The following is a 128245-nucleotide window of genomic DNA, read 5'->3' as shown; positions in this document are numbered from 1 at the left end:
GCCCGCGGAGACTGCGCTCGCGCGTGCGAACCAGGTCTCTTCATTCCCGCGCTTTCGCTGAAGAGGAAGGTCACGCCGCCACGTAGTAGACTGGGCTTGGGATGGGGCTGGAGGGATGCGCGCCCTTGAGAGTGTGAAACCAGGCAGTGAGAGGATGTCTCTCACGGGGACATTAGTGGGTCTGAAATACAAGCAGGGAGGAAAAGACAGCGGGGAGGGAAGTGAGAAAAAAGGTAGGTGAAATGGCCACAGGGGCCCACTAGGCGTTGAGAAGAAAGAGAAGACTAGGAGAAAAAAGTTGCGTAAGGTGCAGGGTCATTGCTTGGTAAAGTCTAGGCCAGCAGAACATTGGATTGCACAGCCGAGCTTCGCGGCTGCGAGTGGGGTGTGTCACAGGAGGATCCCCAGCCTTTTGACCCGGCCTGGATTCAGCGGCGGGCCCTAGTTATGACAGAAAAAAATTTATTTTTGCAGAAACAGAATTACCTAACTGTAGAAATTTTCATTTGCTGTACACGCACGTTCTGTTACTCTGAGAGAGGAGAGAAGAGGTGTAGAAGGAAAAGGGAAGAGAAAAAGGGGAAGGGAGAAGAGAACAGCTGTCACGTCGGCTTCTCTTTTCGAACTTCCCAAGGCAAAGCGAGCACTACTGTGCATGTATGGTTTCTGCGTGCTCCTCTTACAGCACTTACATGCTGGGAAGGTACTGACAGCGATGCAGGGGCGCTACAGGGGAGTTATTATTTATCATTTGTTGTTGCTGTCTTTCTGTCTTGTTTATATGAATATGATATATGACTAATCAAACAGATTCATTACAATTATCCAGATCATCATAGTTTCTCCAAAAAAAGCAAAGTAAATTGATAGTCGAATATAGACAGGCTCCTCATCGCTTAAGATGTAGAGGCTATCCCCTTGTAGGTTTCTACATTTTTTCTTTGTTTAAACGCACTCTTTCAGATTCCTAGGGAAATGATTTTCGGAGTTTATGGGAAAGTAATTTAAGAGTAAAATTCGATGCTATATTAAGGTAAGATAGGGCAGTGGAAACTCAGGAAATCTTGCTTCTAGTCTGGCTCAGTTTTACTTGTTTGAACTTGGTCATCGTCTCTGCTTCTGTTTTCATGTCTGTGGGAAATGACACTGAATTAGATGAACTATAAGATATATTTCAACATTAAGACTTTTTGAAGGTAGAAGAATCTTAAATTCTGAAACAGGCAGAAGTGCCAAAGAGACTAGTTTTGCTGAGGGTGTAGATGAAAATCATAGGAACGGTAGGTTGGCCCCAAGTGATATAGGACTTTGGGTGCCGTACCATGGAAATTGAGCTCATTCTGGAGCAATGAAGAGTGGGAAGGTTTTTGAGTTAAGGGAATATGGTAATCAGTTTTGAAAGATTGCCCAAATATCAGTTGAGAGGATGGAATAGGGCAGGGAGAAAGTGGGTAGTTCGGATAAGTGACAGATAATGAGAGCCTAAATTAAATTGATGGGACTGGAAAGAAAGGGAAAGACTCAAAAACGCTATAGCATGGAGTTCATACTTATATTTGGCATTCCTCTAAACCTTGCAGCTCTCGCCTCCAGAATATGATGGCAAGTCACATTGTAAAACCTGATACTAGAAATTGCAAGAGACCAAGAGAACTGGAGGTAATCCATATGCTCCTGGAGCCTTAATCTTTAGTTTTATTTTTTATGCTTCTCAAATTTTTTTCTATTTAAGAAAGTTCTGCTGATGAATGGAATTTGATGTTTTCATATCCCCAGAAGTGGGATTGTCCCAGCAGGAACTATGTTGACTCCAGCTGCTTTTTCACTAAATAGTATAGGCTTTCAAGAAACTATTGGGAGATGAAATTTCTTTGTTGTAATTGGTGATGGAGAAACAGAAATGGGTTCATGCCTATATGATACATAGGATTTTAAGTAATTGTTTTGCCCTAATAAGTAGGATACTTAGGTACTATAGTTGCTGATATTTTTAATTAAGAGCACTGTATTCTGCCCTTCTTCACCACTCCTCCCACTACTTGATCTGTTTGCATTTGGGACGTTATTGCTTCCTTAAAGATTATGTTATCTTGCAAAATTTTGCAAGCATTTGCCTATTGTCTGAATGAAAGTTTTACTATATTGCTATGGAAACATCTACCGGTTCAAGATACAGGAAACTTTTTCATCAAGGGATTAATACCATATTCAAAGTCTAATGTAAAACCAAAGTAATAATAAGTATATTGAACAAGGTACTTGTTAGGCCTAAAAGTTTTCTCGATAATAAAATTTCAAATGACTAATTAGGACATGAATGCGTATAGTTTCTAGCATGTTTGCTTTTTTTCCTGGAAGATGTTTTATTTGCCTTTTTGGGGGACAGAATGCATTTGTCCTAAGGATCTTGTTGACTATTTATCTGTTTTCTTTACTTTCTTCTATTAGCCTCAAATGCCAGAGAGTCCACAACTGTCCTCTCTTGGAAAATCAGATTCCTCTTTCTTGGAAAGCTCTGGACTATTTTATAAAGATGAATCCCTGGACAAAGATTTGAATGGTGACATATAAAATGCATATATTTCTAAACATTGATTTTATAATACAGAAGGTTTATTATAGTTCGCAACTTACTCAGTGATTTTTTTTGAACAGATATGAGCAAGGAAATTAATCTAATGTTGTCTGCATATGCAAAGATCTTAAGGCAAGTACTTATAGCATATCCTTTTGAGTCTTTCTCTTAGAAATAATTTTTTTCTGGAAACTCCATAATGGGAAGTTTAGTTTAGTGGCTGCAGACCTATCCAGTAATTGTAATTTCAGAGTTTTTTTTCTTTCTACCTTAGTTTTTTAAAATAGATTAGTTGGTTATTTTCAAAGAATAACCCCAACTTTTCCACTCAACATCCTTTGTTTTGTTATTACCAGAGCTAAATACTAGGCTGGATGTATTTTGGTCTCTAATAAAATTCTAACATTTAATGAAAAACTTCTTTGAGAAAAATGCCATTTGTTGAAGTTAATGATAAGAGTGCTATTAAAGATAAAATAAATATATTTATGAAATATTTAAATATTATGTCTGATATTTGAAGAGTGTATTTAAATATTTTATTGGCCTGAGATTATCATGTTTATAAGGTGTTCTTTTTGTTGTTGTTTTGTTTTGTTTTTTAAGGTGGGTTTTTTTTAACTACTGGACAATCATTGTATTTGGATGATGGTTTTTGTGGTTGTTAAAATAATGTATATAGTTTAATATTAGAATTATAATGTATTATAAGATATATAGTCTGCAGTATCAGGAGACTTTGAATAGTCAAAAATATTTACATGACTAATTTAACTTTTACTGAAGACTGTTTCTAAATTAATGAAGCTTTTTGATGTACAAAGCTATTTAAATGAAGTAGCTAACAATTATAACATAATAAAGAACATCACTGTGATAGTCACTAGACATTCTAACTATTTAGTTTAACATAAAACTTTTTTTTCCTCATTAGTGAGAGAGCAGCAGTAGATGCATCTTATATTGACGAGATAGATGGACTCTTCAAAGAAGCCAATACTATTGAAAACTTTCTAATACAAAAAAGAGAGCTCCTGAGACAGAGGTTTACAGTGATTGCAAATACACTGCACAGATAAAATTGTGTACTTAAAATGATCTGAGAATTTAAGCCCATTATTGTTGTATTAAAAGAATGACATTTATGCTCTGAAAGCTCTCTAGTTGTTAAAGAAAATGTGTGCCTTAAACATAGAAGGGGAAATTCCTTGAATTTCTTTTCTAGATTTAAAAGGGACTTTAAACTGGACATTAATATGAAGCATGTAGTTTTTTTTTTTGAGGCCTAAATATTCGGCATATTTCATAAAAGTGTAAATTATTTAAATTGCATATAGATTTTTTTTTTCCTTAAGCCTCCTAGCCTTTCTTAAAATTCTAGAAGAGGACTCATTGAGTTATTTTGATAATGTTTAACAATATTGCACTTTTCTTTTAAAATACTCTGTCTAAATAGCAGCTAGATAGCTATGGAGATAGTTTTAAAATGTTTTTCATAGTCAGTATTAAAAAAACCCTAAAACCTCAAGGTAATTTGTCCAGTTTCACAATATGTAATAAAATATAACTAAGGTATTGCTATTTAATGTTACCATTTGATTATTTTCACTATTAGTTATTATATATGACTAATAAAAATTCTTGGTTTAAAATTATTTCTTGTGGTAAAAGTGATAAAATAAAAACCAGAAATTACTAACCAAAACCTTACATGAGTTGGCTTTTTTACATATCAACCGTATCAATGGTGCAGTTAATAAATTATATTTAGAGCCTTAGCAACTGTGTGGTATGGGACAAAAATTGGTGATCCAGAAGTAAAAAGATTGCCTAAACAACAAGGTAAACTTGATGAGTCATTTCAAACCTATTATAATTCATAAATTGAATTTCACTTAGAGGATCTCTAAAACTCACCTAGCTAAAAAAAAAAAATTCTCTAAAAAAGGGTTGGAAGGTACTGCTATGATTTTATTGAAGACTTTTAATATGTTATATAATTATATATGATAACTATTATATGTGATAACTATGTTAATCAGGTTTTTAAAAATCACAGCATGCATTTTTCAATCATATAGATAATTCAATCTATTTTATATATATTTTACCAATATAAGCAGTCACAAATTTGGACACATTTACAAATGGCACCACAGGGAATTTGGTATTCCTCTGGTGTATAGCATATTTGCCTTGCTGCCTTCTAAATGTTAAAATCTCATTTGACAACTAAAGCAGCAACCAGATTACTATTGTAAGGCATATATACCACATTACATAAATACTCATATAAGAAAGGATTGAAATGGTAAAATAAAATATTAACTAAAAATATTGGTTAAGTGGAAAAAATTAATTAGGTTTGTAGAGGGATATGCTAATGGTGCAGGGTAGGTTGGAGGTCAACGAAATAACTATTAGTAATGGAATTTTAAAATACTAAATGTAACCAGAAGACTATATTTGAGTTGATATGACATGTCACCTGGATTTTGATTTACTCTGTTAACTTACAGAATTTTTTAATGTTCTAAATACAAAGATGTCTCTCCTGACACATCATAATTAAACGTTTCTGAGTTATTTTTTCTAAGCATTTATTACTAATGAGAAAGACAAGGCTGACATTGTTTCAGAGTGCATTTCATAACATGCTTGTTATCTCTTGATGGTGTCACCGTTGTTCAGGATGTGGTTCTTTCCTGTGCTGGTTCAGAGAATTGGTTTGATCATTTCATTTGGTATGATTAAGACGAGGGAACTGATTTTTAGTCACAATGTGTTTACTGGTCAGAACAGCTACCTCCTAGGGTAAAAGTTCCTGAAAGCCTAATTAAGACTGATTTTTATCAAATTTTGATGTCTTTGGTACCATCCACATAAACAAGAATAATTATCTCTGAATAATTAACAACTGCAGGTATGTTATTGCCCTTTAATTTACACTTCTAATATTACTCATTTCAATAAAATTTCACAAGTTTATAAATTATTTCTCACTGGTTACCAATAAAAATAGATATTGAATGTCTTGTACATCATACTCTGCTAGGCATTGTGGGGAATACAGAATAGTTTAAGGTACTCTTTGTTCTCCCTTCTGACAGTTGTCACCACTACTTTCTTGAAACATACTTACATGTCTTTGCTAGGAAGACATGATAGGTAAATGTTAAAAGTATCTCTGTGCAGTGCTAGTTAACTCCTTTTAGTGTGAGTTACTAGAATATGTTGGCAAAGGGGTCAGAAAGGTAGTGAAATGGGTTTTTGATAAGGAAAGAGGGAGGATATTTCAGGCAGGGGAAAGTTTGTTAAAATGGCACTGAAGAACAAAAATACATGGTATGTTGGATAAGCTTTTTCCTGAGCTGAGAATTCACAAAGGGCAATAGTGCATCATCTAAACTGCTGGAGAGCAGGGACTGAATCTTGTTTCCTTATATTCATAACTTGTAGTACAGTATTTGATATATTGGTGCTCAAAAGTGTTGGTTATGTTAATAAAAATATACGTGGTTATACATTTATTAAGGGCATACTTCCACAGAGCCTTATTCATACTAGATTGTCAGAAAATGTTTTGTAAATTAAATAAATGGAAAAGAAAAGGAGGGATGAAATGCTAGAAGGCAGAGGGGCAAAAGATGGAAAGGTAGGTGTGGCCAGATTGTAGAGTCCTTTGTTGATAAACTACATTTGGACTTTATTCTGTAAGGAAAGAGATGTGAATCTTTCAGAACAGAAGTGGCATAATGAAACTGACCCCTGGATCAAGGCGCTTAATTGTAATGTGAGAAGACGTTGGAAAGAAGAAAGTTTAGGAAGGGAGACCACTATTGGTGGTCCAATTTCAGAATTTCAAACAGCTGCTTATCATAGGTAGGTAGTTGGGATACTTCTGACAATGCAACCGACCTACGGGAGAGATTGCAGGTGTCTGGAAGCCCCATCCCTTGTCTGCCCTCCCTGACTTCCTCCCCCATTCCCTCCTATTCTGTCAGTGAGCCAAGGACAGCCCAGGAAGTGAGTGGGAGGTTTTGGAAATCACGGGATCTGCTGCTGCTAAATTCAATACCAGAATGTTTTTTCAGACCTTTCTCCATTTTGTCAGCAACCTTTCTACCGTTGCAGTGGGGTTCCTTTCTATGGTAGTACCCTGGATCCCAGGTAGGGGATTTGCCCCTTCCTCCTCCCCTTCCTCCTCTTCCTAGCCGCTCAGGCTTCCAATTCTGTGCCTCTTTCCTGAAGAGTACTGGGGGCTTCGGAAGCTTTTCACTGTGTGTGTGGCAGATACAGACAGCAACCCCACAGAGCTGCGAGTTAAGGAAGACTGAGTCAAGATTTGTTTACTTGTCAGGGGAACAGTCTTTCCATTTGTATATTTTATATAACATGGGGCAGGATCAGGGTTTAGGGATTCTCTTGGATCTGCAATAGGAAGAATATTCACTGTTTAGACCCTTCTCAGTTGAAAATCATTGCTACATGTCCTAATGTAAATGTTTTGTTCTTCTTTTTGCATTCTGGGGGACTGCCTTTAAAACCTCTGGTTTTGTTTTGTAGCTTTCTATTTTAGCTACTATTGTTACATGATTTTATTTCTTGAAATTGGCTGATGTTGAGCTTTCAGAAATCATACTAATAGGCACTATAAACTTTAAAATTATTTAATTCAATAATTTAGTACTTGCAGTATGCAAGGCAGTATGTTAGGTACTGGAGTGGGAGGAAAAACAAGTGACCCTTTACTCAAGGAATACCAGTAGGAGAAGTTATAAATTGTATTCATCTTTACCGCACAAGAGACAGTAAGATGAGTGCCGTAACAGAGCTGAAATAGATGCTGTGTGAGTTCAGACTAAGGAGAATCAGTTCTTGTTATAGGAAATGGGAATGTTGTGTTTAAGAAGCAGGTGATATGTGCACTGGATCTTGAAGGATGAGTAGGGTAAGTGAATTTCACCTGGAGGAGATGGGAAATATCCTAGGTGAAGAGAAGGGTATAATTGTGACGAGGAGAAGAGAATGGGGAGTGGTTTAGTTTGGCTGGAGTGGAAGGCATTAGTGAGGGGGCACCTGGACAGGTAGGTTGGTGTGAGATTGTACAGCGCCTTCAGTGCCTGGCCAAGCAATTTAGACTTTACTTGGTGGACAGTGAGGAGTCATTTGTGAGGGCTTTTGGAGGATTATTTGATACAATCATATCTGTACTTAGGAAGATTAATTTAGTAGCAGTGCTTCCTAACCTTTTTCACATCATAGCACACATAGAGAATGATAATATTTTTACCTCACACTGGAGTAAATTGGATGGGATCTGGAGCCCCATGAACTGTTTAGAGCTGGAGGCAATTGACCTGTGGCCTCTAGCCATCCCAAGGGATAAAGGGATCAAGAGGCCCAACCATTTGGAGGCCCCCATAGTGTTTAGCTTCCCTATCTGGTTTCTCCTTCCAGTTAAGAGACTCTGATAATATTATCTAAGAGGTTGTGAGGGCCTAAATTAGGACAATAGAAAGAACGTGACTGATAGGTAAGAGCAATTGAAGCATTGATGCTGAGGAGGACAGGTTTGGGCCAGAAGAAAAATTGGGGAGTGGGGCGCTGCCCAGGTGGTGTGGACTAGCACAAATCTTTACAAAGGATTTGCCCGAGGCACCCTTGTAGACTTCTGAGCCCTAGTAATTTATACTAGCCCCCCTATATCATTCCTGTAACATTCTCTTCCTGGCCCTGTCTGGTTATAGTCAGAATTTAACCTCTTAGTGAATGTGAGGGGACAGTAAAGAAGAGGAATTAAAGGCCCACACAGAGATTTTGAAGCTAGATGATTTTGCAGGTGGGAAAAATAGATTTGGAAAGGGGAAAATGAAGAATTCTCTTTTGATGTGTTGAGAGCCACCTGCAGGAAGTACTTGGTGAAATTAAGGGACTAGATGAGACTACCAAGGAGGGTGTGCTGAGATTTTTATAAAGAGTAGAGGTCCAAGGTCAGACTCAGGAGGTGATAAGGGGAAGAGGAGCACTTAAGGGAGTTGACATTTGGAAATTATCTACCACCATATTTAGTTATGACAACAAACAAATGGGAAGTATTATCTTCCTTTCATTCCCATTACCCCCATTTTATCATTGAAAAACTTGAGGCTCAGAGTGATTAGTAACTTACCCAAGGTTGTCAGCTAATAAGTGAAGCTAGCATAAAGCAAACAAAGAGGGAGCAAGGAAGTTAGAGAAGTCCAGTATTTTCAGGAACCAAGAATAGAAAGGGGTTTAAGGAAGTATAGATCACAATATCAAGTACCGTGGAAAGTTTGAAGAGTATATAAAAAACTGCCAATAACATGCTATGGAGTATAGAACATATAGACATGTAAGTTTTTTTCTAAAATGTGAAGTGTTTTAAGTTCATGAATCTCTATTCAGACAAATGTCCAATCAGGGTATTAAATTTAATTCTACTTAAGTGAGAAGACTAAAGTAACTGACCTCAGGACATTTATTTTAATGTAAGAGGAGAGTGAGATGAATAGGCATAATATAAATAAAAATAGTAAGATAAATACCTAAGCATTTCAAAGCATCCTCTTTATACCTCTAGTATTGTGGTTCTCAGATTTTAATATGTCTAAGAATACTTCCTTGCTGTATCCCAGAAATTCTGATTAGGTCCAGGGTGGAGTCCATGAATCTGCATTTTAGCAGTAATACCATGTATTTCTGTTCCAAGTGACCTTTAGACCATACCTCGAGAAACAGTGCTCAAACAAAACACTGATTATAGTATAAATGATCTGTTTATATGTTCATTTACATCGGGTTTGAGTACTTTTTATCCCTCACCAGTTACTACTTTATTGAATGTATAAATAATTCGAAGGAAGATGATATTACATCTTGTTGGTTTGAGCATTAAAAGCTATGTAAATAATGATAGCTAACATTTTTGAGTATTTACTATGTTCTAAAAACTTTACATAACCTAACTCATTTATTATTTATAGCCTTAGAAGTAATAAGAATTATTATTATCTCCACCTTAGAAAAGAGGAAACAGAGCACAGAGAGGTTGCCTTGCTCAAGGCTATTTACTTGGAAAATGGCAGGTCAGGATTTGAACCCAAGCAATCTGGAGCCCGGCAGAACCTGGGCCGGTACTCTTGTTAAATATTACACTACACTTCCTCATAAAGGAGGTAGATTTGAGATAGAATTTGAACAATACTAGCATTTCCTTAGGGATAGATTAGTCAATTTTATTTGGGAAAGCAGGAAATAGTTGGGTTTGACTGAATTGTTACTTACAGGAAAGTAGAAGGAATCATGTACTTTAAACTGAACTTTATAAAGATTTGAAAGAAATGAGATGATAGATATAACATTGGAAAATATTTTGCTAAAATAATGCAAATCTCACTTCTTCAGAGGAATAGGGTCTCTGTGTATTAGTTTTTCTAGTTTAGACTTCTATATTACTGTTAAAATTTTATGAAATAAAATAAAGCACTGTCTAATTAATTACATATCTGACCACCCCTCTGTGTTAGGTAACACTACCTTGTGAACACCAAATAAATATGAAGTAAAAGGGATAATTTTCAGCTTCTTATATAATAATGATTTTTTTTTCTTGTGGCTTTTGAACTTGAGGTAATTTCAGACCAGGTCTCACTACATAATTTAGTTCATGACACCCTTCTTTTAGAAAATGCCATGCACGTTCATGCATATGTCATTAAAATGGAAGAAATTGAATTACAGTTCCTACTAAATTCTCATAAATTGCTGTGAAATCTTTGGCATCCCATTCTGGTGTAATGTAATTAGGATAGTGATGAATAGTGGTCATTTTTTATCATAACAGTGAGGTTGCTTTTAGCACATCTGAGGTTAATACGTAGATTCAGTCTTGTGAAAAGAGGAACATTGTTCAACCATGAGAAATGATAATAATAATACAGTCCTGAGTTAATTCTTAGGCAGATTTGTACTGCAAGAATACAAAAAAAAGGATTGTTGTAGTTAAAAAATGGAGAACCAGAGAGGTGACAGTTTGAGAATGAGGAAGGAGAGGAATTTGGAGACTATATTTGGTGATGGGTTTACTTTTCCCTTACCAGGAGGTAAGAGTATTGTCTATGGAGAAACAGGCATCTTGTACAATTTTTTTGTGCTCTTGATTTCCTCTTCACAGTACCATGGAAAGTACTCATCAGAAGAAGGCAACCTTCGGTAAGCGTGAGAAGCTTCCATGTATTGCACCACTCCTAACCACGGTGGAGGAGACGCCACAGATGGTCTCTGCTCAAGTCCGAGGACATTTTCCCGAGTGGCTCAGTGGCTATCTACTTCGAATTGGGCCCGGGAAATTCGAGTTTGGGCAGGATAAGTAAGTCTTGATTTTGGAGAACAATTTGGATTTTTTAGCATGGCTGGTTCAATGGAATATGCTTTAAATCTGTTTTCTCTCTGAGGCTAACATTGTCATGCAGCTCCTTTGAATGCAGGTGAGAAAATTGTAGTCTACAGAAAAAAAGAGACTTAATTCTTTAAAAAAAAAAGTCCTTACTTTTCTGCTTTGCAGAATATTACGAATTTGTAGTCCTCTGAGGGCTTATGGCAAAAGAGAAGTGTCAGGAACTGTCTGTATGACTACCGAGCTGTGTTTCACCACAAGTTCCTGAAGGAAGGGGCAATGTCTTCACCTCATACAGCTCCCCTGCCCAGTGCTCCCCAGACACAATGGCTCTTTCAGTTCCTTAAACTGGACACACGTATTTTTGCTCAGGGTGTTGGCATTGGCTCTCATCTATCTTCCCAAGTCTGATTCTTGTCATTCAGGTATCAGCTCATATCTCACGTCCTTTAAGCCTTCCCTGATCCCCAAATCTAAAAATGCTATTATTAAATATATTACCTATTGGGGCACCTGTGTGTCTCAGTCAGTTGAGCATCTGACTCTTGGTTTCTTGGTTTTGGCTCAGGTCATGATCTCAGGATCTTGAGATCGAGCCCAGTGATGGGCTTGGCACTCAGCTCAGAATCTGTTTGTCACTCTCCCTGTGCTCCCCTTGCTCGTGTGCGTGCTCTCTCTCAAATAAATAAATAAAATCTTTTAAAAAAATGGTATTACCTATTTTAATTCTCTGCACAGCACTATCAAATGCCTAGTATTTTTTTGTTTTTGTTTTTATGTTTGTTTACTGACTGTGTTCCTCCACTAGAATATAAGTTCCATGTAGGCCCTGCTCTTAAATAGCTCTCAATAAGTACATGTAAATAAATGAAAAACACCAATAACTCTTATGTATATTATTTCTCTGTACATTTAGTAGGGACATGAAGTGATGTAAAGAAACCCCTATGGTAAGGAAGGAATCTTCTTTGCTTTAAACATTTTTCAATATTAAAAACTTTTTTTCATTATAAAAGTGTTTACTTATATAAAACTTTCTGAAATATAGAACAGAGTGGAGGAAAATGTGGACCATATCCTCTGTTAGCACTTTGGTGTATTTCCTGCTAGTCTTTGCCCCATTTCTATAGATTGGTTTTAAATAATTACAATCATATTGTATGTAGAATTTTTTAATTGAAATATAATTGACATGACATCATATTAGTTTCAGGTGTACAACATAATGATTTGATATTTGTATGTGTTGTGAAATGGTCACCACAGTAAGTCTAGTTAACATCTGTCATCACACATAGTTACAAAAATTTTTTTTCTTGTGATCAGGACTTTTAAGATTTATTCTCTTAGTAACTGTTAAATATGCAATATAGTATTATTGACTATAGTCACCATGCTATATATTACATTTCCATTACTTATTTTTGTACGTTTTGACTTCCTTCACCCATTTCACCTGCCCTTACCCCCCGCCCCCCGTATCTTGCAGCCACCAATCTGTTCTGTGTGTGTATCTATGATTTTGGGGTTTTCTGTTTTTTGTTTGGTTTGGTTTGGTTTTTAAAGATCCCATACATAAATGAGATCATATGATATTTGTCTTTCTCTGTCTGATTTATTTTATTTAGCAAAATGTCCTTACCATGCTTGGGCGCCTGGGTGGCTCAGTTGGTTAAGCGACTGCCTTCGGCTCAGGTCATGATCCTGGAGTCCCTGGATCGAGTCCCGCATCGGGCTCCCTGCTCGGCAGGGAGTCTGCTTCTCCCTCTGACCCTCCCCCCTCTCATGTGCTCTCTCTGTCTCATTCTCTCTCTCTCAAATAAATAAATAAAATCTTTAAAAAAAAAAAAAATGTCCTTACCATGCTGTCACAAATGGTATTCTTCTTTTTTATGACTGCATAATATTCCATTGTATATACATATACCACATCTTCTTTATGCATTCACCCACTGGTGGATACTTAGGTTGTTTCTGTATCTTGGCTATTGTAAATAATGCTATAATGAATGAGGGGGTGCAGATATCTTTTGGAGTTAGTGTTTCTGTTTTCTTAGATAAGTACCCAGAAGTAGAATTACTGGATTATGTGGTAATTCTGTTTTTAATTTTTTGAGGAAACTCCATACTGTTTTCCACAGTGGCTGTACCAATTTGCATTCCCACCGACATTGCATGAGGGTTCCCTTTTCTCAACATCCTCACCGACATGTGCTATTTCTCATTTCTTTGATACTACCCATCCTAACTGTGACGTGCTATTGTGGTTTTGATTTGCATTTCCATCATGATTAGTGATGTTGAACATCTTTTCATGTGCCTCTTGGACATCTGGATGTCTTCTTTGGGAAAATGTCTATTCAGATCTTCTGCCCATTTTTTTAATTGATTATTTTTTATTTTTTTAAAGATTTATTTATTTATTTATTTAACAGGGAGAGATACAGCGAGAGAGGGAACACAAACAGGGGGAGTGGGACTCCCTGCGGGGAGCCCTACGTGGGGCTCGATCCCAGGACCCTGGGATCATGACCTGAGCCGAAGGCAGACACTTAACGACTGAGCCACCCAGGCGCCCTTTTTTATTTTTAAAAGATTTTATTTATTTGACAGAGAGAGAGGGAGAGAGAGAGAGCGAGAGAGAGAGCACAAGCAGGGGGAGTGGCAGGCAGAGGGAGAAGCAGGTTCCCCACTGCACAAGGAGCCTGATGTGGGACTCGATCCCAGGACCCTGGGATCAGGACCTGAGCTGAAGGCAGACGCTTAACGAACTGAGCCACACAGGTGCCCCCGATTGTTTATTTTTTTGCTGTTGAGTTGTGTGGGTTCTTTATGTTTTGGATATTAATTGAGTTTTTTTGCCCTGATTTAAAAACTTTCACACTATCATAAGCCTTTTAATCCATGTTGCTATGAAATCTGAATGACCGTTATTTTTGATGGCTGGATGGGAAGGTGGTTTGGAGGCATAGAAAAAGAAGGTGAATCAGCTGGCCTATAGATCCTCCTGGTCCTAATCAGTAGAGTTGTGCTTTTTTCTACTTACATATCTGGATTCCATGCAAGTTATAATTTGAAGAAAGATTCTAAGGCAAAAAGAAGGGGGAGGAGGAAGAGAAAAATAAAACTACCGATCCAACCCCGAGAGAGTAACAGCCTCTTGCAAAAAGCATATGGTCTTTCATCTGCTGCTGAAGTAGCTCTATTAATTTTAAAACCAAGCAGCAGAGCTACTCAGGGCCTAGATGGCACTACAGGCCTCTTTAAAGGTAAATGTCTTGGTGGGGGAGGTGGTTGTGTGGCGGGTCGTCCTGAGTGTCTACTTTGTACTTCAAATCCATTTCTTCTGAGCCAGCAGTAGGCATTTACAGCAGGAACAGGGTCTGGCCTTCCCCTTGGGTGTGAGGTACACATGCCTTCAGGTCAAAGAGGAGGTTTGGTTTAGTGCTCGGCTCCCCAGATTAGACTTCCTGGGCCGGCGGAGACCTAAAGCCCGGGCACCCCAACCTGCGAATGAGAGTAGCCCCACTCAGTCTTGAGTCTCTGGTCCCTTTGTGAGACGCCGCCGTTCAGGAGTCTCTGTCAACATGTCGACATAGTAGCGACAGGACAAAGGCCCTTCTTCAATCAGAAGTATTTTATCAATGATTTCATCCATGATATCAATGATTGCATGCTTATCAGTTTTTTAAATGACATGAGTCTGGGTAGAATAGGAACTTGGTGTCTCCAGGGCATGTTTAGCATTCCTTGTACTTTCCAGCTTCCTGCAGCGCGTCCCTTCCTGAAGTCTCCTTCATTCGGTTTGTCCCTCTCACTATTAACGGCAAGTGGGCCGACTTCATAGTGAAGAGGGGCGACTGGATTGGAGCTCCTTCCACTGCCCTCTTCCCCACCTCCAAACTTCTCCACAAAAGTACCTTCTCCTGCCTCCTCGTGATCAGAGGTGGAAGTGGCCCTTGTCCTCTCCTCTGAAACCTTGCCCCATCATTCACACCCTCCCCTTGTGTCTGTTTCTCCTTCACCTACCTTTTATCCTGGCCTCCAGATGTCCTCTCATCCTAAAACACCCTCATTCCCTATTCCACCTTCCCCTCCAGCTAATACCTGTTCTCCTCCCCTCACTGCCTCTGTTTACCTGCTTCCTGGTGTCTTCTCGGTTCGCTGCCCTTTGACTTTTAACCCACCACTCTATAGTATCTGTTCTCAGAAAGGTCACCAAAGCCTGTTAATTATTAAACAAGATGGACTTGCCAGTCCTTAGCCTGACTTTTCAATAGTGTTCGACATTATTGACCACCCGTCTTAAAATTCTCTCATCCCTAGATTCCTCCATAACAATTTCTCCTGATTATTTTTCTTTTCTTTTCCTTTAAAAGATTTTATTTATTTATTTGAGAGAAAGAGAGACAGAGCGTAGTGCGCACACACACGAGTGGGGGGAGGGGCAGAGGGAGGGGGAGAAGCAGACTCCCTGCTGAGCAGAGAGCATGATGCTGTGCTTGATTCCAGGATCCTGAGATCAGGACCTGAGCCTAAGGCAAATATTTAACCCAACTGAACCTACCAGGCACCCTCTCCTGATTCTTTTTCTATCCATCATCAGATTGCTCATTCTAAAATTAAGTTTTTGTTGCTCATCTCACTTCACTTGTGCCTGTGATATGGAGACATCCCAGCCTCTGCCCTGAGTATTCCTCTTCTCTTATTATACGCTTTCTTTGGTATAGTAGAAACAATACATTCTTTGGAGTAAGATGGAGTGGATTCAGATCCCATTTTGCCATTTATCAGTGCTGTGGTCTTAAGCAAGTTTTCCCATATGAGAAATGGGGCTAATTATATAGATTTTAATGACTGGCTATGAGAATTAAAGGAGACAATGAGTGCCTCATTCAGTGGCTGACAAGAATCGGCAGTCAGTACATTTTCATTTTCTTCTTTCCTTTTCTCCTTCCCCACTCCCTTTTCTGCCAAATTACTTTTTATATTTCACCTTATTTTTGGGGGTATTGTAAGGTCCCAAGATTTGGGGTCAGCACTGAATTCAAATCGCTTTCCTGCCTCTTACCAGCCCTGTGACCCTGTGCATGTTTTTACTCTGTACGTTGGTTCCCACATCTTTAAAATTATTCACAGAATCAATGCATATAAACATTTTATATTTATATATAAGTTAAAATATATGTTTATTTTTATATATGCATAGGAAAGTATGTGGTAAAGTGCTTAGCACAGTCCTGGCAGGTAGTAAGCACTCAGTAGATGGTAGTTACTGTCTCATTTGCACCTGGCCTGTGCCTGTCACCCACAGATACTCTCAAACATGCATCTCCCACCCAGCCCCCATCTCTTGTGCTCTAGCACCTGTATTTTGCCAACTGGCTGTAGAACATCTTTACTCTGACGGCTTCAAATAGCCCAGAGTCTTGTTCAAAACTGAACTATTTGCTCTTCACATTTTCTCCATCTCAGTGAAAGCAAATTATCCCTCAGGTATAACACTTTGGACCTTCTCTTTTTGTCACTGCTTTTACCCTATCAGTCACCTGACTTGTTTCTGGAATTTTCTAATTATACTGTTTCAGTTCAGGTTCTCATAATCCCTCACTTGAATTATTGCCTGGTTTCCTCATTGGTTTCTCCGAATCTGGATGCTCCTCGTTCTATCCCGTGTTCTACTGTGTGTCCAGAGTGACCTTTCTAAGATGCAGGTCTCACTGTTTCACCCTCCTGTTTCAAAACTCCACATGTTGCTGTTGCAGGTCTTTGAGCTGTAAGTCTAAGTGCAGATAGGTCTTGTGCTGACCTATTTCCCCATCGCCGGCCACTGAAGGCTCTGCCCACACACGAATTTGTTAGCTGGCTCTTCCTCCAGGATTCCATATGCCTTCACTGCTCTTCCTTCCTTCCTTCCTTCCTCCCTCCCTCCCTCCCTCCCTTCCTTCCTTCCTTCCTTCCTTTCCTTCCTCCCTTCCTTCTTCCCTCCCTTCCTTCCTTCCTTCCTTCCTTCCTTCCTTCCTCCCTCCCTCCTTCCCTCCATCCCTCCCTCCCTCACTTTCCTTTTCCTCCCTTTCTTTCCTTTCTTTTCTTTCTTTCTCTCTTTCTTTCTTCCTTCCTTCTTTCTTTCTTCTTTCTTTCTCTCTCTCTCTCTCTTTCTTTCTTTCTTTTTTCTTTCACCACCTCTCGCTAGGATGCCCTTCTCCCCTTCTCCAACTGGCAAACATCCTTAGGGAACCAGACAAATGTCTCCTTTCCTCTAGACCCTTCCCTGATCCCCACATCCTTCCATCCTGTTGCTCCTTCTGTGCACAGATAGTATTTTTTTAACACTTGTCTGTTGTCTCAGAGAACAACTTTATGACATAGTTAGTTATGTGCCTGTAAGCACTGGTCTTGGCACAAGCCTGGCAGAATAGTAGGGGCTCAAGAAAGGTTGGTTGGTTTGAGTAAATGAATGCATAGAATGATAGGGTCTAGAAGGATCTTATGAGATGGAATCTAACAAGTGGAATATCATTAAAGGTATATGTAGAGGAAGAGAAATTTTACAAGCACAAGGATGAAAGTGATGTGGTTTAACAACAAAATGTGTTAAAAATTACTTAGGGGTTTTGGTTGACAGCTCAGTGTGAGTCAATACTATGAGGTGGTAACCAAAAAAAAAAATAAGAAGGAAAGAAAAGAATATGAAGTTTCTTAAATGAAGAAACTGAATGTCTGCTGTTACACCTGGAGTATTGTGTTTGGGACTGTGTATTGTGTTTTTAGAGGTGTTTAGATTAGAATAGCAATAATTATTGAAATTATTTTCTTTTTAGTGTTTTTTAAAAAGATTTTATTTATTTATTTGATAGAGAGAGACACAGTGAGAGAGGGAACACAAGCAGGGGGAGTGGGAGAGGGAGAAGCAGGCTTCCCGCAGAGCAGGGAGCCCGACGCGGGGCTCGATCCCAGGACCCTGGGATCATGACCTGAGCCGAAGGCAGACGCTCAACGACTGAGCCACCCAGGCGCCCCTTCTTTTTAGTGTTTTTTGAAAAAAATTACCCAAACAGAGAAAGCACTAGCTAACACAATCAAGAAGAAAGAGGGAGGAAGCCCAAATGTGCAAAACAAGAAATGGCAGGGGGAAAGGAAACCGTCGAAACAGATAAAAGTGTACAGGAGTCTTTCAGGCCTCCCAGCAAATACATTTGAGAACCTTGTGAAGTGCATGGTTTCCTGGGAAAACACAGATTACCACAACTGATAGAGAGAGCAGGTGTGAACAGAACAATTTCTGTAGAGGAAAAAGAGATACTTATTAAGTATCCACCTCTCAAAAAAAGCACCAGGCCCAGATTTCTTCACAGAGAAATGCTACCAAACCTTCAAATATCAAATAGTCCTGATTCATTATTAAAGAGAATTGAAAATGAAGGGAAACTTTCCACTTCTTTTTATGAAACAAGTATAATGTTAACTATCTGCACATGACACAGACAGCACAGAAAACTATGACTTATTCATATTATTTATGAATATCCATGAAAAAATATAGAATATATAGTGCCAATATAAGACAAATATTTTATTAACAAATGGAATCCAACACTACATAAAAATATAATTCACTGTGATGAGGCAAAGTAAGTGCATTATTTGGAAATTTATTAATACCATATACCATTTTTTTTTTAAAAAGATTTTATTTATTTATTTGACAGAGACACAGCGAGAGAGGGAACACAAGCAGGGGGAGTGGGAGAGGGAGAAGCAGGCTTCCTGCTGAGCAGGGAGCCTGATGTGGGGCTCGATCCCAGGACCCTGGGATCATGACCTGAGCCGAAGGCAGACGCTTAACGACCTAGCCACCCAGGCGCCCCTATCATATACCATATTAATAGGTTTTAGCATAAATAATCATAGGATTATCTCCATAAATGCTGACAAAACTTTTGTCAGAAGTCAACATCCATTCCTCATAAAAATATTCATAAAACAGGACTTGATGGATACTTTCTTAACATGATTATATATATATATACACACACATATATATGTATACATAATCTATATGTATATGTATATGCAATATATGTATCTCAAATATATGTGTGTGTACATGTATATATACACACATGTATGTATTTATATAGATGTATGTATATACACAAACATAATATGTTTTAATCTTAGTCTTAAAACCAGTAATATTAAATTGGGAAAGACTACAAGTATTTTCTTTAAGACAGGAGCAAGGAGAAAATGGCCACTATTCCACTGCTTTTCAACTAGATGTAACCAATACAGTTAGACTAAAGAAATTGATTAGAGGCACAAGGATTAGTAGAGTACAACTATCTCTGTTTGTGGATGATATTTTAGTAAATCTGGAAAACCACAAAAATCAATGACAAGACTAAAACAATAAAAGATAAGGTAACTAGATGTAAAATTAACCTACCAAAATCAATAGCCTTCATATACACAAACAATAACCAGTTAGGGAACATAATAGGATAAAACCTTTACAGTAACAACAAAGGAGATTAAATATTTAGGAACTTAACAAGAAATGTGCAAACTTTAAAACACTCCTGAAAGGGGCACCTGGGTGGCTCAGTTGGTTAAGCAACTGCCTTCGGCTCAGGTCATGATTCTGGAGTCCCGGGATCGAGTCCCACATTGGGCTCCCTGCTCAGTGGGTGGTCTGCTTCTCCCTCTGACCCTTCCCCTCTCATGCTCTCTGTCTCCCATTCTCTCTCTCAGATAAATAAATAAAATCTTTAAAAAAATAAATAAATAAAGCACTCCTGAAAGACACAATTAAACAAATGAAAAAACATCCTGTGTTCTTGAATAAGATATTTCAACAACATAAAGATGTCAGTACTCCTTAGGTTAATTTTAAAATTTGACGCAATCTTAATAAAAATTCTAACAAGTTTTTAAAAGAAGTTAGACAAATCAACATAAAGTTTATGTGGCAAAATAAATATGCAAGAATAGTAAAAAAAAACACTAATGGTTTTTTAGTGAAGGGACTAGCCCTTCTAGACATTAAAAGATACTATAGGGTGCCTGGGTGGCACAGTCAGTTAAGCATCTGACTCTTGGTTTCAGCTCAGGTCATGATCTCAGGGTTGTGAGATTGAGGCCCGCATTGGGCTCTGTGCTCAGTGCAGAGTCTGAGATTCTCTCTCTACCTCTCCCTCTGCCCCTCCTGTTCATGCTTCTCTCTCAAATAAATAGAACATAAATCTTAAAAAAATACTATAAAGCGTCAATAATTAACACATTGTGATATCAGTGCATGAATAAATAGATAAGTGATATAGAATAGAAAACCAAGAAATAAACCCAAAAACGATTGGAAATTAAGTTAATAATAAAGATGGCATCTCAAATCACTTGGTAAAGAGAGTCTTTTTTTTTTTTTTACTTTATTTCCTGCATTTTTTTTATTGTGGTAAAAAAAAACAATATAGGAGTGCCTGGGTGGCTCAGTCTGTTAAGCATCTGACTTTGGCTCAGGTCATGATTTTAGGGTTCTGGTACCGAGCCTTGCTTTGGGCTCCGTGCTCAGCACAGTGTGCTTCTTCTTATCCCTCTGCCCCTCACCCCACTCATGCTGTCTCTCTCTCTCTCTCAAATAAATAAATAAATAAATAAAATCTTAAAAAAAAGCCCATAATATAAAATTTACCATCTTAGCCATTTTTAGGGGTAAAAGTTAGTGTTAAGTTTATCACATTGTGAAACAGATCTTCAGAACTTTTTCCTCCTACAAAACTGAAACTATACCTTGTGTGTGTGAGAGAGAGACTGGATTATTTCATTTATAACCATGTCCTCAAAATTCTTCTATGTTGTATCATGTGACAGAATTTCCTTCCTTTTTAATGGACACTGGTTTGCTTATTTTTTGGTTTTTGTAAATAATGCTGCTATAAACACAGGTGTACGAATATCTCTTTGATTCCCTGCTTTCAGGACCATTGCCTTAAGGCAATGGTGTTAGCCTTGCTTATCCGTGCTGAAGACATTAAGCATTCAGTCTATCAAGCACATGAATAAAAAGACTGTATGATGTGAAGCCCTTTAAAAAGCAAAGCCACCAATTTTTCTTTATAGTTTTTTGATGTTTCATCATTTAAATAGATCATTTCTACTGTAATCATATGTATAAAAATGATTATCCAGTAAGTACAGTTATCTTATTTGTTTACTTTAGCATAATTCTGATAAATTGAAAAATTTTAAAGTAAAGGGAAAATATAAGATATGAAGATAACTATTTCTAAAAGCTTAGGAACCCATTTTAATTGAGAAAATGTCAAATATTCCATATCGTTGCATGTTATTCTCTTGGCTATAGGGTAAAAATCAGAATTATCTTAGGAATCACCAATTTGGAGGGTTTTTTTTAGCCTTCTAAGTGTGAGTTTTTTGACGGGGTAGGGGTCAGGAGAATGTAGGTTGCTCTTTTCTATTGTACTCCAGGATATACTCAAAAGGTATCATCCCCTAATTTCAACTTTTCTGAATAATCAAGTTGTGCTGGGAACCCATTCCGATTCCTTATCTCTATATTTGAAGGCTCTTGTTTTTACCCCGTATTTTTCTTACTGATATTTGTTTTTCTCTTTTTGTTCCTGTTTGAAGGTACAATCACTGGTTTGATGGAATGGCTTTGCTTCACCAGTTCAGGATGGAGAAGGGCACGGTGACCTATAGAAGCAAGTTCCTGCAGAGTGATACATATAAGGCCAATAGTGTTCATGACCGAATTGTCATCTCAGAATTTGGCACGCTGGCTCTCCCTGATCCATGCAAGAATGTTTTTGAACGTTTCATGTCAAAGTTTGAGCTGCCTGGTAAGCAGCCTTTACTGGACCCAGAATTTCTGGGTGATAGTGATGATTCTTTAATTATGATATGTGTGAATCTATATAAATATATATTTTGAAATAGATTTTTTTTTTGGTATGAGAGGATATTTAAGCTGTTTTGTTGCTCTGATTGTGTGCTACCGTACATTGTGGTGTTTAACTCTGGGGTTTGGTTTCAGCAATGACTGACAATACCAACGTCAACTATGTGCGGTACAAGGGCGACTACTATCTTAGCTCTGAGATCAACTTGATGAATAAAGTGGACACTGCAACTCTGGAAAAAACAGAAAAGGTAAAATATAGGCTAAAAAATGAATAAAATGGACCCTAAAATGTCTTTCCTTTCAACATACTTTTTAGAGTAGTAGCTATCTGAAGAAGAAATTGGAGGGGCGCCTGGGTGTCTCAGGCAGTTGAGTGGCTGACTCTTGATTTCGACTCAGGTCCTGATCTTGGTGTTCTGGGATCAAGCCCTGCAACTGTCTTAGTGCTCAGCGGGGAGTCTGCTTCAGGATTCTCTCTCTCCCTCTGCGCCCCCTAAAATAAATAAAATCTTAAAAAAAGAGAGACAATTCTAGACTTCTTCCTTAGTCCTAATATCTGAAGGCTATGGTAAAGGAGAAATAGAATAGTATAGATTTACTTTGGTCATTTCATGTTCTTCCTAGCTACAGGTAGAATTGGACTAGAGATTGTCTAGACCCATACTGCTTTCACTTAACACATTAATTAAAAATAAATAAAATTTTGGACCAGAATTTTAATTTTAACTCTTATTTTTAGTACTTTCCTGTAATCTTGGGGAAAAAAATCCTTATTGGATAATCATTTCTGTCCATTTGTTGTTGCTGGTGGTGGAGTTTTTGTTTATTATTTAGTCTCAGTTTCTTTAGTAGGAAAAATAATTTTGATTTCTCAGAAGTAAGATTAGGGCTTATACTATAGTTTTCCTATTCTATTTTTAAAATATTTGACACATTCCTACTGTCTCTGCGTCTAAGTAGAGATCTGCCTGTGTAACATTTAAAAGTCCCTGATGGTCTTAAATTTGCAGGTAGACTGGAGCAAATTTATTGCTGTGAATGGAGCAACTGCACATCCTCATTATGACCCAGATGGAACAGCATACAACATGGGGAACTCCTTTGGGCCACGTGGTAAAGTTGGGATGGGGGTCTTTTTAAAAATAATTAGGGGTTAACTATCTTCCCAGGGTTTCATAATGGTTAAGGTTGTAAGCCTACGGGAACTTTGTTTGAAATGTTCAGAAAGAAATCTCCAAAGTGGTATAACTGAGCTTAAAGTATATAATTTCCTGTGTTCTGTGGTCCTTTTGCACATACACTTAGCAACTGATTTGCTATTTGACCTTTTCAGCATGACTTACATTTTTATATTCTGTTGTGCTTTTTGGCTCACAGGCATTGTAGGGATTTTCAATATGTATTTCTCAAACTTGAATTTCTTAAAAGTATCATATTGTAAGTACACAAAAAGTAGAATGCTGCAGCAAAGAGATATGGGGAAGGTACATTGTTTATCACATGGGAAGGAATTTATTTTTATCATGGGAGTAACACACCATGAGGTAAGTTAAGGTTATAGTGTGGTTGTATTTATAGCTGTTTATATCACGTCTCTTTCCTGGTCACCCACATACTTTTCCAACTGCCTACCTATCTGCCCCAGAAAGTTCTAATAGTTAATAATGATAGCTAACATTTATTGAGCACGAGTGTCTAGTATATGCTGGTGTTAAGCATTTTTCCATATATTTTCTCCTTTAATCCTTATAACAACTCTCTGAGAAAGGTACTATAATTGCCCCATTTTACAGACAATGGCAGTGAACCTTGAGAAGGTTTAGGATACTTGCTTAGGCAAACTTCTAAGTGTGTAAGACTGGTCTTGAGCCTGAATCACATCCAAAGTCACTCTGATAGACCATCTTAGAAATTACTCATTGCTGAGTACAGAAGACTCTCAGAGCGTGCAAATTCATGTTCCTATAACCTGAGTACATGTTTCTCTGTTTGAAAAGAAATGGGTCAGGTGCCTGGGTGGCTCAGTTGGTTGAGCAACTGCCTTCGGCTCAGGTCATGATCCTGGAGGCCCAGTTTCGAGTCCCACATCGGGCTCCCTGCTCAGCAGGGAGTCTGCTTCTCCATCTGACCCTCTCCCCTCTCATGCTCTGTCTAACTCTCTCTCTCTCAAATAAATAAATAAAATCTTAAAATAAAGAGAGATGGGTAGCTGTTAGATATTTCTATCTTAGCTGTCAATCTATCATCTATAACCTGTGAAACCTCTGTAGAGTTTGACTTTTGTGTAGGTTAATGTATACTTTTGGTGAGTGAGTAACTGGCTTTGCAGGTTGTTGGTCTCTACCTCGCCATATTTATACATGTGATGTATATTAAAATGAATACTGCAGGTTTGTTTTTTACTTGCTCATGTAGAGATAGGGTACCCTGAAACTTCATCACCCAGGTCTCTCTCCTCTTCTTTATTACCTGATCTAGGGTAGGGGTGTATCCTTCAAAGCTGTTATAGAACACAGCAAACACCCTTTTAGGTAAAATCTTTCAGCAAATGGGTAAACTGACTCAGCAGTTTTTTGTCCTTTTCTGATCATTAAAAAAAGATTCATTATTTATTTATTTATTTTTATTTATTTATTTATTTTTAAAGATTTTATTTATTATTTTTTTGACAGAGAGAGACATAGCGAGAGCAGGAACACAAGCAGGGGGGAGTGGGAGAGGGAGAAGCAGGCTTCCTGCTGAGCAGGGAGCCCGATGCGGGGCTCGATCCCAGGACCCTGGCACCATGACCTGAGCTAAAGGCAGACGCTTAACGACTGAGCCACCCAGGCGCCTAAGATTCATTTTTTAAAAAATGGTGTCTACTCTATATGCTTTTTTGGTCTGTTTTTTCTTCCCTTAGCAACATATTAAAATATTGTAATTAATTATTTCTTACATCAAGAAGCATTTTACAGAACCAAGCTGCATAGAATTCTCCTAAGTAGAAATATTTTCTTGTTAATTAAAATATGGTTGACAAAAAATAAATTTCTTAATAAATTGACTCTATCAATCAAGTAGATAACCTTGTAACTAGTTCATAATATGATAAAAACTGTTTAACCATTCTGAATTATATATTCTAAAATAAATAGTCATTAGATCAGAGGTTCTCAGCCTTTAGTGTACCTAAGAATGTTCTGAACACTTCTAGCAATATAAATTACTGGGCTTTATCTTCAGAGATTTTGGTTCAATAGACCTGAAAAGGGGCCAGGAATCTGCATTTTAACTACCCCCCCTTACCTCTTATGTTGGCGTATTCGAGCAAGGTCCCCAGGTGATTTTGGTGCAAGTGACTCCTGGATCTTTGAGAAATCCTGCCCCCAGTCATCAGAGCCTCTCTTGTTACTTTGCCTCAATTTGCTATTATACAAAATCATGAAGAGTCTCCCAGAGTTAGACTCACAGTACTGGGGAGGTCATTCTTTTGGGCTTTCCTCTGCTGGGTGTTTCCTGGGTATATGTCTGCCTTGCTCAGGGCTTCACAACTTGTGATTAGAACAGTTCATTAACTAAGAGTGGTTAAATTTAGTGAATTGAGTCTTGTCACTTAATCCAGCTACTGAGATGGGCAGTTCTTCTCTTTATCTTCTCCTAACCTCAACTAAAACTGAATTTTCTTTCCTCCTCCCTCTCCTCCCCCTTCTTTTTACTTGATGATTTAGTCCAGTGAGGAGTTTTTGAACTGGAACTCGAATGTACATGTCCTTGCAGGGAACTTACTACCTAGGTTGTGGGGAAATTTAGTGATTCCCCTAATAAAGCGCTCACCAGTAATTTCTATCTTTAAGAAGTAAAAAGCTTTTAATTGTTTTAGCCTTTCCATATATTTTTAAAAAGACTTTTAAAAATGAACAAAAATCCTCTAAACATTAATCAGTCCAGGTAGTTTTTAGTACTAGTTAAATATATGTAATCAGTTAGATGGCTCTATGATACTCTTGAACTGTAGAGCTTGTCTTTTATCGCTGTTATAACTCATCACTGTTTATATATCATGGGTGCTCAGAACACATGTATATCCCCAACTCAGACCTCTCCAGTATTTTATATCCAGTTGCTTACTCAGTGTTTTTACTAAGATGTCTAATAGGCATTACAAAATTAATTTATCTAAAAACCAAACTCCTGAAATTTTTCCCTAGATTTTTTCTGCTTAAAATATTCCCCATCTCAGTTGATCCTTCATCTTTCACGTTCCTCAGGATGATAATTTTGGAATCATCCTTCCCACCTGTCTTTCTCACATCCATATCCAATTGGTCAAAAAACAATTGCAGCAAGTGCCTTCAAAATAAATAAAAAATCCAGCCACTTCATATGACCTCTCATGCCAGCACTCTGGTTTGAGCCCACCATCCTCTCTCATGTGAATTATTGTAATAGCTTCTTAATGGATCTCCATGCTTCTGTCCCGTCAGCTCATTCTCAGCATATCAGCCAGTTATCCTTTTAACCCACCCACCTCATCTCCTTAGACTCTTCTCCTTGTTTACTATAACAGGGCCACACTGGCCTCCTTGCTATTATTTGAACACTCCAGACTTACTCTTGGCTGAGAATCTTTGCATTTACTCTTCTCTCTGCCTGGAATGTGATTCTCTCAGGTGTCCTCAAGGCTCTCTTCCACACCTCCTTCAGGTCTTTACTCAAATGTCACCTTCTTAGTTAAGCCTTCTCAGATCACCATATCGAAAATTGCAAACAGTGGCCTCCATCTATATACATTTATGCTTGATTCCCGTTCCCTGTTTTATTTTTCTTTGTAGATCTTTTCATCATCTCATGCTTTATATTTTTACCTATGAATGCTTTATTTGAGCTTTATCAAGGAAGAGCCTTTGTATATTTGCACACTGCTGTGTACAAGTGTCTGGAAGATAAACTTAGGACACTCAGAAGAGTGCCTGGAATATAGTTGGCACTCAATAAGTAATTGCTGAACAAATGAATGGAGAACTTGTTCCAAAAGAAGCTCAGTGATTGCAAAATTCTGCAAGTTATTGGTCCAGTTTTTCAGGACCAGCATTGGCAATTTTAATACCAGAAATATAATTTGAGATGACCTCAGTATATGTTTATTCACTGAATGATTTAAAAAACATAAGTTGTTAATTTATCTGTCAATAGCTATTTGTACTGTGCCTATTGAATTCTAAGTCCTTGCTTGGTACTGAGGATGCAAAGATGAATCAGACACAATTCCTGCCCTTGAAGAACTCATCAGTATACTGGGAAGCAGATAAACAAGCACAAAATTATAGTTCAGTAAGACAAGTGCTGTGACTGTATGTGATATGTTCAGGGCATAGAGGAGGGACACCAAATACCTTTGGGGTGGGGAAGAGTTAGGGAGTGCTACTTGAGGAGTGGTTACCTGAGCTGATGCTTGACGAAGCAGTAAGATGAATGATTACGTGAATGAAGGTGATTGCGTGAATGCATTGATGAGAAAGGATGAGATAGGACTCAGAGAGACCCCAGGGATCCAGAGGACTGGAGAGAAGAAGTGGGTGTGGGGGCAAATGGAGACTGTAGTTGTAGGGACTGGGGAGTCGGGAGAGGGACAAATAGAATTTGAAGATGATCCTGGCTGGTACCTAATCTCTTCCTATAGAGAATGAGTTCACCTTCAGGAAGTGAGAGGGTAAACTTTTGGGAGCATTAAAATGCAATAAACTTAGCTATTAATCATGAAAAAAATGCAATAAACTGTTGGTTGATTACTTTGTGTGTATTGCTTACCTAATGTGACTTTCATAAAGTTAGCTTTTTTTTTTTTTTAGATTTTATTTATTTATTTGACAGAGAGAGACACAGCGAGAGAGGGAACACAAGCAGGGGGAGTGGGAGAGGGAGAAGCAGGCTTCCCGCCGAGCAGGGAGCCCGATGTGGGGCTCGATCCCAGGACCCTGGGATCATGACCTGAGCCGAAGGCAGACACTTAATGACTGAGCCACCCAGGCGCCCCAGTTAATATTTTTTTTATCCAAGTCTTTGTTTGAAATAACCCTTTATGAAATATGGATGTCAGGCATATATTTTATAAATCTCTTAACTGCTTTTGTGTAGTCCATGAGTGTGAGGGTTATCTTTTATTCTAGAATGTGTGTAAAATAAGACAGGACTTTGTTTTCCAGGTTCTTGCTATAATATTATTCGGGTTCCTCCAGAGAAGGTGGATCTTGGGGAGACAATTCACGGAGCCCAGGTGATATGTTCTATTGCCTCTGCAGAAAGGATGAAACCTTCTTACTATCATAGCTTTGGTAAGCCCAGACATAAGGTAAATTGCAATGGCATCGGCCTTAATGTCGCTGTAGCAGAGGAGCTAGTTTGGGCAAATACTGTGTTGATAAGCTTATCAAAGCATGCTGATAATGAGACCAAGGTTGCATTTTAATGCCAGTTAAGTTTATTCTACTCAGTCACATACTTCTTACCCTGGCCAAATGACTGCTTAAAAAGACGTATTTATTTTAGTACTGGCAATTACTTAAAAATTGACAACATCAAAAGTGAACCATAAGGTCAGTTATGGACTTTGAGTGCCTCTGATTTGTCTGTGGAAGTTCATCAGGTATAGCAAATGTACCAACCACTCTAGTGGGAGGTGTGGATAAAAGGGAGGCTATGCATGTGTGGGGACAGAGGATATATGACAAGTCTCTGTACCTTCCCTTTAATTTTGTTACAAAACTGAAACTGCTCTAAAAAAAGTAAAGTCTTAATAAAAAAAAATCATTTGACCATAAAAAAATTGACAGAATTCAAAATTTTAGGTAACTTTAAGCCACAGGTAATAATCATACATGAAAAGGTCTTGACTATATTTCCTGGGGGAAATTTATATTCTGTTTGATTGCTTCAGCTCTTTCTCAGAATATTTATTTTCTACGTTCTAAACTGTTACGGCCAATCTACTCCTGAATCCTTACCTTCAGTACAAATAGCAAATGGATTACAGAATAAACATCTCGATCACAAATGACACTTTAATATTATGCTTCCTTACTTTGTTCCTAAAACAAACAATTTGAAAAGAAAAATAAGAAAGATAAAAAGCAAGCTGACGGTATTCAACCCAAGCTATTCTAAGCAGTTCCCTTTTTTATGTAGGAACAGGAAATATGTAAAACAAAGCTGGGAAATAGTGAAGGATTATTTCTGGCTGGCTTTTGCTTAGGTCAGCAGTACTACGTCCAGGCATTCAGATAAGTCCCCGTAACTGTCTCCCCGTAACTGTCACATTTCAGACAACTGTAATTTGCCAAATAACATTTTATTATTTGCTGGAACCTTTTAGGAATGACGAGGAACTATATAATCTTCATTGAACAGCCTCTAAAGATTAATTTGTGGAAAATTGTCACTTCTAAAATTCGGGGAAAGGCCTTTTCAAGTGGAATAAGCTGGGAACCCCAGTATAATACACGGTTTCATGTGGTGGATAAGCACACTGGACAGGTGGAGTATTTTGAGTATATTTATCATGAAAATGATTGGACACAAAGACACATTTTCCTGTGGTTGATTTTTACTTTCCCTGGGCATTGCTTACATAAGACTCTCTTAATCAAGGATATTACCTTCTTCCGTAGATAGGGCTAGCTCACTTATTAGTTAATACAGTGGGTTTTGCATATTGGAAAATTGTTGGTTTTACACTTTTAATTATCTGACTTAACTAAAATGGCATCTAGGAAATCTTCTTAGCATCTAAGCATGGATTTTTCCATATCATGATATTTGTTAAAGAGAATGTTGTTCATGCAGAGGTCTTGGAACTTTTGCACTTACTTTAATTGCTTGGTCCTGTGACTTCTTGATAGGTAAATATGATAATCCTACCAAAGTCCAAGGTGCGTGGGTTAGTTAAATATCTTTCTATACTCCTGATTAGTAGTACTATTATATTTGTCTTCTTTTAGTCTCTTTAAAGAGATAATATCCTAAATTTACTCTACTCTAATTTCATTACCAGAAAAATCCTATTTTTGGTAATGAGTGCTTTTCAAAGAGTTCGTCATAAGCTACTTAATAGCAGTATTTTCTATTTAATCATGTAAGATAGAATCCAGGATTTATTTATCCCTCAAAACCTTGGGCCATATTTCATCAGGACTTTTAAGTTCATTGTAATCATTGATTGGTTTGTATCAGATAGCTCCAGAATTCATTATTTAATATGAGATGTGACGGCTTAAAGAAGGATGCTTAAATCAAAGTGTTTGCTTCTACATTCCAAATTCTACTTTTTACACTTACTAGGCCTGTCATTTAAAGGGAGGGAATCTTTTTAATTTAAACTTTGTGGGTCTGTCCCCTAAAGAAAAAAAATGAAAAAACAAAGTATCTCTCTTTCATTGTTTGTATTTTCCCCTGCAGCTTCTTCCAGGAATGTACTACAGTAAACCTTTTGTTACTTTTCATCAAATCAATGCCTTTGAGGACCAGGGCTGTGTTGTAATTGATTTGTGCTGTCAAGATCATGGAAGAAGCCTGGAAGTTTACCAACTACAGAATCTCAGGAAATCTGGGGAGGGGCTCGATCAGGTAAACATCTCTGATTTGTCAGGTTCTGATTGGCTTTGGAATTAGCTGTTTCTCTTGCTTCTTTGGCAGATAAGGAAGGAGAATGGTTTTGAAGACACAGCTTTGTCATTTACTTATTTAATACTTAAAAATAATTTGAAGTACTTACTTAATACCTAATAAATAAAAAGCATATTAAAGAAAACCAAGAGATGTGTTTTGGAGCACTTGTGATTAGTTCCTTATTACACATTCTTAAGTTACCTGGAAAGGATAACAAAATGGACTATAATATCTTAATTCTCTAATAAAAGAAAGTGTTTCAGTTCATCTAGCTGAAGGGATTCACATTTTCCTGATACTGAATCCAAGGTAAAATTTTTCCTTTGTATTATGTAATGTAAATTGTTTTGAGCTGTAGTTTTGTTTATATTTATTTTTTTAAAAAGTTTTTTAAAAAGTAGGCTCCATGCCCAGTGTGGAGCTAACACGGGGCTTGAACTCATGACCCTGAGATCAAGACCTGAGCTGAGATCAAAAGTTGGTTGCTTAACTGACTGAGTCACCCAGGTGCCCTTGTAGTTTTATTTTTAAATCTTTTTAAAATGTTAATTTTAAAATTACTTATACTTACAAAGCTGACCTATATTATTATAGCTGTATGATAGGTCTTGATATCTGCAGTATAAGTCCATTAGCCCTCTTCTTTTTTAAGATTGCCTGGGTTTGGGGCACCTGGGTGGCTCATTCCATTAAGCATCTGACTCTTGGTTTCGGCTGGGGTCATGATCTCATGGGTTGTTGGATCTAGCCCTTCATCAGGCTCCATGAGAGCCCGCTTGAAGATTCTCTCCTTCTGTCCCTATCCCCACTTGCATGCACTCTCTCTCCCTCTAAAATGAATAAATAAATCTTTTTTAAAGATTGCCTGGGTTTCTCTTGGCCTTTTTGCATTTCCATAAATTTTAGAATCAACTTATCAGTTTTGCAAATTAAAAAAAAACCTGATTGAGATCATGTTGCAACTACAGATCAATTTGGGGATAATTGATATCTGTACTACAGTAAGAAATATTAAGTCTTCAATCCATGAATATGGAATATCTTTCCATTTATTTGAGTCTTCTAAAGTTTCCCTCAGTAATGTCTATAGTTTTCAGTGTCAGGATATTACATATCTTTTGTTAAAGTTATCCCTAGGCATTAAATGTGTTTTGAAACTATTATAAATTGTATCTTTTAAACTTTCATTTTCTGTTTTTGCTGGTATTGATTGATTTTGTATATTTATGTCATATTTAGAGACCTTGCTAAATTCACTTATTAGGCTTTAAATAGTTGAACTGTAGGTTATTTTCAATTTTCTATGTATATAATCATGTTATCTGAAATAGTGACAGTTTCATTTCTTTCCAGTACTTACATACATTTTATTTCTTTTTCTTGCCTTATTATATTAGCTAGGACCTCAAATTGAAAAGAAGTGATGATAGCAGTAATAATTTTCCCCATCTCATTTGGAAAATGTTTAATAATCCACCATTAAGTATGAAATTGCTATAAGTATTTTTGTAGATACCTTTATCAGATTATTTTAGTGGTGCTTTTGATGAATAAGCATGTTCCAATATATCAGTTTTTTTCTTTATGAGTAATACATTATACATCCTGTCTCAGACATCTTCCCATCATAAGGTCATGAAAATATTTTCCCATATTACCTCTAGAAGAATTTTTAATTCTAAAAATTAAGTACCCATATATGTATTGTTCTGTTTCTGGACTCTATATTCTGTTCCATTGGTCTCCTTATGTATTCTTGTGCCAGTATCCCATTGTTCTGATTACTGTCACTGTATAAAAAATCTTGATGTTTGGCAGATCAGGTCCTCCTAATTTTTTCTTCTATAATAAGTGTCATGGCCATTCCCTGGCCCCCTACACTTTGGAATAAATTTTAGAATCAGCTTGTAAGTCTCTACACACACACAAAAATAAAAACAAAAAACCTGTTAGATTTTAATTGCATTTGCACTGAATCTATGTATTAATTTGAGGGAAGATTAACATCTTTACACGATGTTGATTCTTCCAGTACATGAACACAATATATCTTTCCATTTATCATTTCTTTAAAGTGTTTTATAGCTGTCTGGGTACACATTTTATACATCTTTTGGATTATAAAAAAGATTATTAAATTATTAGATTTACTTCTAGGTATTTTATATATATGTAAGAATGTATATATATACATATATATATATATATATATTTTTTTTTTTTTTTTTTTGAGAGAGAGAGCATGGGTTGGGGGAGGGACAAAGGAAAGGGAGAGAGAGAATCTTAGCAGGCTCCATGCTCAATGCAGGGCCTGAGATGGGGCTTGATCTCACGACCCTGAGATCATGACCTGAGCTGAGATCAAGAATTGGACACTTAACTGACTGAGCCACTCAGATGCCCCAGGTATTTGATATTATTTTATTATTTTTTAAAAAGATTTATTTATTTGAGAGAGAGAGAGAGAGCATGAATGAGTGGGGGCAGAGACAGTGGGAGAGGGAGAAGGAGAAGCAGAAGCAGACTCCCCACTGAGCAGGGAGCCCGACATGGGGCTTGATCCCAGGACCCTGAGATCATGACCTGAGCTGAAGGCAGATGCTTAAACGACTGAGCTACCCAGGCACCCCTTGATATTATTTTATATTAATTTAAATGTTATTTACTTTCTCTTTCATTTATGTTAATACTGCTGTATGTATGATTGATTTTTTTATTGATCTTGTATTCAGTAATGAATACAGTAATTCAGTAATTCTAATAATTTATAGATTCTTTAGATTTTGTACATCTACAATCATATCTTATGCAAGTAATGATGGTTTTCTTTTCTTCCTTTCCAAACTAGTTATTGGTTTTCTTTTTCTTGCCTTACTTCACTGCATCTCCAGTACAGTGTTGAGTGTAAGTAGTGATGGTTGGCATCCTTATCTGGTACCTAATCTGAGAGGAAAAGTTTTCAACCTTTTACTATTAAGTATGCTGTTTGATATAGATTTAAAAAAACAAAAAACAAACAAACTAGTAGACTTTGTTTTTTAGAGAAGTTTTAAGTTGAAAGAAAAATCAAGCAGAACACAAAGTTGAAAGAAAAATCAAGCAGAACATACAGAGAACTCCCATGTATATTCCCTTCCCCCTTATCGCCCCAGGTTTCCCTATTATTAATATCTTGCCTTGGTGTGTTATATTTGTTACAGTTGATGAACCAATATTTATATATTATTACTAACTAAAGTCCATAATTTACATTAGGTTTCACTCTTTGTGTTGTACAATTCTATGGGTTTTGACAAATGCATAAGGTCATGTATCCATCATTATATATAGTACCATGAAGAATAGTTTCCCTGCCCTAAAAATACCATCTCCCACCTATTCTTCCCTCCCCACCCTCCTCAACACCTGGCAACTAGTAATCTTTTTACTGTCAATATAGTTTTTCCTTTTCCAAGATGTCATATAATTGGACTCCTAGACTATGTAGCTTTTTCAGACTGGCCCTTTTTTTTTTTTTTAAACATTATTTATTTATTTATTTGAAAGAGAGAGAATGAGCGGGGAGAGGGGCAGAGGGAAAGAGAGAAGCAGACTCGCCACTGAGCAGGGAGCCTGATAAGGGGTTTGATCCCAGGACCTTGAGATCATTGCCTGAGCCAAAGACAGAGGCTTAACCGACTGAGCCACCCAGGCGCCCCTCAGACTGGCTTTTTTCACTTAGTAATATGCGTTTAAGGTTTCTCCATGTCTTTTGGTGGCTTGATAGCTCATTTTTCTCATCACTGAATAATATTCTATTGTATATATGTACCACAGTTTGTTTATCCTTTCATTTATTGGAGGATATCTTGGTTGCTTTCAGTTTTTGGTAAATATAAATAAAACTACTATAAACATTTGTGGGCAGGTTTTGTGTGGACATAAGTTATTGATAGATTTTTCTTTAAAGATTTTATTTATTTATCAGAGAGAGAGAGAGCAAGAGTGCACACAAGCAGGGAGAGCGGCAGGCAGAGGGAGAAGGAGGCTCCCCGTTGAGCAATGAGCCCCATGTGGGACTTGATCCCAGGATGCTGGGATCATGACCCTAGCTGAAGGCAGACACTTAACTGACTGAGCCACCCAGGCACCACAATAGATTTTTTTTTTTAATTTTTAAATTTTTATTTATTTATTTACTTTAAAATTTTTTTTTAAGATTTTATTTATTCATTTGAGACACAGAGATACAGAGTGAGAGAGAGAGAGAGCATGAGCAGGGGGAGAGGCAGAGGGAGAAGCAGGCTCCCCGCTGAGCCAGGAGCAGGATGTGGGGCTTGATCCCAGGACCCTGGGATCATGACCTGAGCTGAAGGCAGACGCTTAACGACTGAGCCACCTAGGCGCCCCTAAGATTTTTTTTTAAAGATGAGTTTTGCTTGCTTAGGAAAATTCCCTTTTACTTATAGTTTACTAAGAATTTCTATCATGGATGGATGTTGGATTTTATTTTATTGTTTTCTGTATTATTGAGATAATCACATGACTTATCCTTTATGTCATCAATGTGGTGAAGTATACTGATTAATTTAAGAAATGGTTATAACACCTATTTATTGATTTTTGAATGTGAAGCTTAACCTTTCATTCCTGAACCAAATACCAACTGGTTGCAATGTATTTTTCTTTTAATATTGTTAGATTTACTGTATTAATATTTTGTTTAGGTTATTTTTGCATGTATTTTCTGAATAAAATTGGCCTATAATTTTTCTCTCTTATAATGTCCTTGTTAAATTTTGGTATTAAGGCTTTGCTAATCTCATACAGTGAGTTGGAAATTGTTCTCTCTTCTCTGCAGAATGTGTAAGATTGGCATTATTTCTTAAATGTTTGGAATAATTCAAGAAGTAAGCCATCTGGGCCTGCAAATTTCCTTATAGTTAGATCTTAAATTATGAATTCTTTTTTTTTTTTTTTAGATTTTATTTATTTATTTGACAGAGAGAGCAAGAGAGCACAAGCAGGGGGAGCAGCAGAGGGAGAGGGAGAAGCAAGCTCTCTGCTCAATAGGGAGCCTGCTGTGGGGCTCAATTCCAGGACCCTGGGACCATGACCTGAGCCAAAGGCAGATGCTTAACCGACTGAACCACCCAGGCACCCCTTAAATTATGAATTCTGTTTCTTTAATAATATAGGATTATTCTGATTTTCTGTTTCTTATAGTATCAAATTTGGTAAATTGGGGTTTTCTAGAAATTTATCCATGTCATCTAAAATTTCAAGTATATTTACCTGATGTTATTCCTAATATCATTCTGTGTTTTTAAAAAATGTACCTAGGGTGGGCGCCTGGGTGGCTCAGTTGGTTAAGCGACTGCCTTCGGCTCAGGTCATGATCCTGGAGTCCCTGGATCGAGTCCCGCATCGGGTTCCCTGCTCGGCAGGGAGCCTGCTTCTCCCTCTGACCCTCCCCCCCTCTCATGTGCTCTCTCCCTCTCATTCTCTCTGTCTCAAAAAAAAAAAAAAAAAAAAAAGTACCTAGGTTTAATTGATACCACCTGTTTTTATTCCTGATATGGTTATTTTTTCCTGTCTTTTTTGTTCATTTGCTTAAGCTTGCCAGGGTCTTAGCAATATAATGAAGCTTTTAAAAAAGGACTATCTTTTTGGCTTTGTTGATCCTCTTTAATGTGTGTTTTCCATTTCATCAATTTTTGTTCTTATTTTTATTATTTCCTTTTCTACTTTCTTTTTTTTTTCTTTTTCAAGTTTTTATTTAAATTCTAGTTAGTTAAAGTGTAATACTAGTTGCAGGAGTAGAATTTAGTGATTCAACACCCAGTGCTCATCACAAGTGCACTCCTTAATCCCCAGCCCCCATCCCCCAACAACCTCCCCTCCAGCAGCCCTCAGTGTGTTCTCTATAGTTAAGAGTCTGTTTTATGGTTTGCCTCTCTCTTTTTTTCTTTTCCCCCTATGTTCATCTGTTTGTTTCTTAAATTCCACATATGAGTGAAACTATGGTATTTGTCTTTCTCTGGCTTTTTCTACTTTCTTTGTGCTTAATGTGCCCTCTTTCTGGGGCGCCTGGGTGGCTCAGTCGTTAAGCGTCTGCCTTCAGCTCAGGTCATGATCCCAGGGTCCTGGGATAGAGCTGGCATCAGGCTCCCTGCTTGATGGGAAGCCTGCTTCTCCCACTCCCACTCCCCCTGCTTGTGTTCCTGCTCTCGCTATCTCTCTCTGTCAAATAAATAAAATCTTTAAAAAAAAAAATGTGCCCTCTTTCTAACTAAGGATGTGGATCCTTAGTTTGTTATTTTTCATCCTTTCCCCCACAACATATATCTTTGAGATGATAAATTTCTCTTTAGCTGCATCCCACAAGTTTTGATATGTTTTATTTTTATTACTTTTCAGTTAAAGAATTTTCTCTCATTGAGATGTCTTCTTTCAAATGTGTTTTAAAAATTTCAAATATATTGGGATTTGTCTAGTTATTTTCTGCCATTGATTTCCAGCTTAATTTTGCTGTATGTTTTTTTTTTAAATTTTTTATTGTTATGTTAATCCCCATACATTACATCATTAGTTTTAGATATAGTGTTCCATGATTCATTGTTTGTGCTGTATGTTTTTAAATTTATAAAATTTATTGGGAGTTGCTTTATGACCCAGAATAAGATCATTTTTAAATGCTTCATGTATATTTAAAATAATGTATATTCTGAATTTTGGATGTAGTGTTTTGTATATGTCAATTAGATCATATTTATTTATAATATCCAAATTGTGTCTATTTTTATTAATTGCTGTCTATTATATAAGGTTCTGATATAACATGAGAGGCGTATTGAAATCTCTTACTTACACTATAGATTTTTCTGTTTCTTTTTTTTATTATGTTATGTTATGTTGTGTTAATCACCATACATTACATCATTAGTTTTTGATGTAGTGTTCCATTCATTGTTTGTGTATAACACCCAGTGCTCCATGCAGTACGTGCCCTCTTTAATACCCATCACCAGGCTAACCCATCCCCCCACCCCCCTCCCCTCTAGAACCCTCAGTTTGTTTCTCAGAGTCCATAGTCTCTCATGGTTCATCTCCCCCTCCGATTTCCCCCCCTTCATTCTTCCCTTCCTGCTATCTTCTTCTTCTTCTTCTTTTTTTTAACATATAATGTATTATTTGTTTCAGAGGTACAGGTCTGTGATTCAACAGTCTTACACAATTCACAGCGCTCACCATAGCACATACCCTCCCCAATGTCTATCACCCAGCCACCCTTTTTATAGTTATGTTAATTTTATTTTATTTTTTTTTCTCTTTCTGTTTTTTTTTTTAATTTTTTTTTTTTAATTTTATTTAATTTTATTTTTTTAAGTAAACTCTACCCCTGCAATGGGGCTTGAACTGATGACCTACCCCAAGATCAAGAGTCAGATACTCTACCAACTGAGCCATCCAGACACCCCTATAGTTATGTTAATTTTTACTTTATATATTTTGGTGCTCTGTTATTACGTACATACAAATTTAACTTGTTTTACCTTGATAATTTATTGAACATTTATTTCTGAGTAATGGTTTTTGCCTTAAAGTCTACTTTTTGCTTAGTGTTTGCCTGCTCTAACTTTTCCATTCTTTTACTTTTAATCTTTCTAAATGTATACCTTGTAAGCAACATATATTTTAAAAATCCATTGTGCTAATTCTTGACTTTTTTTTTTGAAGATTTATTTGTTTGAGAGAGGGTGTACATGCATGTGTGTGGTGGGGAGGAGCAAAGGGAGAGAGACAGAATCCTCAAGCAGACTCTCCTCCACTGAGCGTGGAGCCCGCAGTGGGGCTCGATCCCAGGACCCATGATCCCAGGATCATGTCCTGAGCTGAAATCAAGAGTCAGTCACTTAACTGACTGAGCCACCCAGGTGCCCCTAATTCTTGACTTTTAATTGAGCATTTAGTTGGAATAATCACCTATATTGAGGCTTAAAAATTTCATGTTACCATTCACTTCCTATTTGTGTCATTGTTCTTTCTCTCTCTTTTTTTGCCTTCTTTGGATTGGTTGAGTATATTTTATTGTTTCATTTCCATCTCCCGTTCCTCAAACCTCATTCCACCCTCTGCCCATTAGCTTGGTATACATTCTTTTAGTGGTTATTTTAGAGATTACAATATGCATTCTTCATTTAACGCAGTATATTATAAATTGGTTCTTTTAATTCTTTGCAGACAATGCAAGAACTCTGGACACTTTACTCCCAATTTATACACTACTGTTGTTGTATATTTTAATTTTCTCTCTATTAAACCCTACAAGGCATTATTACTAATGTTGCTTTATGTAATCATAGTTCCCAATACTACCCATTTCCCCACATCTGTACCGTTCAATTGCTCTTAATTCCTCCCTGTCTCTCTGAGCTTCCATGTGGAATCATTTTCTTCCTGACAGAAGAACATCTTTTAGTATTTCCTTTGGTTCAGATATGCTGGTGATGAAATCTATATTTTTGCCTGTAAAAAAATTGTCTTTATTTTACCTTCTTTCTTGAAGGATGTTTTCATTGGATAAAGAATTCTAGGTTGTTAGTTATTTTATTTTGACACTTTAAAGATATTTGATTGTATTCTGATTTCTGTTGAGAAATCAGTAGTCAGTCTAAGCTTTGCTCCTTTGAAGTTGATCATTTTTCCTCCTCTGATTTTAAAATCTTCTCTTTGATTTTCTGTAGTTAGTCCTATGATATCTCTTAATATGGTTTTCTTTTTATTTATTTTATATGGGTGTTTTTAGGGATACTTGAATCTATGGTTCAATGTCTTTCAGTAGTTTTTGAAAAATGTCACTTATTATTTCTTCAAATGTTGCATTTGGTAAATCCTTTCTCTTCTGGCTGGGACCACAGTACAGATATGTCACTCCTTTTCACTCTGTCCATCTGTTGCTTATGTTCTGTTTAGTATTTACCATCCTTGTGTCTCTCTAAGCATGTTGTTTTGGATATTTCCTTATCTATCTAACAGTTCATTCTTTCTTCAGCTGTGTCTATTCTGCTGTTAAACCTTGCTACTCAATTCTTAAACTCATTGCATTTTTCAGTTCTAGAATTTTAATTTGATTCTCTTTTATCATTTTTAGTTCTCTGCTACAATGCTCAGTTTAAAAGAATTTCCTCCAACATATTCAGAATACTTAAAGTCTGATAGCTTCTATTATCTGGATCCCTTGTGGCTCTGTTTCTGTTGTTATCTTGTTTTGTTTTGTTTTTTAATCATACTCTCTTGTCTTCTCATGTGCTCGCTAATTTTTATTGTGTACAGAATATTGTGTTTGAAAATTTGTAGAGATATTCTGAGATCCAGGATGATATTATGCTCCTCCAGAGAAAATTTTTTTTTGCTTTTGGCAGATTGCTAGGGTATATGATCAGTTCCAGATATTCTTAAATCTAGTTATAGGGATTGAGATATTTTGAAGCAGGGTACAGTCCCTGAAAGAGCTGGACTATTTCTTGTTTATTCTTACTCAGGTGCTGACCTAAGGGGTCTTGACCCAAAGAACTAGGGGTTTATCAGGGCTTCTCCTTTTTGGCAATCATTGAACTCCACATTTTGTCCCTCTAGTTCCTCAAAACTATCAAAATCTCTACTCACTAGGGTCAAGTGGTGGGGGAGTTGGTGTGGCTATATCTTTAAAAATAAGTAGTGTGAAGGATCTTCATGGTGATTTTATATCTTGAATGTGGTGGTGATCACATGAATTTACACATGATAAAATTGCATGGAACTAAATACACACACACACATACATGAGTGCATGTTCAACTGGTGAAATCTGAATAAAGTTGGTGGATTATATCAATGTAAATTTTCCAGCTGTGATATTGTTGTGTTGTTATGTAAGACTAATTATCATTGGTGAATCTGGATGAAGGATACATGTCATCTCTGCATTATTTCTTTTTTTATGTGATAAAATATACATAACATAAAATTTACCATTTTAACCATTTTTAGGTGTTCAGTGGCATGAGTACATGAACACTGTTATGCAGCCATACCCACTGTCCATTTCCAGATTTTTTCATCATCCCTAACAGAAACTCTACCCATTAAATAACAAGTCTCTATTCCCCCTCTCTCCAGCCTTTGGGAGCCTCTATTCTACTTTCTGTTTCTATGCATTTGCCTACTCTGGGTACCTAATATAAGTGGAAGCAGACAAGATTTATTTTTTGTGTGTTTGGCGTATTTTATTTAGCATAATCCTTTTGAGGGTCATCCATGTTTTAATATGTATCAGAATCTCATTCCTGTTAAAGGTTAAATATTTCCTTTTATGTCTGTACTACATTTTGTTTATCTATTCATCTGTTGGTGGACATTTGGGTTGTTTTTTTACCTTTCAGCTATTGTGAATAATGCTGTCATGAACATTGGCATACAAATATCTATTTGAGTCCCTGTTTTAAATTCTTTTTGTTTATACCTGGAAGTGGAATTGCCAGATCCTATGATAATTCTATATCTAACTGTTTGAGGAACTGCCAGACTGTTGTCCACAGCAGCTGCACCATGCACAGGGGTCCAATTTCTCCACAATCTCACCAGCACCTGTTATTTTCTGTTTTTGATTTTGTTTTTGTTTTCATTTTTTTGACAATAGTCACCCTAGTGGGTGTGAAGTAGTATCTCATTGTGGTTTTGATTTGTATTTCCCTAAGGACTAATGATGTTGAGCATCTTTTCATGTACTTATTGGCCATTTGTATATTTTTGGCAAAATGTTTATTCTAGTTTCTTGCCCATTTTTTTAATCAATTGTTTATTTTTCTGGATTATTTCATGCCAATCTGCAGTGATCTGAAGATTAAAAAGTTTAATAAAAAAATTCTTTCATTTTCTCAGCCTTTCAGCTGCCTTTTCCTAGAAGCAGCTGATATGAGGGAACAAGTTGCCCCCAGTATCTTGTTTACCTGTGGGTTTCCTTCTCCTTCCAAATCTCTGCCATATTGATCTTCACTGCCTTTTTAGCCCACCAGTGCCTTCACACAGCTGTTTTAAACATCTTTTTTTTTTTTTAATTTTATTTATTTATTCATGAGAGACAGAGAGAGAGAGAGAGAGAGAGGCAGAGGGAGAAGCAGGCTCCCAAGGAGCAGGGAGCCTGATGCGGGACCTGATCCCAGGACCCCGAGATCATGACCTAAGCCGAAGGCAGACGCTCAACCATCTGAGCCACCCAGGCGCCCCTGTTTTAAACATCTTGTCCAGCTTCTTTAGCTGTTCTCAGTGGGACAGTTGATCCACATCAACTCTTTTTGTTCAGCTATGGTTTTGCAAAAGGAAAAAAAAAGTTTAAATAAATTTAAAAGTAATTATAAAAATCTAACTCTTTGTAAAGCTTAAAAATAGCACTAAATTTTTACTTGGTAAAAATTTTTCTGTGTGAGGTGGAGTTGATACAGACCAGGTGAATGAGGGGAAATGGCACAATTTGCCCTCCATTTTACAGTATTTCAAGAGAAGAAAATGTGCTTAAAGCATTCTCATTGTCAGAAAAAAAATACACTTATTTTGTTAGAGTTTCCTGCTTAAACATGATCTCTACAGGGTGGTTGTGTTGGGGGTTCCCAAAGCTACCCTTGGTTTAATGATTCACTAGGAGGGTTCACAGATCTCAGAAAAATCAGCAAATGCAAAGGTTCATGGGATGAAGTCTAGAGAAAACTGCCAGGTGCACCCTTCTAAGTCCTCTCCAGTGGAGTCAGGACACACCTGATTTCTCTAGCAACTTGCTGTGACAGCGTGTGTGAAATGTTGTGTGCCAGGGAAGCTGGTTGTCCAGGGTTTTGTTGGGAATCAGCACATAGTCACAAAGCCCCTACACACCTCGGTTAGCAAAGCTCCATATGCCCACAAGGAAGCAGGCGTTCATAAATCACATTGTTAGCATAAATTGTTTGGACAAACTAGTACAGTGTGTACTCAAGACCTCAGGCATGCAGAGCCACTCTTGTCAGACAGAACATTCCAAGAGCTTAGTTTCCAGGTGTCAGCCAGGAACCAGTCATGAAAACAGACCTTTCTTGAGAATGTGCCAGGTTTGAGCAACCCAGGCCTGCTAAAAGTTAATGCTTTTCCACGCAGAGTCCTATTCTGACTAAACGTGAAGAAGGAAGCACCCTGTTACTCTCTAGGCTCTCACCCTACAGTATGTTTCTTAATGGCACTTATCACTATCAGATCTTGGGCTATCTAATCGTTTGTTTATTTGACACTAATTCAATAACATGTATTTTAATTCTTATTTTTATCATCTTTTCTCCACTAGAATATGAGTTCCATGAGGCCAGAGACTTTGTTCACTGTTGCATTCCCAGTGTCTAAAACAGTGCTTTGCCTATAGTAGGTACTTAACAGATATTTGTGGAATAAATGAATGAATGAAAAATATCACTTATGCAATTACTTAGAAATGCCAATAAAGTTGACTGGGTATAAATTATTGGGACATGCTGTTATCCCATGAATGGCATTTTCTCATCTGTTTCTTTGTCTCTCCTGAACAGGTCTATAATTCAGCAGGCAGATCTTTCCCTCGAAGGTTTGTTTTGCCCTTACATGTCAGTTTGAATGACCCCGAAGGAGAGAACCTCAGCCCCTTGTCCTATTCTTCAGCCAGTGCTGTGAAACAAGCTGATGGAAAGGTATGATATGAAAGGACATTAGATGAAGACTTTGATTTTTAGTCATGTTACTTCATTCCTTGGCTGTTCTCCACAATGTTTTGTGCCTGATAAGTCTGATAACATTCAGCTGAGCAGGGTAAGGTCACAATAATTGCAGAATTCTGTCCTTTTTGTGTTTTGAAACAGATAGGTGCAGTTTTCTAATGGTTGTGAAATGCCTAAGTATTTGAGATTGTTATTGATCATCTCCACCTTTTAGATAATTTGCACTTACCATGTTATTGTTTAGCTGTCAGTGTTTTAGCTTTAGTAGAATAAAAAGCCCACTTCCACCTCTTATGCCATTTGACAGCTTCATCACAAAACCTGATATATATATATATTTTTTTTTTGAGAAAGAGAGAGAGAGCGCTTGTGCAAGTGGGGGGAGGGTGCAGAGGGAAACTTTTTTTTAAAAAAATTAACATATACTGTATTATTAGGTTCAGAGGTAGAGTTCAGTGACTCATCTGTTGCATATAACACCCAGTGCTCATTACATCACGTGCCCTCCTTAATGCCCATCACCCAGTTACCCCATCCCCCCACCCACCTCCCCTCCAGCAACCCTGTTTGTTCCCTATAGTTAAGAGACTCTTATGGTTTGTCTCCCTCTCTGATTTCATCTTATTTTATTTTTCCTTCCCTTCCCCTATGATCCTCTGTTTTGTTTCTTAAATTCCACATATGAGTGAAATCATATGGTAATTGTCTTTATCTGGCTGACTTATTTCATTTAGCCTAATACCCTCTAGTTCTATCCAAGTCATTGCAAATGGCAAGATTTCATTCTTTTTGATAGCTGAGTAATATTCTCCCCCCCACCCCGCCGTGTGTGTGTGTGTGTGTGTGTGTGTGTGTGTGTGTGTGTGTGAGTGTATACGCTACATCTTCTTTATCCATTCATCCATTCACCTGTTGATGGACATCTTGGCTCTTTCCATATTTTGGCTATTATGGACATTGCTGCTATAAACACTGGGCTGCAGGTGCCCCTTTGAATCACTATGTTTGTATCCTTTGGATAAATACCTAGTAGTGCAATTGCTGGGTTGTAGGGTAAGCTCTATTTTTAACTTTTTGAGGAAATTCCATACTGTTTTTCAGAGTGGTTGTACCAGTTGGCATTCCCACCAACAGTGTAAGAGGGTTCCCCTTGGAGAGAGAGAATCTTAAGCAGGCTCCACACTCATTGCAGAGCCTGACACGGGGCTCAGTCTCACAACCCTGAGATCATGACCGGAGCCAAAATCAAGAGTCAGATGCTTAACTGACTGAGCCACCCAGGTGCCCCCAAACCTGATCATCTTTTATGCATTCATACATATGATGGAAAGAGGAACAATGGAAAAAGTGACTTAGAGTCTCAGTCCCCAAGCCCTGTCACAAACTCCTAGCACCCTCACTGACCTACACTGAATAAAATAAGTGTGCAAGTAAGCAATTACTGCATATCTTTTTGGAACCTCTTTTAGATTTGGTGCTCTTATGAAAATCTACATCCTGAGGATCTAGAGGAGGAAGGAGGTGTTGAATTTCCCCAGATCAACTATGGCCAATTCAGTGGCAAAAAGTATCGTTTCTTCTATGGTTGTGGCTTTCGGCATTTGGTGGGGGATGCTCTGATCAAGGTTGATGTGGTGAATAAGACACTGACGGTAATGAAAATCTTTTTCTCTTTCTGAACTCTTTTTAAAAAAATATTTTATTTGAGAGAGACAGAGAGCATGAGCGGGCTGGGGAGGGGCAGAGGACAGGGAGAAGCAGACTCCCCACTGAGCAGAGAGCCCTTCACTGGGCTTGATCCCAGGACCCTGAGATCATGACCTGAGCTCAAGGCAGATGCTTAACCGACTGAGCCACCCAGGTGCCCCTCCCTTTCTGAACTCTTAAATGACCTGTTCTGCACTTTGAATTAGTTTCTGTGTTGTTAAAGTAGCTCTTGAGATCCTTTAATATTTAGGCAGCTCAGCCATTTACTTTTATTAAGTTTGAGAACCGTGGTATTACCTAGGCTAGGGGTATATTCTGTCTAGGGAATCTTAAATGAATCACAAGCCCAGAAAAACAAGTCTCTGCATGATCTTATTTTTAGACAAATAATGGGGTTCAGGTTGTTGGGACATTTATATTTCAGGTCGATGGGAAATTGTACAAATTGTGTTTGATGATGATGGAGTCTGCAGCTGCAAAATCACCCCCCACCCCGCCCATTCAACTCAGTGAGCCTGATTCTTTTACTGTTGGAATATTGTATTAGACAGCCAAATTCATGCTGGGAATGACAAAAGCTATAGAAGGCTTCCTGCTCATAACTAGCCTTCTATCAAATGCTTTTTTTGGGACTTCTAGATTTGGAGAGAAGATGGCTTTTACCCCTCAGAACCAGTGTTTGTTCCAGCACCAGGAGCCAGTGAAGAAGATGGTGGGGTTATTCTCTCTGTAGTGATCACCCCTGACCAGGTATATGTATCTCCTCATCACTAGTCAAAAAGAGAAGTAGCAATGAGCCTTTTGAGGATTATATTCAGTGATGCTATCAATAGTTTTTGATTCCAATACAGCACTTTCTCCCTTTTCTTCCTCTCCTCATATGTACATACCCTTTTATCATAATCCATGACTTATTATTACTTTAACGTTCTGTTTATAGAATCATCCTCATAATTTACATTTGCATAGGAATTCATTTACAAATGACTTTCACACATGTCACCTTATTTACTCATCAGAACAGCTTTGTTGGATACCATTTTACACACGTGGAATTTGTAACTTAGAGAAGTTGAGAGAGCTTGTGTCAGATCATAGTAGTAAAGCCCGTGTTTAAATCTGTCTTCTGACGTCTAGTCTGATGTTCATGCCACTAACTGTGCTGCCAGTTTCATCCGAGTGCCCCAAAAGTCTAATGTGGTGAGCCCTAGTGTCTCAATCATGTCGATGTCTTAACTTCTTGTCTAAGGCCGTCTTGTGGCAAATAGGTTGAGTACCAGCTTTGACCAGTTATTAGTGGGTGCCTGGGATGTAGGATTCTGGGGCTTTTTATTTTATTTTATATTTTAAAGATTTTATTTATTTGACAGAGAGAGACACAGAGAGAGAGGGAACACAAGCAGGGGGAGTGGGAGAGGGAGAAGCAGGCTTCCTGCGGAGCTGGGAGCGCCATGCGGGGCTTGATCCCAGGACCCTGGGATCATGACATGAGCTGAAGGCAGATGCTTAACAACTGAGCCACCCAGGCATCGCCTGAGGCTTTTTAAGGGTTTGGTGAGAAAAGTGCCGTGATCAATTACTAATATCTGCCATAGGCTTAGGAGGACTTTGTCCTCATACCATGTACTTGCCACTCATGTAATTACACCAGGGCAAATATCAATCTGCCTTGTAATGCTACCCTTTGTACAGCTCCAAAGTAACACAAAATGGAAACATTTCTAATTTGGAAGAAAAAAATTCTGTCTCTTAGGAGATTGAAAAGGGGCAGGTAACGAGATCCTTAAACTCCAAGAGATCCTCTGAAGGTAATTGATATAAACAACTTAATTTCTTCACTCTAGGTATGAACTTCTTCAGCCATAATGTCCTTCTCAGGCTCGTTCAGCCATTCAGCAAACATTTAGTGAATGGATGGATAGTCAAAGCACTGTGCTAGGTGCTGAGGATAGATAGGAAGATGCATAAGACATTATCAAAAGAATTTTCAGTATTGTCTTTCCGTTCTAGAATGAAAACAATTTTCTCCTAGTCTTGGATGCCAAGAGCTTTAAAGAACTGGGCCGAGCAGAAGTACCTGTGCAAATGCCTTATGGGTTCCATGGCACCTTTGTAACCATGTGATGGAGCAACTCGAAACACCTGGAAACTAGCTTTAAAATGAACATGCTCCGTACAAAAGGGAGAGCAAAAAGGGCACCTTCCCTTCCAAACCACAGACACCTGGTTTTAAAATTTCTATTAAAAACAGAATTCTTGAGATAATAATGGTTTTATAATTTTTTAGAGCTCTTTCTTAAAAACATTAAACAAGTGTTGATACAACCTTTTGAAGAGAGTTTTAAATTTATATTTACTAGATAGATCTTCCTCTAGATAATAAATATACGAGAAAGAAAAAGTAGAGCTGAGTCATTACCTCCACCAGATAGGGTGGGTGACAGAGGTTCTCACACTTGAGAGAAAAAATACAAATAATTGTAGATAGTAAAATATGCATATAGCTCTAAAAAGCACCTCGTTTTCCCCGCCAGCCTGCCTGTTAGCACGGGTCCTAGGGCTCCCAGAGGACGGGAAGCCAGCTATGTCATGCTTAGAGGCTTTCTTCCAAACTGTTTCTCTGCTGTCCACAGACGCCATGGCAGTTGAACCACCGACTGCCACCTTCTGCCCTGCCCCCAGCTCAGCCTTGGGAGGGTGTTGTTTTGAGGGACGTCACTAAAATCAGGCATTTCTTCTAATCTCCAGGTGTATAGTTCTCCAGAAATTGATGAGAAGTCAGTAGTTCTTCATTCAGTCGGGCAACAGGTGGCACTAGAGGCCATATAATCTCATTTCTAAACCCCCTCTCTCACCCCCAGTTTTACCAACAGCCCAAATCCCGCTACGTCTGTCACTTAGACCATACTCTTGCCAACACCTTCAAGATCTCTTGTTCCCTTTTCCTTCAGTTATACTTCCTCTCTCCACGTAACTCCAGCCTGGGGCCAGTTAAACTGTCCTCGCTCCCTCTGCATGTTGAATGTTGCTGGGGAAGCCTCCTAGATGTGTAGTTTGGGGCAACTGTGAACTCATGGTTCATGCACACCCCTGGACCAGCATAGCCAGTTTCTTCCCAGTTATCCTCAGGAGTTATTACAGACATCATAAACCTTGTCCTTTTCAGTGAAGTGTTCCCACAGGTACGAAAATGCCACAGGTAATGGTTTACATTGTGGCAATAAAGTGAAAGTTCTAAGTTTTGTGTCTGGCTTGATGAAACACAAAACAAAAGCAGTAGGTACCAGAATGACGAGAAGATGCCTAAGTACGGCTAAGACAGCAGATGTGGGAGCTTCGAGGCTGAAGTCATTGTAAGAGAACGTAAATATATCTCACAGAAATCCTCAAAAAGGCATTGTACTCCCCCAGACAAGACATGGAAGATTGTTTTAGATCTTAATCCGGATCTAAAGGGTGGAGGAGATTCTAGCTGACTTCTGTGAAGTATGCAAAGCTGATAACGTCTTTCCTCTATAAATTCCATCCTAATCACAGGGAGTGAAGTTCAAACATATAAAGGTTAGCGGTACAATCATAAGATTTTGACCCAAGGGTGCCCAAATTCTTCTGTGGCTCTGTCATCTATGAGGTTCTTGAAGGAGAAGACAAAAAAGGATCAATGACATTTTGTAATATGCCTACGCCTGGTAATCTAGTGCAGAGAGTTCTGGTAAAATTGAATGAGCATATGACTAAGTTTAAGCCTAAGCAGGGCTTCTTCCTCTCCCTAAGCCCAGCTTATCACTCAGCAGTGTCCAGAGACTCAAGGAAAGGGAGTATGTGGTGCACAGGGAAGGGGTAAAGGGACTAGGGCTTCCCCCTTGTGACTTTCTCTTAACTAATTACATCTGCAAAGACCCTATTCCAAATAAAGTCATATTTTGAGGTACTGGGGGGCTCAACATTAATTTTGGGGGGACATGGTTGAATCCATAACAGGATCACTGAGGGTAAATTTGGTGAGTACCCTTAATAAAAACATTTAGAGAAAGAGCTCTGCAAATGTAATGCCATGTTTTACTAAAGTAATTATAGCAATTTCTCAGAAATTCCTTCGACTTTGTATTTTGATTCTTAAGACTTCATTCGGAATGAGTCAAGTATTTTATCCACGATGTGGTCAATGCCCAGGAAATACTGTTTTATTGTAAGTGGTCTTGGATGAGTAATTCACTTATCTGGGCCCGTGTTTTCCTATCTGTGAGAGCACTGAACTAGATAATAATGTCTATCTCAGATGTCTCCGAAGTTTATCCTTCTTTGACATTTTTTTACAGCCCAACAGGGAAGAGAATAAAAATATTTGAAAATGTGTTAATGTTTGCTACATGACAATAATTTCATGCAGAACAGAGTATATAGCCGGAGACAGGAGACATTTGAGAGAAATCAACATTTGGGGCCTGTATGCCTGCCACTCTCATGATCTAATCTATCCTTCCCAGTACCTGGAACCCTGCCAGCCTCATGGTTAGCTATTCAGTACGTATTTAGTGAGGAAATGAATGGTGAAGAGAGGTGACATAATACTGGGAACTGCAAGTAGTGTGGATACTCCTTACAGATAGGTGTGAGGAAACAAGATCCGTTCACTCTGGAGGTGACAGAGAATCTCTAATGTGTGTGTGTTCACGGCTGCATGTGTTCACACTGTGATAAATGGCTTCATGTGTGTGGATGAGAAGGAAAGCTTGAGAATTTCCCTTAATAAGAAGAATCTTTACAAACAGGCCAAAGGTAGTATCATTTCCGAAAGCCAAGTGCTCCCACACGTGCCCTGGAATTCCCGCTCCCTTTATGCTATAAGTGGACTGGCCCTGGGGCTCATCTCAGAGTGACCAGCCAGCGGAGGTTACTCTAACTAGGGCTTTCTGGAAGGGAGCGGCAGGAGCATCTCAAAGAGGTCCCTCCAGTACCCAAAGTGTGCCCGGCTGACCCTAATGGCCCGACTTGGCCTAGGGCTGGCCAGTCAGTATAATGAAAGACACTAAGGTCCCACCCACCTTTTCCGACCGACCGCCGGGAGGTTTGCTTAGCTTAGCCCAGCTCTGGATCCCAGAGACTCACAGTACCGGACGCTTTACTGACCGACCGCCGGGAGGTATGCTTAGCTTAGCCCAGCTCTGCTCGCCCAGAGACTCACAGTACCGGACGCTTTACTGACCGACCGCCGGGAGGTTTGCTTAGCTTAGCCCAGCTCTGCTCGCCCAGAGACTCACAGTACCGGACGCTTTACTGACCGACCGCCGGGAGGTTTGCTTAGCTTAGCCCAGCTCTGGATCCCAGAGACTCACAGTACCGGACGCTTTACTGACCGACCGCCGGGAGGTTTGCTTAGCTTAGCCCAGCTCTGGATCCCAGAGACTCACAGTACCGGACGCTTTACTGACCGACCGCCGGGAGGTTTGCTTAGCTTAGCCCAGCTCTGGATCCCAGAGACTCACGGTACCGGACGCTTTACTGCCTCCAGACCAGCGGAGGGAGCCAGTCGCAGCGCGGGCGGAGAGCGCGTCCCAGCGCGCCGGCCGCACTGCGCAGACGCGGGACGCGCTGTCTTGCAGCCCCGGCGCCAGCCGAGTGCGGAGGCGAGGCGATGAGCGTGGCGGGCGCGGGCGAGGGCTGTCGCCGCCGGGCGCGGGTGTCCCGCCTCGTCTCCTTCAGCGCGACCCACCGACTCCACAGGTGGGGGGTGGCGCCCACAGTGCCCACGGCGGGGGGGCGGGGCCCGGGGGCGGGAGCGCAGGTGTGAGAGCCGACGCGCGCCACGCTGACGGTGACAGCTGGAGTCGACCAGAGGCTGTGGGGCGCTGTAGGGCGCGCTGGCAGACGGAGCCGAGCGGAGGGCGCGGCCCTGCGTGCGGAACCCGAAGGCTAAGGTTCCCCCGCGGCTCGGTGCCCTGGAGCAGCTTCGGGGGAGCGCACGGTTCCTAGTGGCGCCCAGAGCAGTTCGCCTGGCGCGGTTGACACAGTGTCAGACGTGTGGCGAACTCTCGGCAAGTGTGAGCTGCTGTGGTGTCAGGAGCGCTAGCCACCGTCACCGGGACCGCTACAGGTTTATGCCCTTCTTACCACCGGTGTCCCGAACCCAGGCGTTCCCTGCCTAGGGCAGCCCTGAGAGCAGGGAGCACAGCCGGGGTTTGAACCCGGAGCGTTCAGGCTGCTTGACTGCGCCGAGGAGCTGATGTTGAGGAGCGTTTTGCCTCTCATCAGCAAGCTCCGCTCTCAGCGTACGTTTCCCTGTCCGTAGAATGAGGATAATAATTTCTAACAAGAGTCATCCATTCATTCACTGGGCAGGTATTTGTGACCAGCGTGTCAGGTCTTGTACTAGGTGACGGGGATGCAGCAGCGATCAACACGTACCTGTCCCCGCCTTCTGTGCGGAGTGCACGATCTGGCCAATTTGTGGAGGGTACAGTGGGATAATTTTGTGCCAGAGCTTTGTGAACCGTAGCATTCTAAATGTACGTGGATGAGGGTGGGGCGGGGGAGAAGAGAGAATCTCGAGAAGGAAGGGGTGGTATAATAGGACGTTCACACATAGAAGGCCTCATTGAAGATGCATAGTGGATTGGACAGGTATAGACGTAAAAATTCATTAAGAAAATTGTTTTCTGCCCAGAATACAGCTGAGCACTGTAATTTTAAATTTTTACTTAATTTGAATACTGCTGTACGGATTGGTGAAGTCGTCAGTGGGCAATAATTCTGGCATAATAATGCAAGGTTGTTAAAGAGGAGATGTAGTAGGTCATGTAATTATTTTTCAGGAGAAATGAGATTTTTAAGCCACTTGAAGACAAGCGTCTTCTTTTATCGTTGTAAGTCCTTGCTTCATTCAAGCCATGCCTCCTATGTAATGGGTACCCAGTACATGTTTGTTGAGTTGAAAAATAGAAGGGCCTTGAGCAGATCAGTTGGAATCTTGCTGTGGAACAAGGGTGTGGACTTTGTTCACACTCATTTGTACATTACAGTAGCCTAATTAGGGGGCATACACTGGTTCCTGACAGAAAGTGGAATAATGAAATCAAGTTGATTTATGACTCCATTTGGTGAGCTAAGATAATAAATTGTGAAGCTTTTCAAAGGCTAGAGCAAATAATAAATGTAGGGAACAGAACAGGTGTCTGAACTTGTGTCATGTTAATTTTTTTTTTTTTTTTTTTTTGGTCAGCAAATCTCTGAGTAATGAAGAAAACTTGAAACTGTTTGGGAAATGCAACAATCTAAATGGCCATGGGCACAATTATAAAGGTGAGAGAAAAACTGATGACATTTTAGCCCTTTCAATAAGGGTGAAAGTGTGATCAGCAAATACAGTCTGAACAAGTAAGAAACTTTATGGACAAAGCATATTTGAGCCTTGAATGAGACGTTACATGGAAGTTCAGAATGAAAAAAATCCGTTGCCTTGGTTGGATGTGTCTTAAATTTTACCTTGCAAATATCTGCTCTGTTAGAGATAACAAATGGTTTAAACAATTTTTTTTTTGCCTTGGCGTTAGTGTGCATAATGAGATTCTTTTGGCACCTGCTTCCTTCTAATTAGGTATTTCCGAGGCTAATGTTAAAGTTAGATCGTCTTAGAAACATTAGATTGTATTCTTTGTGTAAATAACGACTGACAAAAGGGAGATATTGACTAGGAATATGCTGTATGCTGGGAAAATAGGTTGAGTCTAAAACTGCCTGCAGTGTTCCAAGAGAATAATTTATGTGAGTGTAGGAGACTTGATTCTTTGAGATAAAGCTGATATCTCAAAAAACACCTGTGAGCATAGAGTATCAACAGCATATAGTTGGGTAGAGTAAAAAGATTCAAAAAGTGTCAAAAGATCAGAATTTCTAGTTTAGTTACCACCTTTTACTTGATCTATGATATTTGTCACTTTTAGTTTGCTCACGTATCACATAATACCTAATGGTGTTTGTACGGAGCTGAAAAATATACATAAAAGTCACTAATTTGTAAAACACTCTGATCATCATTTTTCAAATGCTTATACAAGCAGTTCTTAATTTACAAAATATTACCATAAACTGTATATGTTCATGTGATTGTAGGGATCAGAGTTTTAAGCCCAGTAGTGGTTTTGCTTGCTGAGAAAGGTGCTGCCCAGCGTTGGGCCAACTTGGTGTGTAGCTGGATGTCTTCCTGTACGTTCTACTTTTTCAGGCAGTGATCGAGCAGCATCTCAATCCTACCTAGTGGACATTCCTACCTAGTGCATCAATATCATAAGCTGAATGTACACCCTTTCTGGCTCTGGCTGGGATCCTCTGCTTAGCCAAAGCTCCTGCTGAGCTTCTCTGTCTTGGCCGAGTCTTGCTTTGGTTGAGAAAAAGATCTTAACTAAAAGAACAGCTGTTTGAGGGAAAACATAAATAGAGCTTTGCAGGATAGAGACCTAACAATTTATGTTGTTAACTTATGCTTGGGTGTTATCTGTTCAAAGTCATGTGGTTTTTTTGGTATTCTGTTTTCTTTCCCATAGTTGTGGTGACGGTGCATGGAGAGGTACGTGCTGAAAAGATCTGTGTGATTTGTCCAGATTGCTGGGCCCTCTCAGCCAACACGATGGATTCTGTGTTGAAAAATTCTGTTCAAATCAATATTGCTTCATTGTTGTCCATTGTGTATGGTGAGCTGCTGCCATTCTAGGCCTTTCCTCTCCCAAAGGGTTATCTTTAATCTGCTCTATGTGGACAGGTAGAAGAGCAGTACCATGAAAGGGGTTCCTGGAGCACCTGGTGTTTCCATAATGAGATCGATGAGTGTCCCGGGGATGAAGGCAGACATGGGCACGATTTCTGCACATTGTACAGCCTTTAATAATTTAACAGAGGTTTAAATATGAAGAGCATATTATAGTAACATTCACCTTTGTTTATTCTTTAGATTGATCCTGTTACAGGAATGGTTATGAATTTGACTGACCTCAAAGAGTATATGGAGGTAATGTCATGTTGGATGCTTATTACGTACTGTCCTCTAAGTGTATTTGGTGGCCCCCTTATCACTTCCCCAACCAAGTATCTCCAGAGGTTCCATGACCTTGTGAGTGGAATTGGGTGTGGGAGTAGGGAATTAGTTGGAGGAACTACTCTCATGTTTTTCTAAAGGTGTTTGGGTGATTTAAGGGAGATCAGTCACAGTTGTATTGCAATGACGGGAATAACCTTAACAGGCTTGTCTTTCTTGTATTTCTTGCTGGTGTATCCTGATTTCCTCCATTTAACAGATTCTGCCTTTCTTTCAAGACACAGCTTTCTCCTTGAGGCTTTCTTTTCCTTCTCTGGATTTTCCTTATGCCTTTGATCATAGATTTTTAACACTACCCTGTGTTATTCATTCTAATTTTATCATAAACTCACTGAGGCAGTTCACCATAGGGATAACACAGAAGAAGGAGTTCAATCAAGGACTTGCTGACTGTATCATTATAGAAATCCTGCATTGTCAGAGACCTTAGAGATTATCTAAACCAACTTTTTCATTCCATAGATTAAGATTGAGAGAGGCCAAACAGTTCACGGACTTGCCTTACTTAGGTTGTGTGGTTAGTCTTTTACAAAATTGGGAGTGGACTTCCTTCTATCCAGCTTTGTTATTATTCCATCATTTTACCTGTTCAGTTCTTCACTTAAACTCTGCTCCTTACTTTTTTTTTTTTTAAGATTTTATTTATTTTATTTAACAGAGATCGCGCACACGTACAAGCGGGGGAGCTGCAGAGGGAGAAGCAGACTCCCCTGCTAAGGAGGGCTTGATCTCAGAACCCTAGGATGATGACCTGAGCCAAAAGCAGATGCTTAACCGACTGAGCCACCCAGGCGCCCCGTCTGCTCCTTACTCTTGTTCTAGAATCTGACATTTGTCTCATAAAAATGCTATTAATGATGATTACTGCTTCCGCAGTCCTTATCATCCATATATTCAGCCAGTTCACCCGCTCTGCATCAGTCTTCGAGCTAAGTACCAGGAGTACACAGATGAGTGTGACATAGCCCTTACCCACAGAGTGCTCATGTTACTTTTTTAGGAGGCAGACGATAATAAGTGCTCAGTAAGTTTCAACTGAATAAATGAATAAGAGGGGCGCCTGGGTCACTCGGTTGGGCAACTGACTTGATTTCAGCTCAGGTCATGGTCTCGGGGTCCTGGGATCAGCCCTGAATTGGATTCTGTGCTCAGTGGGCAGTCTGCTTCAGGATTCTCTCTCTCCCTCTGCCTCTCCTCCCACGCGTGCATGCGTGCTCTCTCTAATAAGTAAATAAATCTTCAGAAAAGAAAAGAATAATCAGTGAATGAACAGATAGCAGTGTGTTTCAAGTACTTTAGGAAGCTATAAAGACAGAATTTTTGCATTTATTGGGCACGTAAAATATATATACACGGAGTGCTGTACAATCCAAGACAAGAGTATAGGAAATATGAGGCGTCCCATGCGTGCATATGACCACGTGCTCAAGGAGAGGTTCTGTGTAGAGAACTCTTGCCCACTTTTTGTACCTGAGGGACACCATGCAGTCCAATCAGTAACAGTGGCTCATCGTGGCTTATAGAGTAAAGTCAGAGAGGCCTGTGGAAGAAGCTTCAAAACAAAAGTTGGGACCTGAACTGGAATTGAAGAGAAAACAGGTATTTTCTTGATATCCGTGTTGGAACTGCCCTTCATTTGATCTGTTTTAAAGGCTATTTGGTTTAAGGCTTAACTCTTTTTATATGGTCTGGTTTTGCTCAAAAAATTATTATTATTATTAATGTACTCTTCTGAGAACCATACCATTGGGAAATTAGATTGTTTCACAAGTGCTTAGATTTTGTACACTACCTAAAAGTAAAAAGAAAGAATAAGGCAATTACTGTTCTTGCCACTGACAAGGGAAAGCATTATGTTAATATATACACGTATTAGGAAGCAACGGTCTTCACATATTTATATACTTTTTCTCCTAAGAGTCCAAGATCATTCTTAAATTACTCCTCATAGCAGAAATTTAGAACTACTTACATAATTTCACTCTTAGTCTGCTTTGTAAAATGTAGTACTCACTGGATCCTTGTCCTAATGACATTGTGGTGTTGGGCTGAAGAGAAGACTGTATGGAGAAGTATTTTTGGGATTAGTATTTTTGGTAAGTTTATGGACAGAATTCAAGAAGCGTTAAACTCAGTTCTGAACCGCAATGGCTGGTTACAAGAAAGCTCCAGTGAATTCTCTACTTTTTGGTTTCTTACCTCTTTGCATTTAGTGATGAGGAGAACCAGTCATTATGGAGATCTGGGCCTTGCTTTATTTTTCAACCTTAAGCGTTGCTTTGTGAGACATGGACGGAATACTTACAAGTACTGAGTTAGCGGCTAACTGATGAACACTTTGGAATCTGAGTCCTAAATGGAATGAGTGGTGTTTTTCCTTTGTTTTATCTATAGGAGGCAATTATGAAGCCCCTTGATCATAAGAATTTGGATCTGGATGTGCCATACTTTGCAGATGTTGTAAGGTGAGTATGACCATCTTGCCTTATGTAGATAGTAAGAAAGAAGAATTGCTGTCAACATTTTATCTGACCACTGCGTGATTTCTGAAGTTTTGTTTTAACATAAGTCTAGAATTTCTGTTCTCTATCAATATCAAAAATGAAATTTTGTTTATTTGCCTTTGATCTTCTTTCCTTTTTTTTCTACAGCACGACAGAAAATGTAGCTGTATATATCTGGGAAAACCTCCAGAAATTTCTTCCTCTGGGAGTCCTTTATAAAGTAAAAGTGTATGAAACTGACAATAATATCGTTGTCTATAAAGGAGAATAGCTTTTAGGGGTTAATACTGTAGAAAGACTAATTTCTTTCCATATTTGAAAAAGGTCTTTATCCCCTGGGACTATTAAGAAGTCGTCACATACTTGTTATGCCTCCACATTGTGTTCCGGAGTGCCCAATTGATTGAAATCCTTGTGTATAAAACCTGTTGTGAATTCAAATCTATCTTAAAACCAAACTTGTAAAACATCCTGAGTATCATTTAGAGAGTCTTTTATTTATAGATTAAAAATCACTTCATTTTCAGTAAAATGTTGTGGTGTGGAATTTAAAAGTAAAATAAATCAATTTTTGTTTTTCCGTTATCTCATTTTTAGTATTCATTTTTTTCTTGGTATAATATGAATGGAGAAAGTGTTTATAAGACATCGTAGGTGATACTTAAAAAAACAAAAATACAGGTGACCACAGAACATATACTTCTTCCTTGATTACTTCTCAGGTATGTAGGGACACAAGTTTATTCAGTGAAAATGAGACACACAAATCACGTTGGCGATGCATTGTAGGTGGATGTACAAGGATTGATGAAAATACCGTTCAGCGCACGTTGTTCAATGCAGTTTTGCATGTCTTATTGAACTATGAGTTGCTAGTGAGGATCAGCATGTTCACTGAACATTTGTTGGAGTATCATTAAACTATTTATTATGTATATTTTTCCATGTTTCCAGACCTTATGGTCACCTGAACAGTTTTAATTCAGAAAACTGAAGAATAATCACATATATTAAATCCTATTAAATTAACATGAGAAAGGATATATTATACTGTAATGTGTCCCTTATATACAGTTTTTCCTAATCGATCCCATTTTGTTCTGATCATTAAACTTAACACCTGCTTAAGTTGAACTATATTCTTGGTGTCTGGTTTCTTTTTTTCATGACTAAATCTGCAAGAATGTATTTGCTTGCTTTGCACAAAGAACTGTTCTCTCTTCTGTTCTCATTTGTATCCTAAACTTCTTAAAGGTAGGGTTTTATTTTTCTCTCCACATAGCAACTAGTACACAATAGATTCTCAGAATGTTGCTGCCTGAAAATAGTAAAAAGACTATGCAGTTATTACTATACTAGAAAAATTTTCAAAGGAGTACACTTTTATTCTGGAGAGTTAGTAACCACAGGGATTTTATAAATTTTGATAATCAATGCCCACTTAATTAAATTTGAATGTGTTTTAGTTACCAGACACAATTTTTGTTATGTATGCTTGTATTCTGTATTGATTACTTGAAAGACAGGATTTTTAATTCCCACAGATACCATGCAAGGTGGATATTATTCCCATTTTGCAGATGAGAAAATTAAAATTCAGTGAGTTTAAGCGGCTTACCTAGGATCACTCAGCAAATAAATAGCAAACTGAGTGTATGACACTCAGAGTTTGTCTGACTCCTGAACACAGACTCTAAAATATATAATAAATAAAATATATAATGTATGTATATTTGAGGATTTTTTAAAATAGATCTAATTTTGTAGATCTGATACCACATTAGAAAAACACTATTTTTCACAGTAGCATGGGTACTCCAGATATTTGCTGTTCATGAGTTGCTTCAAGAGAACATTTTTTTTTTTTTTTTTTGCTCTCCTTAAAAAAGTGAGAAGGCTGTCTGTCTGTCAAACTGAATGGGTGAGTAAAGGAGGGCAGGACCAAAGATAGTACGTAGGTGATTTTCTTACGTCTTCCTAGAACCTGCTGTCAGAGACCCTATTGAACTGTATTGTAATTGTTGCTTTACCTTTTTGTGTTCTTACTGCCCTGAATTCCTTGTGAGCAAAGTCTTTATTCTAAGCAGAGTATCTGGTAAATAGCGCTCGGTAATTTTGTTGTTGATTAAATATATGAATGGCATATTGGTAGAAACTATTGAAATTTTGTAGTGCCCTATACATAATGAGCACTTGGTAAATGTTTCTAGAATCTAATAATGTGAGAGTTTTGAGGCTTGAATTCTGGTCCTCGTGCTGTTACTATGCAGGTGTGTCCTTCTCCTCTTAGAGCCTCAGTCTCTTTACCTGTAAAATGAATGCTTGAAACTGATGCTTTCTGAAGTTGCTTCTGCCTATTTTCAGATTTTATATCTCTGTGATTTTATTTTATTATTTTTTAAAAGATTTTATTTATTTATTTGACAGAGAGAGTGCACACAAAAGCAGGGGGAGCGGCAGGCAGGAGGAGAAGCAGGCTCCCTGCTGAGCAGGGAGCTCAGTCCCAGGACCCTGGGATCATGACCTGAGCCAAAGGCAGATGCTTAACCACCTGAGCCACCCAGGCATCCCCATCTCTGTGATTTTAAATACCAAAGGAGTACATATTAAATTAGACAAGGAAAAAGATTATCATGAGGTGGTAAGTTTTGGAAAAACTAGGTAGAGGAGGTTAGTCCTGAATGGTCCTTGAAGTGATGGGGTAGGGAGGGTGGCCTTTGGAATTCAGGAGAAAGGAGGAAATATGTACTGAACAGATACACTTCCATTAGTGAAGATGCTGGTGGGAATGGACCAAGTGTATTTGGGATATAGCGAATAGATTAATCTCAATAGAAGGGTGATGAGATGTGAGTGTGGAAGGGGGAGCTAGCTTGGAGATACAGGATGGGGACAGCCTGGGGGCCTGGAATATCAGTTTAGTTTTTATCCTTTGAGAAATAGGGAGCTGTTGAGGTTTCTGTTTGCTTTTTAAGGAAGATCACCAGCTGGACACAGGAAAGGAAGGAAACCAGTTGCAAAGCCATTGTGGGGATCCAGACATGAGGTGATGGTGGCCAGGAGCTGGCGGAGCAGGGGCAATGGAGCGGCAGGGAAGGAGGGCAGACCTAACCTGACGGGGCACCTGCTGTGGCCTCAGGCATTTTGCTCAGTACTTTCTATGTTACCTCAGGTTATCCTTAGGACCACCCTGCAAGGGGAGTGCGCTGGTTATCTACCACTACATAACAAATTACCCCAAAATAGTGGCTCGAAACTGTACATTTATCATTATTATAGCAGTTTGAATGTGTGAGAAGTCTGGATGTGTCCCTGCTGGGACCTCTGGCCTAGGGTCACTGATGGGTTGCAGTCATCTCAAGGCTGGATTACGAAGGGTCAGCTTCCAGCTCACTAAAAGGGTTGTTGGCAGGATTCAGTTCCTCATGGGGTTGTTGGTCTGAGTCCTCAATTTCTCCCTCCCTTTCTTGCCATGGGGGCCCCTGCCTAGAGCAGCTTATGACAGGGCAGCTTGCTTCCTCAGCATGAGCAGGCGAGAGGGGAGGGAGAGAGAGAGTGCCAGTGAGCGAGCACATGGCCCTGCACGGTGGAGGTCACAGTCTTGTGACCTAATCACATTTCTAGATTTTCCTTAGAAGCAAGTCTCTAAAACCACGCACACTCGAGGGAGGGGATTGCACATATATTCTAGAGTGCAAAGTGTGACCAGGAGAACGGCAGGAGAGGAGGCTGGGGAGGTCAGTGGGGGGAGGGGAGGCCTGTCATGCCCTTCTAGATGCCCGGAATAAAACACATTTCCTTTTGCGGGAGTGAAATATTCGAGCAGTAGTGGTTGTTTCCAATGGGCGTGGTGGGTTTTGTGGGTAGACATACACAGATCTTTAAAGCATGATTCTTGAAATTAAAACCAACTCTAAGGTAAGAAGTTGAGAAAAATTATATTGACCATATCACTATGGACAGAATGACCAGAACTCAACTGTCATTTATATGGCCTGAATTGATGTAATCATTACCAGTGGGTTATAAAAATGGCCAGAATACGATCAGCTGTGTACATGCAGCCACTCATAGCCTAGATCTATGGTGAGTGTCTGTTTCGTTTTTTTTTTTTAAACTCCAAACTTTTACATTCCTCCTGGAAATAGAATTATTTTAAAGATGGGAAACAGATTGTGCTCCTTTTGCTTTTGTTTTGTCTGGGATATTTCTAGCCTCCCTTGCACATAGAAAAATCATTGTTAGTTTCACACAATTTAACTTTATAGCAAGATTCTGTTGAAAGACACTTTTGGAAACTGTCCCAGATAAACACTCTGTCCACATAGCTGCAGAGAGAACTGCTATCACCACAAATAAAAAGTCGGGGAGGGTGGTCTTTCCACTGGAAGGATTTTCAAAGCAGCAGTTAGGCTTTCAAGTAGCTCATCAGTCAGTTTGCTTCCTTCAGAATCTATCCACCCAATCCTACTGGCATTCTGTCATCATCGAGACAGGAGTATTAATCATTAAAAAAAAAAAAGAATTAAAGCACTGACCTTTCCTTCCTTCCTTCCTTCCTTCCTTCCTTCCTTCCTTCCTTCCTTCCTTCCTTCGTTCCTTCCCTCCCTCCTTCCCTCCCTCCCTCCCTCCTTCCCTCCTTCCTTCTTTCCTTCCTTCCTTCCTTCCGAAACAACATCCCAGGCTTGTATTCTTCAAAATGCCCAGGAAACAAGTCCTCAGTATGTCAGCCCAAGTTCACCTTCAGGCAGTCAGTTTATTAGTGAAAATTCCCAATTTAGTATAAGTATGAACTCAGTTTAAAAACCTTTTTCACTTTTCGCAAATATCTTAATAAATACAAGCACTGGCTGATGACAACCTGAAGAAATAGAAGGGCTAGTGTTGTCCTTCATCTTTTTAAAGGTTTAATTTGCCTGCAGGAGAACCATAGGTGGGTAGTGAGGTGTCTCACGGGCATCTCAAAGTTAACATTTCCAAAAGTGCATTTCCAATTCCTCCTTCAGAATTTATTCTTCCACCAGTCTTTCCTGAAAATGCCGCCACCATCCACTCATTTTTTTTTCAAGCCAGAAATCTGGGAGTTGTCCTGGATTCCTGTCACTTCTAATCTATCAGAAAGTTCTACCAGTTCTACCTCTAAAATATGCATGATTTTTGTCTCTCCATTTCCAGGGCCACTGCCCCAGGCCAAAAGGCCACCATTTCTTGCCTGGATTATTGACATGGCCTCTTAGCTGGTCTCCTGCTTGCACTTTGGTTCTTTTCCATACTTCTTTAGTTCTCCCTTCTCTCCTGTTACCCCTTGAAAGCTTCCTCTTGATTTTAAAATGAACTCAAACTTTATACTTCATATGACCCAGGCACTGAGCAGCTGGTCACATTGGCCTTTTCTCAAGTCCTAAGGCACACCAATTTCATTCCTGCCTCAAGATCTTTGTATTTTCTGCCTTTCTGCCTGGAATTCTGCCCCTTACCCCCACCTCCCACCTCTTCATAAAACCAGTCATTCTTCAGATCCCAGCCTAAAGGTCCCCCTCTTGCAGAAGCCTTCCTTGGTCACCTGTATAGGTAGAAATCCTGTTATTTTCCGTTATAATCCTATACACTCCACTTTCTTGCAGTCTCAAACATTTATCTACATTTTCTTTTGTCTCATGTATTTGCCTATTAGTTGACTGTCTTTCCTAATTACGGGGATGTCAGCGTCATGCGGGCCAGAGGCCTGTTGTCTTACTACTCCTCTTTCACCAGGACCTAGCTTATTGCCCACCACCCAGCAGGTGCTGAATAATTAGTTACTGAATGAATGAAAGTGCCTGCCACCTCTAAACTGGTTGAACCTGGTTTGGTAAAAATTTTGAGATTTAATACCGAACTTTTCTAGTATACTTCACATAGGTCTTATCTTTATGTGTTTCCACTTAGAGAAAAACCACCACAAAATAAAATCAGATCCCCTAAGTACTTCTCCAAACCTGGTTATATGGGTGATTTTATCTTCCTGGAAGTTTTCCGTTCCCATTTATGGATAAAATATTTTTAGTCCTCAACTACTTTATTTATTTATTTTTAAAGATTTTATTTATTTATTTGACACAGAGAGACACAGTGAGAGAGGGAACACAAGCAGGGGGAGTGGGAGAGGAAGAAGCAGGCTTCCCGCGGAGCAGGGAGCCCGATGCAGGGCTCGATCCCAGGACCACGGGATCACGACCTGAGCCGAAGGCAGACGCTTAACGACTGAGCCACCCAGGCGCCCCTCAACTACTACTTTAAAGACAAAACAGAACCAAGGATTCTGAATCAAGGATCTTTTAGTAAATTGCTGAATCAAGGATCTTTTAGGAAATTGCTGTCATGGCCACACCACCATTTGGTAGCTGTTCTTACACAAGTGCTCACCGACAAGGTACTCCCTTTATAGCAGGATGAACGGTCGAGATTGGTGGGTAGTTACTGTCCCAACTTGTGGAGAGGAGGTCTGCCCCAGGGAGAGAGAGCCTCAGCTGGTATTGCAAAGAATGCCTTTTATCATTCCATCTGCTTGGCCCCTAAGAGCAGGGTTTTTTGTAGAGCATGAACTAAATAGATCTGTGGCAACACTCAGGCAATTACATGCTTTTCAGCAAACAGGGGCCTAGTTTTGTTGCCATAATAACTTTCAATAACTCCCAAAGTATTAGGGGGGAAAGTTGAGGCTGTATTCTTTTTTTTTTTTTTTTTTAAAGATTTTATTTATTTATTTGACAGCGAGAGACACAGCGAGAGAAGGAACACAAGCAGGGGGAGTGGGAGAGGGAGAAGCAGGCTTCCTGCAGAGCAAGGAGCCCGATGCGGGGCTAGATCCCAGGACCCTGGGATCATGACCTGAGCCGAAGGCAGATGCTTAACAACTGAGCCACCCAGGCGCCCCAAGGCTGTATTCTTGAAGGAGAAAACTGTATTTAGAAAAGAAAAAAAAGCAACCTAACCAGATTGTGGGGTATAATGTTTTCCACTCTCATTTAAGATTGCATAGTTAACTGACTTAAGGTTGTTGGTATTGGTTGGCTTCTTGTGAATTAATGTTATGCTCACCACTGTGTGTCCAGCATCTCTGTCACTGTAGTCCTTGAGGTGGGAGTCAGCTCCAGTTCACTGTAAGAAATCTGGGGTCTAAGGAGATGAGGGGTCTTGTTCAAAGTCATTCATTAAATGGAAGAGCTGGGATTTGAACCTAAGTTTGTTTGGCTTTAAAAGAAAGAAAGAGAAGGAGAGGGAGGAAGGAAGGAAGGAAGGAAGAAAAAGGAAGAAGGAAGGAAGGGACAGAAAGAAAGAAAGAGAAAGAAAAAGAAAGGGAAGGAAGGAAGAAAAATAGACTATTGAAAAATGTTCCCAGGCTCTTGGGTGGTCAGTCGTTAAGCGTCTGCCTTCGGCTCAGGTCATGATCCCAGGGTCCTGGGATCGAGCCCCGCATCGGGCTCCCTGCTCGACTGGAAGCCTGTTTCTCCCTCTCCCATTCCCCCTGCTTGTGTTCCCTCTCTCGCTGTGTCTCTCTCTGTCAAATAAATAAAATCTTTAAAAAAAAAGAAAAATGTTCCCAAGCTCTTTAAATGTGCTGTCTGCTTATTTTGTTCATTTAGCCAAAAGCTTTTTGAGATTGTTGGACTCAAACATCTGAGTCTAAATTTATTTTTACATACAGGTTATATGCATATGCATAGATAAATATGTAGGTTTTTGCATATGTTAAATTATTTCCCACTTCTATCAGGTATATATATTTAACTTCATTCTGTCTATATACATGGACATAACTTACATAAAAGCAGGGTGGGGGTGGTCCATATGTCCCAGTTTCACTGCTGAACCATAGTCAAATACAGTCCAGTGATCAGAGGTAAAATTACTCTTATTTTCACTAGTATGTCTTGAAGGACATTAAGAGACAACCGGTTTATAACCAAGAACAGCTCTTGGGAAATCCCTGAGCCTCTCCGCTCACTCCACAGAGGCTCCTTTCCGTCTCAGCCCCCACAATACTCATCCCAAACTTTGCTTTGCTATTTCTTCTCCACCCTCTCTCGTAACTCTTTATTATGTGAAATAATTCAACCCCTCACCCACGGTTTATTTTCTCTGTAAGAAAGGAGCTGACCCAGCACGCAAGAAGACATTTTACTTAGAAGCTTGAAGGGTGGCAAAGGTGGGGCTGGGGGCGGGGGGTGAGGGGGTGGGGGTGGGGAGACTGTGGAAAGTCAGACAGCCATTTCTTGTAAGAGTTACAAGTTAGTACTTTTAGTCCTTGTTATAGGTACCATTTTATCTGCAAATATTTATATGGCTACAATACTTGTCCTTTCTTGTACATCAATATATCATTTGTGATGCCTTTTTTAGGCATTAAATAATTAAGTAGCACTTACTTTGTGCCAGGTACTGTTCCAAATGCTTTATATATATTAACTGATTTAATCTCCACAACGGCCTATGGGTAGCTACTGTATTTCTCCCTATTTTACAGATGAAGAAACCAAGTTACATAGAAGGTAAGTAACTTTACAAAGTCCCACAAATAATAAGGGGTAAAATCAAATGTGATTGAACTCAGGCAGTTTGGCCTCAGAGTTTATGCTTTAAGACAATTGCCGAACTACCTCTTGTGTGAAATAATATTAAGTTTTTTACTTAATTATTAATATTTTTCAACGTTTATTTTCAAAAGTAATGTGGAGGTTGATAGATAATAAGATAATGTCTGCATGTTCTGCCTGTTCTGAATGTTTTCCCTGCTCTGAACAGTCAGTGGGATAGCTGGACCACTGACCAGGCTTGGCACTCTTTCTGGTATTTGAAGATCTTTGAGGTAATGGGATTAGGAAGACAGCAGTTTTCTTTCCTACTCCCTCAGCACTCCCTTCCTATAAACGGGTGGGCAGTTGCTGTTTCTAACACAGGATAAGCATGCATCGAATTCACAAAACACGAAGCTGCAAACAAGAAAACATAGAAGTGGAAGAACGAGGTTGGGCAAGTGAACGTGGGAGTGGAAACAGTCCATCCTTTGTTCACCTCTTTTCTGTGCATGAGGTGCAGCCCGGGGGCTTCCTCGAATTTCCTGAATGCCTTTGTTTTCCTTGTGGTGAGTCACCTTCCCATCAGCGAGGATCAGGATTAGCTTATTCCTAGACTGTGACCGTGCGTACTTGTTTATCCCTTTACTCTTGCTCTGCTGGCCGCTCACTGGACTCGCTCGAGAGACCACAGACGGCAGCTAACCTGAAGCCTCCTGAGGAAGTGCGGCCTCCTGAGTCCAAGGAAGCTAACCCTTGCTGAATACGACACTCTGTGTCTGAGCCTGGCTTTCGCTTCCGACTCCTCCGCAGTGCTCCGGGCGGCCTCTGCCGATCACACAGGGCATTGAGCAACGCCGACCTACCATCTGACTAGACCCTGAGAACTAGGTGTGGATGTGACAGAGAAATCAAAATGGAGACCCACCCACAAGAGTGCTCAGATGCTACTTGGGCCAACCCTGTATGGAAGAGATGAGAAACCGAGGCAGAAGGTCACTTTCTTCCTTCGTAGCAGAAATGGAATTTAATAGGCTCCCTGCCTCCGAATCCAGCGCCCTTGTCTAGCTGCCTCTGTGTTGCATGTCTGAATTCAGCTCCCCAGATTTCTCTGAGTCTAAAAGTTTTCCAGCTTGAGAGAGTGTTTCTGCTGAGGCTCCAATAGTTGTCCCACCTTCCACACTGAACCTGAGATGCCTCCAGGCCGGGCCGTGACAGATAATACGAAGCTTGTTCCTAGCTTTTGGGTCAGGGCTCCCTGCAGTTTATCTCCGAGGTGGCAGCAGGGTGGTGTGTGGAGGAGCGCTGCTGGAGCACGCAGCCTGCTTGTGCCTCTGAGAGACACCCATACCCTCTCCTTGTCATGGGGCCCTGGGGAGCCACTTGTCCTGGGGGATGCCAGGGGATGCGGGAGCCACGCAGGGGGCCTTAGGGTGTCCTGGTTAATGGTGCAGGCTCTGAAGTGGTCGAAACCCAGCCCCACGACTTATTCACTGAGTGACTCTGGGCAAATGATTTCTCTCTCTCTGCATGAGTGTCCGCGTCTGTAGAACAACTCTATCTCCCAGGGTTGTTGTGACGATTAAATGGGATGATGCACTTAAAGCACCTGGCAGGTAGTAATAGTGGCTACCGAGCCATGTCACAGAAAATGGCAGGATGAGGAGCTCCAGGAATCGGTCCCTCCACCGCAGCAACCATTAAGCTGGCACAGACTGTCAGAGTGAACTTTCTCAGCACTCCAGGATCTAATAAAAAACTTCCAGCTATTAGAGGAATGCTTAATGAGGAAAGAGGCCTCTAAATTTTGACATTTAAGAAAATCTATCGGGTCGCTGACTGACTGCTGAGATAACAGGAAAGGGCTGTCAGTGACCCACACTCAACAAGGAATGCAGTCTGCACAGAACAGTTGGGAAAAGTCCCTAAACAAATGGACGGCAGCCCTCAACAAGCAGCAGGCTGCCCTGGATTTCCAGAGCCGCCACGTTATAACCTTCAACATGTCCACAGTTCAACAAAAATTAAAGACCTACAAGTAAGTAAGGGAAGTGTGGCCTATTCATAGGGAAGAAGAAGAAATTGACAGAAACTGTCCTAGAGGAAGGCTGGTTACTGGATATTGGCATCCTGGAATTTATCGTAATTATTAAAAGAAAACTTTGTTGCTTATTACCAGGGTATTACTGGAAATCCCATGCTTTCTGTTGGTTTTACATTGTATTATGAATACTATAAATATTTTGCCCATTTCTTAATGGAAATTACCATTAGGGGAAAAATGACCAGTTTGTACTTGAGGAGAAGTAGAATCCCACCATTCTATTAATTTTTTTAATGTTCATATACACAAATAAAATTAGCATGTTATACTTTAAGTTAGAGTAATCACTCATTAAAGACTTATATTTGAATTTAACACATTCATTATTCTTGTTTGAAGTGTAGCTTATTTGGTACAACATAGGAAATAATGTCTTTATACCATAATATTTCCCTGTGGTTGTTTGCTCAGACGTGATATGTTCCTGTTTTCTAGCCCTTCACATACTACTGGTGTGGCCAATAACATCAGGGCTATTCCTTTTTCTTTTCCTTGTTGGGTGACATGAGACACAGAAGCTCTGTGTAACCTGAATGAGTTTGGTCAGAAATCTGAGGTCATCTTGAAAGTGAAGAAAGGTTTTTCCCACAGAGACTCAGGTGTGGAGGAATCATTTGGCAGTGAACAAAAGTTTACATTGGCTGTGGAATTGGCTGTCAGCATGTGAAACCGAGAGCCAGAATTCCGGGTTACACCCAGACTAGGTCTAAGCAGCTAACAAAAAGCCTAATTTGTGTCCTGAGAGATCCAGTTGAACATCTGTGTGCCTCAAGTCCACCAGTGAGTGGACTAGCTGCCCTCCACCAAGTGACCCCCAGGTCTCTGTTTTGGTCCAAAGCAGTGGTAGTAGAGTTGCACATTTGAGAATGTAAAGTCTTCATTCATATGTCTGTCAGAGCACTGGCTTTGAACGGAACGTAGGAGGATGCAGTGGAAGCAGGAGCAATTGTTTTCTTAGCTTCCTTCTAGGAGAGGAGTTTGCTGGTGAGAAAGACTAGCAGGATCTGAATGGTACTTGTGATGGGGCAGAGGAAGGTTCTGTTGGCCAAGCTGGTTGTCCTTGGGATCGGGTGTAGGGTTGTCCTGGCTGTGGAGAAGTGTCCTGTCATTGGGGTTGGATGTGGGGTTGTTGTGGTTGTGGAGATGTGTTCTGTTATTGGGGTTGGGTGTGGGGTTGTTGTGGTTGTGGAGATGTGTTCTCTTGTTGCAGTTGGGTGTGGAGTTGTTCTTGTTGTGGAGATGTGTCCTTTTGTTGAGGTTGGGTGTGGGTTTGTCCTGATTGTAGAGCTCTGGGAAGTGGTTGTGTCTGGAAAAAACAAAAAACAATGGCATCAGAACCTGTTTTAGGGGGGGCACTGGAGAAAGGAGGCCAGTCTGATGGAACACTAGAGCCAGAGTTCATGAGCAAACTTCAGTCAACAATTCTCAGCGGCCAAGCATATATGTAGAGGAGGAGGAAAACTAGGGAGTACAGAATGTCAAGGAAGAAAAAATAAGTAAGAAATATTCTCTACCCTTAAGCTCTATACAATCCTATGGGGGAAGGAGTTTATACAACTACTGAATTTGTTGTTGGGTGGTACTCTGTCCTCAAATGTCTTCATGTCCTTAATGTTATATTAGATCAATCAGTGCAAATATGATCCAGAATGGCACAGTTATATTTTTTTCTTGCTAATTTCAAAGGTTGCATGTAAAGCTTATAAGAACTAGATATCAGGGGCACCTGGGTGGCTTAGTTAGTTAAGCGTCTGCCTTTGACTCAGGTCATGGTCCCAGGGTCCTGGGATCAAACCCTGTGTTGGGCTCCCTGCTCAGCGGGGAGCCTGCTTCTCCCTCTCCCTCTGCCTGCCATTCCCCCTGCTTGTGCTCTCTCTCTCTGTCAAATGAATAAATAAAATCTTAAAAAAAAAACCACTAGTATCATTCCAGACCTGAGGACGGCTACCCCTGCTCTAAAGCAAGGGCACAGAGGCCCTGTTCAAACCCTCATATCTCTTTCTGTGGTTTCAGAGGCACTGCTCGTTCTCCTGTGCAGGGATCTGACCACCCTTTGGTTCTCTGAGGTTGCCTTGTGGAGAAGCAGTGAGAACCAGGCCCTGTGGTTAGTTTGATTCTGGAAAAACTGGAGCCTTGTAATGATGCCTCCAAGGGTCTGTGGATCAAAGAGGACTATATGGAAGAAGAAGAAGGGAGAAGTCTTGTGATTTGCTCAGGCTCAGGCACTCTCCACTGGTGGGAGGGTGCCTTCCAGTTACGAGGCACTGTTTTATCTCATTTAGTGTTTCCCCAGGGCAGATGTTTCTCTAGTATCCCACTGAGCCACAAGGTTTGAACACAACCTTTTTTCTTTTCTTTTCTCTCTCTCCTTTCCTTCCTTCCTTCCTTCCTTCCTTCCTTCCTTCCTTCCAGCTGGATTTTATTAGTGTGGAGCTAAAGAATCCTGATTAGAAACAAACATTTTTTTCTTTCTTTCTTAGCATTTACGTGAGTGTTCATCTTGATAATGTCCTTAAGGAGGAAAAATAACACCCAAGTCTTTTCACAGAGGGAAACCACCAAGGAAGCCATGAAGGCATTTATGTAATAGTTTCCTCAGGCACAATCACTTTAAAATTTGTTGTTGAAAATAGATACCCATGTGCCCACATTTGCAATGTATGGCCAGCAGGAAGATGGACAGCATACTGCATGTATTTCAGTGTTGGAGGGCTCCCAAGGAAGACCTGTTATCTGGACATTGAGAAGGACTAATGTTTCTTATTCTTGGTTGAACTTTGTATTTAAAAACTTCATTAAGAATAAAAGACTGTATAGTTTTGATGTAAGTCTAAGAAAAGTGGAAAAAAGCATAATATGTGGACCATGAGCCAATTTCTCCATTTACTTTCTATGTGGCTTCTGGCAAGTTACCTATCTTTCCTGCACCTCAGTTTCTTGAATTTGTTTTAGCTCCCTAGAAGGAGGTAAGAGAGAAGAAAGAGGACGGAGAAGGCAGGAAAAGGATGAGGAGTTTCAGGATGGTTGGAAGTTGGGGACAACAGCCTATGAAAGGTCAGTGGAAATCCTTGGTGGTAGTGGTGGTGGCCAGAGGCCACTCTAAGAACTAAGGAAAGTATGAGCATTTCTATACTCTCAAGCCTTCTTTGTGAAAATCTCCCCCTCTTTCCTTGAGCCCCTTGGTTAGAGTGTGCTATACCTAGGAAGGCTTTGTGTGTATGGGAATTCTTTGTGGAAATCAAACAAAGAGCTGATTTTCCTATCCATCTATGTGGCATTGGACATAATGGCTCCCAAGGAAGCAGGAGTCTGGAGCCAAAGGTGGCTGTGAGAATTAAAGGCCCCTGGGAGTTGGCAAAAATCTTGGGAATGGCTTTTGTTTCCCACAGGGTGTAGGATAAGGGGTCAAACTGTCTTCTGTAGGTCTCGGGTGTTGGGGAACTCAACTGACATCTGGATAACACATGATTAGAAGACCCTTCTAGGGCACCAACCAAGTAATTTTCCAGGCTGACCGAGTCACGGCCAGATGTGTAAATAGGCCACAGAGAAACTTACCTTTTCTTTCTAGTTGCAGAGAAGAAAATGCAGCCACATTGTAGAAATTAATAGTGAAGGCTCTGTGGAGGGCAAATCAATGAGAGAGAACGGTGAGGCGCTCAGCTGTGGAACTCACAAGTCTAGCTCCCTTCTCTGCCCTCCCAGAGGATCCTGACCTTGGTGTTCTCTCCAGCACGATCACAGAGCATCACTGATCGGGTGCATGTTGTCTTGACTAAGATCCTCCATGGTCTTGCTCCAGTCAAGCTCTTGTCCATCCCCCACACCCCAACTTCAGCACCCTGAACTCCCCACAAGGCTGGACCGCACCTCTGGTCATTGTTCAAGCCAGTCCTGTCTGGGATCTCCGTCCTGGTCCCATTTGCCCAGATACTCAACAGTAACCTCTGTGAAGTCATTTCTCCCTGTTGTCATTCCCAGACAGAGCTCCATTAGAGAGACATGGCCCTCAACCGCATGGCCTTGCTGTGAGCCAGTCCCTCCACGGGAGGGCCAGCTCGTTGAGGGCAGGTTCTCTTGTCAGCAATGCCTGACACGTAGTAGGTGCTTCATGTTTGTTAAATCATCTGTACAGCTTGGTGTGTTGTTCTATCGGTGGTCCCGTTATTCAGTCTCTCGTTCATACGTTCAACAGTTAACTAATGAGCGCGCGCTACATGCCAGTCTCTGTGCTTGGTGCTTAGGGGACAGTGGTGAACAAGACAGGCATGGTTCTTACCTTTGTGGCACTTCACAGTCTCTTCAGAGAGACAGACTTGAAACAAAGCAATCAGTAAACAAGTTAAATAATTGATTGCAGTTGTGACATAGGTTGTGAAAAAGCAGTGGAAGTTATGAGAGTGAAAACAGGGAGCTGGAACTTGACCTAGGGGTTTAGGGAATGCTTTCTTGAGGAATTGGTATTCAAGCTCCACCATTATTTCTGTAGAGGCCTTGCCTCCCCAAAACTCATTGTGGAGCCCCGTGGGCAGGGGCCTCTTCACATCCCATTGTGTCCCACCCAGCTGCTCTCCGTACCCCCATCATATGTGCTGCTCCCCTCCCCTTCTCAGGCATGGGGACCAAGACCAAACAAGCAGAGAGGCCAGGGCAGGTTAGGAGGGGTCTGGAGACCACACTGTCAGTGGGAATGCACTGTTTGTGTGGCAGGTTGTTACTGTTGGGCCTTTTATCTGTTGTTGCATGGGGTGTGGAGGCTTTACGAGGTAAGGTGAAAGCAAAGTCTTTGCCCTGATTAGCTTTGGCTGGCTTCTAAGAGACTGCTATCATCGGGAGGCTGGAATGCAGCAGCTCCCTTGGATTTTCACTCTCGGAAATCACTGTGGGCAAAACCCCCTCTCCAGAGCCAGCCTTGTCCAACCAGGTGTGACAGGAGAAGGCAGGATGGCTTGATAGCATCATCACCACCAGTGTCCACAGAGACTTGGTGGCTGTTCACCACCAAGGGGACACCACCAGGGGCCATGGTCTGATGGTCAGACCTGCCCTTTCAGTACAAAGTGGCAGTCTGAAAGTGTGAGGGCCTCTCAACAGGGGCTCCCAAAATAACCTGGATAACATCGCTAGCTGAGAGGAAGGTCTTCTCGTTACAGTGTAATGCAAGCCCCCAGGTGGCCTCACCTCACAATCTGAGTGTGTCCATTTTGTGTGACATTAGGAAGCCAGTTTTATGACACAATCATCACACTTGGCATTTCCAAAATGAATGTGTGTTTTGAAAAATGATTCTCTGGAATTTGAAGCAAACAGCATGCTCAGTGACAAAGGCTCCAGAATCTTCTCCTAGGCCTGTCTGTGCACTTCCTTGTAAAATCCGGTTTTACTAATGATGTATTGTATGGTGACTAACATAACATGATAAAATAAAATAAAAAAAAAGTAAAATCCGGTTTTAGCAAGAACCCTGCTAAGTAAGTTGAGCAAGTACCTCCCACCCTTTACTCCTAATACCTAGTTCTCCCTCCTCTACCACCCCCGGGGAATATCTGATGGTCTTGGCCTGCCTTCTGCAAGAATCCTGTTAGGTCAGTTTAGCCAGAATGCCCCTCACAGGCCTTATTGTTTCCTGTGAGTGACCCCCACCCTCCTTCTTGGCTATAAATTCCCACTTGCCCACAATGTATTCAGAATTGAGCCCGGTTCTATCCTGAGGTCTCTTTTCTCCTGTTGCAACAGTCCCGAATAAATTCTTTTCATTTGTTTGTTTGCTTGTTTGGCTTTAGCCACTGTCCAGCTGTAGTTTTCATAACACTAGAGCTTTCTGTCTCTGTTGAGCCTGCCTGGGGTGTGGGGGTGGGGAGTGTGTGCGCATGCGTGGGAACTCCTGTAGGTAAAAGGACAGAGAGTAGTGAGGCAGAAGGGAGTGCAGCTACTAAATTCTCCACATCATGTCTGGGGTGCATTTTGAGTCGTCCAAGGTCAGCGTGAAACTGCGTAAACCCCGTCTACAATTGTAAAAGCCCAAAGCAAATCATGCAGAGATAGATTCTTACTGTAACACGATTGTAGTTATGTTTGTTGAGTGAGGAGATACCCAGTTTGCTATGAAGAGCTGGTCACTCAGGTTACTCAGGTGATATAGGGCGCTGTTGTTGCAAAGCTGGTCTACTTTCTCCCAGAGGCCTAGTGAGTTGTTGTTCGCGTCCACTGCTCGCAGGACCACAGAGCTGATACTGGCATTCACGGGAACCCATACTAGGAGGAAAGGGTAAGGAACCAATCAGCCATTGGTGCCGTCAGACAGCGGGTGGGGATCATGAAATCAACCTTTAGCAGGAAGAAAGGAAGTTACAAATAATGTACATATAGTATGATCCCATTTTAAATGAAGTTGCAGACAAAAGTCTGGAAGGAAATACAAGATATTAACTATGGTGATTTCTTGGTAGTGGGATTATCTTATTATTTTTATTTTCTTCCTCGTGCGTTTTTATGTTTTCCAAATTTTCTCCAGTAAAAGGTAAACAAAAGAAGACCTGTGCTCTGGCCCTGGTTTTCGCTGTAGAACAGAGGTGAGATCCTGGCTGGCTCTTAACCTCTGGAGCCAGGTTCCTGTCCGCCAGACGAAGGGGATAGCCTGTTCTGCCCTTCTCTCAGGGGAAGGCAGGGTGGGGAGAGGCGGGGTTGATGCCTGGAAAAGGGTCAAGTGGGCCCCCTGGGCAGTGTGTCATGACATCAGGGATCCTTAGTGCCAAGTCAAAGCAGAGCCCATTTCTTGGTCCCAGAATCACTGACGCTTTCAGTCTCTGTTGTTGAGCGTGAGAGAAGGGGGTGGGGTCTCTGAGCCCCAGTACCTGTCCAATAACCCTAGGGCTTCTTGGCCTTCCCCAGTCAGGTGAGTCTTCCCTGCTGATGTAGCCTAGGGTATGCTCACAGGGACCCCACTGACACTTGCTGATTCTAGCATTCTGATGTGTAACAGGGAGTGAACTTCAAGAGAACATTTCAGCCTGTCCATTTCCTTCCTTAGAAGATCCCTTCTGGAAGAATTTCTAAATGCTAAAGGTTTATTCTCCAGGGCCCTGTCAGCCACTCCAAATCCTTTCAAAGACTTCTCTGTACAAAGCAAAGAAAATCAAGCATGTAGCACAATAGGATCAGACAGTCCTAGAAAGGAATTCTAGCTCTCACATTTAGGAGCAAGTCATTTCGTCTCTCATCCTTGGTTTCCTTATTGTCCATCACTCACTCCACAAATATTTATTCAATGCCCACTCTACACCAGGTCTGGTCCTAGGTCTGCGGATGATGACTTTATCCCTCATGATATGGAGATCATGATACCTTATCTACAAGGTTCCTGGGAAAAGCACAGAGAAGAGTGTAAGACTTTTAACACATGATGGGTGTTGGATAAATTGTGATTGTTTATATTTTTTAGCACAAAACATTTCTGTTCTGTTTGTTTTTGCCAATCAGGTGGGCTGAGCCAAACCCCACTGGCCTGACTTGCCCACTGAGAACCTGACAACTGTAGATGTGTGCACGATGGTGAGGTGGATGGTGCTCAGTGGTGGTGTCCTGGTGTCCAAGTCTGTCAGTTCTCCTATGGGCATGCTCTTGTCTCTGCCATTTCTTCTGCTCTCCCTCTCTCACACTGGCTTCCTCCTTCCTTCCCTCCTAGCATCTGTCACCTGGATTTCTGGTCTCCACCTTCTCTCTTCAGGCTGCAGCCAGATCAGATTCCACATACAACTCTTCCATAAGGACAAAGTACTCTCCAAAACCTTCCAAGTGCCCATCTTTCTAGAGGATCTAAACATTTCTGCTTTTACATTTTCACTTCTATTGATTACAGTACCCAACACATGGCTTTTTTGACCCTCCTAACCTGGCTCACTGAGCTTTTTGCACTCCTGCTCTAGGGGCAGCCAGCCCTCCTCCGGTTCTGCAGATGCATCTGGCCCACACCTGCCCCTGGCCTTTGTTCATGTCTGGAACCCTGCCTTCTCATCACACATTCCATCCCTGCTTACTCTCCAGGATCCTGCCTGTGTTCCACCTCTGGGCCAGTTCAGCCCTCTCTTCCTCTCACTCTTGAAACATTTACATTTGTTCCTGCAGAGTTGAGTACTTAATTACATTCTGGCTTGTTCTCTATACTGTGGTTTCATCCATGTCAGTATCTGGCCAGCCCAATGCTGGGGACCTGGCCGGCACTAACTACTCATTGATTGATTTTAAAAAGTGCATCCAGTGCTGGACCACGCCCTTAAAGATGAAGGTTCAGGGGAGCCTGGGTGGCTCAGATGGTTAAGTGTCTGCCTTCGGCTCAGGTCATGATCCCAGGGTCCTGGGATCGAGCCCCACATCGGGCTCCTGGTTCAGCGAGGAGCCTGCTTCTCCCTCTCCCTCTGCCTCTCTCCCTGCTCATGCTTTCTCTCTCTCTTTCTCTGTATCTCTGTGTCTCAAATGAATAAATAAAATCTTAAAAAAAAAAAAAAAAGATGAAGGTTCAGGAAAAAAGGCAAGCACCTTTTATCCCTCTCGCCCACGGAGGCAGATCGTACCCAGCACAATCTTAATATAAATGTCACTGCATCATGGGTTTCTTTCACTGATACCAAGACAGACCCAGAGAACCTCTTCTAAGAGCCTGCCTGAGCTGTGCGTGTGCCATGGGACATGCCAAGCCATTTATATATGACTTACCAATGTTGACACAAACCCTGAAATTTAAAAAATTTCAAAATCAAAATAAGGAGAAGTGGTTGGCCTTTGTGGGTCTTTACCCAGTCTCCCCAAAAGACCCAGTGCAGTCCTGCAATGACGCTCTCACGAGGAAATCACGGAGCCTGTTGTGCAATGCTGGGTGTGGAGTCTGGCACTTCACATTTCCGTGAGCATAGGATTTTGACTCTCAACTTAAATCATTCGCTTAGTCATTCGGTTCATCATGGAGCTTTAGCACATTTCTGCTCTGAGATGAAGTCAGGTGAAGTTTGAAGTGCCGGCACGAAGTAGGCATTCAGTGAACCGGAGTTTGTCTCCTCCTTCCCCTTTCTCTCTGCTCTACCCAGCACCTCTGCAAATGTTTGATTTCCCCCTCACCCAGCATATTCCCTTTCAAGGGGTCTTATGGATCCTCTCTTGACTGTTCGTTCTCCTGTCTTGCTACTTTCAGAAGAACCCCAGTCTACATATCTCCACCCAGCATTTTCACGAGATAGGTTTCTTTTTCTTCCATTTCAACAGCAAAATCCCTTACCTTGTGATATGTTATCTTAAGTCCGAGGTCTGTGATCTTTTGTGTAGCAGTCCCTCTGACCCCCCAGGTCCTTCCCCGTGTGCAAGGTCACACATATGCCTTCCTGTCCTCATCTCGAATTATAAGATTATCCTCCCTGGCTTGGGCGGACAAGATCCACTGCCTGAGGGAGTGGGATACAGTGATCTGAATCACAGCTGAGGCCCTTAGTGACAGTCCCCATGAAAAAAAGAGAAAAGGACAAGCTGGGACAAGTGTGTGAAGGCAGACCATCATCGTTCTCCTGCCAAAGTCTGGAATCTGTGGTTCATGGGTGTGGATATCACCCTGGTGCTCTCTGCAGAATTGGTTAGAGTTCTAGGAGAGCAGAATGACATAGTAATGAGACAGCAGGCTCTGAAGCTGGACATCCTGGCTGAACAGAGCTGTACAAATCTTGGCTGTTACTTAGGTTCAAATATTAACAATGCTACCCACTATGGCCTTGGGTAAAATTTTAACTCCCCTATGCCGCAGTTCTCATCTGGGAAGATAATAGCATTTACCCTTAGAATAGCACCCAACACGTAGTAAGAAGTCTCAGCTCTCATTACCGTAAGTGAGGGGTGTAGAGTGCAGTGGTTAAGGACTGGGTGTCTGAAGCTAGACTGCTCGGGTTCATATCCCAGCTCCATCCTGTAAGTAGCTGTGTGACCTGAGCAAGTGACTAGCACTCTACCTCTGTTTCCTCATCTGTGAAACGGGAATGATCATGGTATGTTATCTGCCTAACACGTTGTTGTGCGATCTAAATGCATGAATACACGTAAACCACCATATTAAATGTTGTTGTTACGAAAGTAATCAGAAAGCACCTGTCTTGACTTATAGGTTTGGCTGACCCAAAATGGGATATTTATAAAATGTTCCTAGGTACCTCGAAGAAAAGCATTGCATTGGGAAGGAAAGACCAAGATTCAGGAGCCGGTTCTGCCCCTTACTAGCAGGGGAGCCCTGACCTGTCACCTAACTTCTCTCAGCTGCAGGCTGCTCATAAACAAGGTGGGAGAGTAACACTTTCCCTGCCTAGCTCACTAGAGTTTCCCCCCACACCCTAGAGGCAAACAGTGCCTCCCGGTGTTGTGCAATATACCGGTGTCATCCATGGTGACATTGTTTTATCAAATGGATGTGAACAGACCACACACTGTGACGCACTTGTTATTCCTGAAAACAATAAAAATGCCCACTTTGTTTAAGTCTGAGAACTTGCTGCAGGTGTGCTTTTGCCGGGGCTCAGTTAACCTGGGTGTCGGGACTTAATGACCCCTGGCTCAGGTTTGCACAGGGAGCAGGGAGGAAACAGTCCCACACAACAGACTCTCTCACACATGTTCTCTTTCTGTTTCTGCCCCCACTTCCCATCTGGGTCAAAAACACATGTTTTGTGTGATTGAGAGCAGGAGTGGAGGGGTGTGCTCTGAAATTCTGGTTAACTCCCCTCAGAAGACAAAGGACAACAAAGAGAATGGCTTCTCCTCACCTGTGTAGTTTGTGTTGCTTTCATAGACATCTGGATTGGCCATGATGCCTTGGCCAGTGGTGGTGACCTCATTGAAGAGCATGCAGTTGTCAATGTCATCTGCAGAGCTGGCAGAAGAACACAGCAGTCCGAAGCATAGAAACAGCCTGAGTGGCAGCAACATGGAACTGAGGACTGCCATGGTCTTGACCTGTTTGGAAACTGCCAGTCCCGGTACTGGGTAATACCTACAACTCAGCTGTTTATATGCTCCAGGGCTGGAGCTTCTGCATGAGGTCATACATGCAAATCTCCTTCCCACTCCTTCCTAAAATGAACTGGTGTCTGGAATTCGGCCCAGGATATCAGTAGGAGTGACTCACCCAGTACTCATCAGCATGACCCTTTACCAAGTCCAGTTTTGCTCAAGGAGGGGAAGGTATTGATCATGGTTCTATTTTGTGTCTCATTCATCTCAGCATCTGCTATTTGAAGAAAGCTGTTGAGAAAAGGGTTAGTGCTGGCAAAGTAAAATTCAGAGTTGAGTAATCATCACGTACCTGACCCATTTAGAAGCTCCACACTTCTTCAGGCATAAAAGCTCTCTTTTCTTGGAATATTACATATCCTTTTCTAGCTCTCCTTTATTGAACTTGTCTCCAATCCCAGTTCCTTTTGTGACTAGCATAAAACTAGGAAGACTGTGCTTTTGGATTTATATTTATTTTCTGGAAAGAAATAGCTTTGGTCCACCTTGCTCCTGACACATTCCTCCATAGCACTATAGCACAAGGAAACTACTAAAAAATCAGAAAATATGTTTTCTTATATCTCTCCTCTGATTTTTATGATTTACTTACGAAGGAGTACTATGTGAGTAGAAAGGAAACCAAAAAAAAAAAGTAGAATCGAATCAAGGTGATATTTATAAATGTTTCTTCAAGAGAAGTACTCACAGACTGGTAAAGCAAGGACCTCTGAGAAATCTCCTCCAGAAAAGCAGTGAGAACACTAGCAAAAACTGTCAAAATCAACTTTTTCGGAACTCTTGAAATTAACCAAAGGCTTGCAAAAATCTGAGGAGCATTTGTTTAAGAAAAATGGCTGGATCTCATTGAGCACAAAGAGCACTGTGGCATTTTAACTTGGCTTATTTACACCCCTCTCACCACACCTCTGTACTAGCCTTAGAAACCAACAGCCTTGGGCAACCCCCTCGGGTCCTCTTCGGGAGCTTTGTACTATCACTTTACTATCACTCAGTAAACTTTGAAAAAAAAAAAAAAAAAGAAACCAACAGACTTGCCACTATGGGAGCCCTGCAGACCGGCAAACAAATAGCCAATGGACGGAGACATAGTGGGCTTGGAGCTCTCCAGAAAGCCTCATTTCAGACAGTTGTCACTATGTGACTTGTCTGGAAATTGCCTATAAATCTGAATTCTTAGGTTTTATTACTTGACCACCAAGTGAACTGAGCAGAAACTTCAGTGGCCACACATGATAAAGAAAATAGACTTCAGGGCGCCTGGGTGGCTCAGTTGGTTAAGCGACTGCCTTCGGCTCAGGTCATGATCCTGGAGTCCCTGGATCGAGTCCCGCATCGGGCTCCCTGCTCAGCGGGGGGTCTGCTTCTCCCTCTGACCCTCTTCCCTCTCGTGCTGTTTCTCATTCTCTCTCTCAAATAAATAAATAAAGTCTTAAAAAAAAAAAGAAAACAGACTTCACAGAATTAATTTATAAAAGTCACTAAACAGACAACATTAGCAGCAACAACAAACAATAATAACCAATGGAAAATACAACAAACCCTGGGAGGGAGGGGTATTGCATATCCAGAATGACCACATTATATTTTTTAAATGTCCAGTTTTCAACAAAAAATTACAAGAATGCAGAGGAACAAGAAAGTATGGTCAGTACACAGGAAAACACCTCCCAAGCAACAGAAACTGTCCTTGAGGAGGCCTAGATATTAGACTTAGCAGACAGAGATGTTATCTCAAGTATTATAAATATAGTTAAAGAAGTAAAAGAAACCATGTCTAAAGAGTGAAAGGGAAGTGTGAGAATAATGTCTCACTCAATAAAAAATATTAATAAGGAGATATAAATGATCAAAAAAACAAATAGAAATTCTGCTGTGGAAAAGTACGATGACTGAAATGAAAACTTCAGTAGAAGGGCTTAACAACAGATTTTAACTAGCAAGAGAAAGTGTCAGTAAACTTGAAGATATTCAATAAAAATATCAAATAAATTCAACAAAAGAAATGTAAGACTTATATATCTAACGGGACCCAGAGTAGCCAAAATGGTCTTGAAGAAACAACAATAACAACAAAGTTGGAAGACTTACGGTGACTACAATTTCAGAACTTACTACTAAGCTATAGTAATCAAGATAGCGCCATACTAGCATAAGGATAGACATATATAGATCAATGGAATAGAGTTGAGAGTCCAGAAATAAACCCATACGTTTATAATCAACTGATTTTTGACAGGGGTGCCAAGACAGTTTGATGGGGGAAAGAATAGTTTTTCAACAAATGGTGCTGGAATGCCGTATATCCACATGCAGAAGAATGAAATTGAACCCCTAACTCATACCATCTAGAAAATTAACTCAAGGTGGGTGCATTCAAATCAAGAAAGTAAAAAGACTACCTAAATAGTGGGAGAAAATATTTTCAAATTGTCTATCTGATAAGGGCCTAGTACCCAGAATATATAAAGAACACTTACAACTCAACAATAAAAAGACAAGTATCCTAATTTAAAAATGGGCAACGAGTGCTTTCTCCAAAGAAGATATACAAAGGCCAAAGAGCACATGAAAAGATGTTCATTATTAGTTATTAGGAAAATGCAAATAAAACCACAAAGAGATACCACTTCACAGCCAGTAGGATGGCTAAATGACAGATAACAAGTGTTGACAAGGATATGGAAAAATTGTAACCCTCATGTATTGCTAGTGGAAAGGTAATCAATTTGGAAAACAGTTTGACAATTCTTCAAAAAATTAAACACAGAGTTACTATTATATGACCCAGCCACTCCATTCCTAGGTATATACTCAAGAAAATTGAAAACATTTGTCCACACAAAAACTTGTACGTGAATGTTTATAGGAGCATTATTCCTAAAGCTAAAAGTTGGAAACAACCCAAGTGTCCATTAACTCTGGAATGGATACCAAAATATGGTATATCCAACAATGGAATTCTATTCAGCTATAAAAAGGAATGAAGTACTGATAGATGCTACAACATGGATTTTGAAAACATTATGCTAAGTGAAAGAAGCCAGACACAAAGACCACATAATGTATGAAAGCACTTATATGAAATGTCCAGAAGATGCAAACTAATAGAGATCAAATATTTTCCGGGTATGGGGGGCGGCAGGGGAAGGGTGAGGGGTTGGGGGGAGACAGGGGAATGAGAAGTGACTGCTTACTGGTTTGGGGTTTCTTTTTGGGGTAATGGAAGTGCTGTGGAATTAGATGGTTGTGACAGTTTCGTAATTGTGTGAATATACTAAAAGCCACCAAATTGAATTTTATGGTATGGGAATACATCTCAGTAACAATGTTTATTTATATACTATTATGTGTAAACAAGTTGGGAGTAGTTGAAAGAATGCAGCAAAACTTTAGTATTAGATCCTGTTTAGAAACCTGGCTTTGGGAGAGTTTTAACCTATCTGAACTTTAGTTTCCACTTCTGAAAATTGGGGCATTAATACCAATCTTACATATTTTTATGTATGTTAAATGAGAAATATATGTTAACTGTTTTGGGGCATGAGCTGGGTCTGGCACACAGTAGGTATATAATACATATTGATTTGTTCCCTCCCTTCCAACTTCCTTCCTTCCTTCTTTCATACCAGGTTAAGGCAGTGGGTCAGAAGAAAAGAAAATATATAGGAGTTCTGCTGTTGATATGGAGACAATAGTATAAACCTCCCTGTGAATTGTGGGCAGAAGATTGGAGCAGAGGGGAAAACTGATAAGCAGAATTGTTCCATTCATTTACTGGGTGAAAATGGAGCTCCGCCCTGGAGAGGGCCAGTATGAAGTCATCAACACTGCTCCTGGGAGGAGGGAGCTGTCTGTTGGCTGTGGGTAAAGCTATTGACAAAACAAAGTTGATCTTTGATTCCTTCCAGAAAGGACTTGAGTTTTCTTGAGAATAGGAGACCACAAGAAAACTAGTTAGGGGAAAAAAAAAAAAGGTGTATTTGGACTTCCCACTATTCCTCCACCCCATTTCTCTGTAATTTTGGACTCTAGTTTCTGGAAATGCACGGTTTTTTAAAACTCCATAGGTGATTCTAGAACAGTGCTTTTAAATCTTGAATGTGCATTCAAATCACACGGAGCATCTTGCTAACATGCAGTTTCTGATTCAGTAGGACTGGTGTGGGGCCTGAGACTCCTCATTTATAACAGGCTCCCAGAGGATGCTAAGATGTTGTTGATCCCTGGAGCTCACCTTGCATAGCAAAGGTTTAGAAGCTGATCTGAGTAAACCAGATTGGGACTGAATGTCAGACTAGTTATTAAAGTCAGAAAAGCTGGGGTCTGTGACTGTACTGGGTACCCCAAAGTTTCCAGTTGGCCTGGAGCTTATATGCTGAGACTTCATGCTGCAGAAAGTGGTTGGCACTTCCATACCTCCTTGTCTCTCTAGGAAGGAGAGCTTTCAGATAGCAGAGAGCAGCTGGTCTTCCTAAGGTCAGAGTCCAAAGAGAGGTTCCCTAAAATTCCCCAGGAGCAACCACTGGTGAATGCAGGGATCATGACCCTGAGGCACCTTGGATGGTTTTTGATCTGGTCTCCAGAGGTGTGGGGGGCGCAGCATTGCCACCAAGTGGAACAGAGCACAGGCTTGAGAGTCACAGAGGCCCCAGGTTGAATCCTGCCCCTCACGTTGTGACGTTGGACTGTACTTAACCTGTTCTGAACCTCAATTTTTTAAATCATATTATGGAGTTAATAATACAAACCTTGCAGGATTGTGTCAAGGTTGAAGAGAGGACGCGGGTAACATGGCTGCCATTGTCTGCCTTCGGTGAAAGGTGGTTCTTCGCCACCCATGGCAGGGCCGGGCGCAAATCTCAGAGGAAGGGCCACCAGGGAGCGGGAGGGGCCTGGAGAATATTTACACCACTCTCTTTTGTTTGTCCACAATGGATGCTTATGTCCACACGTTGACTTAGGGACTAATTGGGTTGTACCCTTTGGCTTTTTGGATCAGGGGAGTGGGTGTTGTACTTCTGAGGATCCCATATTGTGGATCCTTAAGCCTTAGAGGATAATCTAGTGGTCAGCGGTTTAGAAGATACAGCTCATCCTTCTCATTCTCCGAGGCTCACAAATTCTCGGAGAGATAATACACTATTTTATATGACATTAAGCATTGTCAAGCTGAACTGGCATAAGAGATCATTTTAATCAAACTTCCTCATTTATGTCTGAGAAAACTGAACACAGAAAGATGAAACTTTCCTAAGGCTATAGCCATACTTAGTGGCAATGTCAGGGCTCAGACCGCACTGCCCACCTCCTTCCGTCCAGCTAGATGTTTTCTCCACTGTACACTTTTACTACCCAATTAATATATGCCTGCTCCTACTTAGCATCTGAGATTCAGATGGGCCAAAGTCAAGATATAATACCTTTTAATTTTAATATTTAATACATTGTAATAATTCAACACACTACATAATTTTAATTTTAAAATTCTAATTTAATATTTAATTTTATTTTAATATGTGTGTATACTTCGTGGTGTATTTGGGACTCTTGCTAGTCTATTTGCATTTTATAGAACTTGGAGAGAAATGTACTCTTGAAATAGTTAATTGTTATCTTTGCTCGAGACCTTTTGTTGGCCACATCCCTGGTTTCATTTAATCCTAAATTGTGTGTCAGTGGCATAGTTGGGTTGGCACAGTGCTTTATCCACATTGCCTCATTTGCGTCTTTGGTCAGGGGACTAGGGTTGGGCAGCCCTGAGTAAGCTGCTCAGGTCACAGAGCTTTAGGGAAAAATACCCCTGCCTTCCACTCAGTTGTTGCGCGACTCCTGGCTGACGACAGTTCATTTGGTTTCGTGGAATAAGGGGAATGAGAACAAAATGGTGAGATTTTGAAAGAGCATGTAAAAATTTATTCAATTTAAGGGCTTGCCTTTTATTCAAACATTATAGCTTTTTTGACATTTTGTTATTAAAATGTCCTTTCTCTCTTTTGTTTGTCCACAATGGATGCTTCTCCCTCACACTCTCCCTCTGTGCTTTCTCTCTCTCTCTCTCTCAAATAAATAAATAAAATCTTTAAAAAAATAAAATAAAAAAAATAAATGTTGCCAGGAGGTATTTTCTTTTTTCTTTCTTGCATTAAAGTATCATTAACATACAGAGTTATAGTTCAGCTATACAATATAATGATTCAGCAATTCTGTATATTACTGAGTGCTCATAGGGAAGTTGAACCTTTTAAGCTCCTCCTTCTAACATTAGCATTTGTAGTCACCCCCAAATCAGAAATTAGTTTCATTCATTTTTAGGCGGAAAGAGTAGTGTTGAGGGCACTCAGCACCTGGTCAAAGAGTGGGTTAGTGGGTGAGGAAGTGAAATGAGACAAGAGAAGTCAGGGCTCAGTGCTTCCCAGTCCCCACACAGAAGAGGAAGTAGAAAAGGCATCCCTAGCAGAGGGAGGAGGCGGGTTTGGACACCCCCTTCACTGGCCAGCCAGTGGGAGTTCCTCCCTGGAGAGACAAGAGCTCTATGCCTGAGAGGAAGTAGCCTGCAGGGTGGCCCTATCAGTTACCTCTGGAGAAAAATGGCGCCCATTAGTTCCTCTTAGCTATACTTCGGTGCGTTTTTGGAGGGCGTGGCATTTTACCAAGAAATTCAAATGCATTGTACCGACTATTTAACTGGACAGTTGAATAGTAAAAACATACAGGACAGTTCAATCAGTGGGACATGAGCTGAACTCCCAGGATGGGAGGTGGACCAGTGTGGTGGGTGACCTGACAGAATGCGGCAGAGACAGCTCTCCAGAGCCAAAGTCAAGGAGACATGCTACTTCCGGGAATCCCCTTACATCCAATTCTTTAAAAGTATATTGATTTTCTAATATCCTACCTCGTTCATGTAGGATTTAAGGTAACTTACAGAAATACAAGGTTTAAAAAGTAAGAAATGAAAGATATAGGGAAAATAAGGGTAGAAAGAACAAGATAGTAAGAGGAAGGTGGTGTTCATTATTTCAGAAATGTTTGCCCAGTGTCTCTATAGACTTGGTACTGTTGTAGGCAGAGGAGAATACGACAAACCCCTGCTCCTATGGAGTTTGTGATGTGCTGATGTGGCTTACAGCAAGGCTACTGATAAACACACAGCCCTGAATCTGGCCCATAACTTTCCCTTTTCAATATCATTCTATTAGTTGAGTCACAGAAACATCCTTCAATTCGTTTAATTCCCATCGATGCTACTGACTTCTGCCATTAATCATGAACGGTGATTTTTTTTTCTTTTGGTATTGATCTGATACTATGTGCTAGCATTTAAATATCACTACTGTATACTATGGCATCTTATCTTTCCTAGAAACAAAACAAATGACTCTCCTGATAACAAATGGGCTCTATTTCTAGCCTTGTGTACAAATATAATTTTGTCACTTATGTAATTTGTTGTTACATTAATTTCAGATTTCTTTGTAGCTCTGTTTCTGAAACTTTGAGAAACACTAACTTAAGAAATTAAAGTGAACATGAATTTAAAGAAATTCTAAATCTAAATCTAAAGAAATTAAAACGAACATGTCTTTCAGTTGAGAATTATCACTTCAAAGATTTTTTAAATAACATGTAAAGGCTATTTTTAAGTGATCATTGAAATTGAAACATAAACTCTAAAAATTCTAATGGAACTTGTGGATCCTAAGAATACAATAGATGCCATTTGGAGATATACTTATTTATTTAAATTATTTATGATGTATTGATTATTAATGACTAATATCATATTTTAAGAACTGATATAAATATTACTGTTTTATTTTTTGGCATCAATAAAATTATGTAAAAGATAATATATTACCTTTTTTATGACTACATTTTTTGGATACCCACATTATATAGTCTCAGCCAGAGATTTTGATCTAGTTGGTGTACAGTAGGGTCCGACGTCTGCATTTTGAAAGCTCTGTAGGGTTGAGAAGTGCTCTGCTGGACGGTATGGAGAAAACATAAATCAGACATCAGGGCCTGGTGACAAGTGAGACAGGGAAAGAAGTGACTTTTTAAAAAAAGATTTATTTAGTTTTAGAGAGAGCATGAGCACACACAAACACGCATGAGCAGGAGGAGGAGGGGCAAAGGGAGAGACACTCAGACTCCCCGCTGAGCATGGAGCCCCACTAGGAGCTCGATCCCAAGACCCTGAGATCATGACCTGACCTGAAATCAAGAGTCGGACACTTAACTGACGGAGCTAGCCAAGCACCCCAGAAGGGACTCTTTTTGAGCCCTCTTGAGCCAAGCTTTGTGAGATGGTTGCTTTCTAGCAGTTGTATGGAATCCTCACAACAATCCTGAGCAAGGAAACTTCACCTCCATTTTACAGGAACTAAGATTCGGCAATATTAAGTGAATTGACCAGAAGCTAGTAAGTAAAGGAGCTGAGATACAAAAATAGTTATGTCTACTCCATCTTGTTACAAAAAATGTTCTGGAGCTATGAGCAGGGATTTGAACCCAGGCCTTTTTTTGGCTATGGGTTCCCTCCGGCTTATGACGTCCCACTATGAAAGATTCTACAGACAGAAAGTTATTTGGTTCAGGCGTAACAGGAACATTACCTTGATCTCCTAAAATTGATGCTCTGGTGCCTTTCTTTTATAAGTAATTCTCAGGAACTCTCATATTTATTATCTATGAGTAATAAGGGCACTGTTTTATTGTAGGTAGAAATAAGCTTTCCTGCTGTTTTACTCTGAGGGAATAAATACTATCATTTTTATGTGATTACTCCAGAGCAGTAGTTCCCAACTGGGGACGATTTTGCTGCCTGGGGGCATTTGGTCATGTCTAGAGGCATTTTTGGTTGTCACAGCTGCTGGTGGTGGGATTGCTGCTGACATCTAGTGAGTAGAAGCCGGGGTGCTGCCAGACATCCCGTGATGCACAAGACAGCCCCATGACAAAGAATTACCCAGCCCCAGATGTCAGTAGTGCTGAGGTCGTGAAACCCTGCTCTAGAGGAAAGGAATTGCCTGATACGTGGAATATTAATGGTTTTAATAACAAATAAATGCTATTTACTAAGCATCCATGGTGTTCTGAACCCTTCAATTTATGTTCTTGGTATCACTTCCAAAGGAATATTAAAAATGATTTCTAACTTCAGGAAACTTTCACACCAATGGGAAACCAAGAGAGTTCTGAGAATTTGAGCTTTATCAAAAGGGAAAAATCAGGGGCACCTGGGTGGCTCAGTCAGTTAGGTGTCCAACTCTTGATCTCAGCTCAGGTCTTGATCTCGAGGTTGTGGGTTTGAACCCACGCTGGGCATGGAGCCTACTTAAAAAAATTTTTTTTAAAAAAAGAAAAATCATAGTCTATACAATGAGAAGGAGATATGCGGGGCGACAGGGAAGATGGCCCCTTCTGTGTGGGAGGGTAAGAGCAGGATCTCTGAAGTCAGGAAGAAAGATCTGTGTTGTGTACCTGCTTCTCCGTGGGCTGTCCATGTGACCTCAAACTAATATATCGAACTGCTCTATTCTCTGGTTTATAAAATGGGGATAATGGTAGTACTTATTCATAAGGTTGTTGGGAACTTTTAATGAGATGGTACATGTAAAGTGCAGTGTCTGGCATAAAGAAAGCGCTCATTAAATTCTTACTGTCCTTGTTCTTTATTAGAGAGATACCACTGAGGTGGTGCCTGGGAGCTGCCCACACCTCCTCCAGAGGGGAATTCACAGATCCCAGGCTTCACCCCCTCCTTGAGCAATGAAAGGTGAGTCAGGGCTGCAAGTGCTTCACTCCGGCTCCAGGACACAGCCTGTCCAGCTGGTAATGAGCTGTCCGTTGCAGCTGAGCTGAGATGGAGCTGGGCTTGGTTGGCTAAAGGGAAGCAAGAAAGGAGGACAACAGATCCTTTTTTCTTGTGAAACTGTAAACCAAAGGCCTTTATGTCACAGTCCGCAGAAGAACAGGTATATGATGTATGAATGTCTCCATTTGTGAATGAAAACTATGATTTAGAGGTGCGACTGCTCTAGCTTCCTTCCCCGGGCAGGAAGTGAGCTCTCCTTGCCCCAGAACCCTTTAGGGAAGAGGATAGGTTGGCTTGGCCCCCAGAGATTAGGATGAGGACAGAGGTTGGGGGAGTTCTTGCCCTGGACACCTGCCAGATTCTCTACTAATGAGGTCATCCTGGCTCTTCACCTTTGTTTGACGGGTTTACCAGAGCAGGGCACCCTATCTTTATCCTTTGTTATCCACACCCTTGCTGCCTTTTCCTGTGTTCTGTCAACACAGGATGGTATTTTTAGTTTTCTTTTGCTGATATCATTGCAACCCTGTGTCCTCGTGCTTTCCTTGTCCGGGGCAGTCATCTCCTAGACATGGAGTTTCGGAGGGAGGTGTGCAGGGACGGCATGTTTGATGTGTGCAGGTGTGGGGCTATTAGCTGCATCTAATGACCCCTCTTAGGCTGTTTTGTGATTCTAGGGGTTCCTGGGCCTGAGCCTTCCTTGCTTTGTCTCATGTCTCTCTTGACTTCCTTGGTTGGCTGCCTTCTGTGTTTCAGGTTGAAGGAGAAGGCTGCTGGAAAGTAGGGGGTGAGGCTAGGGACCTCCCAGTGGAGGCTGAGGGACATGGCAGCTCTTTTTTTACACAGATCCATATTTATTTATCTTCTAATATCCTTGGGATATCCCGTGTCTTGATCTATACTAGGAACTTCCTGGAGGCTTGTTTCCAAGAGAGGAGCTTATTTCTAAGAGAGAACTGAGAAAATGGTCACAAAGCATCATGGAGTATTTGTGGGAATGTCAGCTGCCTCAGGCCCAGCATGTAGAATTAGCTAGTGGGCTGCTCAGGCCTGGCACTGCCCGCAGTTTATACTATCAGGACTCTGCTTAGAACCAGCAATGCTAGGACTCTAAGTCCATACTCTTCAGCCCCCCACAATCTTGCCCACCTTCATTACCTTAGATTGTTTGCATACACCATCACCCTTAGGCGATGTACTGACATGTCATTCTCATTTCTGTTTCTGCGCTTTGCTGTGTTTTCCAGGTTGTGTTTCAAAGAGCATAGTCCTTAGAGTTGATTTGAAGTTGCTGCTCCCTCATCTACTAGTGTGTAACTTGCTGAGTCTGAGTTTTTTCACTTGTAATACCTGCTTCATTGCCCTACTGTGGCAATCAATTCAATAATTATTTTCTGACTACTTACTCTGTATCAGGCAATGTGCTGGGGGCTGGGGGAGAGGGTGCAAAGGCCAGTACCCAGTACTCGATCCCTGTTTTTGAATTTGGTTTAGTGTTGGGAGGTAGGCCCATAAAGAGATAATTTCAAAACAGTGGGCAGATGCTAAGGCAGAGGTAAGCTCACGTATGCCTTAGGAGTACAAAAGAAAGGCAAGAGTGCTTTTTGGAGTAAATGGGGGATGAGCTGTTTTGAAGGACAAGGGGTGGCTGGGGGTGGGTGTTTCTGGATGAGAGGAGTATGGAGGTAGGAAACAGTATGGCAGGAGCAGGGCATTACTAAAACATAGTGTTCAGGACAAGGGGTGATGTGCTGATGCTGGGGAGTGAATAGGATCCAAGTCACCAAGGCCTTATTATAGGTCATGCCAAGAATTTAAGACTCTATCCTACAGGCAACAGGGTTTTAAAGCAGGAGAGTGACATGGCCAGACTTGAGTTTGGATCAATCACTTTAGTGACCTTGTGGGAAGTACATGTGAGATTGAAAAATCTGGAATCAGTCCAATTAGGAGGCTGTTGTAATAGTCTAGGTGAGTGATGATGAGCTATCACAAAATAGTCATGAGGTGTAGGATGTAGAAGGGACAAAATTTAAATATTAAGGCAATAAAAAAAGGCAGATTTAGAGATAGTTGCTGAGGAGAGGGTGGAGTTAGGATGACTCCAGGTGTCTGGCTTTACAGGACGGGAGGGTGATGGTCCCGTTGACTAAGATAGGGATCACGGGAGGAGCAGTTTTGGGGCAAAGGTGGAGATGGTGACTTAGGTCTCGTTTGAGATGCCTGTGAAGTATCCCAACGAAGATGTCTAGCATGCAGTTGTATATACAAACCTGATGTTCAGGAAGAAAACCCAGGCTATGGTACTTGCGAGTTATCAGAATATCCAGTGATAGCGAAAACACCAACAATAGAAGCTTTTGTCCAGGAGCACTGTGTGGATGCAAAAAGCAGTAGTTTAAGGACTGATTGACAGGGAATCCCAATGATTAAGTGGTGGGTAGAAGAGGAATCCAAGGTGCAGACCCACGCTGACAGAGAGTGGTATTCCAGTCACAAGGGAGTAGACAGTTGCAAGAAAGAGTAGGCAATAGGGTCAAGTGCAACAGTAAGAAAAGTATAGAAATTATCCACTGGATTTGGCAATGGGAAGATATTGATTTTTTACTGGAGGGTGATAAATAGGGGATCAGAAGCTGCAATGGAATGAGTTGGGGAGGGGAGAAGAGGCGGTGTGGAAGAACAAGTATAGGTTTCAGTAGAGAAGGAAGGAGGGAGATAAGATGGGGCTGGGAGACCCAGGGGAAGGAAGGTTTCTGTTTGTTTTTGACTGTTGCAAAACTGGAGCATATTTATAGGCTAAGAGGCAGGAAACACTAGAGAAGGAGGGGTTGGAAGCTAAGGAATGAAAGCCGAGGGGGACGGGTGCCAAGGGTGGGGAACACAGGTGGAGAGACTGGCCCGGGGCAGGAGGAAGAACCCTCATCCTGGGAGACTGGAGAGGAGAAAAAAGAGGAGTGCAGAGATGGGTAAGAATGTAGCGGGAACAGGAAAGTTAAGGCAGCTCTCATTTTATGGCTTCAAGTTTCTCATCAAGATAAGAAGAGATGTTGTCTGCCAAGACAGAGGAGCTTTGGGGTTGGATGGCAGGGACTTGAAGAGGGCTCTAGAGATCGGAATAGTTCCTGAGGAGAGTGGGAGAGATGGCCTGCAAAGCATGAGTTAAAGGATCCTCGATCCGCAGCACTCAGACCCAGTTGAGTTTGGAGATCATGGTGCCATCGGTAGAACTGTGTGCTTTTCTTCAGCAGCACTTGGCCTGGGCAAAGGAGGGTGGAAGGCAGATCACGGGATTCATTAGGGGTGGGTTTTTCCAGAAAAATGAGATTGAAGGTAGATGCTTGTGAGAGTATGGTTCAGGTGGTCCACTCTGAGGTCTCGGCTGGGCAGGCAGCAAATGAAGGACTCGGGACCAGGGGTGTCTGTGATGCTGAGGAGCAGATGGAGTAGGAGTGAGGGCAGGGCAAGAGCCACACAGGAAATGGCTTGCTGTTTGGGGCTGGACTATTAGATCTTGAGATTTCTGATGAAGGGCAGTTCTGACAAGGTTCCTGGATGTGGGGAATCCAAGGGGAATGGAGATGAGGAGGTTTGTGAGCTGTGAGACGCCGGTGCTGGACAAGTCGTGGACATCCAAGTTGCATAGCAAGGTGGTAGGTGTAAGGGAAGATATCAGCCCTCAGTGATGAGGTTGGAGGCCTATGACCATGGGGCCGAGTCGCAAATGGCAGAGACTTCTATAGGAAGGGGAAGAGTAGAGGTTTGGAAATGGCACTGGGGAGTGAAGAGGACAGCACTCCCTTCTTGATCTTGGTGCCAGTGGGGAGTGGGAGGTTGAGCCATCTCCATGGAAGGTTATAGGGAAGCGGTCAGGCTAGAGTTGGTGTAGTTTGTGCTCTGTCTGAGGAAGGGTGCAGCTGAAATCTGAGCTTTCACCACCCTTTAGGTCCTGGGGAGAGAGGGGAGCACTTTTAACCAATGCCCCCTCTACCCTCAGAGGGGCCTTCTCTTTCTAATTTACTCAAGGCATCATAGAGGCCATTGGTGGCCGTGGGAAGTGGTGTCCGCAGTGGAGTTGGGTTTCTTCTGGGACCACAGGGTAAGATCACTGGGAAAAGGTTGAAGGTGTAAGGGGCTCAGTAGGCTTTGGGGGCTTTGAGTGGCACAGAGGAAATGTTGCTGAGAGCAGGAAACAGACAGGGAGAGGGAGGGTGGAGGGGCATGGAGGTGTCCTGAGGAGGAGGGATGACTGGAGGGGCTTTCACTGCGGACAGTGACCAGGTCAGCTCCTCTGAGGCATTGATAGATGGTGATTCCAAGGGTCCGAAGGGAAGCCACTAGCCTCCTGGGACCAGGCTGGTGCTCCACAATGGTCTCATCTGGATACGCTACTGTGGTCCTTGGACATCTGCACCATTGTCACAGGATGCTTATAAAAATGCATGTTCCTGCCATTGTGCTCAGCTCCATGGTTATTCGGCAGCAGCCTCCAGTTTGAAAACCCCTGCCCGGGAGCCTTGGTGGTCTTGGGTGCAGAGTGCCCTGTGGCACTCAGTGATGTCTGAGAGACATGCCACCGAATACGGGGCCTGTCTGGTCAATGATCTTATACACACTGCGACCCCTTGGTTGTCTTGGTGACCTCTGGGGGGGGGGTGTGGGCACAGAGAGTTTTATTACTGGCTGACGCACATGCCAATACGCAAAGGGCAAGGGGTAAATACGGCTTCACTTCTCCCTTCCAGGACCTCTCAGTCCCAGTTCCGGGAACTCGCCCCCCTTCTTGCTCTGGTCTCCTTCCCTCTTCCACAGTCCTCTTATTCCTTCCTGTCAGCACAGGAGAGAGGGCCCTGCTGTGCGTCCGAGAGCCAGCGTTGTTCTGGAGGCTGGTGTGTGGACTCTCCTCACTTCTTTCAAGTGTGTTTTGCCAGCAGTCTCACCTTTTCCCTGTATTGCCAAAGGCTCCTTACAAGTGGGCGGAGGGAAAGAGGGAGGAAAGGTTTAAGGGGACCAAGACCCCTGGCCACCTTGTCACCTGAATCTTACACTTGAGGCCGGTTCCAGCCCCACTGTGGCGGCCACCTCTTTCCAACCCTCCAGCCCTCACGAATCTGGAACACTCTTGAATCAGAATTTGAGTTAATTCAGGGAAGCAAATGTTTATTTAGCCGAGCGGGCCTTAGATGCTTTGGGCAACACAGATAAGAGACATGAGTGCACAGTAAAGGGGAAACTTGGGGATCCGTCCATGGTGTTGTGAGATGTGCCTTAGAGAAGAAAAGAGAAAGGAGACCTAGCGGGGGCTGGGTGTGGAGCTGCAGAGAGGGGAGCAAAGGGGGAAAAGGGCCCGGAGGGGCCAGGAAAGGCGTAGCCTGTGGGAGGGGAACTGAGCCTTGTTCTGTCTACGCGGAGGGGGGAGCCCCTGTTCCCGAACCAGACACTCAGGTTGGGTGGTGGGAGATGATCATGAGGTTTGCGGGGTCCTGGAAGGGCAGGAAGGGGATGTGAGCATCAGTAAGGTATGAGAAAGTGAAAAACTAACCCCAAACCCTTGAACCTCTCTACATGTTGGGCCATGTCGATGAACTGGCAGGTGACCATCCTAGGATTCTGACAATTGAAGGTGGTGTGGTGGTTTATTTAATCAAACCAGTAAGTTAATACTGTTAATGTTACTTTAATGTCTAGTCCTAGAACCTGGTACATGTGTTTCTTATGCTCTCCGGCGTGCGGTGGACTAATATGGGAATAGGGGTGGGCAGTGGGTAGAGGGCTTGGCAGCCTGCTGCTATTTTATAACACCGAATAATTGTGAAGGAATTATGAAATCCTTCACTGACGTGATGTGACAGGTGTATGAGTAATACACCATCCCTGCCCTCTGGGGCTCTCAGGTGATCAGGAAATAAGGCTTGTAGACAAGTAACAATAGTTTTAAGACTGACCCAAAAGCCATACTGGATGTGGGGAGGCAGCCCCATGAAAGAACAGGGGAGGGAGGCATTATGCCCAAACACCTTGTGTGTTGGTTTTCTCCCTCCCTAACTAGCTTGCAAGTTCTTGGAGGTTAAATACTGTATCTTCTTTAGTGTCTCCCACGATACTCCGTATGCCTTGGTGCTCAATATCTGCTCGCTCTTACTCATTTTAATGCCTGCAGGGTTTACAACATGCTCTGCATAGGTTAGGTACCTGATTTTTGTTAAATGACTAAAATTAATTTTCCCTGTCTTTCCTCCCATTCCTTCACTTCTCTCCCATCTCCCAAGGGTTTATATAATAAATGCTTATTAAAATGAATCGCGAAATTGTCAATGACATTAGAAGTTCAACTTCACTGATAAGAAATTCCATTTATTATATCGGCAGAGATTAATAAAAATAAGATAATTTTCCACATTAATGAGGTCGCAGGTAGACGGCACTTTTATAAATTGTTACAGGGAGAACAATTGTTCAATTTTAGGGGGGAAGGCAACCTGATATTATTTGTCAATAGCTTTAAGAAAGCAGATATCCTTTGATCTAGATGTTCAGCCTCTACGAATTTACCCTAAGGAGATTAATTACCACTGAGTGGAAAGAAGATAACCATAGCGTTGTTCGTGAGAGTGAACACTGAAAACATCTGAGATGCTAACCAGTGAAGGACTGTGCAATTAGTGCCTGGAAGGTACTTATAATAACATGGTACAAAAGTATTTGAAAAATGAGATGAGAGCATGTTAAAGCAGAATTAAGTAAAAAAAAAAAATCACACACACACACAAACAGCTCACAAAGCTAGTATGGTAAGATTTCTGGAATTCTGGTTTTTTTCTAGCCATATGGCCTTAGGCAGGTCACTTGACCTTTTTGTGCTCAATCTTCTTTTCTATAAAATGGGGACATTGCTATCTGCCCTGTAAGATTGCTGTAAGAATTGCTGGTGTTTGGGAGGGGAGGGGGCACTTGTTTCTGAGCCTGTGTATCAGTCCGACGCTCAATTAGTAGTGGATATTATTACCCAATTTTTGTAAAAAAAAAAAAAAAAAGAACATAAACTGTGTATTTCCACAGTAAAAGAAAGGCCAGTAGAAGTTACTTACAGTGAAATGTTAGCAGTTTTGTCTCCAACTGGTGATATTGTAGTGATTTTTCCTTTCTTCTTTAGGCTTTGCACCTTTGCCAAATTTTCTACAATGAACACTATAGGAATTATATTAACGTTGTAATTAGAAGTGAAGTACTCAGAAAAGAAATGGTCCTGGGCTTGTATTAAAAAAAAAATTAAAGAGTTAAAGAGATGGATTACTGATCCGTCTGTGTTAGAATTACAAGGGACCCAGGGATCGTTTGTTTAACTTCCTTTTACAGTAGAGGAAATGCAGAGAGGGAAAGGGATTCCCCCGAGGAAGTACATAGATTCATAGTGGATTTCACATTTCCGGAGCTAGGACTTTTTAAACTACACTAGTCTGTCTTTGGGGACACAGGGCTCAAGAGAGGGTCTGCTTTAGGCCTGATTATTCTGCAAAACATTGGTGTTCCCAGTGGAATCCTGAATCCTCTGAATCCCTTCCCAATTCCCCAGGAAAGACTTCTGCCTCCTTGCCTCTCCCAGCCAGCATCCCGCTACTGCAATCTACTTTATTTCTCCCAGACAAGTTTGAACAAGCCCCTTCTCCAAATGTCATTCTTTTCCTCATTAAGTGGAGACAGTGATGCCTCTGGAAATCCTTGGCGTTGTTTCCAGCCTACACGTCTCTCCTAGGTGAGACGCCCATCTATTCATCCTCACGTGGATGACCTGCAGGCATATCCAGCGCCTGGTGCCTGAGATGGAATTACTGTCTTCCCCCCCAAACCCGCCTCTCCTCCTGTATTGTGCCTTAGAAAATGGCAGACCCAGAATCCAGGATAACTTTCTCTACACCTCCTCCTCCTAACCTCTTATTGATTAGACCCCTTACTGACTAGTTGTTAAGTCTCACAGATGCAGCCTACATCACTCAATCAGGATTGACTGGCCCGAGTGCTCTTCATCGGGATAGCGGGTGGCTAGGAGGAAACGTGAAGATGAATCAGGCCTATCCTCAAGGGGCTAATCCTTTGCTTCACCATGAGTGAAGAAGAGATATTGGGCTTTGAGATAAAGGGGAAGGTATTTCTAATGGGAGCTTGGTGGGAGAGAACAGAGGCATTTTACCTGGACCTTGAGGGCAGTGTAAGATTTGGACATGTGGAAAAGAGGAAGAGAATATCAGACAGGAGAGCGCAGTGGATGAGTTGAGTCCTTTTGGAAGAGGGAAGGATGGTGGTGGAGACAAGAAGAAAGGAGGGCTGGTGTGGGCCTGGGGAAGGACTTGACTTCCATACATAGAGCCCAGGGCCAGAGGGGCCAGAGGTCAGAGCACCTGGGCAGAGCAGGCTCCAGGACATCCTTTTCACCCCTCCGGGCTGGTGGAGCTGTACGGTGGAGCCTTGAACAACATTGGTAAGACTTCTGGTCAACAGTAGGCTATCAGTAGTTAAGTTTTTGGGGAGTTAAAAGTTGTATAGGATTTTTGACTGCACAGGGAGTTTGCACTCCAACCCCGCCCCCCCCCCCACGTTGTTCAAGGGTCAACTGTTCAATCAAATTGTCAAGATTCGATTTTTGCAAATCTGGTGTGAATCAGTGTCTCATTGTTTCAGGTATATTTCCTTTATGTTGGTGAATATAAGTTTTTAATGTGTTCTTTCTCACATTTATGGTATGGCCATTTTGGTTTTCCATTCTATGACATGCCTCTTCATATCCTCTGCTCATTTCTCTGGTTGGTTGGTCGGTTGTCATTTTCTTGTTGATTTGAAAGAGTTTTTTTTTTTTTATAATACTAGATACTGAACATTTGTTGGTTCTGTTATATCTTCCTTCAAGCTATGGCTTGTCTTTTACCTTTCTTGTGGTATGTTTTGCTGAACACACATTTTTAATTTGAAATTAGTCATATTTACAATCTTTTATGGGCAGTGTTTTGTTTTGTTTTTAAGCAGGGTCCACACCCAGCATGGAGCCCAACACGGGACTTGAGCTCACAACCCTGAGATCAAGATCGGAGCTGAGATCAGGAGTCGTACCCCTAACTGACTGAGCCACCCAGGTGCCCCATAGGCAGTGGGGTGGTTTTTTTTTTTTTTTTTTTGAGTCTTTTTGAAAAATTCCTCTCCTTTCATGAGATTTTAAAAAGTTATCCCCCTACATTTTCTTTTAATGTTTGGAAGTTTTGCATGTCACATTTGGGTCTTGAATTTACTACTGATTAATTTTTGTGACTGTGGGAGGTAAAAATCCAGTTTTTTTTTGCATATGGGTAACTGATTACACCAACACCATTAAGAGGCCATTCTGTCTCCATGGATCTGTAATGCCAGTGATGGGGGCAGAGTGAGGTACTTAGGATAGGGAAGTTCTCTGATGAGAGCTTCTTTTTGAAGTAGATATGGAGAGGTAAAGGTGGGTGTGTCTAGGTCTGCTCCCTACAGGTGGGCTTCCTGCGGGGATCCACAGGAGCTGGCCCAGTGCATATGCCAGCCAGTCCTGACAACGGCAAGGACTGGGTACCAGCCCTGTGCTCACGTCCCCATCATGCCAGGAGAGGGGGGCTGGCGCTTCCCGAATGGCTAGGTCGTAGAGCTGTAAGCGCCGGGCTTGGACCTCTGTCTCCATCATCTGGGGGGGTGCTGGTCTGGAGCTCCCACAGAGAACACAGCCCAGGCGCTGCCACATCATTTTGCTGTTGCATTCCAGCCTCTGATTGCTCCAGGAAGGGGCCGATGCTTCCCTAGTCAACAACTTCAAAGCCCCTCGGTCTGAGAGTCAGGCTCCCTCGCCTAGAGTCTGATGCTAACCCGTGCTAGACCTGCACACGAGCTCCCGCTCCTCTTGGAGTCGCCCCCAGTGAGCATGGCCCCAGAGGGCCAGCCGCGTGTGCCGCTTGGCCATTTGTCCTTTTCAGTGGCCGACATTATGCCTTCATTTGTGTCTCAACCATCCCCAACATACTGATGTGTGCCTTTGATTCTGTTTCCTAAAACTGATTTCATGTGGACTGGTTTATGTTCAGATTGTTGATGTCTGTGGCTGTTACGCTTAGCACTTGATTTCTGCGAGTATTTTGTAATTTGGGATTTGCAGGCTCATTTGGAAGGGGAAGCTTTCGGATTCTTTTCTTTCTCTTCCTATGTGTTCACCTCCAGGTTTAGAGGTGCTGTAGCTTCCTATTGGCCTCTTGAAACTCTGGTCCCAGAACAGCCCTCGTGCTGGTGGCGGGTGAATGGAGATAGTGGGGATAGCACAGTGGGCAGCCCGGCTCAGGTCCTGGAAGGAATGCTTCATCCTCCAGCTGCCCAGGCCCATGGCTCCCAAGGAAGCCGGCAAACCATGCAGCACTTAGCAGCAGTTTTCTCCAGCCTTCTGGATTGGGGGTAATCCCCCCAAAGTTGACTTGAAGCAGGGAAGCACTTTTAGTTCTTCTTTTGTTGTTGTGTTGACCAAGGCAGGGAAGGAACCCATTTGGCACCTGAGAGGATGCTGCCTAAAAGAGGAAGAAGGGGAGCTGGTCCTTTTGCCCCTTCAAGTCTGTTAAGAATCCCCCCTGTAGGGGACTGGCTAGGACAGGTTTCATAAGGAAGCGTCTCCCTCTAGTGGCCGTATGGATGTATTGCAAGATGCTTTCCTTCCCTAGTTCTTTGCTCTTTGGGGGGTTCCTTACAGCTCTAGAAGATCCACCAACTTGTGGGTAGGAGAGCTTTAGATTACAAAGCTCCATCTTTGTAATTACTCCATCTGCCTGGTGACTAAAATTAACGGATTCTGTAGTGACTGATGAGAGAGAGCTCCCCTTCGATTTCCATGTTTCTCAAAAATTTTCCCAGCCCAAATTTGCAAATGGTTTTACATATATTAATTAGTATTATTCCCAGGAACTCCAGAACAGTTGTTCTTCCTTATTAAGTGGCCCGTTTCATGGTTTTCTCCGTCCATCTCTACTTGCTAAGTGGTTTAGCTGAGTTCTTTCAGTTGCTGTAAGTGGACTTCTCCACACAGTTGGCGGGAAGTTGGAGAGGAGGTAGAAGGGACTCTGGAGCAACGGAGGGAGCGATTGTCCTCAGAGCCTGCGATCTGGATGTCAGGTCACTCTGGAGCAGGAGTCTGGGTTCGCCCTGGTTCTCCACAGGAAGGTGGCCTGCCTGCTCTCACTCTCTCTTTGCTGCTGACCTGGCCCTGAGGCCCCCCCTTGCTTTTCTCTGCATCCTAGCTTCTGCTTATTCAGAGCTATGGTTTACCCCGAGCTCATCATGGTCCCCCTGGCATCTCTCCACTCTCTCCACCTCATGGCATTTCAGTCTTAGCACATACCACCAGCTGACTTATCTTCTTGGCATTTCCCAGTTCTGTTTCCTGAGACAGAAATCTAATTGACACTGCCACCCCCCTTTTTTGGTGCTTGGACACATCAAAGGTCTCTGCCCAGCCTGCAAATTGGCCCTTCGAGGGTCTGCTACCTTTGCAATCAGCTGGGCAGGGGAGGGCGTGGTACAGAACAGGACTGGCTGGAGATGCCTTTGTAGTGGGGGCTGAGGACGGGCAGTTCCTTTAGAAGGGTGCGGCCGTGCCACACCATAGGGCTGTCCCATTCCCCCCCCCCCCCGTGGCTGCTGTGAGTCGGAGCCCTGCTCTGGGCACTGAGTGATCTGGTCTGCTTTGCAGGGGGCTGGGAGCTCCCACAGGATGGAAGTTTCCAGATATCTCTTGGTGGGCTGCATCTCCCCATCTGTCCTGCTCTGTTTCCCATCCTCACTGTGTGGTCAGTGCTGCGGAGCCACCCACAGAATGGCTTGTGTGTCCCTGAGGCGGGCATCATCACAACGTACCTTGTGGGCAGGTGGAGGGGTTGGCCGCTGGGGGGCGATGTCACATGGGGGCAGAGGAGACAGGGAGTGGGGATGGCCCCCTGCTGCTGGCTGAAAGGGTATATTTGCTCAAATTCAGAAAAGGGTATCGCTTCCCCAGGGCACTTCACTGACATCTTCCAGAAAGCTGTTGCAGTAACCAGTCAACGCCGTGAGGAGCAGCACAGGGTGAAAGGGGTCCTCGGGAGTTGTGCAGTGCAAAACTTGGCCTGCTGTTCGTGGCTGCCTTGCTGGGGCCACGCTGAGCGTCACCTGCATCTCGGCCTGCCTTGCGTCTACAGGTACCCCGGCGAGGATCTCACGTGGCTGTGGAATAGGGGCCCCTGACACACAGGGGACACCGATACGTAGGTTTGGGGATATAGAAGACTTTTGGGGGGAAAGTAGGAGAAAGTGAACATTTATTGAGCACTTACTATGTGTTAGGTGCGATGCTGTGTTATATCATTGTTCATATTTCTGCATCATATATGTGTGCTGGCTGTCATGATTCCTGTCTCACAGCTAAGAAAACTGGGCTCAGAGATTCAGCCAGGGCTGCTACAGATTGTGTATTTGTACTACTCTGGGGGATGCTCTTCACTTTGTAGTTAAAGTGGCCATGCTGGTTAGAGGTGGGGCCATTAAATCACCTGCCCAAGCCACACAGTGAGGGAGGGGCAGAGCCAGATTCAAACCGGGTCCGAATGACTGCACAACCTTTCTGTTCAGAGACCCCATGGGAGTAAAACGCAACTGAATTTAGTTTTCTCTCCCTCCTTGGGAAAAGTTCTACTCAGATATTCTGAAGTCAAGTGCAGGAAATATGGAATTTTATCCCAAATGACAGCAACCTCAGAAAGAACAGCGAGCATCTGTGTGTGACACCGACTACTGTCCTTGGTGCTGGGTCATCAACATGACACGGAGCGCACCGGAGGCCATGCTGGGCTGGATTGGGCCCAGAACAACATGGCTCTAGGGTGTGATGAAGCCAGGCTGGAAACTGGATTGAGTTCCGAGTTAGAGGTTCTCTATCCCACAGAACTTTGGTTTTAATTGGCCTGGCATGGAACTCAGCATCTCAGTTTTTAAAGGCTCCTGGGTGGATTCTAATGAGTGGCCAGGGTTGAGAAGCACCAGTCAAGTCCAATCCTTCATCATAGAGAAGGAGAGAAAAGGTGCCCCGAGAAGCCAAGTACTTGCTCAACCTGCTCAGGTGGTTACTGTGTGTTGGCTGCTAATGGATCCTCTGCTGTGTGCCTCACAGGGACAGGGAAGGGGGCGCAAGACAAAGCAGGAAAGAGGTAGATGGGCTGTTGGAAGAAAGGAGAGGCCGTACTTGTCTCAGCGTAGGTGGTGCTGGGCGGCACTTACTAATTCAGCAGGAGTCTCAGTACCCACTCCTAACCACCACGTTAGATGAGGTTGATCCTCAGAGGGCATTGCCACTGTTGTGAGCTGAAACAGATGTGACTCATGCCAGGAAATTGCTTGCTCTTGTTATTTGTTAGGGTGAAAGGCAAAGCCACTGTAAGAAAAACACGCAGGAATACAGTGGCTTGAAGAATATCAAGCTTTATTTCTCTCTCATTTAACAGTCTGGGGTAAGTAGATGGGCTCATTTATCCTGTCAGGGCGTTCGGGAACCCGGCATCACCCCAGGGCATTAGCTCTGCTGACTGAAGCTGGGATGCGGGCTCTTCTGGGTTCCAGAAGGAATGTGGAGGAACACATGGAGGTATTTTAAGTGACACGTGTCACTTTTGTTGATTTTCCAGTGCTGAGAACTGAGTCCCATGGGAGCAGGGGGCATGGGGAAGTGTAGTCCCTTCTTGGTAGCCAATGCCCAGCTATAAATCTATTCCTACGAAAGGAGAAGGCAGATCTTGGTGACCAAGAAGTGTCTCCATGGCAGCCCTCAAGGGACTTTATTCCTGGAGCTCTTTGTAACTACTCTTCCAGTCAAGAAACATTTTTGAATGAGTCAGGCAGGTATGGGAGAAGGAGCACAGGGTGGGGGCCCGGGGGGTCTAGGTTAGATGTTTTCCATCAGGGAACATTCCCTAGAGGCAGCAATGTCTGGACTGGGTTTTGAAGATGAGTAGGACACACCAGGCAGAAGACACAGTCGTGCAAAGGCTTGGTGGTGGATGGGGCAAGGGGAGGACTGAATGTGACAAATGGTGGAGGTGGGCTAGAGAGAAGAGAGAGCCAGGCCGTGCAGACTCTCATGAAGCGAAAGAGCACAGACTTTCAACTGATAGTTTCGAGGAGAGAATCCATGTGAAAGGAAATTTGGTGGGATCGGGCCCCCAAATTTTAACCTTTATTGAAAGAGAGTAAGAAGAATCTGGACTGAGCTTTTTAGCTCCCCTGAGCTGAGCTTTTGACGTCCCCCACACGAGGTTATTTAAGAATGGAATCAGCCAGACCTTGGGAGATGCGCCATTGTGTGATCTTACAAGGTGGTTTTGCTTGAGCCCGTCTGGACTAGAGCGGAGTGGGAGTGGTGTCCCCTGGAAGGGAAGGGGTGTGGGAGGGAGCAGTCCAGGGGGATACTGGTCATGGGAGGGTAGGCCTTAGATCGGGAGAGGTGCCATCCCTGACTCAGCCCAGAGCATGGAGGTGAATGGCACATTTCTGGTGGTGGGAGTTGAGAGGCACCTGGCCATGAAGGTGGGTGGGCATGACGTGGGAGGCAGGTGGGTAAGGGGCCTTTGGCTGCACTGGGGCCTATGTAGGTCCCTTCTATTCCTCCAGTCCTCTGGGAAATTCATGGTAAATGTAGCTGATCTCAGGCGTGCTGTGTGATATTGGAGAAAGGTGGGTCCCATAATAAGGACTGAGGAAGACGTGTTTGAACAGGGCCCTTTCCCTGGTGGATGGAGTGGTAGTTGTGGTGGTGGCCCTGGTTGGGGGGCCGCTGTGCTTTGCAGAGCAGTGAGCTCAGGGGCCCATGTGGAGGCCTGGTGTGGAGGCCAGAGTTGAAGGTCTTCCTCTTCAGGGGCCCCTATTCCACAGCCACGTGAGATCCTCGCCGGGGTACCTGTAGACGCAAGGCAGGCCGAGATGCAGGTGACGCTCAGCGTGGCCCCAGCAAGGCAGCCACTAACAGCAGGCCAAGTTTTGCACTGCACAACTCCCGAGGACCCCTTTCACCCTGTGCTGCTCCTCACGGCATTGACTGGTTACTGCAACAGCTTTCTGGAAGATGTCAGTGAAGTGTCCTGGGGAAGCGATACCCTTTTCTGAATTTGAGCAAATGTACCCTTTCAGCCAGCAGCAGGGGGCCATCCCCACTCCCTGTCTCCTCTGCCCCCATGTGACATCGCCCCCCAGCGGCCAACCCCTCCACCTGCCCACAAGGTACATTGTGATGATGCCCGCCTCAGGGACACACAAGCCATTCTGTGGGTGGCTCCACAGCACTGACCACACAGTGAGGATGGGAAACAGAGCAGGACAGATGGGGAGATGCAGCCCACCAAGAGATATCTGGAAACTTCCATCCTGTGGGAGCTCCCAGCCCCCTGCAAAGCAGACCAGATCACTCAGTGCCCAGACCAGGGCTCCGACTCACAGCAGCCACGGGGCGGAGGGGGAGGGGGGGGGCGCGGGAGGGATGGAGGGTGGGGTTGTCCGAATGGGACAGCCCTATGGTGTGGCATGAGAACTGCCCATCCTCGGCCCCTCTCAGCGACCCCTGCAGGACATGCTGGCAGGTTGGTTGGTGGGGGCTTAGAACCTAAGCCTCAGGTGGTCACAGTTTGGGAACTGAAAGTAAATATGAGCTGGCTTTGAAGTTACTGGTGACTAGGTCTAGAACTTTCTGGTTGTGCTTTCACAACCCGCTCCCCCTCGCGCCCTCACACCTCTTGTGGATTGGAAAAGCACATTCTTCTCTAAGTTCTCCATTTGGGCTTCTCAGTCTGCGTCTCTTTGTGTCTTCCTCCCTGCTTGTTCTCTCTGTGTCTCTCTCATTTCTCCTCGTCACCTTGCCATGGGCAGACGGTCAGTTGCCTCATGCTTCCAGTGTTCTCTCTCTGCCTCTCGGGGCTCTGCTGCGGACCAGGCACCATTTCTCCTCGGGCCTGCCTTTTCCTCTCAGCGTTGGCTTCAGGAGGTCTCTGCAGGCCCCCACACAAGACCAGCCTCTGGCTCATGATGAAAAGGGGGTGCTCTGCTCTTCTGAGCTAATGCATCAGGGGCAGAGCCTGATGACTAAAGCCTGAAGCCCAGGGTCTGTGGCGCTGATGCCCGGGGGCCGGCAATTGGAAACTTTGTTACTCAGAGCCATCTCCTTTGTTTCCTACATGTTGCTGCTCTCTTGTTAGCCAGTCCATGTTCATTGCTTTTCTCAGTCTTTCTGGCAAGCTATTTTTGCTGTAAAGGAGCCTGGGGTTGCTGTGGCCTGTGGAGGTGGTGTCACAAGCCCCAGAGGGTGCAATCACGGTGACCTGATGCAGAGCCCGGGAGGCTCCACGCAGGGTAGCAGATAATGACGTTGAGTCGCAAGGAGTTTGTTTTAGGTAGTCTGGCTTAAGAAATGACAGTAGCCCATGGCCAAGCCTTTCCTGGGGTGTCCTCTTCTTAGGGTGTGTGTTTTTAGCAGGCCATCCTTCTAGGGCAGGGGCCCCAGGAGGCAGGCACCTGTGTGCTGGACTAGCTGACCTCTAGGTCTTTCCCAAGACCCTGTGGACACCGGCAGCGAGGAGACCAGCACCGTGCTGTCACATCTTTCCAACCACACGTCAGAACACGTGGGTGGGGGATTCAGTAACTCAGGCATCACAAATATTCACTAACTTCCTACTGTGTGCCCGGCATGGTGCTAAGGGCTGGGGACACAACTGTGAGTCCGTCACAGCTCCCACCTCAGAACAGCCCCCCGTCTGGCTGGGGGACAGACCCCACACATGTGGTGAGCCCCAGCTACACATGGGGCAATTTGAGTACAGGGGAGAGGTACTTAGCCCAGTGAGAGCCAGAGCGGGCTTCCTGGAGGAGGAACCAAGGGGACTAAGTCTACAAGAATAAACAGGTGTTGGCTTGGCCAGGCAAAGGGGAATATAAAGGTGAGGAGAGGAAAGGTGGATTGCTTTCCTATCTGCACCACCCCATGTAATAGTAATGCAGTAGAAGCAAGCCATATGAAGAAGGGAAAATGACAAAGTGCAGACCTTTTGACTTTACAGACCCAAGTTTAATCTCCCCTCCTTCGTAAGAGGGTCTCAAACTCAGTGTCCAGCTGTCCAACGTCTGAGCTGCATGTCCCCTTCATAGTTCCTCCCAGCAGTCATGGGAACCTGAAATTCCTGGGACTACAGATGAATGTGTCCTGATCGTCCTCGCCTCACTCAGGGACTGTCTAAAATGTGGGCCCCTTGGTACCCAGCGCAGTGCGGAGAGCACGGTGGGTGCTCATCAGATCCTTTCTTACAGCCGTGTGTTAGCCCCTACCTGTCAGGGTGATTAGCGGACACTCGGCAGTTAGAGGCCGTCACCAGTTCCATGTGCTATTACGCTTACAGCAGAACACGGGCCAGGCCAAAAGATAAGGCTGCAAGAGGCCTCCCTGTGTCAGCCCCTGGCCTGAGGAATCAGAGGAGAGCCCTTCCTGGGGAGGGACATCTCTGCTGGTCTCTACTGGGGGTGGGGGAGCTGGAGCCTCTAGAGGGTGAATTCCAACCCGGGCCAGTTTCTGTTTCCCAGCACTCTGGGGACTAGCCCCAAGGCTCCATTTCCTTCCTCTGCTGCTGGCCTCAGCCTTTTGGGCAGATAATGGGAAGTCCACGGAAGGCAGTGTGCTTTTACGAAAAGCAGCCTTGGAGACAGCTGGACCTGAATTTGAATCTTAGCTCTGCCGCTTTTGCTGTGCATCCTTGAACACGTCACTTTCTCTGAATCTTGATTTCATCATCCATAAAATGGGGTTAATCACATCAATTTTTTTTTTTTTTTAATGGCTGTTGTGAAGATCAAAGGATAGCACATCTAAAGCACATTCTTCAAACCTTTTATCTCTCTGGGCTGGGTGTAGTGGCTGCATTCATTCATTAAACAATTATTGGTTGTCTGCCTTTTGCTAAGCATTGTTCTGGGTTCTGGGGAAACAGTAATGAACAAAATGCTCTGCTTTCATAAAGCTCACTTTATTCTGATAAGGAAGCTAGAAAATAAGTAAGTAAACCAATATATAAACAGGATAATTTCAGATAATGATAAGAGCTACAAAGACAAGGAAACAGGCTGACATAGCAGAGAGGGATTTGGTGGGAGGCCTGAGAAGTCTTCAGGGAATGGGTGATATTTAAACCAAGATATGAAGGCTGAGAAGGAGTCTGCCTTTTGCCAGGACCTGGGGAAGAGCATTCCAGGCAGAGAAACAGCAAGGAAGACACGTATTGAGGAGGGAGGGTGCCTGGTACATGCAGGGAAGAAAGAAGGTCCTTGTAGCGGAGCGTCGTGAACCCTGAGGAGTGTGGTATGAGATGAGCTGGTGAGCTGGAGTGAAGGCCTTGCATGCTCCCAGACGCTGTGCTGAGGTGTCCCAGGGCCCTGTAGAGAATCCACAGGGGCTCCATGGGGTAGGTTAAATGGTTAAGGCGACGCTTGACATCTGTTGGACTCCATGTAAACTACTAGCTAGTCAGGATGGTTTGCAGTTTCACCATTAGATTGCTTTACATGCTTTTTGATGACAGCGTATCTTCGTGAAGCTGGCTTTTTAGTGGTTGCTGTGATAAAAAGCAAGCACCATGGGAAAATCAATATAGAGTAGGAAATAAGGGTGGTAGTGTCTAATCTGATTCCAAGGTTTAAGGTGCGGTGTAGTACCCAGCTAGCACACACATCCCATTAGTAAGTAGTTGGTTATTTAAGAATGCAATAAAAATATGATCCCCCCCAATTTTTATGTATTATTTTTTCTAATGGCTATTCGGTTATTAGAACATAAATACTTATTACATTGTTTGGGCCTAACTACTTAATGAACAGACCCTTAGGTGTTTCTTCTGGCCCAGGGGGACTGTGAAAATAATTACTGAACCACGAAGGGCACTCTGAACAGAGAAGGTTGGAAACCGGGCTAGGGATGCATGCTCAGGGAAGTCTTTCGCATTTTAAGCCCTGGGCCCGATATTAGGTGTTTGTCTTGGCACAGACTCAGGAGTGTGTGTTTGTGTGTGCAGGCAGCCTGTAGGTTTTCTAACTCGGTGTCCCTGGCCTGCGGGACCATTAGGATCACCTGGGGAAATTTGCAAAGTAATAGTTTGCTGTCCTCAGCCCTGGATATTCTAATTCAGTGTGTCTGACAGAGGAGTCTTAAGAACCTGTGCTCTAATCCGCATTCCTTTAGGCAGCCAGGATAGCTCAGATTTGGGGGTCCTGGTTGTTATCCGGTGTACCTGGGGGCCAGGCTGTGGCCCGGGGCAACTGTGTGGCCTTTCCGGATCTCCCGGCGGGGAAGGGGTGCGGGCACGTGCCGCCCAGAACCAAGGCGAGGTGCGCGCTGGCAGCACTCATCCCCACATCCCTCCTGGGTGCGCAGCGGCAGTGACCCGAAAGGAAGACTCTTCATCCATAGGAAGTCCCTGTGGGGAAATGGCTTCGACCGCCCAGGCCCACTGATCACACACCTCCTCCAGCCAAGCGCCTACTAGACCCGAGACGCCCGGAGAGGGTTTTGGGGCGGAGTGGGAGGGGGAGTGTGGGGGATGGCTGGGTGCGGCCGGGAGAGGGGCGGCCGAGAGGTGGCAGCAGCTGTCCGCACGCCGCTGACGCCGCGGAGCCTCCCAGCCGGGCGCGGACACGCGGGTGGTTCGGGGACGCGCGGGCGGCTTGGGGACGTGCGGATGGCTCGGGGACGCGCGGGCGGCTGGGGATGTGCGGGTGGTTCGGGGGCGCGCGGGCGGCTGGGGATGTGCGGGTGGTTCGGGGACGCGCGGGTGGCTCGGGGACGCGCGGGTGGCTCGGGGACGTGCGGGCGGCTCGGGGACGTGCGGGTGGCTCGGGGACGCGCGGGCGGCTGGGGACGTGCGGGTGGTTCGGGGACGCGCGGGTGGCTCGGGGACGTGCGGGCGGCTCGGGGACGCGCGGGCGGCTCGGGGACGCGCGGGCGGCTGGGGACGTGCGGGTGGCTCGGGGACGCGCGGGCGGCTGGGGATGTGCGGGTGGCTCGGAGACGCGCGGGTGGCTCGGGGACGCGCGGGCGGCTGGGGATGTGCGGGCGGCTGGGGATGTGCGGGTGGCTCGGGGACGCGCGGGCGGCTGGGATGTGCGGGTGGTGTGGACGGCTCGGGGGATGCGGGGGTTGTTCGGGAACGCGGTGGCCCGGGGACGCGCGGGTGGCTCGGGGGACCCGGGAGAGGAGGAGCCGCGGAGAGCGGAGGCAGAATCCGGATGCTCCAGGCGGCGGCCTGATGGCATGTTGTGGCCCGGCTTGGCCTCTATACATGATTTGTGGGGGAACAAGAGGTTGAGTTAGGTAACACCGAGATTAGCCAAGGCCCTCGGTACACAAATGAGGAGAAACCACGGTCTCAATATGGTGTGATGTGAAGATTTTTTGTTTTTGTTTTTGTTTTTGTTTTTTGGTGTCAATGGTGGTGGGGGAGGGAGGTTTAAAAAGAACTCCCTTGCTGGTGTCTAAAATTTCACTATTACAGGTGCATTCTCTTAAGTATTGTTCTCCTCAAAGCTCTGGGAAGGAGCAGTGCATTAGACCTTGAACTCTTGAGGGTAAATCAGTGACTTAATGTCACTTCTTTCCTGGCAAGAGAAGGGTTAGCTCAGAGTACACAAGAAACAAAGAGGATGGAAGGTCCAGTGGTACTTACTTGCTAATCAAACCTCGGAGACCAGGGCAGGCTCTGGGAATGTCTCAGAACCATTGATGTTGGGGAAAAAGCAGCCCCATATCCACTTTGTGAACGTTTTAGAGAGGATTAATGAGGTACTAGCACAGTGTGATTAATCCAGTGCATTGCATTACTATTATTATTATTATTATTATTATTATTATTATTATTATTATTTTGTAAAAGAGAAAGCACTTGTACTAATACTTTGATACATTATGAAATCAATCTCTCCACTCCCTTTCCTTCTTCCTTCTCTCTTTGAATTAGGGAAACGGTGTGGTATGGCATGATGAACTTCTAAGCCAGAAATTCCTGTCGTGGAGCTCCCTTTCTGCCACCCCCTTACTGGCTGTGTAATTCTGGGAAACAGTCTTTGAATTCTGGAAAAACAAGCCTCAGTGTTCTCATCTGTAACATTGGCAAAATGGTGCCTGTGGATGGTTGTTGTGAGCATCCAATTAGGTAGTGGATGGAAAACACTTGGTGTAGGTATTGACTTCAGGCCTAGGTGCTGTGTGTGTAAGTAACAACAGTACCTTGGGGAGTTTCCCCCTGATTGAATGTTTGTGTCTTTTTGGGGTGCCACCAGCAACTCTGTTGAACAAGGTGGTCCTGACTGAGGACTGTCCCATCTTACACTGACACGAGACAGAGTGGGGCGACACTGACCTCAGGTAGAGAGAGCACCACCCTGATACAGGATTCTGCATCTTTTCATGCCAGACTTTAGGAATCTTTTACCAGAGGAAATAGAAAATATAGGTTGGCAGTAAGGTATAAACATCATTGGAAGACTGGTTCTCCACAGGCTTCTTCAAAGAATTTAACGTTTGTTTATTTTTATAACAAATTAAAATGCATCCTGCGTGTTGTCTAGAGGTCTTCAAATATCTTGAGGCAGGGGTGAAGTTTTATTTGTCTTTTTAAGGAAAGTCTCCTGTTCTCCTATGTAATGTGCTTCTAAAAATGTATGTGAACACCAATTAGTATTTCTGATTGTTTAGTCAAGAATAAAATGGTATTTTTAGGCTCACAACTGTGTAGGATATAGACTTTTGTATATTTTTATTTTCCTCTGTTCCCCCTTCCTACCTGAAAGTTTATTAAATATGGCTTTAGGATCTGGGTTATTATAAATATTTTTTGTTGTTGTATGTCCCTGGTTCCAGAGTATTTTTGACACATAGTCTTTCTTGTAACTGTATTTAAACAATTATTTTAGACCCATCTCTATGTTTAATTGGTTTCACTGCTCACTGCTAGTCCTTTTATGTTCTGATTCTCCCATTTTTGAGCTCCTAATTTTAATTCATCACTTATGCAGTTAGAATATATTTTAAAGTGATTTAAAAAAGAATATGTGAGTGACAGCCATTTTGAGCTTTTATTAATGTCTTTTTGTTGTCTCCTCTCAAAAACTAAAATTTACCTGTGAGTAAAACTCTTGAGTCTGAATCTTTGTCATGTCAGAACTGTAGACATTACTCATTGTGGAAGAGAAGACGAAGATCAGCATGATTTTTATTCCTTTATAGATACCTCTTTTTTTTTTTTTGGTCCGGATGTATATGGAAAAATGCTTTTTATTTGTTTGTAATTTAAAAGCTTGTCAGGATATTTCTCTCTTGGTTACTTTTACCTGGAACCCGGTGAACCCATTTCATTCTTCTCAGGTTCCCCTGTTCCCACCCTTGTTTGGAAAGTTTTCTTTAATTATATCTTCAATGATTATATCTTATTTGACGGTTTTGGATTTTTCTTTGGCAACGTAAGTCTTAGGCTGAATCTCTATTCCCGGTCTTCCATAGCTATCATTTTCCTTTTAAATATCTGTATTTTTTTGAATCTAAGATAGTACTGATTGAGTACTATCTTAGATTGTAAGAAGCACTATTATTTTATGTATAACCGAGGAAGAAAAAAATACTGCCAATTAAAAATATGACATGGTGTTGTAATTACCATCCCGTGAAATTCGTAAATTAGTTGCACCAGGCCCTTTCCTGTTTTAAAATGTTTCATCTATTTTGGGGAATTTGGCAGTTTCTCCTGCATTCAGTTGCGTTGCTAGCATGTGGCAGGCCGTCCATTTTGCATGCCTCTCTGTTACAGAACATCACAGAGTTCACATCACTTCAAGAGAACATTTCGCTTTCTTAGGTCCTGTAAAGTACTTGGTTTTTCTTTAAAAAGAAAAAAAAGCAATTGTAGTCATTGCTCCAATATTTGCTTCAATAATATCAAATTACCTCCTGCTGCTTTAATCCCATGCCTTTCTGCATACACAATAACTTCTTGTTTCAATGCCCAATCATAGTGTAATCTTTTAAAAGACATTTCAAATAGCAATTAAACTCACATGTAATCACAAGGATGTACATAACTCAATTAAAGTGCCTACGACATGAACAGCTGAGACCAAGTTTGCCCATGGCCAGGAGTTGCCAACCTCACCACGACAGCTCCCTGGTCCAAATGATTATAAGGTGCCACTGACTGTTAAGACTTAACCTGATTTCCACAGTGTTAACAGGTGGAAAAATGGATGTCTTAGAGTCAGTGGAACAGGGTAGTTCAATCTTTTTGTTCCCTTCTCTGCACTTTGAAAGCGTTTCTCGAGTTTGCCATCCATAATACTTATTTGACTTTCTGCCATCTGAATTCCACTCATTTACTGCTTTATACATGGTGTTTAATTATTATTTAATACTTCTATTTTCTTGGAAATTTTTTAAAAGTCAAAAGCAGCTTCCTTTCCATCTGTTCTTGGGAGACCATTGGTCAAATTCTCCTTTATAGGCTTGAAGCCCCTTGATATTTACCATGCAAGTGAGTTCTAGACAATAGAAATGTGAACCCAAGTGATGTGTGTGATTTATAGGACTTACCCATAAGAATGTTCAATGAGCTTTCATTCATGCTTTTTCCCCCATTCCAGCTGAGTGCCAGGAAATGACAAGGACAACCTTGGAGGCCACATGATGAAGACAGCAGAACTTTTGTTAGCGTGGGTGTCCAGGGGTGGAGAGCTGCTCTTGAAAACTGGGAACCTTTGCCGTGGGCTGTTTTGTAAGTGACAGATCCACTTTTATTATATTTCATCCAGTCTACAAATATTGAATGTGTTTATACAACAGCTGAAGTTACTGTGATAACATATTCTGAAACCACCAGGTATCTTTTCTAAAAGACTTCTATAAGAACTTCTCTGAATTGTGCTTTCTTAATTATTTACTGCTGCTGCTGCAAAAAAGAGTAACTTCGACAATGAAACTATCTCAAACGAGGTAATGAGGTTATTACTGGATTCAACACTCCCATCATTTCTGCCAAAAAAAAAGTTTCGGAATACAGTCTTTCCCGTGGGTGTGTGGTGTTCTGATTTGCCGAGACATTTGATAAAAGAGAAGAACTCTCACAAGCAAGGGGCTGAAACTTGGGCAGATAATAACAGAATATTGCTTAATCCTGTTTTGGATGAACTATTTTAGAAACTCCACTCTTAAAATTTTAACAGCAGTTAGCTGTTTCTTGTGTTCTAAGAGTTCTGTCCCATTGTTTATTTTAAAAGAATCACAATTAGGCTTAGCATAACCAAAGGAGCCCTCCCCTGCCATTACATTTTTGTAAGAACTAAAATGTCATCTGTGGTGGCAGTCTTTGAAACTTATCTGTTTATTTCAGCTTGTTTTCCATATGATTTTCAGTTTCAACTTCACAGGGCCACATTACATTTTTCATATTATAGATGCCAATTTCCTAAAATTTTCTTCTGGTTTCTATAGCAAATCATCTTCAGAGGTGTGCTCTTTTTCTTAGTCTTCTGGGTGATGCTCTAGTTCCTGAATGTGGCATTGTTTTTCTGTAGGCCCCATGAGGACCCCCCCTCCACCCCTACCCACTTCACTTTACTTACCTTTAAGCAAGTAGAGCTCTATGGAGACTTGGTGCTTGCTAACAGAGAGGAAGTGTGGGTTGTCCTTGGCTTTGCTTATGACCCTAATTTTTAGGACTGTAGCTGGAGAGCCAGTTGAGGTGCATAGCTCCTCTGTACTTCCTCTGTCGGTGCATAGCTCCTCTGTAGTTCCCAAGATAGGATTCATCTTGTATAGCCCTGCTGAACTGATGTGGGATCTCCTTCTACTTCTGCCTATAACATTCAGGACTGGTGGAGTATGTCAAAAGCTTACTCGCCAGCACATACTGCCTTCATCCTGCCTACAAAGCATCGTACATGGAAAAAAATACCTTCCAAAATGCGATGTGCCATTGCTAGTTCTCTTCTGCTTCCTGCTCCATGCCTTCCCAGGAATTGTATTCTGTGAAAGGATGTGGGTATATTGGGGAAGATGCAATAGTAGTCTGGCCCATCCCCAAAATAGCACCCAGAGCAAAGAGCCAGATTTTTGTTTGCTCTGGTCCTGGGTCTCTGAGCTGTGGGTGGAAAGTAGGAGAAAGGTGAAGTCTTCATTTTTCAGGTGTATGAGGCTGCTCTGTTTACAAGGTGAAACATAGATTGTTTGTCTCAATGCAGCTCAGCTTCATTACCTTTATTTAGTTAATAGAAATTCCTTCTAGATGCTGGTAACAGATTGTTGATTAGTCTTCGTTTTCAATGTTGTGAATTTTGTCTTTTTTCTGTGTCATAAGTAATTTAGGGAGAAGTTTAGAGATACTTCATCAGGAGTGTCTAGCCAGATGCCATTTTAAACTCAAAGTGTACCTGAATTTATTTTATTTTTAAATATTAGGTCTAGAGATTAGTTCAGTTCACTTATTTATAATGTTCTGTTTGCCTTAAAGCACTTCATGAAGCATCCACTGTGTCCAAAGTTGTCTTCAAATATTTTTCTAAATTCTGTCCTATGGGCCTTTGGAGGAGGCAGGGGTGAACCTCTTTGGTAGCATGTAGCCATGTCAAATGGTCATCAAAGGGTGGGTTATTTCTCTGACCTGGGGTCTTTTTTTTTTTTAATTTTATTTTATTATGTTAGTCACCATACATTACATCATTAGTTTTTGATGTAGTGTTCCATGATTCATTGTTTGCGTATAACACCCAGTGCGCCATTCAATACGTGCCCTCCTTAATACCCATCACCAGGCTAACCCATCCCCCCCTCCCCTCTAGAACCCTCAGTTTGTTTCTCAGAGTCCGTAGTCTTTCATCGTTTGTCTCTCCTTCTGATGTCCCCCTCTTCATTTTTCCCTTCCTACTATCTTCTTTTTTTTTTTTTTTTAACATATAATGTATTATTTGTTTCAGAGGTGCAGGTCTGTGATTCATCAGTCTTACACAATTCACAGCACTCACCATAGCACTTACCCTCCCCAATGTCTATCACCCAGCCACCCCATCCCTCCCACCCCCCACCACTCCAGCAACCCTGTTTGTTTCCTGAGATTAAGAATTCCTCATATCGGTGAGATCATATGATACTTGTCTTTCTCTGATTGACTTATTTCGCTTAGCATAATACCCTCTTGTTCCATCCACGTCATTGCAAATGGCAAGATTTCCCTTTTTTGATGGCTGCATAATATTCCATTGTATATATATATATACACTACATCTTCTTTATCCATTCATCTGTTGATGGACATCTTGGCTCTTTCCATAGTTTGGCTATTGTGTACATTACTGCTATAAACACTGGGGTGCAGTTGCCCCTTCGGATCACTACATTTGTATCTTTGGGGTAAATACCCAATAGTGCAGTTGCTGGGTCGTAGGGTAGCTCTATTTTCAACGTTTTGAGGAACCTCCATACTGTTTTCCATAGTGGCTGCACCAGCTTGCATTCCCACCAACAGTTTAGGAGGGTTCCCCTTTCTCCGCATCTTCACCAACATCTGTCTGACCTGGGGTCTTATTCAAAGTTCTTTTGGCTGTTAATAGAAACCAACTACAGCCAATTGTGAGATGGTGGGGGAGAAGGCAGAAAGAAAGAAAAGAAAAGGGAAAAAAGAGAGTATATTGGGTTGCAGCGGGATCCTACAGAATCTAAGCACAGTTGGGCCTTTTAAGAGTTGGGACTAGGAGCTCTTGAAGCTGTTAGGAACCTAGACCCATCACTCACTGTCTTCCTCTGCTTCCCTCCAAAAAAAACATTAATTGTAAACAAAGTCCTATTCAGGATGTACCTGTGACTTTGCTTCTCCATATGCTTGGAATGAAATGGATGCCTTATAGCTCCTGAATTTTCCTCTTCTCCATTCATGTAACCCAACTCAGATGGATGGATGCCTCTCCCGGGAGCCTGCCCTAATTCCAGACTCCAGGGAAAGAGAGCCTGGCCTGGGGCAGGTGACCCCATTGGTCCAGTCAACAGTGGTTGGGTATGTGAAGGCAAGTGCATATGTATGTGAAGTTACAGGCAGGGCCGCTGGCTCCACCTAAGGGTGGGAGGCAGTTCCCAGAGAAAGAGGCTTTTTGTGATCTGGACAGATTCTCTAAAGGTGCCTCCCACTCTTGGCATTTGGAATAAAGCCCATTAGGTCCTGTCCTGAGGGGAGCTGGGATGCCCAGCCATGATCCTCCTCTCAGGCCAGTGAGTGACTTGGGTGGAAGGGAGCATCAGTCTTCCCGCTGAGCTGTGGGCCTCGGGGCTCCCGTGCAGAGTTGTGAGTCCTGTATGAAGCTGCACCCCTGCGTCTCCAGCTGCCTCCCGTTACCGTTTCCCTGGCATTGTTCCCACTCACCTCCAATCAGAAAGACTTTTTAATATGAAATCCACATTTTGCAAACTTCCTTTCTAGCAGTGGCTTTATTTGGAAACTAAACTCTCTCTTTCGTGCAAAGGCAGGAACAGTCATAACGGGACACGGCACACCTGGCACTGTTGCCTTTTTCTGTGGAGGTAGGAGTGGACATATGTTTCTCATGGACGCACTCAGTGGAATCCAGCCGCATTAGCAGTGTAGGAGAGCACTGGGCTAAGAGTCAGAAGTCCTGGGTTTTATTCCTGAACACCGCCTTTTATATAAAACTTGCAGACTTTGGGCAATCTTATCAATGGACCCAAATCTCACTTTTTAAAAATTTTTAAATGGGGATAATAATACTTTGCTTCCCATTTAGCAAGTGCTTTAAGTATGATCAAATATCTCTAAGGCATTCTTTATTAACTGACATTGTGTGGACTATTCATAACTTTCCAACAATATTCCAGTGGTTAATAGAGATTTGTAGCACGACCTCAGGAGGAGAGGTGGGATCTTAGAGCAGCTGAACAATTCATCTGATGGCATTGGTAAGTTGGAGGTAGCCCTGGGGTTCAGCATAACATTCTGGATCCTGCCCTCCTCCCCTGCAGGCCCACATGGGAACGCAGGTCTTCTCCATGTCCCTGTTCTTTCTAGCAGACCCTCCTGTCCTAGCTTGCAGTTGACCCATCCTGATGTGAGACCGTAGTAGCCCTCCTGACCCCAACCCACAGGACAGGTTCATCTGTGCGCATCCTGGACAAGACTTTGGAGCTAGAAGGGCCGATGGGTTTGTCAGACTCCTCGGAGGTCAGACCCAGCTGCTCTTTCTTCTCTTCCTTCAGAGTGCACATACTGCAGAGTGTTGCAAGGAAGATGGGGACCAGGGTAGGCAGGGGACTCAGTAAACACTAAGCAAGGCAAATCCAGTGGGCGATTTTCTCTCTCTGTGCCTTCCAGGGATTTTGTGAGGATGAATTAGGGTTAAATTAAATGACAAAACCAAAAGAAACGAGGCCTTGCTTCCTTTCCTTGGTTTTGTGCTGCAGAGGGAATGTGACATGAAAAACAAAAGGGTCGAGGATCCTTACAAGCAGTCCTGTAGGCTGGACATAGTTATTGTCGCTGCTATTCAGTGGAGGGCTCCGGAGCTCAGTGACTCGAGCCTGAGGTGACATGGTTGGTAAATGGAGTCAGAATTTGAACCTGACTCCAGAGTTCTTCCTCATAACAAGCACATGCTCAACTAACAATGATCATATTATTAAAGAGGTTGGAACTAAACATTTATTGTCTGACATGGGGTTTTGTAGACATCCTCTTGTTTGCGCCTCAGAACAACCCTGTAAGGGACATATCATCTTCTCTGTTGTACAGATGAGGTAATTGAAATCAGAAAGGTCGTGATTCAGCCAAGGATCCACAGCTAACTGTTCTAAGATCAGAACTTGCATCCTGATTTGTCTCACGTTGAAGACTCGTGTAGATTGCTTTTGACAGTTGTGGCTTATTTGACCGGTAGGAGGGGCTCCATAAACACTTTTTGACGTATCTGTTTGGGGGAGAGGGAGAACAGCACCCAGAGGGCTGGGAAGCAGCCTCCCACTCTCCATTTGCCCTCAGAGGGCAGGCTGGGATAGGAGCAGGGGTTAAGAGATAGAATGGCCAAGTCGGAAAGTGACTTTGATGGGCAGACATTACCAAGTGGTGCTGGCCTGTCCTCTGCCTTGTGAAGCAGGCCATGCAGGGTCTAGAGGAGCTGTAGGCTTCTATGCCCTCCTCAGGAGTGAAAAGCAATTTTTTTCTTTTTTTTTGTGCTCTAGGGGGTTGAGAATGAGCTGGCCCCAGCAGGTGTGAATACAGTGGATGGGGAATGAATGCGATCTCTTCATGGCTGGGGGTGGAGTGGGGGCTTCCACCCCAGTGTCCATGAAAAAGATCTTGGTAGGACCCAAACCCGCCAGTCTCCTTCTCTCCTGCCAGGCCCGGGAGACCTGCCACCTGCCACAAATCTCTGCCTTTGCCACACGTGGCTCCAGGTCGTTGAGGCAAAATGTGAATCCTGCCTTTAATACAGAAGCCTGGCAGTGCGGAGCATGCTGATGAGAAAGTGGGACTGGACTGGGGGTGCTGCAAGGAGCTAGCTCAAAGTCCCAAATGACATGACTGTTGTGGCGACATGAGTGTGGGGCTTGTCCCCTCCCTTGTTGAGGACCCTCACCATCCCAGGCCTTGCTCAGCAGGGTGAGGAAACCCTAGGGGAGGCGTGAAGACTGAGGCCAGAGATTTTATTTATCTATTTTAAAGACTGATTGATTGATTGATTTGAATGAGGGAGGGGGTTGTGGGAGGGGCAAAGGGAGAGAGAATTTCCAGCAGACTCTGTGCTGAGCAAGGAGCCCCATGTGGGGCTCGATCCCACGACCCTGTGATCATGACCTGAGCTGAAATCAAAGGTCAGATGCTTAACCGACTGAGGCCCGCAGGCCCCCCGAGGCCAGAGACTTTAAATACAGCTGTTCCAGCATGGGACTAGCTGCTTAGGCCACTGTCCCTTCCAGCCAGGTGAGCTGCAACCCCACAGCCCGGGATGCTCCCAGTGTAGCCGTGGCACCGCTGGGCCCTGCTCTGCGGGAGAACAGTGACGCTCAGTTTGCACCCTTCCATATCTCTCAGCACGGGCACTAAGATGGATCCTTTTTATGGAGGTGCAGATTGAGGCAAGAGAAAAACTCTGCCAAAGTCCCTGGTCTCCCAGTAGCAGCGTTGGCCCACTTTCTTTTGCTCTGTGGGAACACGGAGCCACTCCACCTCACGTCACACCGGTTCTTCCAGCTTCAAAGCTCACGTTGTCCATCTTGATGGAAAATTTGCAGATTTTACACAGTTACAGGAAAAAAGAAACCCATGACACATGCTTCATTGTTTATATAGCTGGTTTCCTAGACTTTGGATAGTACTATTAAGTTTTCAACAAGTACCAAAATTCTTTTTTCTCTTTTTCTCTGAGACTGGGGGAAGGGGCTTTGCAGAACAAGGGTCCCTTCATCCATCTTTATCATTGCTTATAATTTCATTTTTAACTAATTTCAGACTTCAGAAAAAAGTTGCAATAGCAGTACAAAATTCCCATATACCCCCTCACGCAGATTTCCCCAAATATTAATATATATAACTTGGAGTACAATGATCAAAAGTAGGAAATTAACATCTGTAATCTACAGACGTAATTCAAATTTTGCCAGTTTTCCCACTCATGCCCTGCGTTGGGCCCAGGATCCAATCCAGTACTGCCCTGTCTCCTTAATCTCCTTTCATCTGGGACAGTTCTTCAGTTTTAATTTGTCTCTCATGACCTTTTCCCTGTTGAAAAGTTACTTGCTAGTTATCTTCTAGAATGTTCTTAATTTGGGCTTATATGTTGTTTCCTTGTGACTTAAATCCAGGCTATGCATTTCTCGCAAAAATACCACAGATGTGATGTTGTGTCCTTCTCAGCGTATCCCATCAGAAGGCGCACGACCTCTGTCTCCTACCAGTGGTGTAATCTGTGATCTCTCATGCCGGGTAGCGAGGGCCAGGTTTCTCCGCTGTAAAGTTACCTTTGAATGAATTTATACCTTTGTAATGAAAAAGTATTTTGTGGGGGAGATTCTTTAAATCATCTTGTTTCTCACCGTATCTTAGCCCACTGATTCTGGGATTCAGGAATGATCCCGCCTGAAACAATTATTGCTGGGGGGTTTAATTCACTTACAAATGTCAAGACGGTACAATTACAAGGCAAAAATAAAAGAGCCTTCTAGGCACACAGGCAGGACTGGATCCCTTCTTACACCTCTCTGTTTGCTTGCTTGTCTTCAGAGTTTTGTCTCATTCAGCGTACCTTCGTCAGCTGTTAGGTACATAAAATGTTGAATGTCACATCTGCACCACCGTTGTTTGCTTTTAGGAGGCATGATATTTCAACTGATGCTCTATCCTTCTATCTGATTCATTCTTGTGTTTCAGAGCAAACAGTCCCTTTGGAGCTCAGAGCTGCCTTCTAAATTAGATCTGAACTTAAGCTCTGTCTCCCTCTATTTAGACTGAAGATATGTGGTATTATTCTGTGTGCCCCAGTGATTCTAATTTCTACTCAGGACCAGCCTTTTCCTTGGTGAATGACTCAGCATTTTACAATCTGACATTTTAAGAGAACCGCTTTGCGATTAAACTGAAGCCATATATTAAGGTTAAACCCCGAAGCCAGCGTGGGTCCCACAAAGGTTAGACAAAGATAAGACAATTTGTCATACCTACGCCTACGAAGTGCACAGCAGAAATGAAATGAGATTCCAGAACCAGAATGGGCCGGGGCCCCTGCCTACAAGTTCTCACGGAGACAGACTCTTCTCCGGTGGCTGTCGCTCTGGCTTCCGACACAGCCCGTCCCGGCCGTGCTGATGGCCCGTGTGGAGGGCTTCTGTGCTCCAGACTCGAGGCCTGAGTTAGGACAGCGTACTTAAAGGAGGCTTAAAAGTTGAACTTCTAAATTGGGGAAGTTGTAAATTTGAAGCGAGTTATTGATTTTTGTTTTGTCCCCACGAAGAACTGATGAAAAGAAAGCCTTCCTGTAGGAGCACCTCGCAGCAGGCAGGTTGTCAGTCGGCTGATTGTACTTCCCTCATCATGTATTTCAGGCGGCACAGAAGTGCTGGTGCCTTTTCTGCCCGCGGAAATGCCGGCCGGCTGCGAGGGGCGGCTGAACGCAGCAGCAGAAGCGGCTTAGTGCCTTAGTGTTCGCCTTGTCTGTCTGGGATCGACCGGCGCTGTAGTCGTGACCCAGCCTGCATTCCTCGTTAGCCTCGCTCTGTCTTGCTCTTCAGAAGGCCGGGAGGGGAGGAGGAGGCAAGCAGCCGGAGGAAGGGGAAAGAGAAGAGAGGGGTGTGAATGCAGAGCAGGAGGGAAGGGGGAGGGGAAGACAAGCTCTTTCTGTCTCCATCCCTTCCCAGTGGCCTGCCGTCTTCATCCTGAGACCTTCTGGCCCATAATACCTCCAGCGAGGCCCGGGCACCCCACCTTTCCCAGCACACTCCGTTGCCCCTTACCACCACACCTAGCCCTCAGGGCTCTCTCTTCCACCGGCTTCCAGAGCACTGCACTCTGACTTACAATCTTTATCATTCATTCATTCATCCATCAATCATTTATTGGTGCCTCTGCTAAGCCAGGCCAGGAGTCGTACTAAGTAGTGGGTATATAAAAATAAATTAAACACAGTTCTTACCCTCAGGGAGCTCCTGGTTTCGTGGGGAGAGAAGTTTTTAAGTAGATCATCGTAGTGCAATCATAAGATACCATTTAGGACATGCACGTATCCTTCTGAATACTTTACACGCTCTACTCATTGAACCTTTGTAACAACCCTGTGGAGTAAGTGCTGTTATATCCCTTTTACGGTAGATGAAGCACAGAGAGGTTAAGTAATTTACCTAAGGTCACACAGTTACTAAGGGACAGAGTCAGGATTTGAATTCAGAGGCACCGGCTTCAGAGGTAGGGCTTGGGACCAGTATATTTCACTGCCTCTCTGTGAGTCAAGTACGGTAATGGGGCTCTGAGTATCGCAGGCACATGTGGCCGGGCCTGGTGGAGGTGGCAGGGGTGGAGGGCTGGGACAGGACTTGGTTTGGTGATGGGGAGGAGGTAGCTTAGTGATCTGGGCAGCCTGGGGTTCCTTCCCTCCCTCCTTTTTTTCTGCCTTCCACGTTCAGTAAGCGAGTACTAGTAAGCAAGTGTGCTAGGCATTGTGCTAGGTACTGGGGGTACAAGGATGGGCCTAGTCCAGCCGGGGATATGCCCGCACACAGTGTGGCCAGCGCTCTTCCTGAGGAGGATGGACGTGAGGCCGCAGCAGGAGCAGTGGGGGAAGACTTCGTGGAGGGACAGGGGCACATTGTGTGGGTCGAGGGGGCAGGCAGATCTGGTGTGAGCTGCTTGGTGACACACAAGTACAAGTGTCTAATCATGTCACTTCTACTTCTGAGTCCCTGGCAGCCAGGGTTGACCAGACATCTAAAATCCAGTCATCATTTGGGCCAACACTCTCCATCCAATGGCCTTCCAGGACCCCGGAACCGATGTGGGTCTCAGTCTGTGGCTTCCTCACAGCCCGCCTTCCTCCATCAGTGTGGCACGGTCCCAGCTTCCTGGGAAGGCTAGCCCGGTCCCTCGGAGGACGAGCAGCGTTGCAGGTGGCAGCAGTCCCGTCACATCACGCTGCGCTCCCACAGCGGCAGCCTGGTGCCCGAATGTCCCCCAGGCCCCGCACGGCCACCGACCAGCTGCCAGAGCGCAGCCTTCACCACCAGGCGGCCACTGAGCCAAATCCTCCTGTGCCGCCTTTGACCCGAAACTTAAAACTATGTTGACTGCCCCCTGGTGGTAGGGGAGCCCTAGAATTTAGGAATGGCTGCTTACCTCTCCGGGGGGGAGAAGTTCTCTCTTCCTCTCCAGTGACTCTAGAGTAGCCTGACCATCAAGTACTGTTACAGGAGCATTCCAGGCAGGGCAGACGCTGTGAGCAAAGACACAGAGGTGTCACTGTGTTGGGTCTGTTGACAGTATGCACCATGGCTTGGGATGTCAGTGGGAGATGGGGGCAGGGCGATGGAGGTTGGGCTAGGTGGTGAGGGGCCTTGACGGCCCAGCTAGTAGGAAAAAACCAGCTTTCACCTGAAGCAGAGTAGTGATGTGAGTCTGGAGTTTAGAAAGATCCGTGCGTGCGTGTGTGTGTGTGTGTGCGTGTGTGTGTGTGTGCAGGAAAAGGCTACTAAGAACAACTTAACCTATTGCATAATCCCCCCAGGGTGGCCTGGGGCTGGTGCTGTCCTGTCCCCTCACTGAATGATGTGCCGTGTGGGGCGATATCACTCACAGGCACACAGCCAGATGCTTTCCCACTTCACTGTGGCTCTTAATCCAGGCAAAGCAAGAGCAGGGTGGGGAGACTATAGCCCATGTCCTATGGGATAGGTGGGTAGCAAAAACCAGTCAGTCGGTGACAAAATTAATTTTGTATCCTGTCCTTGGGAAATAAAAAAGAACGGGCCATGGAAGACTCTTCTGACCAGGCTCATTAGCAGAAGTGCAGGAGAGATTAGACCAAAGGTTTCTCATTTCCCCATTATCCCAGCCAGATCCAGTTTCGAGGACTCAGAGCTTCCTCTCTGAGCCAAGAAGATACCCCACTCCCCCTAGTCCTCAAATGACTCCAAAACCGGAGGGACTGCAAAGGACGCTAGCGTCCTACAAGCCAGAGCCAGGTAATGAGGTGCGAGGGAAAAGTGCCTAGCCGTGACATTAAGTGGGATTTATTTTCTTCATCTCAGGTTCCCTATTGTATGGCACGCTCCTTCCCCACCTGCAAACACAGCCATATTTTAGGATACAACTCTGAGGGTTTCAGGGCTATCTGAGAAATAATGGCCCCGTGTGCTGTCACTGCATAGATGTGCCCTTTCCAAATATACAAGACAGGAAGGTGACCTGCCGATTCAGTGGAAGGCAATAAACCACACATTCAATTAGAATGACATAGATTTAATCACAATTGTCTAATGGTATTTGAGATTTCTTATTTAATCAGTAATGAGACGACCCAGCAATTAATGTTCCTCGAATCGCGGCCGCCCTTCCCGGCGCAGTGTTGATTTTAAACTAATCTTTCTATTTTATATCCTCTTTCTATTTCTGGAGCTAATAAAGGTGCTCTAATGAGTTGTATTAAAACATCAAATTCTTCTTTTGTTGCACTCGCAAGTTTATCATGATTTTTAATCAAAATACCGAGTTAATTTGCAGGAGGGAGTTTTGGACCTCACAGTTTGCCTGGATGGGGAAGCCACGGTGGGCTTGGCTCATTTCCCTCTGACTCTCCCAGCTGTTTTTGGCCCCCTCTGGAGAGGTTTGAGAACTGGGACAGCGTCATGGGTGTGTGACGTATGAGGCCACGGAGGGCCCCGTACTCAGAAGGTCCCTGTGCTTAGTTTAATGTGATGTCAGCACGGTTTTGAAAATCTTAATTCCTTTTGTAAAAGGGGCCCCACATTTTCATTTTGCACTGGGCCCTGCAAATTATGTAACCAGTCCTGTTTGAGGCTCTGTCCGATTAGCCTCTTCTTGAGGTGGTGCTTCAGGCTCTAGGCTGAGAAGGGCAGTGTGCGGAGTGGACAAGAATTGACTATGGGGTACAAGTGAGATGAAGTTTGCCCTTGGGTTTCCCACATGGCTTTTAATGTCACTGAAACTCCCTTCTTCTTGTAGTCCTGAAGCTCAGGCTGTAGGAATACCAGATAAAAGTAGGTGTCAATGAAAGAAGTATTACTAGAAATTCTTTTTTGGAGGGGAAAAGTGTATTTTTTTTTCCTGAAATCTATTTTTAAAAAATTATAATAATGGCTATTGAGTACCTACCATGGCCCAGGAACTGTTGTAAGCACTTTACATACATTATTCCATTTGATACAACAGCTCTGTGAGGTAGGTACTATGATTAATCCCAGCTTGGAAACTAGGCAAGAGAGGTTAAGCAAATTGCCTAAGCCATATAGTCAATAAATGGTGCAGCCAAGCTCAAATCCAAGTTTATGTTCTGGCGTGGTAGAAAGAGATGGGTTTTTGAGAGGGGCAGATCTGGGTTTGTTGTTGCTCCTGCCATTTGTTAGCTATGTGAATGTAAACAAATCACTTAACCTCTCTGACCCTGTTTCCTCATTTGTAAAGTGGGGATAACAGCACCTGCCACGTAGGGTTGATTTGAATGAAACAAAATAACACATGAACAGCATTTAGCCTGGTGCCTGGCATAGTACCCAATTAAATGCAAGGTCATTTCTCTGCCTCCTTGCAAATTCATGCCCAAGCTCTCCTGCAGAAAGCCTTCTTTTGTCTGCTCTAAACTTATACTCCTCACTCATTTGCTCTATTATTTCCTTAAGAATTTTATTCATACCATTGTATTGGTATATGCTTGTTTTATGTTAGTTTATTCATCAATAATTTATTGCGCACTTGTTATATTATTAATTTAGCAGCTATGTTCCAACCATGAGCAAGGCACTGTGCTAGGCATGATAAGGCATATTATGTTACGACTGCAAGGGCTACTGGCCGCGTGAAGGACGTGATTCATGCTCAAGGGACTCAGAATCTCCAGTCCATAAACACGTCAGATAGGAAAATAACTAACAAAACATTCTATGATTGTGTCAAAGTGAGTCTACAGAGGAGGATAAGAGTGTATAAATTCATTTACTCCTTCATTCATTCATTTGAATATTAAATGTTTGTTGTAGATACTGTGCCAGGAGCTGGGAACATAATGATGAATAAAACCAATAGGATCCCTGTCCTCATGGAGTTTATATTCTAATGAGGATGACAGACAATGAATAAATAGATACACACATAATTAGTTAAAGTTTTAATAAGTGATGTGAAAGAGAATATGGGGGTGATAAATGCTCAGAGAATGGGGACTGACTGCTATAGGCTGGGGTTGTTAGTAGTGTGTGGCAGAGGTCGGAATGAAGAATAGTTGATGTGTGGGGCACCTGGGTGGCTCAGTCAGTTAAGCATCTGCCTTCGGCTTGTGTCATGATCCTGGAGTCCTGGGATCGAGCCCCACTTTGGGCTCCATGCTCAGCGGGGAGTCTGCTTCTCCTTCTCCTTCTACCCCTTCCCCTGCTCCTTCTTTCTCTCTCTCTCTCTCTCTCGCTCACTCTCTCTCAGATAATAATAATAAATAAAATCTTTTTTTTTTTAAAGATTTTTTATTTATTTATTTGAGAGAGAGAGAATGAGAGAGAGCAAGCACATGAGAGGGGGGAGGGTCAGAGGGAGAAGCAGACTCCCTGCCGAGCAGGGAGCCCAATGCGGGACTCGATCCAGGGACTCCAGGATCATGACCTGAGCCGAAGGCAGTCGCTTAACCAACTGAGCCACCCAGGCGCCCAATAATAAATAAAATCTTAAAAAAAAAAAAAGAATAGTTGATGTGAGTAGTTGGAGAGGAGAGATGGGGTCACAGGTCAGGATGTAGGAACAATGAATGTTCAGGTAGTAATGGTAATTCTTTACATTTGGATTATACTTTAAAACTGCACAGTGCTTTCACATAGGTCATGCATTTGTCAGGATGGACTAAGTTGTCTTGCAGTAACAACCCAAATAGGCAATGGTTTCTATCTTGTTCACCCTCCTTGCTCAGCGGGGGTTGGTTGGAGGCTCTGCTCATCATAGCCGCTTAGGGATGAGGTCCATCTCAACCTGTGCTTTCAGGATCACCCCAGCAGGCGGAAGGAAGGGTGTAGTGGCTCTATGTTGGTTATCCATTGCTGCGTGACAAATTATCCCAAAACTTAGCAACTTAAAACAACCTGCATTTGTTGGGTGGCTCAGTTGGTTGGGCGGCTGCCTTCGGCTCAGGTCATGATCCTGGAGTCCCGGGATCGAGTCCCGCATCGGGCTCCCTGCTCGGCGGGGAGTCTGCTTCTCCCTCTGACCCTCCTCCCTCTCATGCTCTCTGTCTCTCATTCTCTCTCTCTCAAATAAATAAATAAAATCTTTAAAAAAATAAATAAATAAAAAAAAATAAATAAAACAACATGCATTTATTACGTCACTGTTTCTGTGGGTCTCAGCTGGGTTCTTTGGCTCAGTCTCTGCTAATACTGCAGTCAGGGTGTCAGCTGGGCGGCAGTCATCTCAAGGTTTAACTTCCAGGCTCACTCATATGGTTGTTCACAGGGTGTTTCCCCGAGGACCGTTGGACTAACAGCCAGAGGCCACCTTTAGTTTCTTGCAAGGTGGACTGCTTTATCAGGGCAAGCACATGAAACGAGCCAGGGAGAGGGAGCGTGCCAGCAAGACAGAAGCCACAGTCTGTTTTATTTTACTGTATTTTATTATTTTTTATTTAATTGATTAATTAATTATTATTAGTTTCAGGGGTAGAGATCAGTGATTCATCAGTTGCGTATAACACTCAGTGCTCATTACATCACATGTCCTCCTTAATGCTCATCACCTAAGCCACAATCTTTTATTACCTAATCTTGGAAATGACATCCCATTATTTTTGCTATATTCTGTTCATTAGAAGCAAGTCATTAGGTCCAGACCACACTCAAGGGGAGGGGACAATACAGGTGGGTAAATGCCAGGAAGTGAGGGTCATTGGGAGCCATTTTAGAACATGCCTATCACAAGCTCCTAACACTTCCGTCTCTCATCCCTGTCCATTAGGGGCATGACACGTGGCAACCCCTAATTTAGAGGGGGCAGGGAAATACAGTCTTACCCTGTGCCTGGAAGGAGAACTGGCATATTTGTGAACAGCTCTGACGACTAACAGAAACGGTCCCATTGTGTAGACTAGGTCACTAGTGAGAGGTTCTGCAGGGGGCTTTGATCAGGGACAGGTTAGAAAGTCAGGCTGGGGTTCATGAGATTAACTGACTTGTAGGAAGTAGGTAGTTAATAAATTCAATAAATATTTTTAAGTAGGAGAGTAATTTAACCAGTGATGCTTAAAATGATTCTTTGCTGACTTCTTAAACTGACAAAAGTAGAAATACATGCACAAAGGTAAAAATTCAGAGTCCAGAGGGATATGTAAGACAAAAGAAGGTTCTTTGCCATCCCCAGCTACTAGCTCCCCCTCCCTAGAGTCAACCACTTTTTAATATTCTCGTCTCTGCTGGGAATATTTAGGAATATATAAACAATGTATGTACATATTCCTCCTCTCCTTTTAAGTCAATTATGCATGTATTATATACATGCATTGTTCTGAGTCTGCCTTTTTTCACTTCACTGTGGAGATAATTTCACAGCACCTATAGGTCTGTCTCATGAAGATTTTAGAGGGATTGAAACTGGTGGCCACGTGGAAAGGAGAAAAGAGAATGGAAGAAGCTAGATCAACTGAGAGGCTCTTCCAATAATTCTGATTATTTTTGTTCATTCATTCATCAAACGTTTATTTGAAGTCTTTGCTGGGCTCTGTGATATTAAGTCACATTATCCTTGAAATTATCCTTGCCTTCAAAGAGCTCAAGAGAGCTGAGTAAACAAATAAATCATAACGCAATGTGCTAAAATGTTGTAACTGGAGTAAAGTGACAAGTGTCTGGACTGGGATGTCTCCATGAGATAAAAAACATGAGGTGGCTGGAATACTTTTTCTTTAGAAAAAAATGTCAATAGTTACAGTCTGATAAAAGGTAGCTGCAGGCCTTCCTGAAAGGGTAAACTGACACATTTTCCATTTATTTTATACCCTCTATCCCCATCCCCCCTGCCACACACACACTGACACAGGGTCTCTGACGCAGACACCTGTCACCTGACGTGTGGAGGACAAGGCTCAGGAGATGATCGTGATGGAATCGATGGTTTCTCTTTTTTCTCCACCTCTGTCGATGGCATCTCCTACTCCCGCCTGGCTTTAGTACAAACAGTGAGCAAATTCTTGATTATGCAGCAAGATGAGCCTCTGATTCATTTTTGATGTTCAGTGTTATGAGGCAAGCTCCCCGGCCATCTGTTCAAGGGAGGAATGTGTTACGTATTTTGATTATTTTATTTTTATCTTAATCAAG

General features: G+C 42.6%; 4 protein-coding genes across 5 annotated transcripts in view; 3 read left to right on the top strand and 1 right to left on the bottom strand.

Moving 5' to 3' along the window:
* The window catches only part of TEX12 (testis expressed 12), a 4195-nt gene extending 16 nt beyond the window's left edge, over window positions 1-4179 (top strand). Inside the window, exons 1-5 of the mRNA XM_036075461.2 lie at window positions 1-69; window positions 1581-1659; window positions 2449-2560; window positions 2656-2707; window positions 3510-4179. The exon at window positions 1-69 is cut by the window's left edge and continues 16 nt beyond it. Coding sequence (XP_035931354.1) covers window positions 1597-1659; window positions 2449-2560; window positions 2656-2707; window positions 3510-3654 — 372 coding nt within the window. The 5' untranslated portion in view covers window positions 1-69; window positions 1581-1596 and the 3' untranslated portion in view covers window positions 3655-4179. The remainder of the gene's footprint in view (window positions 70-1580; window positions 1660-2448; window positions 2561-2655; window positions 2708-3509) is intronic.
* Window positions 4180-6657: 2478 nt separating this feature from the next.
* Window positions 6658-47326, top strand: BCO2 (beta-carotene oxygenase 2). Of its 2 annotated transcripts, XM_078058992.1 has the most exons (13): window positions 6658-6745; window positions 10773-10967; window positions 21645-21856; window positions 22051-22166; window positions 22929-23031; window positions 28104-28232; window positions 29270-29430; window positions 30352-30519; window positions 43128-43265; window positions 44762-44944; window positions 45424-45508; window positions 45639-45749; window positions 47010-47326. In XM_078058992.1, the coding sequence occupies exons 2-12, from the start codon at window positions 10777-10779 to the stop codon at window positions 45701-45703; spliced, it is 1551 nt and encodes a 516-aa protein (XP_077915118.1). In that variant the 5' UTR covers window positions 6658-6745; window positions 10773-10776; the 3' UTR covers window positions 45704-45749; window positions 47010-47326. The 2 variants fall into 2 exon arrangements, with proteins under 2 accessions (XP_077915118.1, XP_077915117.1); XM_078058991.1 differs by lacking the exon at window positions 45424-45508.
* Window positions 47327-49799: 2473 nt separating this feature from the next.
* Window positions 49800-57730, top strand: PTS (6-pyruvoyltetrahydropterin synthase). The gene is made up of 6 exons (XM_036096124.2): window positions 49800-50723; window positions 52219-52298; window positions 53540-53562; window positions 53944-54000; window positions 56482-56552; window positions 56739-57730. The coding sequence occupies exons 1-6, from the start codon at window positions 50635-50637 to the stop codon at window positions 56860-56862; spliced, it is 444 nt and encodes a 147-aa protein (XP_035952017.2). The 5' UTR covers window positions 49800-50634; the 3' UTR covers window positions 56863-57730.
* Window positions 57731-67466: 9736 nt separating this feature from the next.
* On the bottom strand, window positions 67467-78269 carry PLET1 (placenta expressed transcript 1). Its single transcript, XM_036096120.2, has 4 exons — window positions 78041-78269; window positions 73304-73505; window positions 70809-70870; window positions 67467-68556 (listed from the first exon to the last, which is right to left on the bottom strand). The coding sequence occupies exons 1-4, from the start codon at window positions 78219-78221 to the stop codon at window positions 68216-68218; spliced, it is 786 nt and encodes a 261-aa protein (XP_035952013.1). The 5' UTR covers window positions 78222-78269; the 3' UTR covers window positions 67467-68215.
* Window positions 78270-128245: the final 49976 nt, after the last annotated feature.

Source organism: Halichoerus grypus, chromosome 11, assembly GCF_964656455.1.
Source record: "Halichoerus grypus chromosome 11, mHalGry1.hap1.1, whole genome shotgun sequence".
NCBI lineage: Eukaryota > Metazoa > Chordata > Mammalia > Carnivora > Phocidae > Halichoerus > Halichoerus grypus.
The sequence above is the reverse complement of the archived record's forward strand: the minus strand, read 5'-3'. Positions and strand labels throughout refer to the sequence as shown.

Bases quoted from the DNA above. Each gene is read 5' to 3' on its own strand.
- BCO2 (XM_078058991.1), top strand. From the start codon at position 10,777: ATGGAAAGTACTCATCAGAAGAAGGCAACCTTCGGTAAGCGTGAGAAG. The intron at 21,857-22,050 runs GTAAGCAGCCTT...GTTTGGTTTCAG, and splicing joins GTCAAAGTTTGAGCTGCCTG to CAATGACTGACAATACCAAC. The intron at 28,233-29,269 runs GTAAGCCCAGAC...GGAACCTTTTAG, and splicing joins TTCTTACTATCATAGCTTTG to GAATGACGAGGAACTATATA.
- PTS (XM_036096124.2), top strand. From the start codon at position 50,635: ATGAGCGTGGCGGGCGCGGGCGAGGGCTGTCGCCGCCGGGCGCGGGTG. The intron at 53,563-53,943 runs GTACGTGCTGAA...TTTATTCTTTAG, and splicing joins TGGTGACGGTGCATGGAGAG to ATTGATCCTGTTACAGGAAT. The intron at 54,001-56,481 runs GTAATGTCATGT...TTTTATCTATAG, and splicing joins ACCTCAAAGAGTATATGGAG to GAGGCAATTATGAAGCCCCT.
- PLET1 (XM_036096120.2), bottom strand. From the start codon at position 78,221: ATGGCAGTCCTCAGTTCCATGTTGCTGCCACTCAGGCTGTTTCTATGC. The intron at 73,506-78,040 runs GTGAGGAGAAGC...CTTTCCTCCTAG, and splicing joins AAGCAACACAAACTACACAG to TATGGGTTCCCGTGAATGCC. The intron at 68,557-70,808 runs GTAAGTTTCTCT...TGTTTTTTCCAG, and splicing joins TCTGCAACTAGAAAGAAAAG to ACACAACCACTTCCCAGAGC.